The following is a 141,299-nucleotide window of genomic DNA, read 5'->3' as shown; positions in this document are numbered from 1 at the left end:
CAGATACCTGTCAGAGGTAGCCTCTGGGGACTCAAAGAAGGGTGAGTATCTGAGCTCAAGGCATTCAAAACTAAATGTTCTCCTTTTTTGCTTTCACTTTTGTCAGGGAAAGAAGCCAGGGCAGTACTCTGTGATTAAAAGAGACGCTAGAAGATATAATTCCAATCTTGATAATCATTTCAGGATACTGAGTTCAAGTTAAGCTTCAGTGCAGCAGCCCTGTAGCTGAAAGGAAGTCGTGTTTTGTCAACGGTTGAGTAGAGTGATGTTTGTTGAACCCAGTTAAAGAGTGGATTCCTTACTCGGTGTGGCACGCTGAGCACCCTTTTATTGTTCAGAGTAAATATTCTCTTTTATTGAACTGAACTAGGTAAAACTTTTTATTGCCTGCAATAAAGACTTTGATTGCTTGAAGAAGAGTATGAAATTCCTATTAGCAAGACCCTTAATGACACTACAGCCTGTACCAACTGTCAGCCCTGGTACATGCTACATGTCTTTCAAGATAGTATAGAATTCAAGGCGCCTTTATATGTTTATTACGTCTGAGGAGAGTAAATTATCATTAACAAATGAAGCCATTATGAGAAGGTTGTTTGGCTCTTTCTAGTTTCTTCACTACACTTTATATTGTGTCTCAAGGGGCTTGACGCTGTAGACAGTCTGTCCGACTGAAGACACAAATGGAGAGTGATTCTGTTCACAATTGTAGATTGTAAAAGGGAAACCAGATTGTGAAGTTTTTTTTTTTTTACAGTAAAGAGATAAGTGGCAGGGAGGGGTTAGAGGACACATTAGGTTTTATCAGATTAGTCTCAGCCATGATGTCATTACTTCACATTAGTCATACCACAGTTTTGCAAGCAGCCAACAGTGATACAGATATTTGTTATATTAAATTACACTTACACTGAACAAATCATCTAATGAAGTGTACGGACAAAAAATTCCCCCCTTATCATTTGATTATTCTGTGCTTTTATTGTCTACATCGTTTTGCCAAAGCTCCTGTTTTAATGGCGAGACAGCCTCCCTGAGGCTGTTGCCAAGAAACAGTTTGTTGCCAGGGTTATCAGTCATCTGACTCTGATTGTCATGGCAATAAGCCAAAGCCCCCATAGTTTAGGGAGTTGTGATTAGATGGTGACAAATTTAGGAAATGACTGACTCATTTTTACTGGATGTAATGGTGACGTGCACAAAATACTTACAAATGAATACACTTTTTTTTTCCAAAAATCCCCTTCCTAGGTAAATTCAATATAATTCGCAGAAATAGGAAACGTTTTCTCTTTTTCTTATGTTGTCCATCTGTTGATTCCTTAGCGCCAACAAATTTCTTTGTTGTATCATCTTTATTGGATTAATAGGTTAATTAAATGAATCAAACGTTAATATCTCAACAAATGAGTAAACTAATCGCTGTAAAATGATGTACGGCGGCTCCTTGGTCTCTGATCCCTGTAAAGTGGTTGTTTAGTTTGTTCCCAAATACCAAAAGGCTGTTGGTTGGTGCTATTAAGAGGATCGTTACTGCAGGTCACAGTAAACATGGTCCTTTTATCAGAGACAGTCTCTGTAAAAGGTTTTCTCAGATGTCCTTGAAAATAATGTTTAGGTGTGCAGTAAATTCACTTGTTGTGTATGTTGTGCAGACACGGTGGAGAACTCTCAGCAGGCCTACCAGAAAGCCTTTGACATCAGCAAGAAGGACATGCAGCCGACACACCCCATCCGACTGGGCCTGGCCCTCAACTTCTCCGTCTTCTACTACGAAATCCTCAACTCGCCCGAGCAGGCCTGCTCTCTGGCCAAGCAGGTGGGTGAATAACACTTTGTTCATTCATGCCCAGAACTCTCATGATTTATGGTCATAAGCTAAGACAGGTGGCCCCTCCCCCACAGAGCAGTCTGCCAACTAACAGTCAAGATTTAGCAGGTTGTCAAGACTCAAACCCGCGAGACATAGAAACCCAGGAGTTTTATTTGAAGTCTGTTTGGGAAAGAAATATGTGCGCAGACAGCGGACAGTAAGAAGATCGATTAATGTGAAAGTAAATTGTGAATTTCTGTTTTTAGAAGCTACTTGTTACTGATTGGACATGTTAATTATAAGAGTGAACTACATAGAAGTTGAACCTCTGCGGAAAAATCTACCTTGTCTGGAGGACTTCCAGTGATGCTCTCTGCTTTTGCTTGCAGGCTTTCGACGAGGCGATCGCCGAGCTCGACACCTTGAACGAGGACTCGTACAAAGACAGCACGCTGATCATGCAGCTACTAAGGGACAACCTAACTGTGAGTACACACGAATAGTTTTGTCTAGAATTACCTGGAAACACTGCTGATTATTGAAATAGTAGTTTTTCAAATCTGCAGATGAATCATTCTCCCCAGTGACGCAACACATCAAAACGTTGAGCTCTAGTAAATATTTGTCACCTTTTTCTTTTGTCCACCGCTCATGTTGGTAGAACTGAAGCCCCCAGTGGTTCTATACCCAGTGTAAACAAATCGAGTCGTGAGCAGAACTAATTCAACATGCCTACATAGATTAATGACATGACTTAATAAATGAAGTTTGCCCCAGAACAAAATTCACACTAAACAAGCTACAGTAGCTCACAAGCAGTTGACTAGTTAGTGTATTATGACAAAATGCACTTGACAGTTGTTTGAATTCTGTTTTCTTAAAGGCATCAAAAAACAGCAACATCATCAAACAACTGCTTTATTTCATTGTGTCAACTAAAATATAACTGTATAGTCCAGTACAGTATCTTCTTGTTAACAGTAGTGAAAACCATTAGAAATGAGCTAAGGCCAGTTCATATTTTCTATTTACCTTTGGAGCACGCCCTTCTATTCACACAACAGTCGTGGCGGCGGACAAGGATACGTGCACAGTAGAAAATATGACGACAAATCCGGAGTGGAACTACCAGTCAGTTTGGACTTACATAGACAAGCAGATTTTATTCTATACCATCAGACTGCTCTGCCACTGAGCGTAGATGTTGACTTGATATTGTAAATGACTGATTTCACTAGCTGATTGTCAGCTTTAGTCTTGAAGTGATTCATACTACAGATGTAGTATTTGCTCTGAGGATGCTGATGAAGTACAGAGATGAGCAAATGGTAAGAAGGTCGGGAGTGCAGGACATGTATGTGAGCTGTGGGTGGGACAGAGGAGTTCAAGGTGGAGGTGGGTCTGCATCAAGCTCTGATCCCCTTCTTGTTTGCTCTGGTGACGGACAGGCTGACAGAAGAGGTTAGACAGGAATCTCCACGTACTATGATGTTCGCAGATGACATTGTGATCTGTGGCGAGAGCAGGTGGAGGTTTGCTCTGCAAGCAGACTCAGTATAAGAGAAGAGGATGCAGAGGATAGGGTTAGATGGAGGCACATGATTTGCTGAAGAGCTGAATGGAAAAGTCGTCGTCTTGAAGTGACTCATGATAAATCAGAGTTATTGTGTCCTTGTTTACGGACGGAGGATGACAGATATTTGTTTTCTCTCTTCCTGCAGCTCTGGACATCAGAAAACCAGGGAGAAGATGCTGACGCCGGAGATGATGGGAACTAGAGCGCACTTCACTGTTGACCCACCCCCACTCTCTTCCTCCTCCTTTTATCTCTCTTCCTCTTTCTTCTCTTCTTCCTCTCTTCGTACACATAAACGGCCCGTTCATTCCCTCGTCCCACTTTTTCAAACCCAGCCTCCCGACCTCCCTTCTGTATAACCAACAGCATGAATAGTACCTGACCTTCACAAATCAATTTTTAAAAAAAAGGAGGGGAAAAAAAACGATACTACTCCATCACCCCGCGATCCCTCCGTCTCTCCCGCCCCCCCTCCCTTGATCATGGCACTCCAAGGCAGGCCAGCAGAATAAAACCACTGGCCAGTCTAGTTTTATAGCACGCAGGGAGGGTTTTTATCCAGAACCACACAATGAATAAATGGTTTTTAGAGCTCACATTCCCCTGTTTTTACTGTCCTTGTTTAATGTTTCTCCTCATTTCCTTCTACACCTCACTCCTCCCTTCTCCCTAACATCTCAGTGCGTTCTCTCACCCTCCATCTCCCTTTTCTCTTTAGCAAGTTATTGCATTTATATAGTTGTCCATCCCTTCTTTTTTTGGCTTTCTAGTGTACTGGCAAATGGCTGGTTTTATTCCACTTTAAACAAAACAAAAAAGGTTATTAAACTGTCCGTTTATTTTCAACAAACACTGTGATGCTTAGTTTTTCCTCCACCTTGCCACCAGATCCTCGTTTGATGGCACAAACAGTATTCAGCTGAGAGAGGGTGTGTTTGAACAGCAGTGCAATTCTGCTGAGGTTTATACAGAAGGGTCCCTCCTCGTACAAGGCTGTATTGTGACACTGACAAATCTAAAAACAGAGGTGTTTTACCTGCTGTGTAATCACGCCACTGTTTTTGTTTTCCTTTCTAACCGGGACCCAGAGTTTGATTTAACACAGTTCTGCATCTTTCCAGTTCAGAGCTATTAACTATTATTAAACTATTAGACTATTAAAGAGAATAAAAAGCATACATTCCATTTTAAAGTTAGTGATGCTTCACAGTAACAAAAACAAATTCCTTAACCACGTCCCTTCATGTTTTGTTTTCTGTTTTCCTCTTATAGTACGTGTGTATAACAAGTCAAACTCTTTCCATCTTTTTGAGAACTGTAAAATTGTAAAACATTTTTAGAGCTAACTGTAAATCTGTCTTTTAGAAACAACGGTTTGTCGATGTTTTTCGTTAACACCTGCTCGCAACGAAGCCATTACAGTCAGCTGCTGTTTTATACCATATTTGTTTTCCCCTCTTTTATTTTTGGTACTTTTTCTTCTTCCTGTTCTTTTCACGTCCTCCTTATGCCTCTTCACTGCTTGTACTGACAAGTCAGAAAGTCCCAAGTTTCCACTTGCTGCTGATTAGTGTGATCTGTCAACTAGACTGCATGCTTTCCTTTATCGTCATGTTAATCTACTGCAAGCAACAAGTGGGGAATTGTGCACTCAATGGACTGACACAAACGTCTCGCTGCCCTTTTACCAGAATATGAAAGGAAGTCATGGCAGTAAGAGAAGATATTGATAAAGTAGATCTTTATTTGGCGAGTTTAAAGGAACCACAACAAATGTTGTTTTCCCAGGTGACAATTGACAAAAAAAGCAAGCAGTGGGTTTAAGTGTCAGCTTTTGTGCAGACCACAACCATGGTGAATGCGGTGAAAGAGCCAAATCTCCAGGCAGCCACTCATCCGTTTGTGGAAGTGAGAAACTGTTTTTGTAAAAACAGGATCGCGGTTTTTAGAATCCTGCTGGAGTTCGGAAACGTGCGCATGTCGAGGCAAACCTTCAGAGTATCTTTCGAGAGAAAACTCGGTAGTCAACGGTACAATTTCTGGCTCACTTTCAAATCTTATCTGTAGACGAAAACTGGCAAAAATCGGGCTCCGTGTGGTTTCTCCTGTTTAAATGACTTTATCCTGCCAATAGCAAGAAACTGCATGCGTTGAAAAATTTAGCAAATTTAAAACTAGACCACTCTCTTGTCCCAAACTTAAAACAAAATATTGGTGGAAATCCACCAACCAGATTGCAGACCTGTGAATCTGACAAAAGTAGAACTAGCTGAGTACAGGGTTTTTGATTATTTTCCACTCAGTGTCACAATAACCTTGTCATTAACCATCTCGACATTCCACTCTGTAGGTGTAGAAAAGTCATGTGTCAATGTTTTATTTTCTTTTGCTGGGGACAAATGTTTTCATGCACTGACGTTTAAAAGGTAAAAAAAAAAAAAAGTTTTCCTCCCTGCCGCTCTTTTTCTCGTTAGCTGAACAAAAAGGCAGTTATTCTACGCTTTATAAGGAAAAAAATGATCCCATGCAGTAGTGAATGTGGCACCGAGCCTGTCTGTATATCTGGTATCTCAAATCATTTTGTTTTTACTGACCAGTATTCTGCTTAAAATAAAAAAAGGAAAAAAAATAACACAAAAAACAACACAAAAAAAAAACAAAAACATTTGCTTCTGTGACGGTTTTATTGCTTAGCGTGCACGTGGTTGTGAAAATTTAGACTTTAGCTAAAGTACACGAATAAAAATGAGAAAATGACAAAAAAAGAAAACCCCTCGACATCTTTTCCCTCACCCTGGTTATTGACGTAATACTAGATTTGTGTATGTCTTTTAAAATAAAATTCCAACTCTAGTTTCACCTTACATGTTATAAACAGGACAAAATGTAAAAGACAATTTAAAGTGAAATAAAGGTTTTATCAGTTCCGAATCAGCCCTCTTTCTGTTTCTTATCACCACTAGACTGTTAATGCCGCATGTTTATTGATTTTATAATGAGGTTCCTCATCAAAGGTGCATGCAGGATGTCTAAAAATATCTGAAAGCAATGCAAAAAAAAAAAAAGTTCAAAGTTTGGACTTTGGATCAGCACATACACAGTGGGGGGGACGGTTTCCCCCACTTGGTTTCATGTTGTAACACTCTGGATAAAGATTCAACATTCAGCAGGATTACGGAAGGCTGCGACGTTATTCAAAAGTGTTATATGCAAATACAATGATGTGGATTTTTTTAACTAAACGCAGACCTAATCATCAGCTGGTCTCAGCTCGGGAGTAAATCTTAGTGGCTCAACATCAGTTCACCATTTCCAGATACTTCCATTTAGCAAGCAAGAGTGGATGCCGACATTAAAGACATTGTGGTTTAACAGTGAAGTAGAACACAGGAAAGGCTTCTACTGAAGCAGCTGATGGTCTTGGGTTTAGCTGCACTAGAGGATTGATACCTGAACCTAACTCCATCTGTATCTGAAGGTGCTTTAACTTGATTCTTCAGTGTGAAATGTGTGTTTGAGTAGAGCTACATGTGCATTCAGTACTTTATCATCTAGAATGGTAGAAAAAGCAGAGGAGCAGTTTCAGATTTTGGAAGTTGCAGCATTCATGGATTTAATCATTTAAATTTCTTAGTTTCACATTAAGGCTCACTTGTGTGTGAGCTCTTTTTTTTTTTTTTAACCAGTTAGCAACACTTCACGTTCACATATGTGATGGCTAACCGCTTGTGAGCTATATACCCAGAGTGTGCGACGTGTCTTGATTTGTGAAGCATGTAGACGTGTGACATCTTGTCTACACTACTGTAGGTAAAAATAATTTCAGTTTAATCCAACAGTCAAATGAAATCTATTTTTGAAGGTGAGAAAGTTCAGCTCACTGTTTCAGGGAGGTGTGCATTCAGTTGTTTGAAGATGTAGCTTGTGTGTTTTTTTTTAACCACCCTGTTTAACCAGCTCTGTGTGTTTATTGCAATTCACCAGCAGCACAAATCGTTTGTCCTGAAAGTCTCCCCTGTAAGCTCTGTTTCCTCTTCTATTTGAATTGGACCAGATGTGGGAAAGAAGCCATGTCTGAGTGCAATGCCAAGACAATATTTATCTTAATTTCTTAGTTCCACTTTTAGTTTAATGCTTTCTGTATCATGCAGCTCCAAAATCTTATAATTCCCCAAATCTACAACATCACTCCTGAAATGTTTTTTATACATTTTGTACTTTATGTAACACGTTGTACCGCTGGTTATCTTGGGATAACAGCCTGGCTGTCTACAGGTAACATGCTTTGTCTTGTTCGTTTAATCTATGCACTCCTAACAAGTTGCCGTTTCACTGGACCATTCCTTGGTTAGTCACAGTAAACTGTTTAACCTTTCGACAGGGCCAAGTTCGCCATTTCCTGGTGTCTCCCGTCTTTATGCTAAGCTAAGCAGCTCCTTTCCTTCCTTTGAAATTCTCAGCCATTCATGCATATGAATGAATAATGAATAAAAACATTGTAAATATAGGTACGGTACATTTTCAGTTTATTTGCAGTTAGAGCAGGAGCAGTTTAACAAAAACCCATAGAACAAATTACAAAAACAGCATCAATGTGTTAAAAGTCAGATAAAACTATCGTAGTTGCTGAGACTCTCGGGGTGTGGTGGCACTGTGCAAACATGAATAAGCAGGTTTGTTTCACAAACCTTCCCTTTAGGATACACATATCTGAAGTGGCGTCAACATTATTGTTATTACAGCTTTCTTTTTTATTCCCCCCACCTTCCTTTTTTTCTTATTTACAATAGAAACACACCAGCAAACGATGCAAACAGGCACTTTACCAAGCTGTAGGTGGACCAATGACAAGTTTTACAATAATATGAAATAACAGGAAAAAACAATTATAGCATGAGACAGTACGTGTTTATGACCCGTTTAAAAATATTACTTGGTTCACATATGTCTTCAAGCAGAAAAGAAAAACTCATGCTGTGATTCTAAATGTAGTAAACACGAGCCACAACATTCAAACCACCAGGTGGTGGTAATGTTGTGGTGAAAGGGTGGGGGGGGGGGCAGATTCGACAGCTGCAGAATGGCCAAGCTGAACAGTGTAAAACTCAGTGGAGTAAGACAGCTGTATTTCAGACATCTGACGTGAGGCGGGAAAGGAGGTCAGAACGTGTCCTTGTATCTCACTGACTCACTCATTTGTGTTCGGTGGCTGATGCTTCAAATGTCAAATAAGAAAATTACTTGAGACAGTTTGACTTGAGTATACTAGTCATAACTGGAAAACCTATAGTAAAACCCAATGCAGTGCTGTATTACAAAGGCTAACTCAACAATCACACACATCCTTCAAGTAAGAAAACACAGGAAACCTTGGGAATCTCTCCCATCCATCACAAATATCAATCCACTGAGAAAGACACCAACACACGCCAAGTCTCAGAAAACCAAACATATGATAAATAAGTCAACTACCTGAGTGAATGACATTGTGAAGTTAAAATACTATATAACCATAATAAACCTTTAGAATAAACCCTCTTAACCTCATCACCAGTGTTTACCCAGCTAGGCTGCCCCTGTGAAGTTAGCTTCAATGTGGATTCAACTTTTCAAACTGTAGCAACGGACCTGCAACAATAATTCCTCTTTAAATGTCTCAAACTTCCTGTTTTCAAGTGATATTAAAATGTAAATATCAGAGTTTTGGAACTTAATCTGAAAATGTTACCTTGAGTTTCAACAATTCTTCCTGATATTTCTTTCTCACTATTTTCTGACATTAATGAATGTTAGAAATTCCTTTTGTATCTGACAAAAAGATTTTCTATTTTTACAGTCAAAATCCAGGCACTTTCAGCTTATGTATACCAAGAACTTCACAAGAGAGTGAAAAATAATCTCAACTCAACACCTAGTTTCAAAAGCATCTCGTGCTGTGTTCCAAATCTATACAACATATTGATGTCAAGCAGGTTTTCAGTGGTATAGGGACCAAAACTATTTCAATCTTACTACATACTTATAATAAATGTGGACTAAATACTGCAATGTAATGTTAAAGCTACAATATGCAATTTAATCTTGTGCTAGCATGAGACTCAGATCTGCGGTACTCCACCACTTCTGCACATTCATTCATTATTTTCAAATTAAAGCAAATGAGAAGCTGTGAAACGTATTAATCAAGCAGAAATTGTTGATATTCTCTGATCAATTAGAAGGACGAGTCTTGCTTAAAAACTTTGAAGCAAATATCTTTGTACCTTAGCCAGACTGTTCTGTAAATAGGACTTAAAGTGAGGCTTTAATCATTTGCAGCACATTTCTACTAAAAATGTTTGAAAGAAATTTACATGCTGTAGCTTTAAGAAGTTTGACTTGAAGTGAAATTCCAAAGTTGCACATTAAATTATTTTATGTTAATGTAAATTGAACTAAAATATTTTATCAACTAAAACAGTATAACGACAAATATGGAGTATGGATTTGGGACACAGTGATGGTTCACATGATCTAAGTGTCAGTCATGATAAGTTTAGGATCGTCATTAGCCTTGGATGCAAATGTTCCACGCAGAAATGAAGTTGGAGAGATGGAGTTAAAAGTTTAGAAAAAGTTGCTGTGGTCAAGTTGGATGGTAAAAGTTATTCTCAGAGTTTTGTGTCAATGATTTGATATAAATAACCTTAAATACTGAGTACAGTGAAACTAAAACTGGAAAAATACAAACATTTAGAACGCTGAAAATGGCAGCGCCTCTCCTTCTGGACACACCCTCTGCTACAAACACCAAGCAGAGCTGTGTTTTCCAGAAGCTTGTGTTTGTTCCAGTGAGAGTAAACAGGACAGAAACATGTTTGGTGTAATGGAGCTTTTGGGAAACACATACTCAGCAGCTGAATCTTGTCACTGCTCAGCTGCTCTCAGTCGCCTGACTCAAATAAAACATCAACAAAGGGTCTTGTTCTTTCCTTTTTGTTCACAGTGCAGTGACAGATCCTTACCACTGGTTCCAGAGTCTCTGATGTGGCTTCATTTCTTCTTCTGCACCTCTTGCAGCAGCTTCAGAGCAGCTGAGTTCTTTGGTTCCACTCTGAGCAGGTTGTTCAGGTCTTCAACACAGGCTTTATTGTCCTGCAGGAATGACAATGAAAATCTAGAGTTACACAAAATGAACTGAACGGTAAAAATGGAATTTTAAAAATCCTTCCACAAGTTTGGGTCATGCACACCATTTCTTAAATTCACTTTTATTGATCATGATCATGACTATATTACAGTATTTGAAATGGAAAATGTATGAACACAGTGATGTGTCATGAAAATGAGTAACAAAAGGTGGGAATTTATAAATTCTGAGAAAAAAAACCCTCTTTAGCACCAAATGGCTCTTTTAATAGCAGCACTCGTGTAATTAAGAGCCGGACAACCAAACTTCCGGGTTGCATTCCAGTCTTATCAAAATCCCATTGAAATTTTTTACATCGTTCCCTCGAACCCCAGGCGTCAGTAAAGTTGTTGCTGAATTGGTCTACTTAGACTTTTAATCTTCCTGCAGTATAATATATAAAAGGATGCAATACAGTTCAACAGCACCACAAACCACCCTGAATGATAATAAAGTTTAAATATATACACACTGTAGTGGACAGTATCTCATCCTGTCATGTGGAAGACCGGGGTTTGACAGTCGATCCCTGAGGTGGAGCCATAGACACTGAGATAGCCCAGTGGTTAGTGCCACTGACTTTGGTATGCTAGGGTGCGGAGTACAAGATCTACTGGCCTCTATTGGCCATCTACCATACCAGGCAGGACCTACCATACAATCCAGCCACCGATGTGTGCTGAAAGTCCCAAAGTCAAAACGGGACACACCTACAAAGGTGGTTGAGAATGACAGAGGACAGAGCTAAGACCCTGTGGGAATTTCAGATATAGACTGACAAACTCGTAATGGCCAACCAACCCGACTTAGTAGTGGTGGACGAATAGTAGTGATAAATGTAGCAATCCCAAGTGATAGCAACATCAGGAAGGAGCAGCAGGCAAAAGTGGTACCCTCATCTGTAGGAATAAGACTGCATCTTTGCACGCGGTATTCATTTTCACCTAAATACCAAGTGGAAATAGACAGTTTTTCAAAGACTAGTTTCATGATGTTCTTCACACAAATCAAACCTCCTAACAGTTGCAAGTGCTGAGCTAACAATGTGCTCTCTGTGTGAGGAATTCTGATGAGGATAGTCTGCCAGGGGAAACATCAGCAATTATCTAGGCAGGAAGCGCTTTAATGTTGTCGCCTGCCCTGAAAACCTCCAGATAGACACTTTTACAAACTAATGTCTGATTGCTTAGTGTCTGAATGAGAAGACAGTGATGAAGATTCAGACTCTCACCTTGAGTTCCTTGTGAGCCTGAGCCCTCCTGTAGAGAGCCTTGATGTTGCTCCTGTCAATCTTCAGTGCCTTGTCACAGTCTTTGACAGCATCTCTGTAGCGCTTTACCGATAGGTAACACAGTGCCCTGATCACAAACACAAACACAAAAACTGTTCAGATCACATTTTTTGGTAATGATGGAGCTGTGTGTTTCCATTCTATAATGTTATAAATGTTTGTGAACTACTATTAAGCTATTAATCTAATCAGAACATCAATGCTCGAACAGTCCACTGAGTCAACTTAAATCTTAAATTGTATCAAAAACTTATAACTGATTTATAAAGCATTAGTAAATGATTTATTAACAATTAATAAACAATACTACATTTAAATCATTATAAATGGTGGCTTAAAATATCTATAGACCTTCAAAAAAGCGTTGCTTTTGTTATTTACCTTACATTTTCAATTTCAAAAGTTTTTTAAGCCTAATTACTGGGATTCATTTATGAAATTACAGCATATCCACAGATTTTTCTGAATAGCCTGCAGGTGTCTGCTGAAATATTATACAAGCAAGTCCAGTCAATCATCTAAAGGCCATTATATGTACATATATGCCAAACACTGACTCACCGGTTAGTGTAGGTTGTAACTTCAGTTGGGTTGTGCTTCAGGCTCTCACTGTATTTCTCTATGGCCTTCTTATGCTCTCCCTTCTTCACCAGAGCGTTGCCTTCTTCTTTCAGAGCCTGGCCTTTCTTAATGTCTTTATCACTGGGAGCTGACAAGATGAGACAGAGAGAAAACACGGATGTGATGAGCAGCAAAGAAGAAGAAATGACAGATTTAACATCTGAATTATGGTTTCAAACTCTGAAGCTGCTCCTAACAGACTTCTTTTTATGCACACGCTATATTTGTTATTGTAACAAATGTGAGGAAGCAGAAAACCAGAGAATGTGTTTACATGTAGCTGGTCAATAATCAGACTTCATGTCTAAGGTTTGAATCTGAACACTGCTCATTTATTACAGATCAATGAACAGTTTTCAAACTGTGTTCACATGAGGTTCTTTGAAAACAGAGACACATTCAGTTTCAAACTCATCTGGATTGAGTCATTTTAGCTAAATACAATTAACAAATCATTTTCCAACCACTAGTCTGAGTAGAAAATGTAAATCCCCTTACCAGGTTTTTCTGTTTGCCTGGTGCCGTTCTGTTGTGGTTCAGGATTTTGTTTTGCAGTGTTAACTGTATTTTGCTGGGTCAGTTTCTCTCTGACAGACAGAGGAACGGTTGGAATAGGAGGAAGCTTTTCTCTCCATGAGAGACCATCTGCCTCTGTGAGCGCCTTTGTCATCCTGACAAACAGGGAAAAAAAAAGCTTTAGTTTATTTTCCTTTAAAGCTGAAACATCTTTATGCTTCATGTGCAGAGGAAGATGACTGTAGAGAATAAGGTGCTGCATGCTTATCACACTGGAAACTACAGTTTCTGTACTGCAGATATAACAGTCAGGGATGAAAGGTGCATCTGATGTTGGAGTCATTTTCAAACAAATCTTGTCAGCTTTGGTTTATTATTATCATTCAAGAATATGTTGTTTGTCATAATGAATTCCAGCTAGATGATGATTCTCAACAGTGGTCTCTGCAAACAGGAAATTTAGCTGTCACAAGCTTCATGATTAGCTGAATAGATGCAGACACACTATCATTTTGTCAAATTAATACATTTATTAGCGTGTGTGTAAGCATGTTATCCAAATGTAATGTATGGAACGTGAACATAATGACACTTTAATTATACATTTATGTTAAAAGAGTTACAGCTTTTAAAATTATATTACACCGTTTATTTGCTAGCTGTTATGTTTTTGAGCGCCCTAAGGCTGGCACAGAACCTGGGAAGTCTTGGTCATGATGCTTCTTTAGACTAGCCTACTAACCTGTTGGTGCCGTCATGAGCAGCTGCTATGTTGCAGTCGATCTGCAGAGCAGTCTTGTAATCTACATAAGCCTGTCTGTAACGCTCCTGAGCTTCATAGGCAGCTGCGCGACGAAGCAGAGACTTCACATTAAACGGATGCAACTCGAGAGACCTGAGACAAAAAATTTAAAGATAACAAGTTAAGACATTTAAACAACAATCCACAATATGAAAGAAAGGAGAAAGATTTGATGCTGCCAAATTATTATTTTAGTTAACAAATACATTTGTTTAAAATATATAATTAATATATACATAATAAAACAATAATTTCTGAGTTGAAAAACAAAGAAATGAAATAGAACAAAATTCCTGAAAGATGAAAATGTAATGCTCCTAAAAAGAACTTAAGACCAGCTGAAAGATGAATAATATCATTCCAAAAATTCTGACTGTATATAATATATGAAAGAAAAGAAAACAAAACTAAGATCGACACTATACAAATTACAAATAAAAACACTTACTTATTGCAGTCTTTCACACATTCCCCACAGTTGCCATTCTTCAAGTAGCTGGCTGCACGATTCGAGTACAAAATGGCCAAATCTTCTGGATTGTTTTTACCTTAACAAGAAATAAGATTCTTTAACACGAGCATTTAATCAAACTAGTAATGCACTGATAAATCAGTGCGCTTTGTCTATTTACAAGACGCAAGTGAGCAGGCTGACAAACAGTCAAATCAGTAGAACAAAGAAGTGTAAGAAACCTACATTGTTTTATATCACCGTTATCAAACACTGTGGAAAACTAGAACATTGTTTCTGGTTGTTGCTACTTAATATCCGAGGGGTAAGTGAGAAAATGTGTTTTAGCAGATTAGGTGAACATACCTTACGAATAAAAACATTTATGTAGACTATAATCAACACATTATGTTTTAACAAAATACATTTTTTTCAAGCATATATGATTTTATTAGTTTATTCAGCTAAAACTAAAGGTCACACACACTTTTTATGTATGCTACAACTGGGGATATGAACACAGACATGTTTCACAAAATCGGCACTACAAAACACAAGGACGACTCTAGACAGTATCAACAATGAATCCTTTGTTTGTTTTATTAGAGTGAACAACGTGAAAAAATAAAACTGCGTGTGTAACTGCTTCACAGGAACAATGGCAAGGACCTTGAAACAAACGTGAATTGCACCTTTACACTGCAGCACGCCTTCAATATCCTCCTATGGTCATTATCCTTCCGAAATGCAAATTTCAAAACCAGCTGATGCTCTTTTTCAATGACTCTGCTACTATATGTCAAATTACAGGTTTGACTAATTGTATAAAGAGAGTGATGTGTTGATTCCATTGAAAACACATGTTTTTTCATATTCATTATTTTAAAGCGCACCAGAGATTTGGCAATCTGGTAAAGGTTAAGCAATACTTACTGGACTTCTCTAGCTCTTTAATTGCCTTGTCATAAAAAGTGGTTGCCTCTCCATACTGGCCTGTCTTGAAACATTCATTTCCAGCTTGTTTTAACTCCATCCAGGTCTGGGACTTCTGCTTTGGAGGCATCGCTTCTTTTTTTAGCTGTTATCTGAAAAGATAAACGACTGTGGTTACTTTGTGTGCATGAAAATAACTTATCAGTTTGTCAGTGTCAATTTAATGCACACATTTAACTCGTCAATCCATTATATACCATTCAAGAGTCAGTGTAGGCTTTGCTGCGTCCTAAGATATTGACTGCATGTAACATGCAAGTATCCAACAACTTGCATTAATTAACTGATCGACTTTAATAATCTGCACAATTCAGCAAATAGGATTAAATTAAGTATAATGTGCAGGAGAAGAGCTGAGTGATGTAACTATGATGGCTTTGGTGCTCATCTTCATCATATCTAACTGCTGTTTTTCAATAAAACAAGTCAACATTTCCTCTGTAAATAAATGTAACACTAAATGATCTACTGCTGCTTGAGTTTTCAGTGTTTTCTCAAACAGCAGCTGACTTGAGCTGTTTGGGTTTAGGGATTATTTGTAAGTCTATAATCAGGGATGTGGAAACAATTTTTTAACACGACAGACATCTAAATAGGATCTATTTTATCTAGAAATATATTTATAACATGAAATGACCAAATAATACTAAGTTTCATTGATTTAATGGCCTTTAAAACTAATAAATAAAATAATCTTGCTCTTCATGACACTTCACCACTCAGTTAATATACTGCAAGTCACTGTAACAGGAAACTGAACAATTCTAGCTGAACATAAACATGTTGCCTTTTATTGACATTTATTCTTGATAAATATGGAGTTATCAGTAATCTATAATCTATAATGTTTTATGTTTCACTTTCTTATCCTGTCAGGTCGGACCGACGCTTTCAATTCAGTTTATTAGGTGACGTTAGCAATAGCTAAGAGCTATGTTAGGTATTTGGTGAAACTTTCGGATTAAATAAGATTTAATATCTGGTAAATACTTCTATCCATATAATTCTAATGACCTAATAAGTTTGTTTAGTATGAACGTTAATCACATATCCACAAACCAGCTTATCTACGTTAGCTTAAGTTAACCAGTTGCGTTCTCGTCCAGTCTCTTAGCTAGCTGCTAAGTTAACCCTAGCAAGTTTATAAAGAAAACCGTTTATCGACCCTAACAATAAAAGTTTTCGTTAAAATTGAGAAAACCTCGGCTGTGAACACGAGGTTTCTTTTGCGTTTAGTTGCGGCACTTTTACTTTTGTTATCGGTTACTAGCTTAGTTAATGTTAGCTCGCTAGCTAAATCATGCTAACTCGAATGACTGTTGAATGCTAATTTAGCCGCAGGCTAACCACACTCACACTGCTAACTATGCTAACATCAGGAAGCTCAAACTTCTTACCGGCTGCTTGGTTTGAGAGATAACGACACGGCAAGGACCCAGATCTGCACAAGATAAATGCTCCAAACCTGTGAAAGGCTACCAACAGCAGAAACTATCTGTCCTCTCAGTATGCGTTATAAATACTGGCATAACTCCGTGCACTTGTTTCCTCCTGGTTGTTGAGTAGCACGCTGCATGCCCCTCTCTGCTGCCCGTTTTAGTGTCTGTGGGGGAGGTCAGGAACTCAGGAACTCACCGGAACATCGGGGAACTTCTTCGGTTCTTGTCACTGCGATGATTCGGTTTCACTTCGGCTTCACGCCGCGTTCACGTGCTAAGGAAAGCGTGGGACTTTCCAGGATAGAATCGCGCCGCCTGGTGGCCAAATGAGTGCAGAAGCTACCTTGATGGAGCTCAGTAGAGTTTATAAGAGGAGTTTATGCTGTTCGTGGCAGCTGGTACACAGATCAAAACAGTTGCACCATAATTCAATGTGTTTCAGGACGAGTATTTTACAAGAAAATATACAATATAATATGTGACACCCCATACAGGAGACACCTGCATGCAAACTAAAACCGAACCAGAGCGTTTTCTTAAATATATGAGGAGCTAAAAGGTAAGAATTTGGAGACGCTGAGTGTTTCTTGTTTGTGTGCATGTGTGTTTGTGACAGAGAGGGAGAGAGAAAACCCTGCAGCAGCACATTGCTTTAATAAAGAACACTAATAAAATCTTATTCATGCAAAAGTGGAAAAAAGTGGATGTCAGCTTTTATCAAACATGTTTCTTAAAGACGACTTTAAATTTCCCCCAAACACTGTCTGCAAATACTAATGTACAGTACATGGAAATCCAGCAGGACCACTTACAGCTCATGAAATATCCTATATAACTCTCCTAAAACATTTAATATTTAAAGCACATTGTACCATTACAAAATGACTGCAGAAAAATTAGAAACTGCATGGAAATGTGTTCTTTCAGTTTTTTGTCCATTTTTATTGCTTTGAAATAAACAGTAAATTGATTTAAAGGTACTTAGTTTAGTGTGGTTGCTGCAGTTTACCACAGTTTTGACACTGGTGGGTGTGGGTGTGTGCTAAGAGACTCCACGATGGTAAAGTAGAATTTGTCAGCTGCATTGGGAAGAACATCCTATTTGTATAATAAATAGTAATAACAGTATAAGTATAAAGTAACTTTGGTTGCAGGAGAAATGTAGTGTGTATGATTTTCCACTGACATGTGGTATATCTAATATACAGTATAGTAGTAAACAGTCTGTAATATAAAGTACACACTGTACTTCAGTTTGAATAGCTGTATTTTTAATTTCACTTCAGTTGCTTTAATGTGATTGAATTTGTATGTTCTATGAAGTCCTCATGATCACCAGTCAGTGGTCAGAGATGAACCAGAGATGAGAATGAGACTATTTGTTTAATTAGTGATTATCTGGTGTATTTATGAGGTGAAACCTCCTTTTTACAATCTTTTTCACAACCCTGAACGTATCACTGGACAGAGAGCAGCAGTTGTTTGGTTTCTATTTCAGGGAACAGGGAACAAAAGGTATTTAGAGCTTTTAAAAAAGACGATGTACTATTTGTGCCTTTGACTGATTTATTTCTGAGCCCTGTGGAAGTTAGACTTCATAATATAAAAAAAACAAACAAACATCAAACAAACAAAACAGAAAACAAGGACAATAAAAGTCGATACTGAGAATTTAGGGTCTGACGTTGACAGTGTAGCCCTTCTTCATGTTTCTGAAGGTGGAGCAGTCAAAGTTGACAATGAGAGTCTTCTCTCCGGTCTTGACGGGAACAAAAGTGAACTTGACAGTTACTCGGGTGTTTGGCCGCAGATCTGGAAGGCTGTGAGTGACACAAAGAGTAACGAGCGGCAGCTTAGTTAAGTTTGTGGGTACAATCCTACATTTACTACATCTACATTGACACTAGAATTAAAACACTTCTCAGCCCAATCACAATCTCAGGATACACATGTCCCATTATAACAGCTGTCCCATCAACTGTCTACTATCTGTTCCCGTAATTAGAAAGACAGTTTGGATTAATGCCGACATTATTTATGCTGCAACATCAGTCAAATACTTAGAATACAACAATTGGTCATATAAGTATGTGTAATTATTGTATGTTACCGTAACCACTTGAACAAAGGTCTCTGTGAAACACTCACCTGTATTGCTCTTCTTCCATCAGGCCACTTCCAGAGACAGTCAGATTGCAGGCCCTCAGGGTGTCATTGCATGGGTTCGTGAAAAGCACTTCCGCGTTTGCTGTGCGGTTCAGTCTGACCTCACCAGAAACCTGGAACACACACGTTTTGACGGACAATTCAAATACACTTCACTTTAAAATCAAGCATCAAGCACCTATCACAAATCAGTATGATACAATATGTGGTTTTGAGGCAATATCCTCCTTATAACAAAGGTCAGCACAAACATTTTGAAAACTAAATGTGTGCAACCTACTGAAAACCAGTCTGCCTATACCTATTTATTTTTTGTCTGTAATTCTCAAAATACAATATTATTATCTTCGAAACTCTAATAATGTAATATTGACGCTTCCCTACATACAGGAGACACATGTACGCAAACAAAACTTAACTTGAACATGGAGCTAAAAGGTAAGATTTTTTTAAGAAGTTTTTTTTTTTACTGACCGTGATGGAGATGGGAGGGTTCGCCAACACAACGTCATTCACTGCTAGGTATTTGTTGTCTGGCTTCTGTTTGTCAGTGACCACGGCTGAAATCTTCAAGCTGTCACTTTGCACAATGTCTTTACTGTAGGTTGAGAAAGGGACCAGGATCGGGATCACCAAATCTGTAAGAGCCGGAGGAAGAGAGGGAGATTTAAACCTACAATATTGTGTCACTTGTGTCCAGGCATGCAGAAAGTTCAGAGTCATCTTCCTCTGAGATTAATTCCTCCAAAATTCAACAGCAACATTTCTGCACAGAAAGATTTTGCTAGAAGAAGCGTCACCTTTCCCAGGCTGGAGTGTCCCCTCCTTCACCTCACTCTGGATGTTCACAGCAGGGGATCCATTGTACCTCATGCCCTGGACGCTGATGTTCATGGACAGCGGCCTGTCAGCAGTAATCTCGCTTTGCAGCACCAGCTTCAGGCTCACGTCCTGACCGTTCACCAACTTGGACACCTGCAGCCCCACACAATGAAAGGAATCAGACGTGGTGGGAGATTTGGAATAACTCATACATTAGCCTGTCTTTTGTGCATGGCCACATGTGTCCCACCACTTTTCCACATGTAAACCCTGCCTGAGCTCGGTCGTTCAGCATTACCTCTTCAAATCGCATGGTCACTGGGGGTAACTGGTCCCCAGGCTTCTCCTCATTTCTGGTGAAGTAGTTTCTGGTGCTGGCGTGTTTAAAGACCTCTCTCTCCTTTGCGGATCCTGTGAGGGGAGTACTTGAGTTCATCTCAAGAGTTGCTGCAATAAACAATAACAAGCTACAGCTTCTACTGTACGTGACCAGTTGAACTCACCCTCTGGGTATTTGTAGGTGTCTGTGATGTCCATCCTCTTGTTTAAGCCAACAGCCTTAGTGGAGATATTCTGACCAACTCTCTTAGTGTCTGAGAAAATATTCACTTTTGAACCGTTGGCTTTGACCTGACAGGACACACAGAGAAACAACTGATTGTTGGCATGGTAATTACTTTATGACCCTCAGATGACCCATAGGCTGTTTCTTTACAGGCGCTAAATGTTATAGATCTAGGCTCTGCTCACTTACCAGCCAGTCAATGCAGTCAGCATTGACCTCAGCGTAGATAAATGGTCCATCGTATTTGAGTTCTGTGTCTCCGTTCAGGATCGCTTTCACTGAGGCTGGTCCACAGCAGAACACACCTACACCAGGAAAGAAATACAGGTGAACACCTCTTTGCAGATGATGCTGTGTTTTAGTTTAAAACAGCAATCAACATTTTTCAAGTCAAATCATCCTCTTGAACTAATCTGTCAGGCTTAAAGCCCTGAAATGTCAGGAGCACATTTATTTTGCCCAGAGATTGAATCATTTGCAATTTGAACACTTCATGAAGTTTCTATTTGAGCCTTTTCACGACAAAATCAATGTTGGAGAGAAAACGTGATTAAATAAATAATTTAAATTTCAATAACCTTGTGGCCTTGTGGACTGTGAAAACACAACTTTACTTATTGGAAATAAGTAAAGTTGAGCTTTATTGTCATAACCCTGAAAAACTCTTATATGTTTTTTATTTGATAAAAACCTTTTATTAAGGACAAATGCCACTGGAACTGTAACTTTGAGTGAATCATCAGTATTCAAGTTTTGTTATAACTGTGTTTTTGAATTTATGATTAATATCACAAACAAAACAGATGAAGGAGTTGAGTGATTCAGATTAATAATTTGAATAGCATTAGAATTACCTAGTAATTCTCAGAGTGGAGAAACAGGTAAACAAGGAAATGCACCTGAGTTATAAATTCAGCAGTTAGAGGCGAATTTACCTTCACTCTTCTCCTGTGGTGTTGGATCCAGAACCTGCCACCCGTCATATTTGCCGTCTTCTGCCAGGTCTGGCCGCCTCATCCACCCTTCCACCCACACATGAAAGTTCCTAAAACAAAACCCAAACAGTTATTATCATACAACAGGTTAGAAGACTGAAGCATACCACTGGAAAACTGATTTGGAAAGACAGGAAGATGTTGTGGTACTGTGAAACCTGGAGCCCCTACGTCCCACGATGGAACAGGATAAGCAGCATATATAATTAAAATTGAGGGATTTAGAAGCTATGTTTGTGTCTCACCAAACACTGTCATTGGATTCTCTGAATCTGACACCATAGTCAGCGTGGAACACATCAATAACCAGATTCCCGTCGTTGTCATGGGCCGACTCATAGTTGGTGACCACCCGACAGGGGATCCCCAGCAGACGCATCACTAAAACCAAAGATGAAAACATTATCATGCAGCTTCATCAGGCAATGCTCAGACCACGCCTATTCCTATTTACATATTATAATACCTGGAGAACTGAGCAAAAACAAGCTGAAAAAAATAAGACATGAATGAATGAGTGTTTTTATCTAGATGTCACAGCAACACACAAAAATGTTGGCGGCTTGATCTCACAGTTACTGTTTAGTGGAAACTCTACAAGTACAAAACTATGTAGAGGCTCAGTTCAGTAATTTTAGGGACATGAAGAGTCTGATGTACCTGAACACATCACTCCAGCGAACACCCAGCACTGTCCATACTTGACTGGACTGCAATAGGTGTTGAACCATTTCTTAAGGATGGCGTGGCTGCCGTTCCACTGAGACGGTGAGACCCCACCCCAAAATGAACTTCCCCAGTTTCCCTCCAAGACACCATGGTCATCTTGACTGTTGATCTGAACAAGAACAGACACAGAGGGATGTTGACTTTCTCACAGGAATAGTTTTCTGTCAGATTTTTATAAAGAACGACTTCACACCTATAATTTGACACGTAAGAGACATCACCCATTTTTTAAAATACCTGAATACACACTTAAAGAGTAACTACGTCCAGGTGAAAAAGCTCAACTTGACTTTGAAAGTTGTTCACAAGATCACTGCAGTAAACTTAAGCATGTGGAGGAATCTTCACAGTGAAGAGTGTAAACACACAGATCATGTCCTACCATGGCGCTGATCACGCGGCTGATGTAGATGGGGTTACAGCGAGCAGACTCGTCATCCGCTGGATTTTTCAAGTGCTTGTTGTTGACGTCCAGTATCTTCAGACAAATGTTGACCATGTTGTCCTCAAACTGGACACAAAGAGTCAAAACAAGAGAAGCTGTGGTTACACACATTTACTCGTTCACCTATTCAAAGCTCTTTAGTCGTTGCTGTCGTGCAGCAGAGCTCCTCTCTCAGGACGAAAATGAATCGTATATGCTGCAAAATGCTTCAATAGGCTTTTAGACATAACTCCAAATTACACAATGTGTAACAAAAGTACTTTCAGCACAGAACTCTGCATTCTCACCCATCCTACTGTTTATACCTGCAAAAGAATCACCCCTGGTAACCTTCTGTTTATATTACAGACAACTGTTTCATTGTGTTAACTGACTGTAGATACTCAGCTTGTGTGTGTGTGTGTGTGTGTGTGTGTGTGTGTGTGTGTACCTGTCCAAAATCCCAGTGGGTTCCAGAGATATAGTTTCCATTCCCTGTGTAGATGATTCCCTGTTCATTCATGACATACTCCTGTCTCTCCAACTCATCAGGCAGAAACACCCAGTCATCTACCGAGAGGGTTAAAAAATATAGTTTCAGAGTATTCAGATACTTCACTGAAGTAGAAGTACTGCATTGACATTCTTAATATGTAAAAGCAAATTAGCCGCAGTTTCAACAGCATACAATTGTATAATAGAACTAAGCCACTTACACCATTACTGCAAATATCTGTGGGACTATTGCGATGGACATACAGAGCGACCTACCTGGACACCAGGGGTTGAAGAGCACCACTATTTTCAGCAGCATTTCACAGTCTCTGTGTTTCACAGATAACGTGTACTTTCCTATGGGGGTGTTGGCTGGAGGAGTGATGGTCAGGACCAAGATGCCCATTGGAGCAGAGGAGTTCTTGTGAAGCGCTATCTTCCATACTGCCTTTGCAGATGGTGAACGCGTCACGCTGTCTGGGATGCCAAAATGTGATTCTGTGCCCTGGTCCTCTGATGGACAATCTCCTGTAGAGAAAAAGCCCCCGAGTTAGTCAGCCATTAATTTACTGTTGCAACATGATTCTATATCCAGTCAACACACATTAAATATAACTGGAAGTTGGATATTTAGCACTAGATATATTTACTGTAAATACTATTATGTTGTATGAAGACAGAGGGTGCTCAAGATATAATGTTTAGAAATAATTTGGGAAATTATGAAATAATTATTGGTAACTGAAACAAGCATTTGATTTCTGGATAAGTAATAGTAATAGTAATGTTGTGAATTATTACTTTTTACTTGGAAGTTTCTGTGTGTCAGAGGTGTTCACTGTTGACCTGAATCTATCTGACATAATGAATTTAATGAAGAACTGACCAGTCGCTGCGACCACAGTGAGCGGATAAAGGTCGGGGTTGAAAGCTTGGGTCAGTTTTAGGGTCACGGTGAAGGCCTGGCCTCGCCTCACGATCAGCTCATCTGCTGTGATTGTACTTGTGTGGTGTTCGGTGCTGTTGGTCTTACTGTTGAGATCCACCTCTTTAAAGACTGAAAGGAAGAAAGAAAAAACATTAAAACTGAATTTCTAGCTGATCTCTGGAAATGAACTCAACACAAGGGCACGTGTGTTAATTTTAACTTTTCACCCTAATGTGATGATGAAGAAATACACTCCTGGGCATGCTGATACATTATGACCTCCCTGTTGGGCAACATTACAGGTGTTGCACAGTCACACATCTGACAGCAACTTTCAGTGATGCTGAACGTGGTGCAGGTTGTAACAGACTAGAAACTACGTTTTAGAAACCACAGCCCACACGGGTCTGATGACAGGTCTCCCACAACATCACAGTGATACTCATTGTTGGCACCGTCCTGGCAGAAACCAGAGTCATGCTGTCTTTGTTGCGTATACTCAACTGTACCTTTGACCCTGGAGTCAAACTCATACGTTGGGACTGTTCAGTCCTTTGTACACCCCAACCACATCCTTGTGACTCACTTTCAATTAATAGAAGTTCATAAAAAATATGACACTTTAGAACTAAATCCACCCAGTGTTTTTGTTCCCTTGGAAAATAATTATCGTTGCAGCCTAACTGCACATGAATAGATTCATGAAAGACAGGGGTGTTAACATTGTTAACAGGGGTGTAAACAATTTTATTTCTGACTTATTTCTTAATCCTTTTATTAGCTGATCTAGACGTGGCTCCATCTTTATTGGACTAGATCATGTGGATAAGCATCATGCAAACACGCAAGCAAGTATTTAAAATAAACAACAATCCACAGTACACCACATTACGCCATATTTTCAGGTCAAATTACATCAACCATGATTTAATATAAGCAAATCTGTGCACACAACAACCTCAGTTGTGGGTGTGGTTAGACCCCGCCCGACCTCACCTTAGCAAAACTGGCTCAGCTTGTCAAAGTCTGAACATGCTGTCAGATGTAGATATAGGCAGGGTGGTGGGGGACAGCTGGAACCAATATCTCAATATCTCAAAACCACACAGTTGCATATTTTTGTATTACACCATGCACGTTATATGTGTCATCCAACTTGGGGAATGATTCCTCTGCATTCCTCTTAAAGACAGTTTTTTTTTTGAATACTTGTAAATGAAGAGCTAAAACAATCACGTAATTCAGAAAGCTGGAAACGACATGGTTTCTTTAACAGAAAATGAATCAAGCCTTTCTGCTGCAGCTGCACAGCGTGTTTCGTTCTGTCAAAATAATGATTTTAGAAGGTGAAAATGACCAGATCTTCTAAACATGATTATCTGGTCAATGGGGAGTAAAGATGTGCTGAACTGGTGATTTCCACAGATACAGCTGCAGGAAAAGGTTCAGATCTTCTGTACTTGAGGTAGTTTCCAGGTGATCACACAGGACTGTATGATGTCATGGATTCACCACAATTAAATCCTAACCACCCAAACATTTCCACTAATTTAACATTTTTCTTTCTCCTTTCTCTGCGTTTTCTCTGATGCCTTCTGTCATTTTGTTTTGAGGTGAAAAAGTGAAAGTGCTATGGATTAAAACACCTGATTAATAAAGGTGATTTTCTCTCCAGCATCTACCAAACAAAAATACTAGACACTATAAAAATGCTAGAACCACGTGACCATTTGAGAGACTGAGTTTGAACCTAATGCACTGAATTAACTGCCTTCTGAGCTGAGACCCAGTGAAGACCAGACTGATTTGAAGCAGAAAGGTGAGGTCCAAAACGTGATGCACTTACCGGAGTCTGTCATTGTTCCAAAATGTTCTCTCTTCTAATAACAGGTGCAGGTGTAGAGGGAGAGCTTGGTGTGAAACTCTGGCCACCAGCAGCATAATGACAAGTGATTCAATTCTGACAGAATTTAAAACACTCGCCAAGCCCAACCCCACCTTAAAATGAACATGTCACAAAGCTCGCGCTGTGGGTTTGTTAAGAAATTCTTGGATGAATCAACTCAGATTTTGGGATCAGGCTGTAATTAAAACAAATCACAAATCAAATTTTTATTTATGCAGCCCCAAGGACTTTACAGCCCTTTGTCCCCAGACCCTCAAACTGGATCAGCAAAACTTCTCCTCAAGAAAACAAGGAAAACAATCTCTAGAAAAACAAGAGAGGAGAGATTCCTCTTGTAGTGCAACAGCTGGTTTGAGTACAGAATAGTACGACAGTGGATACAGATAATAAAACATGAGCATAAATACAATGAGGTTAACGTCTGGATTTAAAAGCCTTTAGTGGCTAAAAACACACAATGCAGCCGTTATGTTATGTTTTCAGACGTGCAGTGATGTGAAAAATAGCATGATGGTATTTTAGACTGTACTTCAATTGAAGCTCAGCGTTGGCTACGATGTGGAAGCTGGGAACATGAGATCTGATGTATGATCTGTGGTTTTCACAGTTAAACCATGTCACCAGTCACAATATTGCATATGTAACTGTACATGTAAATGTTTGTGCTACTTTTTCTTAACTTAAATCACGTTATCACTGCTTTCAGTGGAAACGTTTCTGAGTCAACGTGCTGATCATACTGATCATTCTGAAAAAGCTGATCAAACACACATTAAGAGATCTTACAATAACAATAACACTCCTTTGTCCCCACCCTATGTTCAGTGCTGTGCACAGGTTTTTGGCACTTTCAGACGTTTCAATTCTTATACATCACACAGGACCAACAGGGAGGCGTCTGGTTCGTCCTAAATTCATTTAGCACCTTGACAACGAGCTGAAACCCAGAGGATACCAACATCTGATGGTATAATCTCAGTATTTTTATATTATAAATTATATATATAAACAGGTACTTTATGTCGTCATAACCTCATGAATAACGTGACATTCTTTTAACTGCTATGATGATTTGTATGATTAGATCATTGTCATGAAGGCTACACCTTTCTCTTAGTGATGCCAGCCTCATGATGCAATCTTGCTCAGGCACAATGAATCATGTTAAATGGAAAGCGGAAATGGAAAGTGTTGCAATTGTTTAGACTGTAGTTCACCACGGTCCTCAGTATAGTTCAACTTGTTTTACAGTTCCTGACTAACAGAACATCACTAAAATGTAATATTGGTCCTAGATATACTGTTGTACATGGACTTGTGAAGCAAAACCTAGGTTTTGACTTGTGAAGCAAAACCTAGTATCAACAAAATCTTGAGTTAATTGATCTGTGAATGTACAGTTCAATCATTTTTTTGACCCACCCACTGGCTTCACATGCACACCTTTGTAAGGTCAACTGAGTTTTCCTGCTGTCATTTTGATGTAATTTATCCATCTAATTATGCAAGCAATTAACTACAAAGTGCAAACGTCATCTGATTGCTTTCAAATGTCAACGGACTATTATAATGTTTGCAGATCAGTAAATACTATATGTATTCACAGTGGCAAGAAAAAGTATGTGAACCCTTTAGGATTATGTGGAATTTTGTATGAATTTGTCATAAAATGTGCTTTGATCTTCACCTAAGTCACAATAATAGAAAAACACAGTCTGCTTAAAATAATAGTACACAAACATTAAATGTTTTAATGTTTTTACTGAACATAACATGTAAACATTCACAGTGCAGGGTGGAAAAAGAATGAGAACCCCTAGCCTAATGACTTCTCCAAGAGCTAACGTGACCCATGCTTCGCAGAAAAGAGCACCTGGAGCACCTGGATGTTCCACATCACTTCTGGCAAAATATTCTGTGGACAGATGAAACCAAAATTGAGTTGTTTGGAAAAAACACACAACACTATGTGTGGAGAAAAAAAAAGGCACAGTACAGCACACCAACAACAAAACCTCATCCCCACTGTAAAACATGGCGGAGGGAGCGTCATGGTTTGGGGCTGCTTTGCTGCCTCAGGGCCTAAACGGATTGTTGTCATTGATGGAAAAATGAATTCCAGAGTTTATCAAGACATTTTAAAGGAAAACGTAAGACCATCTGTCCGCCAACTCAAGCTCTACAGAGGATGGATGATGCAACAGGACAATGACCCAAAGCATACAAGTAATTCAACAAAAGAATGGCTTCAAGAGAACAAAATACGCCTTCTGGAGTGGCCCAGTCAGAGTCCTGACCTCAACCTCAACCATTCACACCAGACATCCAATGATCTTTAGGTCAGATAAAGATCAAATCCTGACTCCCTTTTTTCTGAGTCTACGTGCTGATCATACTGATCATTCTGAAAAAGCTGATCAAACAGACGTTCAGACATCTTACAATAACAATAACACTCCTTTGTCCCCACATGTTGTTTTAACCCTATGTTCAGTGTTGTGCACAGGTTTTTGGCACTTTCAGAAGTTTCGATTCTTATCCATCACACAGGACCAACAGGGAGACGTCTGGTTCGTCCTAAATTCATTTAGCACCTTGACAACGAGCTGAAACCCAGAGGATACCAACATCTGATGGTATAATCTCAGTATTTTTATATTATAAATTATATATATAAACAGGTACTTTATGTCGTCATAACCTCATGAATAACGTGACATTCTTTTAACTGCTATGATGATTTGTCTCATGATGCAATCTTACTCACAATGAATCATTTTAAATGGAAAGGTAGTGTTGCAATTGTGTAAGCTGTAGTTCACCACAGTCCTCAGTATAGTTCAACTGATAAGACTTGTTTTACAATTCCTGACTAACAGAACATAAGTAAAATGGAATGATGGTCCTAGAGATACTGTTGTACATGGACTTCTGACACTAAGCAAAACCGAGTATCAACTAAATCTTGAGTTAATCCGACTTTAAATTTACAGTTCAATCTTTCTGATTCTAATCTTTGTGAACCTCTTTTTGCAGAAGATCTTTAAATAGATCCCTTTAGTTAATGTAGTTGTTAACATATCTAAACTGTTCGAAGTGCAAGTTCAGGAAATCAGTCAAATGTAGATTAACTGAGTCTATTAATATTCTGTAACAACACGACTCCCTCATATTATGATTTGTTGTGCAGTAAGGGCTTGTAAAAACAGTTTTGTAGAAGTCCACATGTTATGTGCACTCCTTTAACCTGGAGGAGCAGACAAGAGCAGAACTTGGCAAAAAATCGGGTCTATAAGGATCATTTTCTATTTCTGTTCTACCCTCCTCAGATGCAGTAATCAGCAAGAGAGTTTTTATTATATTTATTATTTTTTATTTATAATTAAGTTGGGTCCAGTGGTTCCATGGAGAAAAAAGGACGTGAACAAGCTGTCAGGATTTGACCTTTGTCTAATCTAATGATCTGTTACAAGGTAAAGTGACAGGATGAGCTGTCAGATTTACAGCAACACCACCCACTGGCTTCACATGCACAACTTTAAAAGATCAACTGAACTGATTTACCTGCTGTCATTACCGACTGATTATTAATCTGGATGTAATTTATCCATCTGATTGTTGAAGCAATTAAATACAAAGTAAAAAGGTCATCTAATTGCTCTGAAATGTCAAAGGAGTAAGTTGCAGATCTGGTAAATATTATACGTGAGTCAATTAAAAATAGCTTAAAAATATTTATTTTAACATTTCACATAAAGATACTGTCTGTAAAAATATAAGTACATGGGGTCAGTACCTGGTTGCTGTGCAGGTTGGAACATGTGACTGAATTCCTGTAAATTACAGGAGCAGCTGGTGAAATAATATTGTTTTACAACTAAAGCATCACAACTAACCTCAACTTGACCGGCTTCGACAGTTTTTTTCCAGAGCAGGTTGGACAGGTCCACAGCACAGGATAACGGGAACACAGGCAGCTGCTGATCGTAATTTATGATTCATCACAGCTGTGTAAATGTCAACGGTTCCACTTAAACCACTTTCAACAGAAGAATTACTTCAGAGATTAGAAGACAATGAAACACTATCTTGGTTTGAATGGTGCCTTTATACTTCACTGTAATTAGAGATTATTGCTGTTCTGTGATCTTCCTGGATAAATTCAAAGATGAGAGAAAACCCAGTAGTAGTAGTATCTTGTGTTATCTCTTATCTAGTGGCCGGACACCTTTACAATCACTGCAAACCATTTCATGTAATAAACTAACTAATAAGGACTTAGAATAAACATTTTACATTAAATGGACATTAACTAGATACAAGGAAGCTTAAAAAGCTTTACATCTACCCTTAAGCCACAAGGAGGCACCAACTATAAAGACCTGATGAACGCAGATGTAGCATGAAAGATTTATCATCAGGCTGAAGACTTCAGGAGGTGGTACGTTAGAAATGAGACTGTCGCAGTCAGATATTTTTATTATGAACACAGAGTAACGTGACAGGCCATAGTTTTTCTCTGCCTCCAGCAGGAAATTATAGAAATGTAATTTTCTTTGCAGCAGAACCTTTAACAACTACTAATAATCTATGTGATTTTAAACCTAAACACAGCACAGACATGTACAGCTAAATCTGCTTTAAAACTGTAAGCTACGGTAGAATTAGTGTATTTTGTGCTTCCTGGATGGATCTAGAGCCCTTGATTAATTTCACCATGTTGAATTATTTGGTAAATGTCCCTTTGTATTTCAATCCTGCAGTTTTGTTTTTTCTATTTTGCCAAAACAGACTAGTGTAGGACACATGTTGAGATGAATGTGACCAACAGTATTCCTACTTTTCATGCGGTGCTGAGCAGTTTAATGTTGTCTGATGTGGAGCTATAATTGTCTGGACTGAAATAAAAAGTACAATTATTAAAGAATGATCTGTTATCAGTATGAACCTCAGACATTAAAACCTGAACCTGTTTTTAAATCAAGAAAGTTAATAAGAAACATGACATTACAGAAAAGAACCTCGAAAAAAGAACAAAAAACAGCAACAATAATACAAACATACCAACCAAACCAGATTTTACTATCAATGTAAACGAGCTGTAGTAGAACTGATGCCATTAAAAAGTCAGGATTTAAAGCATAAATCTAGCACTATATCTATTTAACCTTATGACTGATTGTTTAATTTGATCTGATTCATTTGATCTATGATGTAGGAGTAAACTGAAAGTCATTTAGACTGACAGGCAAATGGAGCTTTTACGGTTTGACATTGACAGTGCAGCTAGTTTTGATGTATCTGAAGATGGAGCAGTCAAAGTTGGCGATCAAAGTCTTCTTTCCGGTCTTGTAGGGAACTATTGGGATTTGAACACGTAGACGTTTATTGGGTGGCAGATCTTGGAGCCTGTGACCAACACAAAAATTGAATGTGAGACAGTTTAGCTGAGGCTTAGTTTGTGTGTCAGTCCCAGTATTTCAGCCAAGACTGGGTATCAGGTCACTGTGCACTGTTGGGTGCTGATTAAAATGTATCCATGGCAACGAGTTTCAAAATACGTGGTTTAACCTACGGATGGACGAGAAAAAGTGAAACCAGGCAACAACCTCATGTCTCTGTAAACTACTCACTTTTCTTCCATATCTTCTGTCAGGCCACTTCCAGAGATAGTCACACTGCAGTTCTTCAGAGTCTTATTGATTGGGTTCATGAAAACCACCTCCACAGTTGCCTGAAGGTTCAGTCTGACCTCACCAGAAACCTGGAGCACACACAAAGTTATGTCATACTTAGGTTCTGTAACAGGTAAACAAAGCAGGTGAAAGGAGAAACATGACACGTGTACTGACAGTCAAGGTGAGTTGAGGGTTGATCAGCACAACGTTAGTTGCAGTCAGGTACGGGTTGTTGTCATTGTCTTTGTCAGTGACCATGGCTGAAACCCTCATGCTGTCATTCTGCACCATGCCTTCGTGGTAGGCTGAGAAAGGGACCAGGACGGGGATAGAGAGCTCTGCAAGAGCCAGAAGAAGAGAAAAGGATTCAAACATGGTGTTTTCTCAAGTCTAATCTAGCCGTTCTAATTTTGTCTTAACACATCTGTCCCTGCGATGCATCTTCTGAACAGCATCTTCTCCAGAAGCAGCATCACCTTTCCCAGGCTGCAGAGTCTCCTCCTTCAGCTCATTCTGGATGTTCACAGCCCGGGAGCCATTGTACCTCATGGCCTGGACGTTGATGTTGATGGACAGCGGCCTGTCAGCAGTGCTCTCACTGTGCAGCACCAGCTTCAGACTCACATCCTCACCGTTCATCGGCTTAGACACCTGAGAGAACAAAGAAGACACGTGAACAGATTGTTTAAAGTGAGTGGTGTCCATCTGCAATGAACGAGACATTTTATCTTCATCACTTTTAATGTTTCTTTGAACTTTATAAACAGCTAATGTTGTTTTACTAAAGTACAACAAAATCCTAAACTAGGGTATAGAGTTTATTCTGGCGTTTAACTGTGCTCTTGTCTTTTCATGAGTCGGTCTCAGACCAACTGAGAGATTGTTTCTGTTAACCTTTAAAACTTCATAAAGTTCATGAGTTGCATAACATTGATTACATGAAACAACAAGGTACAATGAGACACTGGGACCGTTTACACCTGCAGCTACACCATATCATTTCCAATATATTTTCTACTGGCTTCCAATTGACATTCCTGGTTTGGGTGTGCTCCTTTATAAAAAACTGTTGCATGTTCATTTTAGAAATGCAGCAAACTAATTATAATAACCTCTGATTGTTCAGTAGATCTGTGCTCAGATTTACAGGAAAAAACAAAAATAGTTGATATTTGCAAACGTAATTCTTGTGCACATTTGTCAGTAACAATATCTGGAGGCACATAGATGACACCTTCAAACCCTACGACCTCTTAACTATGTTTAAATGTTATTTACCTGTTCAAATCGCATTGTCACAGGGGGAACTTTGTTGTCTGTTCCTCCATCCTCCGTTTTCTCGTCATCTTTTGGGTTTGGGTTTGTGGTGCTGGCATGTTCAAAGACCCCCCTCTCCTTCTCTGATCCTGTAATGAATTCATCAGTCCAGCTCATGAACCGCTGCCATACAGCAAACAGCTTAAAGTTTGTGTGTGATCTGTTTATCACCCTCTGGGTATTTGTAGGTGTCTGTGATGTTCATCCTCTTGTTCGAGCCAACAGACTTGGTGGAGATGTTCTGACCCACGCTGCTAGTGTTGGAGGAGATTTTCACTTTGGAGCCGTCAGCTTTTATCTGACACCGAAGAAACAAACAAACGACAACAAAAACAAAACAACAAAACGATTAGATCAGAAAAGTCAGGAATAAACTGAGCTTTTTGTGACCATTCACGCTCACAGTCACACCATAACTTTCACCTTTGAGAATTTGTCAGAAGAATCTGGACTAAACTTTTACAATTATGTTATCAACAAATTCTAATTCTAATTCTCCTGTCTTAGCTGCTGTGGCCACTAGAGGTCCCCTCACTTTGGTTTGCAACAAGCTGTCACACCAGAGGCTGAAATCCAGCATTTCAAATGAACTGCAGTGGTCATAAGGAAGAAAAGTCAGAACCACCAATACTGGATCTTTACATAAATATATCAAATATTGTAATGTTATCATATATTATAATATTATCATATATTACAATATGCTCACTGACCAGCCAGTCAACACAGTCAGCGTTCACCTCGGCGTAGACAAATGGGACATCGTATTTGAGCGCAGTTTCTCCATTTAAGATGGCGTTGACCGAGGCTGGACCACAGCAGTACACACCTAAACAAAGACCAAAAAGGAAAGTTAGTTCTAACAATGAAGCATCTGAGAATAACTTTTGATTTGTTGTGGAGACAATGGATACGATGATTTGATGATTTCCTGTACAGTATTAAGATAAAACATGTTCTCTCTGATATTTTAAATATTTCCTATAGTCAATAAAATTTATTCACGGAGGATGTTTTGCAGCACATTCTTGCATTTTGTCAATTGCACTCTGCAGAAGAACTTCCTGTTACTCTAAATAAGACCTTTTTAGTGCAGTCAAGTTGTAGACATTAAATGAACCTGATAATGATAATGAATAAATATAAATAATAATATAATAAATATCTATTAGACAGATGTACACAGTATTTTTTATAGTCTGACTGTTGGCTGCACAGTGTTCCCTAAAGCTTTTTTGAAAAGTGTTTTGAATATTGTATCTTGAACATCTATACGTACGATCACTGATCTCCTGTGGGGTTGGATCCAGAACCTGCCAGCCGTCATATTTGCCGTCTTCTGCCAGGTCTGGCCGTTTCATCCACCCTTCCACCCACACATGGAAATTCCTAAAACACCACACAACATTCAGGTTGTATAGCTGTTGGGCTAGATGGAAACCTAACACTGGAGATGTTTTTCAGACAACAACTAACTGCTGCAGGTGAAAATAACACCAACAATGAAACCTATGTTCTCTCATAGCCAGGTACTGTATGTGTGATCACACGTCTTGCATAGTCGTTCCAGTTTGTGTAGTTTTACCTAAATATTAGACTCTAGTTTTTTAAGGAGCAGTTCTGATAATACTATTTATGCAGAGGAAATTCTAAAACTGCCAAATTCAGGAATTAAACTATGAATAACTTGAGCCTTGACACCAGTGACCTGAGAAAATCTGTCTGTTGACTCAGAATTAGTCAGGAAGAGTGGTTTTACATTTGAGGGAAAGGAGTAAGAAAGTGGAGCTCCTGTGTCTCACCAAACACTGTCATTAGATTCTTTCGGCATGACACCGGTGTCTGAATGGTACTTGTCAATAATAAGATTCTTGTCGGTGTCATGGGCTGAGTTGAAGTTGGTGACCACCCGACACGGGATCCCCAGCAGACGCATCACTGGAACAAAAGAAAGATTTGATTTATTAAAACAGTTTCTCATCATTCTGCATTTTTCACATCAACCCGGCATTTATCTATCTCTCGATCTAACCAACTACCACAACTTACCAGAAGCAACTTGAGCAACTTGTCTACAGTAATGACTGGCAGGTCAAGAACCACGTTACAACATGCAATAATTCCTAGACAGTGCTATGATGAATCAGATGATACACAGCACACAGGCTTAATTATTGTAAACAATTAATCAAATCTCTAAATATCATCAGTTAAGATTGTGGTTGTTCAGTAGTTTGGATTTACTTTTACAGAGTTACAGGTGTTCTAGCACCTGCAGAGTCTGATGTTACCTGAACACATCACTCCAGCGAACACCCAGCACTGTCCATACTTGACTGGACTGCAAAAGGTGTTGTACCATTTCTTAAGGATGGCGTGGCTGCCGTTCCACTGAGACGGTGAGACCCCACCCCAAAATGAACTTCCCCAGTTTCCCTCCAAGACACCACGGTCATCTTGAGAGTTGATCTGAACAAGAACAGACACAGTTTCTTTTTCTTTTTATCCTTAATAGATTGTTTTCCTCACTAGTTCTACTTTATTCTGTCATTTTAGTTTGTCCAAATTCAGTTTAGTTTCAATAACTACTTATTTGAGGGGCATCTGGACAGTTCCCAACATTGGCTTCATTTCCCTTCACACAGTAAGCCAGGCCCTTTAATTTGGTACATTGCAGACTGTTAACACATGGAACTGCATGAAAACCTGTTCTTTTCAGGCCAAACATCAAACTAATAACTTTCTGATTTCAAAGTTACTCTAAAGATTTTACTGCCATTTGGTGAAAGGTTTGCTGCATGAACCTTAAAAGACTCTTGGTTCACAAGATCATCACAGTGAGCTCATAAACACCAGCCAGGAGGAATCTTCACTGTGCACAGACCCACAGCTCATGTCCTACCATGGCGCTGACCACACGGCCAACGTAGATGGGGTTACAGCGAGCAGACTCATCGTCCGCTGGATTCTTCTTGTGCTTGTTGTTGACGTCCAGTATCTTCATACAAATGTTCACCATGTTGTCCTCAAACTGGTCACAAAGAGACAAGAAGAGAGGGTTATGTTTCTCTTTATAGTCCCCTTGGAATATGACTGTGAGGCCGGTTCCTTTATTTTTGTTGTAGACTAAAAAAACATTTGGCTTTGACAGAAAAGATGAGACAGAAGATCAACATGTCTTTGTTTTCCAGGTGTTTATGTCTAGATCTAATCACATTTCTGTGCTTTTTGGTAAATTCCAGCCTGGCCTTCGTGTTCTTCTTGCTAATGAGTGGTTTGAATCACCATCATCACCATCACCCAGTCATCAACTGTCTTCCTTATTTGCACATATGCACATTTGACGTCTATTACTTACTCCACCGGTGGTTTCTTTCTTCTTCAGGATAATTTAAATGGTTGTGCTGGCTGTGGTCAATGTTTGTGCAATAGCTCGGATTGATTTTTCATCTTCTCTCAGCTTCACATTCGATTGTTTCTTGCCAATAGACAGGACTCTAATTTAACCATAAATTCAGCAGAGACATTCAGTGCTATTTATTGTTTGAATAATCAATGTAATAAGATGCACCTGGTCAGCATAACACACCTGTCAGTCACGGTTTACACGAAATGTCGATCTTTTGTCTCATATTCATTTGTCATTATCAAACCTAAATGTTTTCAGGCTACAGTAAATTTACTGTTTTCACTGTTCCAATACTTTTGGAGGGGAGTGCATGTGTGTGTTTGCACCTGTCCAAAGTCCCAGTTCTGGGAGTCGATGTAGTCTTTACTTCCTCTGTAGATGATTCCCTGTTCATTCATCACATACTCCTGTCTCTCCTTCTCATCAGACAGAAACACCCAGTCATCTAGAGACAGGGTGAAATCATCCAGAGATGTTTTCAAATATTTTAATGAAATAAAAAGACATCAGCAAAATGAACCTAAGGTAACATACAGTAGATACACAGACGACTTACCGGTACACCATGGGTTGAAGAGCACTACTACCGTTGCCAGCAGTGTTTCCTGATCCCTGTATTTCACAGTCAAGGTGTACTGTCCTATGGGGGTGATGGCTGGGGGGGTGATGATCAGGGTCAGGATTCCTGTCGTTGGGGAGGAGTTCTTCTCGAGCTCTATCTTCCATACAGCCTTTGCTGATGGTGAACGTGTCACGCTGTCTGGGATACCGAAGCAGGACTTTGTCCCACGCTTCTCAGACGGATAGTCGCCTGGAGAGACGTTATCATCGTGATGAGTGATAGTGATGAACAGCACAGGTTTTACCTTATCAAAAACATTTAATCAATAACTATATGGTATAGACAAGGTATTTAATACGAGTATCTACTAATTATTTCTCATTGTTGATGTACATGTTGAGTAAGTCTTTGTTGTTGTTTCCATTAGTTTCACCAAAAATCAAAGAGTAAACTTATTTATAATTAAATATTCTACTGTATGTGATACAAAAATAAATTTTTAACAATTAACCTACGTAACCGTTGATACATGTTGACTATAACAATTCACACACACTGATCCCAACTGTGAAATTCTAAGGTATAGGAGAGAAAAACATTGTTATCCACAATTAACTATTCAAAATATACTAATAAGAACTGACCAGTCATTGCGACCACAGTGAGCGGATAAAGGTCGGGGTTGAAAGCTTGGGTCAGTTTAAGAGTCACGGTGAAGGCCTGGCCTCGCCTCACGATCAGCTCATCTGCTAAGATTGTACTGGTGTGGTGTTCAGTGCGGTTGGTCTTACTGTTGAGATCCACCTCTTTAAAGACTGAAAGAAAGAAAAACAAGAGTCAAATAAAGGGGAACCTCAGTCTGATGTTGATTTACTCTCGGTGACAAATTCACCAACATGCCAGAGCTTGTAAAGCCAAAATTAGAATCACATTACATCTTAATAAAAGCATAACATAACTGCTATCAAACAAAATGAGTGGCATGGATCAAAGTCTGAGTAGCTCCAGACAGATCCTGCACCATCCTGGTGCTAAACCAGATGTAGGTCACACTCAACAAATTCTGCTGAGGTTGTGACAAGATCTAGATTTACATAACACTAAAACCGGTTTAGCCAAGTTAAAAGTCTGCTCCAAGAAACATAGTCAGGGTTGGGCCAGTGATTAAAATATGCAGACGATCTACTGTACATACAGAATCGAGATCAAACAATTAATGTGTAAATGGGGCAAGACACAACAAGTCAGGATAGAAAAAGAACACAAGGCTTTCTGAGTTTTTGACAACTATGTATCATAGCCGGGGGGATATAAATGGATTATATCATGTGTAATAAATCATATTTGTGATGTCTGAGTAGATTAATATAATAAATCCTTATTTATACTGAATATATCCATCCTCACATCATCAAGGAAAAAGAAATGATCAATAAAATGACACATTAAGAAGCAAACTAGGGTGTAAACAGAATATCAAATATTTGCACCATGTATATTTAATCTTTAGGCTTGAAAAAAAAAACAAAAAAACAATGTAATGTTGATATTTTTGAATTACACCAAAATCACACATTAGAGTGAAACATCCACTGAATTTCCAACAGCTCTAGGTCTAGTGTGACGGTGCCAACATGTTCTAAATGTCTTGAGTTGGTCACAAAAGATTCATTTCTAAAAATAAAATCTGCTTGTTAGTCTCACAGCATCTGAATATTTTATGTTATGATTTGTGCAAAAACAAATCATGACATCAAAGGTATAGACGAGGTGTTTGATAGAGAGTAGCTACTATCAAATGAGTCTAATCTAATTCAGTCTGGAAGGTAATTGACTTTATGATACAGACGTGGATGCAAAACTTTAAAACACAAATATTACTTCATATGATTTCAGTGTACTTACTGGATTCTATTATCTCCGTCGTCATCTTTCCAAAACCTTTTCTCTCAAACAGCAGGTGAACTGTAACTACACTGTAGGTGAAACCTGACAAGCAGTCTGAACTCCGTGACTCGTGACTGAGCGTTGGTGGATTTTAAACCATCTGCCAAGCCCAACCCACAGCAAACTAATATGGGACACATCTTGCAGTATGGATTGTTAAATTCTGTTCACAGATACGAGTATACAGGCTGCTGTGTGCTGCCTGGTGTCTTCCAAAACAGGCTGGGGTCCTCCATCATGTAAACACACAATACAAGTTTCTCGTCAATGTGCAACGTTTGCAGACACTTCCTCAGCTCAGAACATGTTACATGTAACTTGATTATTGTGCATGTAAATTTGTGGTAATAAAAAAATTATCTATGGTCGGCATACTGAGATAAATGAAAGTCTGTATCTGTAGGACAAAGTGTACTGTTACTGCAATCTGTCATTAGTTCTGATCAGAATGATCAGAATGACTGATGCAAATAAAGATGCTTCCAATTCTTAACTTAGGTCATTTATTTATTAACTATTCCAACAATGGTCTGTATTGTCATGTTTTTGATATTTTATTTGTTCTCAGACATCTCTTGCAAAACAGATCTTAGTAAAAGCTCAACTATCTCCGACTCTGCATCCTCAGATTAGCCACAGGTTGGTTTTATGAAACAGTTCATCCTGATTGAAGATACACGTTTTCACAATCTTGTTTTGCTGTTCCAACTTTATTATGCTCATCAGATCTGGCAGTTTGATCATATTTCCACAAAACATAACAAAATAAATCTGTCTTTCATCATATGTATCTGAACTTATGTGAACATGTGTCTCTGGGTGTGCACAGAAAGGTAAAAGTAAGTTGTCTATTCTGTTTTCTTGCAGTTGAATTACCTGTGATTAAACAAAACAAATAAAGAGATCTGTTTGTCACTTTAATTTATCCAGTTGGTTATATAACACAACTGATACTGGAGTCCTGTTTGGCAAGCAAATGTAGACAGGAGATTACAGACATGCCAAAACTGGCAGGGTAGCATATAGAAGCTTCTTTTCAAATAAGAGTTCATGTAACAACAAAACTCATTTTTCTGATATGATAATCACTTTTCTGCAGTTTCTTTCATGAATTCTATAAATATATACACTGGCACATAAAAGTCATACAACAGAAACACTGCACAAACACGCTAGCTGTCCTCCTGAATAAGGTCTCTGGCTTTCTGCAGGTTGTGACTGACAGCTCCATCTAAGAACTGAACCCAGGTCAGCTCGGATTCTCCACACACGTGACTGGACCTTTAAGGGCAGAGACGAGAAAAGCGCGGTTAATGACTAATGTGAACATTAAATGAAAAGTGACGTTCCTCATTTATCATTAGTGTTTAAAAGAAACCTCATTTTATCAAATGCACTTAAAGGATAACTCAGATTTGCAGAACACCACCCTGTTGTTTCACGCACACATCCACCTCTCCTCTCCGGCTTTTACTGTTCTCAATAATGATTGTAGGGAACTTTAATCAGCTCTTCATCTGCTGCCATCATTGATCTATGTCAACTGAACTTGAACTCAGGGATTCTTTCATGATTCGTCACACTTTAAGTTCCAGACCAGTAGTTACGGGGCATTAGCTGCTAACTAAATATACACAGAAGAAGCTGTTCTGTAAGTTATTCAAATGTCAGCTATGGTATTTGAGTAGTTGTTAGTTCAGTAGTTGGTTGTTTGGATTGCAGTAGATCTTACCTGATGATCTCAAGCACTTTCTTTAAAAGTGTTGCCAATTTAGAAACCTGTAGAGAGAAGATGACAGTGGGTGAGGGGATGATGTGGGATGAATGCCTGAAGCTGCAGTAAAACGACTCCTTTTGACTTCACAAACATGACTGTTTGTGCTAAAGTGACTAAATTAAACTATAACTTCAACTACATCAGAAACAAGTAAAACCAGTGTTCCACAGAGACGTTCAACCAAACAGTAATGAACACAGAACACAGCTGCTGATCACAATGAATTCACATAATTAGTTTCAGGACTGATCAAAGACGTATTGTAAAAATCTTTGGACAGAAGAAATAAACTTCTAAGTTGTAGCTTTTAAAAACGTACACACAAGGACTAAATAATTTTTCCAAATGAGCAGAAGAACAATGACGCTACTGCATCAACAGAACCTATAAATCCTGAGGTAGTAGGAGCAATAATACCAAAAGTAACCAGTAAGAGGTTATTACTTTGTAATCTGGTCCTGACACTTTTCAATAAAGCGAATGGGTCTAAATGCAGGTAAGTTCAACTGTAAAGCTTATTACTTCAACTGGTAATAAAAGGTACTAAATAGGTGGAAACAAAACCGGAAAAGTAAGATTATTGTCCAAATATTAAGATGATCTGTAGCAATCTGCTTTAAGAAGGTAAGGTGTGTGTGTGTGTGTCTGTCTTACATTGTTCTCTACTCCGCTGTAGTCCATGGGTGGGTAGAGGCACAGAGCCAAGTCATCAACACTGAGAAGAGAAGATAGCGAGAGACGGAGATTGTATTCAGAATTAAAAGCAGATTTTTTATTTTGCTAAAACCTAAAGAAAAAGGGGATTGAGTAAAAAGAAAGTAAAATAGTGGATGTTTGATTTGTCACATTCACTAACAACCAGTGAGAATGCTTTCAAACATGCACTGTCTAACTTGAACTGCAGCTTTGCAGAGTTTAATTCCAGGAATTAAAGGTGACAGGCATCCAAGAAGAACAATGCTTCACTTTGTTGCTAGAAATGTACAAGTTCAAGTTCAATCTTAAAGTAGGGAAACTACGATGTAAAAGTTCTGCCTCAACATCACCGATTACCGTTTATTCATCAGTATACGATGTTATAACGTGACACTATGACTCTGTGTGTGTGTGTGTTTGCGTCTACCCAGGACTGATTTCACAGGTGATGTCGGCCAGGTCATCGAGCTGGGCCACGTTCTGAGGTGTACTGACGTCACCGTTGGTTTTGACAGCCGATGTCAGCTTCCTCAGGCAGGCTGCTGAAGCCTTCATCAGCCCCTGGCATGGACCGATCACACGCCGATCCTTTTCTGACCAGTATGTGTCCTGGTTGCCTCGAGGTTCATCCCCGTCCTGATCATCATCAAGGACGTCACTAAATGGATCTTGGACTTCGGCTAAAGCCTGGTTGGTGTAGAAAGACAAAGAGGTCATAATTTGTTGATTCACAGGGTGTGGGTTTAATATGCAGATTGGTAGGAATTCAGATCTTTTGTGTGTCCAAGCCTTTTTGACTATGTTATGCAAATTGAGCAATTTAAGCAAATTAACTATGTGCAGACGCCTGTCTGGGACTGGTGCTTGAGATGCCTGCATTCATGTTCTTGCCTGTCTACCATACTGACTGAGTTAACCACCACCCCAGTCCCAAGCTCAAATTAAGCTTCAGAAATCAGCAGAGATGAGCAACATACCACTGTTTCTTTTAAGCTTGTAGTCATTTTAGTTAGTAATTACTTGATCATTTGTAATGAGTAGAAAGAAAGAATGGGTGACACCTCTGTCGTTACACACATACACAGACCTATATACAGTGAATGCCTGTTTAGTGTCAATGTTCTGACAGCATCATCCTGAATATGAAGAAAGAAGAAGGGTTCCCACCAAAATAGGATAAAATATATTTTTAGAAGACAAAATATTTTATAAGGCTGTTAAAGAATTCACAGTGTGTGTGTGTGTGTGTGTACCTGTTCAATTTCCTCTATAGCATCTTTCACAACTCCAATCTGAGCTAACAGAGCCACAAGAACTGCTGCTTTATTGTCTGTGGAAGACACACACGCAAACCATTTTTACAACATCTACTATATTATCAAGGCATTTGTTATAATATTATCATTTCTTGATTATGTTTTTTTTAGTTTTAATCACTATTCTAAAATGACTTATTTATATTTTTTCTAATATTCTGCTTCACTTTGTCGATTTTCAATGCATGAAAGAGGATATAAATATGTGCTTTCTGTATTAATTACACACAATAGTTGGACAAAGCAGGGCTGAGGTCCTGATTTTCACAGCGACTTCTTGGTTATTGAACAGTTTGACTGGTATCAAAAGTCTGAAGTAACAGACTTTCAGTACAGCTTTGATCAATGCTATCAAATACTACTACTCAAACTACTTACACCAATTAATCTAATAAATTGAAAAATTGAAATTTATTCTCCATTTACTGATTTTGACCTCAGTAACAAATGTATTTATCTAATCTAATCCTATAAAAAAAAAAAAAACATTCATTAAACCTGTCAAATTAACTGACCTCGTGGCAACTGGGCAAACTGGTCGCAGGCGGACCACACACTTCCTGTTGAGGTCAACTGCTCCTGGCTGAGACTGGAGCAGAAAAGGATGAACAACAGAGAGGAAGGTGGATGAAGAACAGCCTTATAACCTACTCTTGTTGTCCTGAAAACAGCACTTTAGACTGTGCTGTGTGAGATAAAGTGCTAAGAGACATAGACTGTATTTAACTTTGTGTGTTTTTATTCTATGTTGAATTCATTTAGATTTAAAGTAGGTCTCTGACTATAATTTAAAGGGAAAAAAAAGTTCTTACACAAACATATAATAAAGCACAAATATAAAAGAAAATATATGTGTACAAAGTTATTCAAGCCATGTATTACAACAATACTAGCATAGCTGTGATAACAGACTTTATTGATCCCATTGGGGAAGTTGTTGTTTTGGACAGCTGCAGTAGATGATGCCTCTACTCTGGGGTTTCTGTGTCTTGCTCTACTGACTCAGCTAACTGCCGCCCATGTTGTTATAGTACAAATGGCTATTATAGACAAAATAACTACCACTGACTATGGCAAATTAATTCTCTTTAATAATAATTAACTTAATTAATTAATAATTTTGTATGTACCTCTGTAGCGGTGTGCTCAGTATGACCTCCACTAGCTGTGTGACTCCCTCCAAAACCTCAACAGTGGCATCTCTGACCTGCCGCCGCAGAGTGACACCTGAGACACAGATAAGAGAGGCTAAGATGATCGAAACACTGTCACACACTAGTCCTGATGTGACATGGACATCAAATAAAATCTTTGCATACATCACAATCTTATATGCATGGATGAAAAATGTTATTGCCATTTTCTCTTTTACTTTGTAGTAATGACACAGCAAAAGCTGAAACATCTTAGCACATATTAGTGAAAATTAAGAAATTAGTTTGTTCTTCTGGAGCCAATTCCATGCCTGCTTTAGTGAATGTGTGTATTACCTTGGCTCTTAGGCAGCCAGTAATACACTGTAGACAGAGTCAGGACACTCTTCAGGGTGGACTCTGATAACTTCTCTCCATCCTGTAGAGAGAAGAGAAAACAAAGCAGCCAGAATAACAGAAACTCACACTTTCCTAAACTGTATTAACATTTTTTAAGCCTAAACCAACTGAACATTAGTTATATTATTGGTCCAAAACAGTCTTCTGTCTTTTCACACCAGTATAAAATTATAGTTATTTGATTCCATCTAATCACTAACAGATTTTTGATGAGTGTGATGACCCAACAGAATTCTTCAGTGTGTGTGTGTGTGTGTGTGTGTGTGTGTGTGTGTGTTCGCTCCAGTAAATCTTTAAAACAGACTTAAATTCAGAGGAAGAGTTTTAATTATGGAGGACCCAATCAAGTTTATGGTGAAATTGAGGAGTAAGAAATGGAAATTAGTGTGTGAGTGTGTGAAAAGAAGCAGAATTCACTAAATTATTTATGCTACTCACTGTAAAAATACAAACTCACTGTGATTACTATAATAATCTGACCTGTTGTGATGGTAGAGGGGGTTTGGAGAAGGCCAAGCTGAGTTTAGTGGCTTCCTGGGACACGGCCTTCACTGCCTGGTCTGAGGGCAAAGGAAACAGTTTGGACATTTGAGGCGAGGATTCAGTCAATAAGTGAATTTAATATGTGTTGTTGGGACAGGACAAAGGTGGGATGGCACTAGATGAAGGAAGGCTTGAATTCTAAATGACTATTAATAGAAATCAGCTCCATGCAAACTTGAAAACAACCTTAAATAAGCAAAATGAGCCTGTGGGTCATTTGTGTTTATTTATTATTATTTATTTGTGACATGTTTCAAAGAGTCAAAACACCAGAAAGGGTGGTTACGATAAATTATACTCAACTCAGAGTGTCCCAGAAGTTGGAGAGGTTGAAGGCTCCATCTGACTCGTTGGACTCTCCGTCTGGGGTTGAGAATGAACATTAAATTAGAAAAATTAAGTAACTTTTATTAATCTAATTTGAAGGCGAACAGCTTCTAAAGGTCCAAAGAGGTACTGATCTTAATCCTGGTTGACTTCAACTGATGGTGTACATGCAAAATGTACACAAGCAATCAAATAACTATTAAAAAGCGCAGTTGGTTTCAGTTTAACTAAATAACAAGATCTAATCCATCTTTTCAGATAGTTGTCACTAACTTAGATTTAATGTTGTTAAACTTTTAGAAGCGGCAGCTAGCTAAGTGTCCATGTTGTCATTTTGTTTACCAGACAGGGAAATCTGATAACAGTCTCTCAGACAGTAAACTAGCACTGCTACAGTATAACAACTGTTTTATAAGCAAACACCGAATAATAAATAAAAATAACAATAATAATAACAAGGAAACTGAGTCCAGTTGACAAAAAATAACCCGTTTGGCTTCGTGCTAACATTAGCACAGCTAGCTTAACATACGCGAACTAGCATAGCTGGGTTGCTGTTCAGATATTGGTTCCGCGTCAGATCTAATTTGTCATAATTACCTCTGACTCGGTCTCTGATACACTGGATGGAGTTCAGTACGTTCCGCAAAGGCACGGACACATTTCCACTACAATTATCAGCGCTCATGGCACCAAAGCTTTCGGACAACTACATACATGCGTGTTGTGGAACTACAGAAGGACCGGATGTTGAGCTGGGGACACTTATAAGCAACGCAAGGAAGCAACGGTGCTGTCGGAAAAGTTTAAATGCGACACACCGGTACACATTAGTGGCATCTTGTGGTTAAAAGTATTTAAGTACTGCAAGTAAAACAATATAAGTAGTTATGTATGAGGACAGAGGTTTGCAGCAGCTTTTCAACAACAAAATAAACTCTTTAAACATTAATGTGTAATGCTTTGCTTTGCTTTTGCTCCTTTACTTTGCTCACTGCACTCTTTGTAAAACTACTTTAAAGTTCAAAGTTTCCTTCCTCCTCACAATAACACAAAGATCTAAGTTGGTTTTTTGACTGCTGGCTGTAATTTGCTGATCCTGATAAAGTTCAGAGAGCTGCACAAGTTGAAGATGCTAGTCAACGAGCCTCTTCCTGTCTTTTTATTTTTGGGTTTTTAAGCTGCATTTCCAGTGACAGCATGGACCAGACAAAGAAGTGAAATAACCAACCTGTTGTATTTGCATTTACTTTATGAGGCAGCATGGTGGCTCAGAGAGTAGTTAGGCTGCAGCCACAGCAGCAACAACTGATGCTGAACTCCTTGAACTCTGGTTCTCTTAGCGTGGAGAATGCATTTTCTCCAGATAGTCAATGAAATGTGATATTTGATTATTTATCAACCAAATCAATATTAAAGAGCCTGCACAGTTTTTGTAATAGCTTATTTTATTTATTTCACAGTTAACTGCCACAGTTATAGACCTGCAATGATTAGTACAAGAATTAGGACAAATAACAACTGTCCAGCTGTGTACGTTATCATTCCTGTCTTCAGGCTAAAACATACACTGTTAATAATATAAAAATGCAAACACACCGTCATACAATCACGTCTTTACTGAACACTGGTTTAGTTCCAGTCAGTAAAGTCTCAAACGTGACGGCTTCAATTTGGCTGCTTGGTGAAAAAATAGGTTCCAGCTCCGATTCCGATGAGGCAAAAAACAAGACTCACACATAGAAACACAGCTGCAGGAGTCGCACGGCTCCTCTTCATCTCCAGCTCTGTGGATTAAAAAAAAAAAACGATAAGAATTTCTGTGTTTCAACGACATTTCTACTAAATGAAGAGCACAGCCACAGTGGAAAAAGATGTATGTTAAGTGTTCAAACCTGCAAGCGAGATTTTTATGAGCGTATAAATAACATTACAACTGCCCCCGAGCTTTTGTCTAAAGCAAGTTAGACCAAGTGGACTGATTCTCCCTGTGAACGAAAGCTAGATATAATCTTAAATAGAAGTGTTTCCCTGCAGCACTGTGGAGCCAGAGCAGAGATGAGCATTGATTGAGATAAATGAACACAGGATCTTTAAGAAAAACAAGTTCCCTAAAATACCCTCATACAAAATGTGTTTACACTCAAGTGACAGAGCTCTGGGGGAGCTGTTATCCTCCTTTGCCCTCTGGGAGCAAACAAGGAAACCAGATGACGTTAAAACCACACAGATGGAGGTCGGTGTGCTGGATGGAGGGAGTTGCCAGCAGAACATCAGGATCAGGATCTTTCTCTAACCTTTACAGATAAAGAACGTCACACTCCAGCAAAACCGAGGTCCAAACACCAAAAGGCAAAACGTTCATGCTGAAGGAAGTGCAGAGTCAAAACATCCATGTAATGTACGTGACTGCCGTGCACAAGCTTTTTAATAGTGATAACACTGTTGGTCTCACCCCAGCTCCTTGTGAGAGGCTGTGGCGAGGCTTGATGCTCCACGGTGCATGTGAAAACATCTCCCTCTCTGGGAGTGAAAGTCAGAGCTGAAATTCTGTGGAACGTCCCGTCACTGTTGTGGTGGTAACGCAGGTTTGACACCCCCTCTGTGACCTCCACCCCGTTTTTTGTCCAAGTGAAGTTGATGGTTGGGGGGTAGAAATAATTGGCCAAGCAGAAGAGAGTGTTAAACACACCGTCCTCGCCCTCATACCGAGTGTAGATGAAGGTGCTCGGAGATTCTGGTGATGGAACAGACAGCAGACGTTATGAAAAGGAAACTGTACTTGTCAATGTGATGGGCTCTCTAATAAAATCACGTCCAGTACCTTGTCGCATGGGGGCATCAGGATCAGCTTTCTTTGCTTTGCTCAAAACACTGTGACAGTGAGCATTTGCAGCTTGGGCAATTTCATAAGCGTGTTTTGTAAAGTTTTTTACATATTGTGATGGGTGAGGCATCGCCCACACCACTTCTCCTTTGCTGAAATCAGCATAACCGCCCACATCATCATCAAGGAGGACGTCCACACGCACCCCGCCGGATTCATAGCACCCATAGGTGTAATGGAAGTTATGGGACAGTGCTGTAAACGAGGGTGATGAAATATTATCACAAGATAATAGATAGAAAAACACAGCACTTATAAAGCTGTTGGCAGTTGAAGGAATAGTTCAGCGTTCTGGGAAATTTGATGCTTGATCTGTAGATGTGAAGCTGGATTTTCAGGAAATAGTCACTTCATGTCATTTTTTACATTTTGCTCAGATTTAGTTTTGTTTGAACAGGATTAAACAGATATAATCACATCACATATGAGCTGTAGAGCCGCTGCTTCATTGATTTTTGTAAGTTCTCCCTTCACCACATGACCTCACAAAGCTCACAGACACGCTACAGTTCAAGTTCTTATTTTTTCTTCCTCTTTTTTCTCACATACTGTTTCTCACAGATTACTTTTCGTTTTTTATTTAATGCACTTATTTATTTTAAGGCTCTTTTTGTAATAAAACATGTGTTACTACAATAAATGTTTAATCATGAGCATCCAGCATCTGCATGAAGCTGATTTGAATCTAACAGTCTACTTTCACTTTACACTTGCTGAGTTAATCATAAAAAGATAAGTAATAAAAAGTAAAACTGCAGTTTAATTCTTACATGTTGCAGAAGTATGAACAGCTCCAGTGAATATAATCAGCACGAGCAGAGACAGATTCATCTCAAATCAAAACCTGTTCAAAGAATGAAACGGTGGAAGAGAAACCTGCAAAATCAAACTTCATGGTCCTGAGTAGCCAGTCAGATACAGTTACACCACTGTTGCTAGGTAGATTATTTTATTGTCGGACCGCCTCAAACAGGAAGTTGAAGAGCATCAGTCACGTAGTATTGTCATATAATAAATATGGAAATAAAAGAATAATGTATGTGTATTTAGGAATGTGCACATAATGCAGGACATAAAAAAACAAAACATATACACAATTTATTATAATTAAGACTTGATTTGTGTCTAGTTTTTTCCATTTCTGTGATTGTTTCTTTGATGTACTCAGTTTTTATCTTTTTCTTTTAATGTTTTACAAGAATTGTTTTTCTGTTGTTTTGTTAAACTGACTGAATTTGACACCAAGACAGTGTTTTACTTTAACACACAAACAGTTGTGCATTTATCATTCATTATATTGTTTAGAAAAAACAAGTAGAATGATGTTGATGTTTATGTTTCTGCAGTACATCAACTGACCACTGGGGGGTAATGTGCACCTGTATTATCTTATCTGGTTTCTGCATCATGCTGAATTTCTTGCTATAGAGAATCGTGTATATGGATCAAGCATCGAGGAACGGCTGTGTTAGGTCAATAGAATATTTGTATGGGCTTCAGATGGGCTTTATTGGATGTTGTTGTTCTTCATAGTTTAGAAGGAAGAACGAGCTCATCTGTGAGTTTATGATCACTTCATTCATTCCTTCGTTACCTACTATATGACACTTCTACTCTACTCTAAGTGGAGATTATGGATTCTTGGCTCTTATCATAAAGCTGCAGTGTCTCATTTGCAGTATTTTAAATTTCTCATCTACAGTATGAAGTGTGACACATTGCCTTGTTTTTATTTCATTATGTGAATGGGATAGAAAACAGAGAGTGACTCCAGACATTGCTCATATTTCCTCTTGACAGTGAGTCACATCATTTCCTAGAGTTTTGTTGTTAGCTAAGGATTCCAGGGAAACCAGCTGTTTAGTTTAGTTACTTGACTACCAGACGCCCCTTTAAACTTTAAGCAACTCACTATCTGAATGTCACACAGTGATTCCTTAACGCCACTGTAATTATTAGACAACAACATAATTCACAACATAATTAAAAATTCATTAAACAACATTAATCATAGTTTGTGTGGAGCAGCGTGGACTGACTTTGAGTCTTATGTTAACTAACTAATTTTAGGGTACTTGGACTTCAGATACTTGGGTACTTTAGATACTCTGTCTCCTAAAAATAACACCAACAGAATAGTCCATACATCTCCCTCTCTCTCCCTCATCCAAACTATTATTCTAGTGGCTTGGATTTAAGTATAAAAATGGAAAATGAAGCTTTGTAGAATTGGTGACCAACTCAGAGCTGGATATCCCTTTAAAAGTAAAATACCTCTTTCTCTGTCCAGACTACGAAGTCATATTCTTATAGTCCTTTTGCCATGAACAAAGCACGAGGCAGGAACTGAGGGACTGTTTCTTATTACTTGGTAACTGACCAAGTGCCATGAGTACCCAACCAGAAATGTCTAATAATTCACCAACTGCACTGCAGAATTAGATATTTGAGAAAGTAAATGTTACTGATCGTCTGATAACATATTTGTTACCATCAACAGCATTTAAATACCATAATCCTTACTGTGTAGAAAACACAACCTGGTTTCAAATTCCCTACCACATGTAGCCTGTTTTTGAGGAGACAGAGCTGCTCCCCTTTCTGCTTTCACCAGGAGATGCTCAGCAAGTGAGCAACTATTTCTTTGATAAGCATGTTTCTTTATCCACATGGAGCCAAAGTGCTCCCCACAGAGACAAAAGTGCCACAGATCATTGGAAAACAAACCAGTCTAGACTACAGTGAACCAATCTAATGAATTTACAGTATTTTACATTGTCAAGGGTTCCTGTGTGTGTGTGTGTGTGTGTGTGTGTTACACACTTCAGTCTCTCCTGTTCCTCATTTCTACCCTCGCTCCTTCGTTCTTCCGTCTCTTTCTTTGTCATTTCCTTCTCCCCCCTCTCGCTCCCTTTCTGTCACTGCATTTTGTCTCAGACAGCTTTTCTTCTCACACACTTTCAGGGGAAGCAAATCATTTTATCTCCTCTTTTCTCACTCTCTCTTCTCTCTTGTTTCCTTCTCTGTCTCTTTTTTTTCTCTGCTCCCTCCATTGCGCTCTCTCAGGTGTGATCTGTGTGGGGAGTCACTGTCTAGACAACCGATTATACCGAATAATGAGGGAAAGGGTGGGAGGGGGATAGACTGAGCATGAACAGGGAAAGAAAGAGAGGGAGGAGGGAAAGAGAGGTGTAGTGTCAGACAGAGAGAGAGAAAAAGAGAGAGAGACAGAGAGAGGTGCAAAAGGAGGCATGAAAAACAGGAGGAAAAGCAATGAGCCGGGGATTAGAAAATGTTTGAAGGAAATGTGACAAAAAAAGACGAAGAGATGAGGAAAAGACGAAGAGATGAAAGGACAGGAAAGAAGAAATGAGAGGTAAAGAAAACATGAACAAAGAGAAGAAGAGGTTAAAGAGAAAACAGAAAGATAGAAGGATGATAGGACCAAAGAAGCATTAAAAGAGAAATCAAGCAAATGAACAAGCAAAAAGGACCAAAGGGAACAAGCATGTCAGACACACACACACACACACACACACACACACACACACACACATCACTGAGTGAGAACAGAGGCACAGTCTGATCTGGTGTGTTAGAAAACCCTATCAGTCACACAGGCTTTACTCTGTGTGTGTGTGTGATGTGTGTCTTAGCTCGACGATGAGTAATCAACGAGTCCAAAAACCTCCCAGAAACACACACACACACACACACACACACACACACACACACACACACACATTGTAATAGGCTTATCCAGCGCTGCAGCTTCATCCTTTAAAATGGGATATTTTTTTTCTCCTTTGCTGTTTAGAATGAAAGAAGATTCAGTATCTGCTGAAACAATATTGACTTTTGAAGAAACCTTCCTGCACATGTGTGGGTACATTCTCATTTTGTCTGTGTTCAAAATTTAACTCAGAAAAAAAGGCATATGAACAAGACAGGCAGTGAGACAAACAGACTGATGTTTAGAGAAACAGACAGGCACTAAGTCAAGAACGACAGTACGTTTTATTTTGAAAGGCAAGCAGACAGTAAGATAATCAGAGAGACCGTGAGTAAGCAAGAAAGTTAGATACTAAGACAGAAGGTTAGAAAACAGATGGTCAGGTAAGAAAACAAAGGTTTACTCACACCATCATTTAGAGAAAGAGACAGACGGACAGACAGACAGGTAGCACGACAGATGGACAGAAAGTGACTCGGATCAACCAGCAACAAGAGAGACGGGTCCATCAAGCTGTCAGTCATTTCCTTTGAGAGACAACGCAATGGTATTAGCCAACAAGACAGTGAGAAGACATAAACTGAGGCAGTGAGACAGCAAGAAGACCAATGAGACAGTTATTGGGGCTTTTAATAAAAGACAGACAGGCAGTCTGTCAGTGGAGGTGAAGACTGTTGGCAGCAGTGAGAGCAGCAGGTAGATGGGTCATGTGAAGTACGACCTGTGTGAGAAGACAAACAAGTCAAGAGACACTGTTAATGACTGACAACATCCACAGTTGGAGGAGATCAGGGTGCACGGAGAGGTCAACAAAATGTCTGACACGGGAAATCGCTGTTTACTTTTGGTTTACTACTGACAGTCCGCATCGGTTTCTTATGACCTTAACCAGTCTTTGGAGTAGCCTTGACAATAAAGGTTCATTCAGCAGTATTTTTATTCCCCATCATTATTTAGCAAGATTTGTTAAGTGCAGTCATGTATTTGAAAACTTCATACAGACTTGTACACGTTGTTGGTGCAGTATAGGTGAACCCACAACTATAATTAAAATAATGTAAACTGTATTTTTGTCATTTGCTCTCAGGTCTTTCTTGTAAACGAGGTTTTGATCTCAGTGAGATTTCCTGATTAAATACATCTTTAAATACAACTTTCTGATGTCAGAATGTCAAACACTAATTAAAATTTAAATCCCCCCCCATCAGTTGACCAGAGGCTGTGTTCACAAACCTTCACTACTCTCAGAGAGCTCCTAATTGACCCTCGAATGTTTTAGGAGGCAGTTCTAACTTAGGACTGATTTGGGAAACTTGTCAGAGTAACTCAAAACGTTTTATCTCAGTGAGGAGGTGTCGTTCCACCTATTGCCAGAGATGATGCATCATTTTAAAAACTGGGACTAGATGTTTACCACAATATACAAATAAAAATGTACATTTACTGATTATGGGCATACAATGGACAGTGAAAGTGATACGGCTGATATCACATTAAGAAATAGTTATTAATATTGTTTTATGTAATGAATAGCTCTGTAAAATAAGTAAATTAACAGTAGCCTAATGGAAATGATCACTTGGATAATGGGTGATTTTGACAGACATAAGTCATCACTGCTGCATGTTGGGATCATTTTTTAATTTGTGGTGTTGATGGTGTTACTGCTGTTACTGTCGGGGGGTGATGTGAACGCATCTCTAACGAGATCCACCACAAACATTATCCCTGCACCATCTGAACTGTGTTTCATTAACTCACTGCCATTCAGTGTTTGGAGAACATGTCTTCCATCTCACTGTATCTTAAGAAACGGAAAAGGAACTTGTCAGACAAAGCAGGAAAACGGGACAGACAGAAAGTGAGTTGGAAAGACGGTAACCACATACTGGAAGTAATATGGATGGTCAGGCAGTGACACAGACAGTTCTTTGGGGGAGCAAGCCGTCTGTGAGCGCCCACGACAGACAGACAGGAAATTGAGAGGCATCAAATCTGTCAGTCTGTAATCAGATTAGTCTGATTATACAATGACATCATTAAATCCACCGCACACACACACGCTGTGTGTGATGAGTAACATGTCTCTCCAAAAAATGTGTTTATGTATTTGTGGAGTCAAACACGGTGCTAGTGAGCGTCTCACCAGCCAGCCTGCTGTTTTTAATTTTCTGGCTTGACATGTGTGTGGGCAGCACGACTACCTCTTTGTATTGTTTTAAATTGTCTTTCCTGCTCTTTCTGCAGTAAAAAGGAGCTTCCTATATAAAACGCTGTCTGCACAGACAAACATATACAGATCCTTTGCTGTAATTTACTACTGTGCACAGACAAAATGTTGTTTGAAATAACTATCTAGCTGAAATGGTGATAGTAGCGTCTAAGTGGGAAAACAACAAGTGATTTCCTGCGTGTTGGCATTAAAAGTAATAAAAACGTGTCACTTGGTGTCTTCAATATTCACATCCACAACAAACATTAAGCAGTTTAATGTCACCGTGTCCTGCAGTGTTTTACAGGAAACATCTTCCCCCCGCTGAATTTGGAAAAGAAAAAACAATATATTACCATAAAGCAACAACTGCTCAAAAGACAATATTTCATCTGCCTCATGGTTTTCACTGTCAACACTGTTATGTTTTAATTAAATCCAAGCACAGGTAAGTTGAGGATCTGTCTGATCAGTAGGTGGAGGTCATTGATTTAGTGATTACAAAACTGAATGGACACATTTTTCTTTTTAACCTCAATGGTTACATAAAAAAAAAAAGAAAACATATAATTAATGTACAAATTAAGGTCGTGCACTTACAATGCAGCATTATCATTAATCTGTTTTTGAATGTCTGGCAAAAATCAGTTTAATGTTTTCATCTTTACCAACTCATAAAGGAAATATTTGGCTCTGTAGCTGCTGTTCTCCAGCTAGTTGTTAGACGTTGTGTGTCTCCTGTCTGGTGCTGACAATCCGGTGTACAATAGAGTTTAGGGATTTTTTTGGGGCTTGTAAAAGCTGCCTGCAGAAGCTGGAAATGACAGTGTGTGTAAAGTTGTGGTCCAGACAGTTAAATGACCTGATGAGCTTCACTACAAAGTACTGGAAACTGTGTGGAGAAACTGATGTGACTGTCATTCTGTACACTGTGAATGTTGTAGATTGATGACACTTACACTTCACATTCAGTGTTCTGCTCTAGTAATAAATTATTATGTTGCATAACAAGCACTTATGTTAGTTAAATTAAATTTACACTGTAAATCTTATTGCAAGAAGATTTTTATATGTTGACTGGTTTGATTTTTAAATCTTGAGCTGATCTCACTTCAGAGTTGGTTTTTACTTTCACTTTTACTTAAATACTATTACTATCATTTAGCATTTACGGGGCCTCTTGGGGCTTTATAGTGTGTACAACATATGATATCCTCAGTCCTTAGACCCTCAGATTGGACAACAAAAGATCTCTACTGGAAAAAAAACCTCAGGAAGAGCTACAGAGGAGTGATCCATATTTCTGGGCAAACAAACATGCAGAGCAAGGTACACTGACATTATGGACAATTACAGATGTGTGCAGAATAAAATCACGCTGGACCCCAGCCCTGTCCTCTCCACCTCCACCAGAGGACGTGGAACTAGGACATACAGTACAAGAGGCAAAGCCCAAGAACATCCCTCACACATACAGTTTTGACTTGTTGATCTCCAGACAACAGCACTTGGACTCATCTTGGACTTGACTTTAGTGGTTTGGTATAAGAATGAAACAAAGTGCTGTATGAGCACCTCTGAATGACATCCATGCACACCTGCAGCCAACAGTCAAAGTCAAGGCTCATGTTTAGTTTCACGAGCTGAAAGAATACGTCTCTATTAAAATGAGTCGTGTGATTTCAGTTTCATTCCTGCTTTATTTTCCACGTGACTCCTTTCTTCCATCCCTACCTCACGTCTGTTTCCCTCATCCTCTCTTTGTTTACAACACAATCTCTTCTCGACAGAGGACATTTTTAATAGTCTACTGCGTCTAGCCTGAAACAGTAGCGGGGGAGTAGGGGGTGGGCGAGCAAGGAAAAGACGAGTGTAGACAGAGGAGTGAGAAGAAGAGAGATAGAGAGAGGAGAGAGAGAGGGAGGTAAAGGTGGGGGGCAGACAGAAAGACAGAGGGTGAGATAATGAGATAGAAAAAGGATGAGAGACACAGAGAGAGAGGTGGATTTGTTATTCTTGCAGGGTGTTGCACAGCCACAGCCACAGACAGACATTACCTCACGCAGCTGCTGCAGAGAGGAGAGGGTGACACTGTGTGTCTGTGTGTGTGTGTGTGTGTGTTTGCATGCAGCCAGGCGTGAACCTGTTTATAATATCCTGAAGCACTGATTTTATTCAAATGTCAAGCTTTTATCAAGCTGTATTTTCTCAAAGAACATCTGGATTATTCCAGTTTATTTCAATCCAGATCTTATTCTCAGAGCTTTGTCCACTTTTTGATTGATCAACATTAGACCGCTCTATTTCTAGGTAAACTAAAAGCGATTTAGTCTGAGATGTTGGTAACAATTTGCACAATAAATACAGTTAACAGTGCGTGTAATCACGGCTGTTTTCCTTTTTTTCTCTCAAAAAGCTTTGGCTAAAGTGGGGGTTTGTTTTATCATCTAACTGCTTGCTGACATTAGTCCGCCTGGTGAATAAATGGACGCTGGCAGCAATTTCAGCACCTCAGTATAGCTGCACTGCTGAAAGGACAAGTGGTGGGGGTCAGAGTCAGAATCAGAAAAAGAGAGAGCTGCAGCGAAGGAGCTGCTGCAGCCTGACACAGGTGGTCTGCACCACCCACCGTCTTTAATTATCTCTAGGTGAGTTTCCAGCCACCTGTTTTTTATTCACATTTAAATGAGCAAATATTCACATTATGGCAGCAGAAACATTTTCTTCTACCTACCTACTCTTAATGTCCAGTCCACCCCTGTGCTGCATTTACTTGCTTATGTGTCCTGTTGATGAAAATAGGAAATTATAAAACTGATTATAGAGCTACAGATTACTTTCCTCTCCTCTCTATCTTCTCTCTCCCGTACTTGTGCTTCCTCCTCTCTACTTTTCTGCAGGTATTCTCCTCTTTGAAGCTGTTTATCTCTAGAATCCAGTTGTTTTTTGTTGCCTGCTGTTCTTTTATGTCCTGTTTCCACTCACTCCAACCCATCGAGGCAGATGGCCGCCCACCCTGAGCCTGGTTCTGCAGGAGGTTTCTTCTTCTAAAGGGAGTTTTTCCTCTCCACTGTCTCCTCTTGCTACTCGAGTGGAAATGTTGGGTTTTCTATATAAATCAGTTTACAGTTTTATTTTTTAAGATATGATGTTTTCTGTGATCTGGTGCTGTATAATGACCTTAAAATGCAGAATAAATCCGTCCGACACAGAATCGTTTTCTAGTCTAATTACCTTAACAGCATGCTGGCTCCTCTTACAGAGGTTGTTATAGACGCTTGGACCAACAATTTGATTTTCCAGTGAATCAGTGACTTCATCAATCTGATTTATGTCAACTGGGGACAATAAAAATCTCATTTGGCCGCCTTTAGCATGTATGTGAACGAAGCCTTAACTCCTCACACTCTACATCACAAGTGTTTTACTTGTTATTGATAATTCTGGTCCACCAGTAGTTTTCCACGTCCATAACTAGTTTTACTTCTACTTTTCTTTTAGTTATCTAGTTTTGTTTTAGAAAATAACCTTGGCACCTACCCACTCATTATTGATGCAGTTTATAAAGTGCTATGAAAATGTCACTAGGCCTATAAATCAGAATGTACTTTTCTGTCCAATCCCAGCCTAAGAGCAGCTTGGCTGAACTGGACCCAGTCTGACCTACAGTAAGACAGAGAGTGCATGTCATAAAGAGATAAAATTGCATCCAATATTTATCAGTTAGTGTTGTTTTCCAAAGCATGCAACATATCATAAACTCTTCTTTAACGGCGATTAAAGAAATTCTGCTATCGTTGTACAGTTTATTCATACCTGAAAACCCCTACCTGAGCCCTGTGCTTTCAATACTAAACTCCAGTCCTGAATTAACCCCTTGCAGACATCACAACCGGTGTTACAGTTCAGTTTGTTTCTTACTCTCAATCTTTCTGCTTTTCAGAGCTCGTTTAATTCCCATAAAGGCAGACACACAAGAACACACACAAGCACAATCAGACACACAGAGTACATGAAATGCAGTTGCGGAAGAGTAGGATTGCTCAAGCCTGCCATTTTTCGGTATGGGGCTAAAGTCAGATTAGTGCTAGTCTGTCTGCTTTCACGGAGAAACATGCCTAATCCCTGTTTAATCCCACCTGCAACGGGATTGGCCACCGCCTAAGACTCTGACAGCTATTAGCACGAATAGAGGCTTTAGACACAGACTACCACACACCTGGGCTGGGAGACGTGGACACACAAGGAGAGAGAGATGTCAAAAAAGTTATCAGCGTGTGTTCCTAACCTCACTGTTTATTGGGAAGTCAAAGCAGAGTAAGAGTCAGGGCAGGTGGATAATAAATAAAGAAATAATAAATTAATTACATGAAGGTTTCAGGGTTTTGATATTTTGCATTTCATCGTTTAATTTTATTATGTGCTGGATGCACACAGAAGAATGCATTTACTGTCACGGTTTACAGAAACACTCTGAACACCATCCAGGCAGTGATTCTGTTTCCCATTTCAACATAATTGGGAAAACAAGTTAGTGCAATCTGGAAGTTGAGTCATGGCAACTGGACTTCCTCCATCCAAGTAGCTTCTTCAGTCAGGATAGTTGGTTATAGACCACAAATTAATCCAAACATGGAGGATAAATTCAGATAACTTCACCTGGGTGACGGAGAATCTTCACCGACAAGTTGGTGCAATGTAATCGTCATTTCTTGGAGACTTGGTTTAGCCACCTACATGTGACGTCCATGCCCATCAACAGCAGTAACACTTCTTCAAAAATGTATTCGTCAAATCCATTTATTGTATTCAGGAGACAGGGTTGTAATCAAACACGCATGAGCACAGCTTCCTTGTAGATAACAGGAACACCGCATTCTATTGCTTATTTTGCAATCCACAACGTGATCGCTGGCGTGATAGTGTCAGCGTTTCGGCGTCTGATAAGGTTTCAAAGATCCATTACTCAAGCCGACCTTCCTGGATTGCTTTTCATTTTCTTATTGGTTCCTGAAACAACAGGCCCCCACCAGCGTGGCCCCTTCTTTTAACACGGTGCCAATTTCAGTCTGAACACTGCAGAAGACAGTGATAAATAGACACACTCATTCTCACAGAGACCCAGACGGGCAGAGAAAGAACAAGTCCTCAACCCAATGATTCACCCACTTCACTCTTCAAAGATGAGGAGAGGAAGAAGAAGACAGAGAGAGACAAAGAGTGACCACACCTGGGTGTCCATTTTGGTGACTCAGCCCTCTTAGACTGTAAACTGACTCACTGCCAGCTCAACTATCACTGTCTCAGCCTGCCGACTGTGCCAAGGCCTACTACAGACAGCACGTGGCAGAGGAGCTCCATCTGTTTGCTTTTACTCTAGTACATTTGAAATCATGTTCGAATAGGATGAATCAAAGTTTTAAAATTAAAACTTGATGAAAAGCTCTGTTACTGCAGGGAACATCAGTAAAGTGCCTTGTAAAGTAAAGTCTTTGATTATTGTAGTTTACATGTGTGTAGGAGATCAAACTATTAAGGTAGCAACAGTTTTAATTTATAATCGTTTTTGAAAGAGGATTTGATTATCAAGATACAAATGTTAACACAGCCATGCCAGCGGTTTCCCACTGCTACACATCTTTATGCCAAGCTCAGCTTTGTTTTTAAACTTGAGTTGCATCAATCTTCCAACCCTGCTCTTGGCAAACATATAAAAGTGCATATTTTCCCTGTAAGTGTATTCTCCAGAGGCAACACGAGCGCCAGCAGTAGCTATGATGTAGGAGATAACGGGCTCAAACTTTATCTCTTGAAAGTCCATTACCCCACTACAGATAGTTCAGAACCCTACGACAGCCGTGCAAGAAGAAACAGTGGCTCAACCCTCCACACAAACCAGCTCAGCCATTGTTTGATTCAGTCTGTGCACTGGTCTGGTGGTTTCACTTGGTGTCAGTGCTGCTGGAGACCAGCAGGGGGCAACAGACAATACTGCCACTTAGCAATCATGTTAAAGAAAATCAGGCTGAAAACAGGATTTGTTTAAATCAGTGTTCGAGGCTGGACTGACTGGACTCTGGAGAATAATTCAATGCTAATACATATTAAACTAAAAGCTGTATGATAAAAGGTTAGTTCGCATACGATGGCTTTATTTATATGATTCTTCATAAGGCTCTAATAAATCTTATCCTTCTAAAAACAATGTGTCTTTACTTGAAATCAGAAAACACCAACAACTGAAGACACCTGTTTGTAATTTACTGGACCTCACCCTTTAGCAAAGTAATTATAATGACGTTTACCAACAAAACAAACTGGTTCATAACCACAGGAGGGACTTACATAATAAATAGCTAGAATATTTGTTGAGTATCTCACCGGTTTGATCCTCTCAGTATTGACCAATAAAGTGATAGAGAGCGAGACTCTGAACTGTCACACAATTAGAAACAGGTTTTATTTCCTCACATAAGTTGAATATTACATTTAAATAACATTATTTTTACCATCTTTTATTTTCTGTGCACACTGATTCATGAATGTGGGGTATATATATTTTTTTTTCAGTCTGCATTATTAGGGCTTTGCTGAGTCCAGCTGGGCAATAAAACCACTTTAACGTGCAGCTATAAACTTCAGCAGACCTAATTACAAAGTTGACTCAGATGAGACATGCTGTTACAGTCTCGGCCCATTGGTCCCTGGGGCCTGTCAATCATGGAGGTGACGTAATACTGTCTGGCTCTGTCCATCCACCGTGCACACACACACACACACACACACACACACACACACACACACACACACACACACACACACACACACATAGAAGACATATTCAACATTTTGAGGCAGCTTTTATTTCCCTTTGGAATGATAAATATGTTTGTTATATAGATATATGTAGATATATACATATCTGAGTAACATTAAAATCTCTTTTTTATTATCTCTTTTTATTTTATTATGTCTCTTTTTTAACTAAAATATTCATTAGTCCCTTACGATGACCTTTTATCAGTGAAAGAAACTAAATTAAAGTAAAGTAAAGCAGCAAATCAACACATTTCATTGTGAAGCTGCAGCAGAAAATGTGAATTTTAGCCACAGAAGAAGAATTCACTGGTTAAAAGTGTCCAAAAACTAGATTTAGATCTTTGTGAAATGGTGAATGGTGATGATGATGATGGGTGGTGGTGGTGGTGGGTTTAACCCGAGTTTAAAGAATGGGCTCAGATGGATGTTCTGTAAAACTACTGCACTGATCTTTGACCCCAGCGTTGTGTTATCTGTCACATTATGCTGCATTCTTTTAATTTGTGAGCACATATGATCACGTTAGTTCATTTGAGAGTTTGTACACACACATGTGACTGAATCTACAGCCAGAGGGAGTGAATAAGTCATTTGTGTAGCTTTGATTCATGTGGTGCAGGATTTATGAATTCAAGAGCAAGAATTAAGTAACATGTGAGCATGACTTTGGTATTACCCAGTAATACAAATGAATCAGTGGTGTGAGTTACTGTGAGAGCACATTTATTGATTGATTATGTAATCATTAATCCATCATATTAATAGTAGTGGATCAAAGATTGTAGTTTTTATTGGCTGCAGAGCTCTGAAGTTGAAAAGTGTTCAGGTCTCCTGTGGACTACAACACTGTGAAGATCTGGGATTTACTAAATTAAAAAACAAACAAACACTGACTTCACTTGTGCGTCTTTGTTCTTCTTTTGATTCTCTGTATTATCGCTGCTGTCTGTGCGCACTGGTCGAGCTGTGACGTGCCAAAAAGGAAAGTGGAAATCGGAAATGAGAGACAGACACAGAGAGAGAGAGAGACAGAGAGAGAGAGAGACAGAGAGAGAGAGATCCCTGGAGACAGAGACAGGGGGAGGCAGACAGGACCAGACAGACGTCCGTTAGCAGTTTAGTCGCCGGTCACTCGGCGGAAAACACGGAAACATTAAAGCTGAATTGTGACGCACGGAATCGGACCAATTCAAGCAGCTGATCCACATCTTAGCGGGGTTCAAACTACATTTCACGGCTGCACCGACACTTCAACGGTGCACCGACAGATAGATAGAGAGAGAGATAGAAAGAGAGAGAGAGAGACTGAGGAGGAAAAGGAGGAGAAACCGGAGAGAAGGAGGAGGAGAGAACCGAGACTGGAGGACGGACGCAGCGGAGGGAAGGAGAGGAGGCTGAAGAGAAACAGAGGAGGAAAGGGAGTTCTTCTGGCTGGAGTTTGGTGTCGGCTTTTTTGGGTCTCCTCTCCTCTCTCCTGTCGCCTTCTCTGGCTCCTCTTCGGGAGCATTTATGTCTGGTTTTAGGCTTTAAATGTTCAACTTGATGGGTGTTTCAAACGCCACCGCCGACGCCAATGTCTCCTGTACTTACTGTAACTGCAACCGCTACACCTCCCTCCAGAGTATGGAAATCAGTAAGTAACTCGCATTTCTTTACTTTTTATGCCTCTAATTCACCCACTTTGTCTTTAAACTGGGTTTTTCCACCGGAGCTGTGGCGCTGCGCAACCGGCATTTTGGCTCCTAAGTGGAGAAGCTCGGCTCAGATTTCCAGCTCCTCTCAGGAATAAAAGCCAAATCTTCTATGTGTGACATTATTTTATGGCTGGTAGACTGCTAACGACCGCTAGACAGCATTTATTGAGCTGCTTAGCTTCATAAGACGGGCTCTGTTTCATTTGGACCTGGTTTAATGGGAGTTTTAGTGCCGAACTTGGACTTTGCAGCTCTCCATCAGAAATGCGTCTTTTTGTGGTTTATAGCTGGAATGAAAGTGCAGGAAATAAAAGACGTCAAGTTTTCTCCTCCTGACTGATTGTGAACTTGAACCTAAACACTTCATTTATTCGCTTCAGGCTGTTTTCAGCTGAATCTTGATCCATAAACGCTTCGTTTGACAATCGCCGTGATTCGTGCAGAGTCTATTTAATGCTTCATTTGGAAAATCCGCCTTTCTCTTTGGGTTTAATTGTTAAAAAATGGCCTTAAAGTCTGTAAAAGCTGTCGGGAAGTTGCCGTGGAGGACGGTGGAAGCTGCGTATTGGAGGAAAAGGTGGGTTCCCTCGGTGGAGAAGGGGGGAAGCTGAAGTTCTGTCGTCGCTTCGTCATGTCGAGCGAAGCCAGACGCCTGTCTAGCCGTCTGCTGTGTGTGTGTGTGTGTGTGTGTGTGTGTGTGTGGTCGTATCCGGGAAATCCCTGTGTTTGTGTGTGGAGCCCGTGTTTATACAGCGTCTACTTTCATGTGTTGTTCGGTGAAGCAAGAGCTGAAATCTCCTCTGGTTAGTGGGGTTAGTTCCCAGCAGCAACAAACATGCTGCTCATTAATAAAGTCATAATACAGTAAGGTCATTTAGAGATAAAAGGTGTGTGTGTGTGTGTGTGTGTGTATCCGGCTGAGGTCACCAGCAGGGCTGACTCACAGAGCTTCAGATCCTCGGATCCTTGGAGCAGACAGTGCGCACTCAGGCTCCAACCTGGAAACAGACAAAGTCAGAAACACTCAGTTCTCATCAGTCGTTCACTCTGGATCAGCTCTGTTGAGGTTTTTGGTTTGGTCTGGATTATTGCACTTATCAATCGATGACAACAGGATTCTTTATTGCACCTCTAGTTAGTGGCAGCTGGTTTAAAATAAAAAACTAATGCAGTAGTCTGGATCTACTTCATTATCAGCTGTGGGATTTATTCAATTACTGCTACACTTTGTTGTGTGTGAAATGAATCTCAATCAGCTGCAGCTGGTGATTATTTTCATTTATTAATGAATTTGTAAATGATGTCTTTGAACGTCTCGTCTGGCCAGGGAACTCTTGGCATTAGTGCTTGAGAAATGGCTCAAAACAATATAATTTAGTAATTGTTAAGGCTTTAAACTAAGCTGTTATTATATTTGACATGTTGCAGACCAGACAATCACTTAATCCAGCAAATAACTGAGCTTTTAATAATATTGATTTTATAATGGAAGCCAGCTTTTAGCTCCAGAAAGCGGAACTACATCTCAGCTGCTTCAGTCGCTGTGACGTGATTCAAGGCTGGAAAACGTCCACAGGGATGAGTTCAGCCTGGTTAGATACGTATCAACCAAAGCGTGTTTGGATGGTGACGTGACTTTCTGTCTCTTGTTACATAAAAAAAAAAAAAAACATGATTCAGTGAGTCCGTGAACTTTGTTTCCGTCTCAGGTTTGTTTAATATCTTCAGTGGCTGCAGGAGATATTTTCACAGGCTTATTATGATTTTCCAGTTTTCAATTTGACAGGAAGGATAATTAAGAATGAAACCGGTGAGTAATGTGTTTATCTAATGGTGTAGGAGGCAGAGTTCGTGTTGGTGTCATCCATCGTCATGTTTGTCATCCGGCCCACTTGAATTGACATTTGCCCCAGATGCTTATTGAGCCTTAACAGACCAGGTTAAATACCAATAACACCCTGAAGGGTTTAGATTCACAGTATGTGCCCGTGAAACACTCAGATGTGATCAGAGTAGTACTTTTAGCAGTAGTAGTCAGACTCTGCAGCTGTTTTATGGATTTATCGTTGAATTTTTCATGCAGAAATGTTAAATTGTCCTCTACTGTGCGTATTTTCTGCTTTTTCTCTCATATAACTGCAACCTGAATATTTTGGGTTTGTGAGCTGCTGCTGGGACAAAACAATGGTTATTTAACCCATTTTCCGTGGCTCAAATGGCGACGAACCAGGAAACTAGATGGCAGATGAACGGCAATCATCACTGGTTGCAATAAGTTCAATATGTGGACACCAAAAATAGTTAAGAGAGTTAAAGTTGAAAAGCAAAAGCATCCGTTAGGACTGCACAGTTTCATATTGGTATTGTAGATGTGTGGTTGTAACTTCTGTTTTCAGTATTTGGTGATGTCTATGCTTATTTTTTAATTGACCATCGTGTTTGCTTGGCTCTGTTGTGACTTGTGGCCAAAAAGATGCTGTTAATTTGTACTATTACCTTCACCAAATAAGAAAGTTGGGAGCTGAAGTATCAATGGTGCAGCATTAAGATTACAGTGAGCAGCTTGACCTGAACTAGAACAACATACAGTATATAATGATATATAAAGATGTAATGAAGATCAAAATCTACTGTAGTGATGGTAATGACAGTCAGTCAGTGTAATTCAGATCTGTCTGGACTTGCAACAGAAAGACAAGACACACACACACACACACACTCACACTCACACACACACACTCGCAATTCCTCTGTCTGAGAAGCAACATGTTTAGTCTGGAAGGCAGCAGATAAACCAAAGAGGGAGACAACAGAGAGGAGGACAGAGAAAAGACCCGAGTGAGACAGTAAAGACAGAGAGAGAGCGAGAGAAAGTCAAAGAGTAGAAAAAGGAACAGACAGAAAGAAACAGTAACGCAGTGAAATCAAAAGACAGAACTGAGAAATTCTGTGGAAAGACATGAAACAGGAGAGGCGTCGATGTGAACGGAACATTGTGTAAGAGTTGATGAGATTTGAAAATTGATGACAAATCGAACTTCATTTAAAAAAATAAGATTATAATGTAAACTAGGATGATGTGAACATGACAGAAACAGAAGCTTTGGAGCAGCAGCGTGTGCAGTATTTCCAGAAACATTTAGTCTGGATAACACAAGTGCCTCAATGTGGACAGTTTTCAGTGCAGCTAGTGACTCAGTGTTGTTTTGGAGTTCAGGAGATTCTGTTTCTGCTGATAGGTGATGTTGTTGTACAGTGTTCATGAACCACTATTACAGTGGTAAGTAGATTGGTTATTTATTAAATATGGGAACTAATTAATAACAATGAAGAGGCGACGTGGATAGTTGCTTTTTACAAGTCTGGTTTGTATTAATACCGTTCAGCTCCGGCAGTCTGCACACCTGTAACAGCTGGATGTAATCCAGTTAATAAGTTATATAATTCAGATCGATTCCAGACTTGTGAAGAAGCTGCGCAGACCCTGACTCACTTTGAGTGCACATCCTCGCTTCATGTGGATCTGTAGAGTTGTAATTGTAGGGTTGATACGTACGGTGTACCTGTTACACACACACATATGTGAAGGCACATCTGTTGTGAGTGAGTGGCGTACATCGCGAGTCAAAGCACATGACATCAGCATTACTCACAGGCTGGCCGTGTGTGTGTGTGTGTGTGTGTGTGTGTGTGTGTGTGTGCTGAAGTCATCGCTGGTATCAGCTTCTAGGAATCATTTCCTACCAGCAGCTTGGTTTCTCTGTACATTTGTTACCACATGTCTGGCCGCCTTAACATCAAACACCTCCACAGTCTGTTTCTATAGCCAACATAAATGTTATCCACGGCGTTTGTCTGAGTGTGTGTGCATGTGTGTGTGTGTGTGTGTGTGTGTGTGTGTGTGTGTGTGCGTGCGTGCGTGTGTGTGTGTGAGAGTTCAGCTCGAGGGTAGAGGAATTTATTTGTGGTTTTTCAATTCGAGGAAAAGAGTCAGAATGTTCCTGAGTGGACAGGAGGTGACTACAGTGTTGGCAACAGGAAGGTAGCAGCTAAGTACAAACACATACTGTACTGTCACTTTTAATTATTAGCATATACTTTATAATATTATTAGTACAACATACAGTATAAACACGAGAGTGTATTAATCCTTGCATGACATTTGCATGACATGCATCTGTAATTACAGCCATTATTAACATATCCACTGATGTTTAATGCTCCTTTCATTCTGTATCAGTGACTTTTGTTATTTTCAGTGCTTTGTTATTTAATCCTTTTGTACTTTTGGAATGCAGGATGAATTACTAACATAGTATTTCTACTCTTTGGTATTGCTACTGATACTTAAATAAATGATCTAAGTACTTTTCCCACCACTGAAAAAGATCTTTAACAAGATATAAATACACGAGATGAAAACGAGACAAGCAGCAGAAGATGCAACATGATGAATAAATATATATTTTCACAAACAAGTTGATCTCTCAAGCTCAAGTGGAGAGATTCTGACAAATCATGTTGATCTAATGAAGAGATCGTTTCGCTTGACAGATTTGCAACAACGAAAATGGATTCTCTGTGGAGAGCAAAACCTCCAGATTCTGTTCAGAGTGTCTTTAGAGAGGCCAGACAGCAGATATCACAAGTGGAACACGTTGATCAAACGAGAGAAATGACTTTAGAGAAGAGCTTTGGTGAATTTTGGTAAAGTTATAATGATGCAAGTTTGCTGTAACGTTTTAAATGCTCACGAAGTAGCTGTGAGGGGTGGAAACAGACCCAGTGAGGTTGGGACAAGTCTGCGTTTTGTGCTTGAGTAACTTCATACAACATGCATTTTCTAAACATATTTGAAATGTCTAAAGTGTTCTGTACATCACATCACCGTTACAGTCCACAAATCCCACATCCACAGTTATATTTAGTGACTAAAAGTCACTCACATGAGAAATTGGTCTTTGTCACTGTCATGTGTCTCTCTGTACAAATAAATCTCACTCTCCACATCCTGTTCCAGCTGCAGCTCCCATGTGACACAGAGACCATGTTTCCAAATCAGTGAAAACCCCACTTTTGACAGTGTTATTTGTGGTGCAAAACTAGATCCTGAGGCGAAATGCATGCGACTTTGTCTTTGATCTCTTAAACTATAAAAGCTGCCGCCAGGAGCGACTTTTACACCGATTGACTGGAATAACTGTCATAAATGTGCCGTCGCTGCAGCTTAGCTGAAACAGCGCGAGCGAGGAGACACATCAGAGGCAACTTCAGTGAAATCAGGAACACAGTAATCGACGTGTGTTGGAAATGTTGGTTGTTCATTTTTATTTTTATTAAGTTCTATTGGTTCTTGCCTTTGTCTTTAAGTTCTCAGTGATTCGTTTCTTTCTGTCTCCTCTCACTCTCGCTCTCTCTCTCTCTGTGAATCATGGAAATTAAATGATGGAGTCTGTTCTGGCTGGCCTCCTAGACTTATTATGTAAACCTCTCTGTCTGGCTCTGCATGTGTGTGTGTGTGTGTGTGTGTCAGTGTGCACATGTGTTAGTCTGCTTTTGTCTGTTAATTTCCTCACTGTGTGTCTGTGTTTAGTGATGTCTCTGTGGGATTTGCAAAGTTATACTAAAGTTATGCTAAAAACAAATTGTTCTACATTCGCCTTCAGAGGAGACGTTGAAAGTATTTTATCGTTCGTGTATTACAGACGCCCGTTTGGATCAAACTCTGCCTTTTGTTGGCTTTTTGTGATTGACGGCTGGCATCGTCCCAGAAACAGAATCGCTTATTGTAGCCACTAATCCTCATGTACCATAAACAGACAGTAATTTGTCTCGGAAGAAATCATCTATCCGAGGAGAGTCGACTCAGCTGCTTCCTCTTTGTTTTCCAGTCCTATATACCACATGACACACAGAGTCTCACTGGAAGAGTTGTGGGCTGCAGTGTCATGCTCAGAGGCACATCAGCAATAGCTGGTAATGCCGGGATAAACAGTTCTTGTTCTTCCTCCTTTTCCGGTTCCTAACCTTTTCTCTCTTTTATAATAACGTTACAGAACGTAACAACTCATCTCAGGCTCCTGCAGTTCCAAAATGAAAAGGTTTAATATTGATTTTCCGCCTCACAGACAATGTGGCAAACAGTTCTATGATTTGTATGTGCACGAAACTGTTGCGGTTGAATCCCCACTATAAAAGATATAAAACCATTTAACAAAATCAAACAAGACGGGAATGGGACGAGCCTGTGTATAATTAACTACAACTCCCAAGGTGCATTTTGGCACAGACCCTCTCAATATTCTCCTACTGGTGGGTGGAAGCTGAAGATTACAGTGCTAAGAAAATAGAAAAGATCATTTGCAGCTTAAATCAATTCCCGTTTTACTGCACCTACGCAGAACGAGACAAACAGGAAAAACACCCCTTATCCCTGGTAGTGTTCAGAGATTAGTGCCCTAATGCAAAGCTTGTAGTCGCACCAGGTAAACAGCCGAAATTAGCTCTTTCAGTGTGTTTTGTTGTCTCCAGATACAAACAGCTCCTATGAAATTAATTGGATCAATTGTGTTCATGTTAATGCTGGATTTTATTTTGATGTTGCTGCCAGCAGCGGCAGCCACTCTGCCAACGGTTTGTGTGGAAGATACAGTCGCTGTCAGAAATTCCCAACATCTCTGGCTCCAAATTGCAAATAGGAGGAGGATGTGAATGCGGTGTTAAATTCTGGGTCAGCGCTGAATGGATTTTAGCAACTATGGCACCGTGTTGTGTTCTCATCTGTAACAATGCAACATTCTGAATTTGCTTTTTCTCCACTGCAGTGGCTCATTGCCAGATTTCTCACAAACATAACTAAAATCATTTAAGCTGGTGGCACAACATAAACCTTCCTCCCTTCTTTGCTCACATCCTGCTGCCTTGCTCCCTTGCTCCCTTCCTTTCTTCTTTATTTCCTTCTTTATTTTTATTTGGCCTCTCAGCTGCTCATTGTTTCTAGGTCTAGACGCAAATAAACTACACACAGAAACAAAAAGAGACATCAGCATGGCCTCATCATGCATATATGTAGATGCATGCAGCGTCTGCATGAAGGGGTCAAGGTCAATGTCACTTTGGGGGGTTGTGTGTGTTTGTGTATGTGAGTGCTTTCTGCATATGATCTGCATACAAGACGGTGTTCAGCTGAGGCCCTTGTTGTCTGTTCCACCCATGTTGTCCCTTTAATTAGTCTGAAGCAGGAGCCAGCCCTATATGTCTGTCTCGCAGTGTGAATAAATCCATACAGACACTGTCTGAGGACCAAGAAGCTGCACTATAAATAAAGGCAATGACTGTCTGCCTGCTATATGCTTGGATGCGATGCGGCAATGTGGAACATATTGCCTCTTGTCTTTCATTAATTAGTCTGAGCCAGGGAAAAAAATGTATGGCTGTCTGGTCTTCTAAATACTTCAATTGTAGTCTGTTAATGTAGTTAGAAAACAGTGCCTTGTTATTCACACGTTGGTCTGGGTCAGAGGGAACTGGTATAGGATTGTAAAAATTAAAAATTGGCTTTTGGATGTTGTTTATTAGTCTAAGACAGAATTACTTAGGATTCCACTGTCTAGTCTTTAAGCATTTCCATGTGGAATCACTCATATATATAATTGTCTGTTGCATAAGTAATTGTTGCTTGCAGAGAAGAGTTATATATATATTTCATACTTTACTATACTATATTATAGAATACTTTATATAGGCTGGCAGGTCGACTCTGTCATCAGTAAGATGGAAACATGTCTGCGGATGAATGCACTTTTTGTCTTGTTTCTGTGGTCGTTCTCTCTGAAGCAGTGGTCAGCGCAGTCACACATAGTATGTCAAAGAGTGTCCATTAACTAGTCTCAGCCAGGGTGAACTGCCGCAGCGTGGTCTACAGTGTGTGTGTTTTCATCATTTGGTCAGAGCCTGTCTAGTCTTCTAGACAGTCGACGTGTCATTTTGTGTAATTTTTCTTTTGGCTTTGCATAAGACAAAAATGTGTCTCATAAGTGAGCTGCAATCATCAGTAGTGAAGGCTGTGATACAGAAACAAACGCTGTAATCTTTCATAAATTAGTCTGAACCACAATATGCTGCTGTACCGTTTTATAGTGTGGCACAGAAAACAAACAATGTCTCTGAGATGTTGCTGGATGAACACGGCTTAACAAACATTGAAGTAGTTGATGTTTTACAAAATGAAGCTGTAGGAGAAATGTTTAAGATAAGCCACACGTGTGAGTTAGATCACATTCAGTCAATATATATCAGTGGGATAGACTATCTATGTATTCTTCTTTGTTTAATTAACATATTTTAATATTAATTAATGATGGAAGGAGCCGTTTAAAGCCGTCTGTTTGAGACATCATGTACGCCAATTCATGAGAAACTCTCCTACATCTCTGAACAGACTCTACATGAATGATTCAGGCTACACACATATGTGTTGTGCATAATTGCAATTAGAAATTTAGATATATTCACACGTATGTATGCAAATGCTCGATTTTTGCATGTGAAACCAATGTTGCTGTGCATCTGCAGAGGAGAAGGGGGGGAGTGCGTGAAGTCTGGGTAGCTGGGCAAAGGTCAAGGGTCAGGTTAGGAGAAGGCAGGGAGGAGGAAGGGTGAAAGGTTCATTGTCACAACAATGGGGGATGGTTTGGGAAGCGTGTGTGTGTGTATTATTCAGTAATATTCTGCTGCAGTTTACAGTTAATTACCTTTATTTTCACGACTACATTGAGCTGATTATCTCTTGTTTGTGTAAACAACTTAATCCTTCAAGTTCTCAGACTGTGAAAGTGCAACGACCGGATTTATTGATTGCATTGATTAGTGCAGTTTAATTGACTTGATTTATAGAGTGAATCTATATTTAATGATGTGTTATTGATTCATCTGTAACCTGAAAGTCACAACTGGAAGCTCACTGAGCGCTAATTACCTCAAATATTCTCAATATGCTGATGTTTCAGATCATCAGTCTGTAAAGTTTCCTGTCTGTCTCAGAGTAATTGGCTCCAAATATGAAAACATGTGTCTTAGATCTACATGTTAAGAGACTAGACGATATTTTAACCCTTTTCATTCATTCAGTCATTAAGTAAATTTTACTTATACTTATATAGTATATAAGTATTCACTGATAAATCTGTCAACACCTTCTGTAAAGGCTGATAGTAAATAACAATATAGTAAAACACAGTTGTTACTACAGATGTCTTCATACGAGAAGCTGTAATCATCGACTACACATTAATACACACGTCCGTACCCTGGTCACATGATCCTGACGTGATATTTACATGTTGTTCTCTTACTTTGGTGAGTGAGACAGTAAAGCTGAGACGTCACTCAGTCAGCTGGTCTGGTCCTGACTGCGAGACACAGTCTAGACAATACACACTAGACATCCATGACTGTGGGCTTGACCTTTAGAGACACACACACACACACACACACATGGATACACACTCAGGCACACTAGCAGGGGGGACTGTGTCTGCCTCACTTTGCCCTCTGGCCTGTAGGAAACAGCTGGGACCACATGATTTGCATCCACACACACAGACACACACACACACACACACACACACACACACCCCACCTTTCTGTTTGTATTACTAACAGTTTTCATTATACATTCAACTATTCAAACACACACGCACGATGCATGGCTCAGTATTATTATAAACACCCAGCCTGACACAAACCAAGCTCCACCTCAACAACGACAACCCCCACCCTCTCACAGACACACACAGGCTGGACCAGAGAGTGTCTAGACAGAGCAGAGGACTATAAAACACACACAGAGACGATGTAATTAACTTTATGTGCACATTAAAGGTGATTTTAGGGGGAAAAAGTGAAGTAAATAAAAACATGTACAAACAAAATGAGATTCCAGTTTTGCTGGTGCAGTAACCATAGTTACAGTGACATTTCTACAGCTGTCGGCCAAGACCAGATCCACAGTGAAGTCCCGTTAGGACGGGATTAACTTTACAGGGAGACGCAGGTCCTCACTCTGGATGGTTATCCATTGGGACATTACAGGATGTGGTCCGTAACAGACATAGATACTCAGCAGCAAAAGGACGGGACAGTTGAAGAGCATCCGAAGATGTAAAGTGTCAAATAACACACATGTGGACACACATGTGGGTATTCACATTATTCAGTAGTAGGTATCTGTATGTCTGTGGGTGGACTATAAACAGGGAGCGCTGACAGCTAATTCAGAATACTTGTTACACTGCTACTAATCAACAAAAAGACAATAGGTCTGTGTTTAGTGTCAGCATCAGTCAGATGAACAGAACAGAACAGAAAGGATTTGGGACTTTATCCATTTACACTCATAAAGTCCAATTTCACAGAGTTGATTAAAATAGAGTAGCAGGAGAAGCAGCAGCTCCTCGTTCAGAAAGAACTCCTCTTTAAAATAAAGAAGACGTCACTCAGCATGGGAGGTGAATTACACGTTGACTAGCAGTTTCACACTGAAGCTGATTATTACTTCTAGACTTGTTACTGGATCAGGGGTCATGATGGCACTGATTTATATCTGCCACATGTGTAAATAGGCAGCTGTGTGACCATTCACCATAAACATATTCACATATTCAGTTTGAAGATTTGCAGCCCAGTTGAGAATGGAAACCACAGTGACACCTAAAGATGATGAGAATATATAAAAGAGGAAAAACGTGGTATTTAACTCTTGCTAACCTGGTTAGGTACAGGTGTTTGGTAGCTCAAAGACCTTAGAAGCTAACTTTTCCTTAAAGACAGTCATAATAGGAAGATCTAATGGAAAACACTTGGGGAACTTCCTACAAATGAAGCCGAGCACATACACACATATTGTATTGCAGAAAGTAAACTGTGAGCCAGCGAGTCCCTTGGGAGACACTCCCATCACACCTGAGCTGGCAGATTCTTGGCAACCTCACAAACACAATTGCTGCTCGCATTGTGTCCAGTAACCTCCCACACCTCGCTGAGCGCCTTGCCAGCTGGCACGCACATATATGCAGTATACGAGGCCCGTATCGCTCGGTGCGGCGAAGGCACGGAGCCAGTCTCCCAGCTTGTTTGCCATCCATTATGCCTTCATTACTCAAATACAGATGCACTCATGGTAAACATTTCTGACACTGACACTACAGAGAAATGTTGACAGCTTCAGACGCTGTCAGCTGCAGAATGAACGTACAAGGAAACTCCCTTCGGTCTCTTGCACACATGTTAAAAGAGAAACAACATTTCAGATATGTGTTGTGTTGAGTTTTTGCCAGATGTCACATGTGATTATCGCTGAGTTCAATTCTGTTTTTGGGCTTCGACTGCCTGGAAACCGAACTCATAGATACTAGTCTAGACTAGTAAAATATTTTCACTTTTTATTTTCCTTTGCTTCACCGCCCTCAACCACTCTTCCTTATTTTTCCCTTGGCTTTCCTTGCTATGTTTCATCTGAATGGCTTTGTCACACTGATCTTGTTTGGGTTTCTGTAAGATTTGTTTTGTCTAAAGACGAGGTTATCTCGCTCACACAGACACATGCACAGACACAAAAGCACAGGCGAGTTGATTCATGTAGACGACAAAGTAAAGATCCGGACAGATTTGAGTCTTAGGGAAAGAAAAGAGATTTTCAAAGCCAGGTAGTTCTAATGTTTCTACTGTTGGAAGAACCTCTCCGGTGAGGCGGGTGAGCCTTCAGTGTTCAACAACACCTGAGTGCTGCAGAAGAGGAAGCATTAGAAAAATAGAGCTTTTGGTTTATGGTTTCTTTTGCCATGTTTTATTGTCAGCTGTGGAGATTGCATGAAGATGGGTGAGGTGGAGAGTCCAGGGTTCACATCCTGAACCTGGTCTGTGGTCAGGTTCTGTGGTTTGCTCGAGAGTCGGAGAGATAAATTAGAATGACTATTCATATAATATTCATAATAAAGGGGCGTGAATTGATTTTTTTGGCCACTTGAAGGTTTGTGCAAACCCAAAAACTCCTACCTCAGATATAGCACCTTATAAAATGTTAGCAGAGACACAGGTGAACTCTAGCTCACACTGGACGTTGGCTGAAAACTACAGAGTGTGTTAAAACGAACCAATTGTGAGTTCTTCGCTGTAAGTGTATATATGTCTCTCTGGTTACACCTGATTTTATTTATTGTCACTACAAAAGTATTTCAGCTTTTATGAGGTTGTGTGGACGCTGGCTCAGTGAACACGCTCTGCTGAATCACATGACAGACACATGTTGAACACACGTGTTGTAGACGTCCTTGTAAGTCGTTAGCATTATTCATAATGTTGACCCATTTTTTCACACAGACTGCGGCCGCAGCAAGATCTGCTTTGAATTTGTTGCCATTGTTTGTTAATGTGCAATTGATTTCCCAGACTCACACACACACGCACAGGGTTAGACAGACATTCAGAGCATTCAGACATTGTTATGTCTAGCCAGGTGTGTGTTTGTGTGTGTGTGTATATAAGGACCTGCTGAGCTGGTTTTGTATTGGCATCAGAAAACTGTTTAGACAGGGACAACATGTCGGCTCACAAACACACACATAACTGATTATTAACATATCTGATAAGTCCTCCTTTTTGTTTTTTGTTTCATTTCGTGACTTTTCAAGAAGGATTGATGCATGTTCCTGATTTGTTTGACATCTTTTTATTTGAGCAGCAACTTTAAAAAACAGAAGATATCGTCTGTTTTAATTGGCAAATGTCTGTATAAATATATTTTTTATTTGTTTGGTTCAAAAGAGGTTATATGCTACAAACCAGTTTGTCAATTTGTCGTCATAGCAACTCTCTCACCAGCCTAAATAGAGAAAACTAAACAAGTCCGAATCCTATACAATTAAACTGGTAATACTGGAGCTACAACAACCAATGCCATCTAACTGGTTCAACACATCAGACCAAACGTTCAACTATATACGCTGTAATCGATTCTGATGGATAAAAAGGAAGTTGACTAATAAATCAATCAGAAGTAAAATGGCACCTAACAAGAATAATTAAATGTGTATCTTCAAATAAAAAACAGGCATTTATCATTGTTTTGTGATGTTTAGTTATTAATTGATTATTACTCAGTAATTTAAAATAAATTAATTAGCTGCAGTTATATAAGTGTCATGCCGTATAGGTCATTATAACACTGTTTGTAGATTTCAACACTGCTGCTCTAGGGCAGTTTTTCAGTGTCTGGCAGAGCACTCTGCCGAGATTGAGCCAGTAACTTACCTAACTAACCTGATGTGACTGTGAATGTGTGTGCATGTGTGTACACACACACCCGCCCCAGACTGTTAATGATCACTATTATGTCTAGTTTTACACTGGATCAGAGCCATTACACACACACACACACACACACACACACACACACACACAGCTCTCTGCATGTGACCTGCCCTCTGCAACTCTGTCTGACTTCCCACTCTCTTTCACATTCAAATGAACAGTGTGTGTTTGTGTACGAAGGTCTGACTGTGTGTGTGTGTGTGTGTGTGTGTGTGTGTGTGTGTGTGCGGGGGTGCGAGACGACAGGGGTAGTCTAGCTCCTTCTGGCTAGAATTATAATGAGCATCACACACATACACACACAGACACTCGCACACACACACACATACACACTTACAGACCCAGACAAGCAGCTGATAATGAGGTTTGATTTTCATATGTTTCAGACAGAATGCTCTGCAGGTCAGCTAGTGCACAGAGACGCTGTGTGTGTGTGTGTGTGTGTGTGTGTGTGTGTGTGTGTGTGTGTGTGTGTGTGTGTGTGTTTCAGTGTGTCTAGAGACAAATCTTGGTTTGAAATCACGTCCATGAGGACATTTAAGCACTATGATGACATTCTGGATGAGACTCGCAACTTGAAAGTGCTGCGTGAGAGTTACAGTTTGGTTGTTTAGTTAGAAGAAGGTTAGAATTAGGTTTATCTTTGGGTTCGAGTCGTGATGGTTGAGGTTAGGCTAAGGGGCTAGGAAATGCATAATGTCATGTGTGCAAGACACTTTTATATTTTTCCATTGTTGACATGAATGACAGTGTGTGTGTGTGTGTCTTTTCCTTCTGTTTGTGCTTTGTGTCTTATGTCAGCACAACCAGACTTCTATTTAATTTTAATGCATTTTATTTGCTGTGTTAAAGCACAGCCGGGCTGCTGTTTGCAGTGACATTAAAAACCATAAATAACATAACAAAAATTCAAACACGTTTTAAAACACCACATTTTTGTTGGTGTTAATGTGTCTCACTGTCCTGACTCATCGTGGGCAGTCGTCTACATTATGCATCCTGTATTGTTTTACAATAATAATTACTAAAGGTACTTTTTACAATAAATTCTATTTTTGTAGAAGTCGGCTTTAAGATGCAGAACCACTGTCAGAAACAAAGGTTGAATAACTTACAACATACATGTTGTACGTGGAGAATTTCTGCTAAATATTTGCACCAGCAATCAGGTAGACGCTGCGTCATTTGTCCTACAGTCGACATTATGTCACCAGTCGCCAGTACTGGAACGGAAAATTATTGCTTAAGTTATTGCAGATATTGCAGACTTTGAAATAGCACACAAAAATCCACATGACAGGTGCCAGAAAGAGAAAAACGACAAAATGCAAAAGGAGGAAGCACATAGCAACCGACATAAACAGTGTGGAGATATTAGGGTATTTATGTCTACTTCAAACCGACTGCAGTCCACCTCAGCAAAGAGATAAATGAAGCAGTTAGACTGGAAAATAAAATCACAAAAGAAGTGTGTTTTGCTCCTTTGAGTTTCTTTCTGGAACTGGAAGTCTTTGTGGAAAGCTGGCGTAGCAGGATGCACTAGAAACAGCTTTTCAGACTAATTTAAAAGTTTCAGTCACATATGGGAGTCTCCTCCAGGCAATATTAAATTAATACTGCAGCAAACTGTTTTCTAATTTCTTCATCATGTTGTGATGACAAGAGGTGGAGTGGCAGGATAGAAAACGGTGACCTTCACACTGAGAGGATGTTTTTAGACCTCCTGCAGTCGACTATGACTTAATTCATCTCATCAATATCATTTATATTCATGGAAATATTTATTGTGCAACAAGTAATAATAATAATAATTATTATTTTATTATTATTATTATTTACCTTATTCACTACTGCTATTATCAAAGGTACAATTAGCTGGCAGAGCCAGAAGTTCAAGGGTCAGAGGTCACTGCACCCTGACTGAATTAATAAGACTTACAATGTTCAGGGTGTGTCCTGGTGAGAATATTTAGTGGACTCAGTGTGTGTGACCTAGTCCCTCCTAGCGTTAGCATAGCTAGCGTTCCAAAAGGGATCCACAGTTTAACATGGGAGTTCCCAGGATTAGCACACTAAATTTAGACTAATGCTCCACTCTGCTCTCGTCCACTCTATTCTACACTGTCTGCACTACTCTGGTTCATCTTTAATGCTTTATTTGCATCTACTGTGTTTATTTATTTTTCTTTTTTCTTTTTACATTTACCTGTTTTTAACGACTAAAGCCTGTTTGTCAGGTTAAAAATGATCAAGAATAGGGATTTCTTTGTTAGTACATTTATTCCGAAACACGACACCTGGTCGTACAGTACAGTTTGTCAGGGCTCTGGTTTCATACCAAGCTGAAGCCTTGTTGCTGTACTTGATTTTCTGACGCACTGTAGTGTCTTGTTATCTAAATGTGAAATGGATCAAATGTTTCTCATGACACAAAAATACAAATCAACCAGTTGACGCCGCAGCTGTTGACGTATTGGACATTGAAAGAATCTAATCATCGCTTAAAAACAAAAACATTCTGCCATGATTCTGAAGGTTGATAATAATAAAGTCATTTGGTTTGATAAATGGAGAAAAAGCTGTTTACTTCACAAATATGAAGGTTTTTCTAATCAATAGGACCGCTGCTTTATGAATGAGATCGAAGACTGATAGAAAGATGAGTAAGAATGATAAATGAACGTCTATCACACACACACACACACACACACACACACACACACACACACACACCCTCAACATTTCAACAGTGGGAGTTTGTCGACCAAAGTTCCCACACTTATTAGCTGTACCATGATCATGGTGTCGTAAGTCAATGGAGAGTGTCTGTCTGTGTGTGTGTGTGTGTGTGTGTGTGTGTGTGTGTGTGTGTGTGTGTGTGTGTGTGAGTGTGCCCCCCCCCCCACCTCCCTCACCCCCGTTTCCACCCCATAAAGTCTTTCTCATGGAAATTGGCAGGCAAATTGTGTGCACCTGTGACCTATACTAACTCGCTCTCTCTCTCACACACACACACACTCTCACACACACACACTCTCACACACACACACTCTCACACACAGCTGTCTGCGCTATTTCTGACTACCCAGACTGTCGAGTCATCCGAGGACTGAGAAGGGAGGGAGGGAGGAATTAGCGAGCTCCTCTCTCTCCCTTCCCTTCTCTCCTTCTGTTCCTACTTTTCATCTCTTCTCGTCTTGTTGTTTTTCTGTTTCTTTGCCTCATTCTTCATTCTTTTTCTTTCCGTCCTGTTCCTCCTTCTTTGGATGTGCCTTTCTAAACCTCTTGAACTCTTTTCTCTTTCCTCTCATGCAGTTTGTGTGCCACCTTTTCCCCTTATCCTGTCTCTCATTCCTCTCTTTGTTGCCTCTGTCCTCTCTCTTTCCTTTTTTTTCTTCCATTTTCAATTCTCCTTATCGTTCTTGCACCATTTTCCCATCTAAACCTCTCTAATATCTCCTTTTCTCCCACTTATTTTTCCGTGTATTTTCTATCCAGTCTCCTTTTTTAACTCTAATATTTCCTCCCTTGCCGTCCTCTCCCCATCCTTTTCCTTCCTTCTTGTCTTACTGTACAGCCTCCTTCCTCTAACCCTAATGCCATCCTCCTTTCTACCCCTCTCTCTATTCTCCTTACCCCCCTCCTGTCTGCTCTCTCTGAGCCATCTGACTCGCCAATGACCGCCTGTGACCTTAAGCTGAATATAGGAGGAGGAGGAGGAGGAGGCAGATAGACGCAGAGCAGGCAGCGGATGACAAATGAGCTAATTGCTTTAGATTAACCATGGAGTGTCTGCCTGCCTGCCAGGCCTACAGCCTCCTCCTGTCTAGACTACACCACAGAGGGAGGGAAGGATCAGCAGCCTCGCTCATGCAACACAACCGAGCAGTGAAAATGTTTTAATAGGATTTTTTGTTGTTGTTGTTCCACAGAGAAACTTAAAAGCTCTTCAGTGCAGAGAAACCGTGTCAGATGTATTAAAGATGCTCCAGTGGTTTAGTGGGTCTCACAAATGACAGATTCATGCAGCACAGGCTGAGATATGTGCTCTCTATTCCCTATCATAGGTCAAGCTCTGGAGACTCCAAGACCAGTCTTAGTTTGTCTGGTCAGTAAGTGACAGGTCAGAGAGGAAGAGATTTCAATTTGGTGAGTCAGCTCCCCCTGGACGGTGCCACAGACAGATATCAGTCCTGGGTTTTTAGCGGTCACAGCAGAATGGAATGTAACTGTGTGACCACAGTGTTGCAGTCGACAGGAAATAAGACATAAATAGTTTTTGTTGAGGCGAAACTCTGTAGAAAATTGTCTTTAGCTTCACTACGCAGTATTAAAACCACCAGATAGTCAGTCATCAAGTCAGAACCAGAACTAACAAGAAGGAGACAAAGAGGACGGAGTAAGCATTTTGCATTCTCCATATATTATTTTTCACTAAACACAAATGTAGTGTCACCAAAGGGCTGTTTATTTTCACATGTACAGTAGTAAACTGAATATTAATAGTTCATTTAAAAATGTCACCTTCATCTTTAGCAAACAATGGCAGTTTTTAAAACTATCAGACATTTTGTGTTGTGCTACTACATGTTAACAGATTAAGAATCACGTATGAAAACAGTTATTATCTAATCATTCTGCATATGTTCACATTTCCATCACTGTCTTTGTTTCTTTCTAATTCTAAATTTAACAGATAAATTACTGACACAGGAAAACAGGTTGTATCTGAAGCTTTCAAAGTACAAATACTATAGTACTCCTTTTACTTACAACCTCCATATTTCCAGAAAAGTGTAAATTAGACTGCGCAAAGGGCATAAGGAAGCCATGCAGAAGAAATGTCTGTGCAAAAATGTGAAAGCTGTGTTGTTGGACACGTAGGATTACACACATGATGCCAGAGTGTATGAGGCTCTGTGAATTATACAGAAACCCATTTATAGTAGTGTTATTGTGTATCATCGCTGGAGCATGATTTGGCCTCGAGGATGTTTTTCACCGGTGCATCTGCACAACACATTTGGTTTCAGAATCACTTGGTAATGCCAAAAAATAGAAAACACAGTAGAGAAAACATGGAGGAGAGAAAGAACAGAAGATGCATTTAGATTTATTTGTATTTAAAATGTATTTGGAGTTGAAACGTGGCCTGTTTTCTTCTGTATGAAGATTTGTTGTTCGTGTACAGAACATCTGGATGGAAACATAGCATCCGTGAACTATTTCCCTGTTAGTCTGCAGAATGGAAAGATTGGTGCGTTAGACACAGGAGGAAGTGAAAGTAAAGGAAGAAGCAATAGAGAGGGTGACGAGGAAGGAGGAGATCTGCTGACCGATCTGCTGACCTCCTCATTTGCGAGTTGACAACTTGTACTGCAGGCTGACAGACACACGCACAGTCAGCTGCTCTGACGGAACTTGTTTTTATAGCGATTTCAAGTAGATTTCTGTGAATTGCGACACATCAAATAAGATGAAGGATGATGAGCAGGATAACATCCTCAGTACTTAATACAACTAATCTGTCACAGTCTGTGGTCAATAATGTAAAAACAGCCGTTAAACATACAATAAAGTGGGTTCATGTTATCTATTTCATTGGGAAAACATGAGTTTAAACTAAAGTGGAAAAGATATTTTTCACAGCAGACATTTCGAATAGTCTAACAGGTATTATTAATAGCATCTGTGATTGCAGTTATTGGAACAGAAACATCAGTAATGTTGTTTGTTCCATCTGTGCTGTTCTTGCTGTAACATGCCAAAAAGGCCTGCAGTGAAAAACATTTATAAATCCCATTTATTCAGCAACTACAAAGAAACAAGAATCTGAAACTAATGCAACTACAAAGACGCATGTTAGCACGGTTTACTCAGTTAAACCACTGTCTGTTTGCACAGCTTTTAAATTCTAAATGTGGGACAAGTGTCACCGTGGAAAGGAAAATGCAACTGGTGACGGTATTTCACCTGTGCACCGTTTGTTTAAGTCGAGTTAGTGTATGCATTAGTGGGAAAGGAAAGTATGAAACAGGAAGCTTGTAAAGTATAAAACATGACATATTTACATTTACACCTGACTTTCTAACTAACTCTAAGTAGATAAAGGTATTTATTCTATTATTATTTCACGTGTACACCGATAAGAGAAAGAAGGAAGGAATGAAGGGAAGGAGAAGAAGGAGACACTAAGGAAGAGGAGAAGACTTGTGGGAGTGATATGGCTGAGAGACGGAGTTCAGCACCAGCTGACAGAACAGAGAGACAGATAAGCTGTCAGCAGGCAGAGTGCCCACACACACACACACATAATGAAGGTCTGGGTGGCTTCACACAGATGGTGAGGCTGGCATCGCACTGTGTTAAAGTCTCTGTTCCTATTTGCTTTTTCCAACAACAACCATTCTCATTAACAAGCAGAAGAAGGAAGAATTAGGAAACGAGTTCCTGCCTCCATTTGTTTCTCCCCTCACTCTGTTTCTTTGGTTCCCGTCCTTCCTACTTTTCTGTCTTCACTGCATCTCTTCCCATTTACCTGTTACAGTATTGAGGATGATTTTGGAGACTGGAGCTTTACAGCAGCAGAAACGTGGAAGTGAAAAAGTAGAAGTGGTGACCATCTGACCGTCTGATGAGCTTGATAAGTGCAGTTTAGTCATCTTCAGTGTGGGTCTCTCACTAATAACTAGTGATACTGTAGCTGAGCAGCAGGACAAACATTGACCCCACACATTTCCTATTGCCGTCATCATTTCTGGAACATCCACATGTGTTTTAGGACTCATTCAGGAGTTGCATGTGAGCATACAGTAGCATGCATTAGACTAGTCTGGCCATGCTGCAGTGTGCATCGCACTGGGAAACAATTCACCCTTCACGTTGCTGTTAGCCAGGTGTCATTTTTTGTGACACAATTCATAGTGTAGTGCAACTCGGGGAATGTTTTCGTGGTGAGGCTGTCTGAAAATATGCACCGTTATCCTTGTCTTTAAACAATGTGCCCCCACCACCCTGTTTATGACAGCCATCCTTTCACTTTGCCTTGAAGGATGGCCATTTGGAACAGCTATTAACACACTGGAGCTCCACTGTGGTCGCCTTAAAAGTTGTCATTGCTTTTTTCAGGCGATTAATCAGGCACTCATCCTGCCTGTTGTCGCTCAGTGAATGCTGAATGCTTATTGCTGGTTTCTTCACGGAAGACAGCAGCTGGAGTTAGTTCACATTTGCAGCAGGTCTGGACGTAGAGTCAAAACAATGGTCTGGAAAACATCCATATAAAACATTTTAAATCACGCCTGCAGCATAAACCACATCTTCACTGTTGTTTTAAAAGCACAGTGCTGTCACTTCCCGAACCTCCACTGCAGTCTTAGCAGTTCACTGGGTTAGTGTCATTGTTTTAGAAAGCGGAGACATTGATTATTCCAACACTCACACGCAGTGTCTCTATTTTCTAATCACATTGTTTAGAAAAGTATTTTCTTATTATCGCTACCAACAATTATATGGAGGACTCTGTGTCTTTGCTGTAAATATTGAGCAGATTAATTTTCCAACTCATTTGTTTGTAACTTTTTTGTCTTTAACTCCATGTGTTTTAATGAGTACAGAAGTTAAATCCCTGCTCTCTCTCTGTCTCTCTCCCACTCATCATTATTCTCTGACCCATCTGTCTCTCCCAGACGCTCCCACCACTCCCCCTCTTTTTTCTCTCGGTCTCTTTCTCTCCCCCCTGTCCCCCATCTCATTGACCCCTTTTGTTGACGGCTATTGGGTTATGGTGGTGGATGTGAGGTGGGGGAGGGTTAGGAGGGGTCTGGTCAGCTGTTTCCTCAATATGTGGGAGTGTGTCTGGACCGTGTGGGAATGTGTGTGAGAAAAAGTTGCAGACAAAGCTTGAATCGGGCTCAGAGTGTGTGAGCAGCCCAGTGAGGACACACACACGGCGTCGGAGCATCTGCAGGACATGTAGTGTTTCACAGCGGTGGGACGTTTTGTTTTTATTTCTTTTATTTTTGGTTGTTTTAGTTGAATTTGAATTCATAATCCAAGTCTGTGGGAATATCTTCAAGGTTAGAATAACTGGAATACAGACATCCACAGCACCGGGGAAAGTCTTGCAGAGTGAGGAGACTATGCAGCCTCCGTCTGGGACTCACAACCATGACAACTGTGTTCAGACGCAATTATGTGGTGAGTTTGTGCACAGAGAAGAAAGTCTGTCTTGGATCAGATGGAGGATTTGGGCTCTGATTTCCTTCTGTTTGCTGTTTTGTACACAAAGTAGTGCTACTGTTGCAGTCAACAGAAGAAAGGAAATGATTGGACTGACAGAAAATCTGCTGCATTATTAGAAAGCTGATAACTGACGTTCTGATAACTGACCAAGAAGTTTGCTATGTTGCAACACGGGTTGATATCGCAAAGTTCTTCCTAGTCTTGAGTACATAAACAGTAGATGATTGAGCTGTTGGGCTCATGTTGGAATTTGCTGTAAAATAAATGTATGTGCAGTTGTTTTATTCTGAAAGTCAGGAGATAAAACAACGAAGGTCTTACTCTGTCTCTGAATCAGCACCAGTGGATGGTAAACTGAATAATAAATCGGGTCTAGTGAAACTGGAATGAACTTTCACTGTATTTTAGTTATTGTATAGGACAGAGTGTCATTACTTAAAATCTTTGAGCACATTCATTTGGACTGTGTTGGTCATGTGAGCAGTGTGTTGTGTTTCAGTGTCACTTCAGCTGGGCCTGTGTGGGTTACTGGGTAATATTCTTCTGATAGCCAGTAGGGTGTGAACTCAGCCTCATCCGTCTTGTTCTAATGTGATTTTAGGTTTGATGAGACTCATGTAAATGTTGAATTTATAAAACCTTTTGAATGAGAGTTTGGAGCCACTTGACCGTGTCTCTGTTTCTTTATGACTGGTCAGAAGAACATTACTGTGAGAACTGATGTGCACTGTGTGAAAGGCAGTCTGCAGTCTGTGTCTACGTGTTGTCTGCAGGTCAACAGGCCACTTTATGTTCTTCTGTCTGGCTCGGCCCTGACCTCTGCGTGCTCCCTCTGTTAAAAAGTGTGAGAAAAATGCTCCATTTGTGTATGTGTGTGTGTGTGTGTGTGTGTGTGTGTGTGTGTGTGTGTGTGTGTGTGGCAGTGGTAGCAGAGGAGGGGGGTTGGAACAGACTGTCTCTGAACAAAGCTAGCCCTGTCTGTCTAGTCTGGCTCTGTGTGTGTGTGTGTGTGTGTGTGTGTGTGTGTGTGTGTGTGTGTGTGTGTGTGTGTGTGTGTGTGTGTGAGGCACCCCGACCTCTATATTAGGACAACATACACTGTGTGTCTGGGCTCTGTCTGAAAAAAACCTTTTTCTCTCAGACAACACAAAAAACATTCACATCTTGTTTTTTCATTGACACTTTACAATGTAGCTGCTCAGCATCGGATAAAGAATCACTTCACTGTCATTGTCTGATTCTGTAATATGCAAATTAACTGTTGTTCTTAGTTTTAAATCATGTTTTGTGGAAAATCTTTCTAAAATCATTTTTTTAGAAGCTATTCAAACCACACATGACCTGTTCACAAGAGGCACAAGTGTAACCGATGTACAGTATAAACAGTTTTCAGTTTTCTTTCTCATCAGTTTTACTGTATTGACAGTACAACAGTGTTTTACTGTAGTTTTGTACAAGCATTGAGCTTCTGCATGAAGTGCTTCAAGCAGGGATTATAACTGGAGCTGTCTAATAAGAGGCTGTTAATTACTGGACTGATTAGAATCTCAGTATTTACATGTGTTTGACTGTTACACAGCTGTATTCAAATGATATTCCAGTGATTTAATATTACACTTTTTTTATAGTTACTACTGACACTTGTAAACTGATCTCGCCCTTTGTTTCCGTGTGCTTGCAGCCCAGCTGGAATTCGTCCAGATCCTGGTGATCGTGGTGGTGATGACGGTGATGGTGGTTGTCATCACCTGTCTGCTGAACCACTACCGACTCTCAGCCCGCTCCCTCCTCTCCAGACACGCCCCCACGCGCAGGAGACACCTGCCTCTGGCCAACGTAAGTCAGGCGCCTCGTTTACACCTGGATTTTCTGACACTCGTATCTAGACTGAACCCGGATGTGATTTATCAACACAACTGTTGCATGACCACATCTGAGCTTTTCTTGATTTTATTCAAATGATCTTTTTTTTCCAGCCACTGAATTATGCAAAACTAGTGGAGTTTTAGTGAACTGTGAGTCCTACACCTTTATGTTGGCCTCTGTCTTGTCTTGTTCATCTTCATTATATATATATAATTTATTGGGGGTCAAGGTGAAAATATACAAACTGCTGCAGAACACTGGGTCACATTTTTACTATATGCAACCAGTTTAGACAGCAGCAGATACTTAGGAGTCACAGAAAAAAAAGCAAGATGCTTTAACATTTGGAGAAAATGGAGGACATTAAATCTAAACAGCAGCATGTATTGAGTCCATAATCACAAATGCAAGAAATACAAACATTTGATTTCCAGCCTGTAAGTGTGAAGTTCAACGCTCTTTTAGTTAATCCAACGTCCTCTTCAGATCATTTGTAGTACACCAACATTTATTTGGTCTCTATGCACTTTACAGGTCGAATAGAAATACTATTGCTGCAATGTGAACAAAGACACAGACACACAGTCATTAATAATAAGAGAAGTTTAGTCACAACTGGGACAGCTCTTAATGAGAAGAATGAGAAGAAGAACAGTTCGGAGAACATTGAGTGACAGCATGGGATCACAGTGATTAAACACTGCTGCAGGCTAATGCTAACACACTGACTCATCTCTTTATTAAGGGCCACAGCCGCTATTTCAAGAAATGCGCACACCGACTTGCACCTGAGGCTTCTTCAAACATATGACTTCACTTGTGCTTCCTGAATCACCTGCTATTGAATAACTAATGAGTGTGTGTGTGTGTGTGTGTGTGTGTGTGGCTCCAGTATACAAGTAAGATAGTAAAGGATGAGGCATAAAAGTAAACACACACACACACACACAGAGCTCCTGATAAGCTCAAGGGACTCACAGTGTCCTAGTTAATTTGGATTAGGAGACAGACACACTGACACACATACAGTCAGACATACAGAGAGAGGAAAAAAGAAAGAGGATCAGGAAACAAAACCCGAGAACAAAACAACTGCAGAAAAGTCGAAAAAGTACCTTCCACACATTTTTTATAGACATGTATCACGGCTTTTGTTACCTCCTCGCTGCCAGAGACACCAAGACACAGCTGATTTTAATTTCCTCAACAGTTCATCCAGTTCAAACTCAACGTACTGTCCAGTCAGTTACAGGTGTGTGTGGCCTCATGGTGACGTTCATACGAGCCAGTGATGTTGAACATTACTGTAGCTACTGCAGCAGTGTGGTAACTAGAAAACACAAAGCATAGACAGTGAGGAGAGGACTCATGAAGACAGCTGCACAATTTACTGAGATATAAAGACAGTTGTACAGGGAAGGAAGATAGTTGGACATTTAAACAGGCACTATACCAAAGAGTGATGGTTCTGCACCCGTGCAGCCCTCTAGTGGATGAGTGTTGAATGTAGATGAACACAGACACATTGTGTGCATTAGTAGTAGTACTGGAGTCTGACTCACAGATATTTGCCTTAGAGAGGTTTACAATTCATACACAAAGTGTATTATGTGTTTTATAACTTAGTGCCACAGAGTATGTGAAAACAGACGTCATGTCATGAGAATAATGTTATCACCAAATTAAAGCCTGGAAAATTGTTTTCTTCGCAAATGTGAAGAGTAAATTTCAAATATTCAGTAGCTGATTTCCAAACTCAAAATATTTTTGTTTTATACCATCATTGAAATATTTAGAGCTAAAGGAAGTATAATCAAATGTTTATAGTATAGACTTAATGACATTAGTATTGAATTTGATTTATTATTGTTCATGCGTGACTGTCTTTGTTAATCACATTTAAATGAACTTTATTGATATAAGATATATTCATAACACAAAACCACAACATAAATAGTACTAAATGGTACAAGAGTGAAACATTTGGTAAATGCATTTGAAATAAAGGTAAAATTACTGCATATATCAACTTCAGTATATGAAAAAATTCCAATGATTAACATTTAATCTCCCTCCCTCTCTCTCTTTCAGGAGGGGCCTCTGTGGTCTTCTGAGAGCACTGGAACAAACAGTGGTCTGAATGAAGTGAGTTCTGCTGCGTTTTTAACATAATATGCGCCGAATTAACCGAGAGTTCTTCTTATACAATGTAATACAGCAGTAATGAGATGTTGTTCTTCACACAGCACCAGGTGTATAACCCCCGCCCCCCAGACAGAGGGATCCACTCGTCCTACCTTCAGCGGGAGCCTCAACACACCCAGTCCCAGCCCCAGCCTCCTATCCAGTCTCAGCGCTTCCAGCACACGTACGGCCCCAGTCGCTTCCAGCCAACATATCCCTACCTGCCCCAGAGCATCATCGATCTCCCCCCTACCATCTCCCTCTCAGACGGGGAGGAGCCCCCGCCGTACCAGGGCCCCTGCACCTTACAGCTCAGAGACCCAGAGCAGCAGATGGAGTTGAACCGCGAATCGGTCAGAGCTCCACCCAACCGAACAGTGTTTGATTCCCACGCACTCGATCCATCCAACTCCTGTCTGCAGGCCAGGTAATGATGCCATGTCACTGCACCTGGGTTCACCTATGAACTATCACCTGCATTTATGTATTGAATTAAGATTTATAAATGCAAAGTATCTCTCCCAGTCTGCAGGCACCTCCTCCAAGCGTCCATTCAGGCATCAGTGTGCTAGAAGCCCAGGAGGCCTTGTCTCGGCAGCAGAAGCAGGGCGCTCGAGTAGAGGGAGCTCCCCCAGCTTACAGCGAGGTGATTGGTCACTACTACCACCCCGCGTCCCTGAATCCCAGCCACAACCATCGAACTGTATCAGCCCCACAGGCACCCCCGTCCTCACTCATTCATGGTCTGCTTCGACCTCCACTTCAGCAGCAAGGAAGTGTGGACAACAGGAATGCCAGGAATACAAAGGAGAAATCCCAGAAGCCCCAGCAGGTGTGATGATGCTACTTCTTCTTTCTTAGCCTGCAGGAAAGCCAGGAATATGTCTGCCTGCCATTTGGAAAACAGTCAGTAACCAATGAGGACAACAGCCTGGTCAATGGTCAAATCAACTCTGAATGGCTGGTTCATGTCAGTCCACTTCCTGGATGAGGCTAGGACCGGGATGCAGCAGCACACGCTGGCTTCTCGTTAGGTAACAAACACCTGGAAACCACATCACTCCTGCAGAGCACAGTCGCTGGAGAGCATCTGGTAGTTTCTGTTGCACAGCTTCCTAATTCCAGTCTGAGGAGCACTTCACATGAACCGATGATGTTGTCAGAGAGCGGGGGCAAAAGGTGGAAAGCAGAAAGGTGGATACTAAAGCCTCCTTCTCTTAACAACTCCACCTCATCCCTCCTCAAACTGCTCAAAGTAGTCTTGGTTCACTATAAATATTTACTTGTTCTGCTTGTTTCTGTCGTACTTTTTGTTTGTTTCGCGTTTTTCGCACTTACAAGAAAATTCCTATCCAAGTGAATAGCGAAACGTTGCAATCTTCTTGGTTCTTCCAGGTTTTAGGATTTTTTTGTTCCTTATGTAGTGATAATCCCCCGTGCTGCTTTCACTCCATGTACTTCTGTTCATGACTGCACAGTCTGTTGTTGGCAGCGACTCCTGCTCCAGGCTTTAGCTGTATCGCTGGGACGGGTCAGCACACTAGAGTATTTCCACAAAGCATTTAGATGTAGTTAGTGCATCTTAGCTTACCAGTTATAGCACGAGCTCAATGTTCTGCCTTATGTCAACCAACCAGTGCAGGAGTTGTGGCTAAAATCCTTTTTTTTTTATGGTTTCTGAAGAAGGTTTGCACAAAGTTCAAGACTGTTCAACACAGAAAAAAAAACGCAATATGATTGATAAGAGAGAAAATAGAGAAAGTAGGGGTATTTTTCTAAACTTGATGGATTCGTATGAGTAAAAATGTTTTTCTGTTTGTTTTTATATGTTGTCTAGTTATAGAGAAAGAAGCAAACATCAGTAATCTGTTGGGGTGCCAACTTTCATGTTGAACATTTTGCTACATACATGTTGGCATGTATATACATTACATAAGGAGTATATAGACACATGTATGCAAACCGAGAGCGAACTTAAAAGCATGAATTCAGAGTTATTTATATAAATGCTGAAAAGAATTGCACTATTTTTTAGTATGATGGAGCAGATGGAACGTGTGAGAGAGACTTTTACTGTGAAGGAGCTCTGTCTATTGGGGCGGAAACTAAGTAAGAGACTCATGACACCGTGGAGACTAACCAGAAGGTCAGACCAGATCAGTGCACAGCAGTTACTATCACGAGAACATATCGTGGGGATATTCTGACTTTGGTCCAATGGACTCAGACCAACTATTACTGTACCATTGATTGAACAAAAATCCCTGTTTTATGCAAATGTCCGAGTCCTGCGAGCCAACCACGAGTCAGAATTCAACCTGTGGGCCCAATCAGAAACTCTGCAGGTAGCTCTCCCTCTCTCTCATCCTATTGGCCGAACTGTTAGCCAATCCCAAAGCAGGCTATCAGTACTTCGACCAAACAATTCGAGCACATTTGCTCATGTTAATCAGACTTTGTCACATCGAACAAATGTTTGAACTAATCAAGACGATGTGTAATGTAACAGTAGACAGAGTAAAGCAGAGTAGGATGTAGTAGAGTAGTGTGTGTGTGTGTGTGTGTGTGTGTGTGTGTGTGTGTGCGCGCGTGTGTGTGTGTGTGTGTGTGTTATGTTATTTGAATGTCAGGGACTTTTGTTCATTGGGTGAGAAGAGACAGAGAGGATGATGCAGACCCAGTGATACCTAACATCCCCATCAGGTCACCCTACAGGGACTAAGTGTGTGATACGCTGACTGTGCACTGCTGTGATCTCACTCCCCAACATGTAAGATCAGTGTATAGTTTGTTTTAAAGTCGCATTTATCCTGTGTTTTTCAAACAAACAGTGGCACCTCTGGTCAGTTTTCTCTCTTGCGGGCATCTCTGAGCACTTTACTGCACCAGGAAGGAGACAACAATCCTCTGTCAGCCAGTGTCAGCCTCAGCCCGTCGCTAAACGAACTCTAAAATAACTTTCAAACTGTGGTCCAGTTTTTCGATTTTAGATTTTCTACTGCAACCTTTAGATCCACACTTTTAAAAGATGCAAAGACTTTAAACTTTAAACATTCTTCTAGCAGAAAACACACAACTTACTACAAAGACCCAGCCTTAGTAATGACCGACTCTTTAGAATTGGAACACACGTCTTTGTGTGTTGAACGCAGCATGAGGCAGGTTGTTGCAAACAAGACACACTGAAGTGTTGAAAAGTGACACGAGTGTTAACAGCAACTTGTCTTGTGCCGTGTTTTAGGAGTGTGGAGATAAAGGTAGAGCGTACATTAGAGTGAAATAGCAGATTAAACCAACATGTTAGACACATTACTGTTAATTTTTGTAGTTAAGAAGGTATCACATGTAGGCCCAAATGAAGCCAGCGCCCTCTAGTGTCCAGTCTTTATGCAACAGCGCCCTCCACAGGGATCAAACCAAACTGCAGCCAAAGCTGAGTCGACTTAACTTTGTAGCCTGAGGAGGGGAGAAAGTTAAAGGCCAGAAAGAAATGCTCTTTAATCTAATCCAGTGAATTCTTAATCCCATTGTTTATTCCTTAGTGACAAGTTGGGACATATTTTCTGAAAGACCGGGTTAGTTTAAAGACAAATAGACTGAGAGAAGTCCGGCTTTCTCCTGTTTCTGAGCTGCACTGCTGTGTCGACATTTTGTATTTACTGTCGAGCACTTGAAGAAAAAAAATGATCATAATAAGAAATTAATCTATTGACCCAAAGTAATTAGAGAAGTAGTTGGATTAATCAAAGGATGAATCACCTTTGATGAAATCACCTTATTGTTGGATTAATAGCCAGGTTCTAAAATGTTCTAGCTTTTATTGATCTTATTTCCTTTACTTTTCTTTTCTTTAATACTTTTGTTTCTGGCTATTTCTCTTTTCAAATGTTTTGGTTCCCTGTGCTTGAGGGTTTGCAGCGGGTATGAGAAGACTGGATGGGTTCTGATCAGGGCTTCACAGTAGAACTAAATAAGAGTAATATAATTAATTTAATTAAATTAAATAATCCAACTATGATACAGTTGAAGAGGTGACTCTGGATCAATTTCTCATATCGAGGAAACTGTGCTGGCTGACAAAAAAAAGGAAGGAAGACAGGTGGGAAGGATCCTGAAGTTCAGAGGGAACAAAAATCCTACATGTAATCACATAAGTGAAATAATTATTCCATGTGCTGCTAATACACCACATTACCTTCACAGGAACAATGGTATGTTTACACACAGAGAGACGAGAACAGTCGAACTGCACCAACTAAAGATGGAACAATGACTTTCAGTCAGAATTCACGTCATGGGGTCATATGACGTCTTTCTTTATTCACACACACGATCTGTGCAATGGAAGAGTAACTGTAACTGTAATGATTCCTCCTCTTTAAACTGACATGTATATTTTTGGGCAGAGCCATGCTAGCTGCTCGCCACTGTTTCCAGTCTTTATGCTAAGCTACGTTAGCCCTCTGGCTGTAGTTTCATATTTACTCAAATATTCTGTGGCTGTGTCACTTCTAATATAGTAACTCTTCCAATGCACGTATCTGTGTGTGAAACCTGTATTAAGACTGACTTATAAAAACATTTAAACATGTTTTTAAAGTTCAATTTGTGAATTAGTGTTGACATATGAAACCAATCAGGTCCCAGAAGTTTAAAATGTGTCCGGTTCAGCGGTGATTGTACCTGTTTGACCTGGTCACGCGTCTCTTTGCTTTAAGCCAGTGTGAAGCCAGTGTTAGTGTTCATTAGTTAGCACGTTAGCTATGACAGGACCATGTTTTTGTAAAGTCTACGAGCAACATCTTTTCCAGAGCAGTGGTAAGTGTGCAGTTAATGTACACTGACCTCCAGCTGTCTAGACAAAAACTAAACACACACACACTCTTGACTAAACAGACTAAACAGACACACACACTGCAGACCACACACCTGTCCTTCTCCCGCCTGTCTCTTCCTGTCTGTATGAGCTCTACCTGTTCCCTAGAGATGCCTGCTGTCCAATGACAGAGCTCCTTTCAGACCGGCCCTCGCTGCCATTGGCCGGCTCTCAGCTTGGTCTCGTTAGACGTTTGTTGTTTATTATTGTTGCTTTGTTGTTACAAGTGTGCCTGCCTGCGATGAGACAGGCAAAATGTGAGTGGCTAATCTGGGCTGTCAATCATCCCAGGCCACGCCCCGTTACTGTCTCAGACGATGATGATTGGATGATGATGAGATTGAGGATGATGGATATGGTTTTGATAGTGATGCCGCAGAGAGCGTTGCAATACACCTACTATTTGCCTTTTTGATAATATTAGTGATATTTTAACGTAGTGTGCTAAATGTTTTTTATCGTTGTTGTTGTTGTTGTTGTTATTATTGTTGTTTATTCACTTGAGAACAAAAAAGGTCATTTTACTTCAATCGATCACACAATTTACTTTTTTTTTCCAATTGTTAAACCAACGTTGAGAGTGTTAAACCTAAAACACACAAACGCTGTAGCTCACTGTGGAAGGATGTGTAAATACAATGAAATGTACTTCTGCTTTTAAGTGCCCTTTCTAGTTCAAAGTGTGCATGTTAGTGTGCAACTGCTTGAAAAGTAGACGGTGTGATTTGTTAGGGGATAACAGTGATGAATCTCCTACATTTTTACATACGTACATCACCTGGAAACAGCTTAAATATAAGCTAGCTAAATTTATCAGCACTTACTTGTGCACTCAGCTTGGTGTTCAGTCCTACAATAAATCTTCTTACAGCAATTAAGAATATTTACAAGTGAGCACATTTTGTTTACGCACTTGCATGTTCAAGCATACTTCTTTCTGTGTATTATCAAGTCCTGGTTACAGCCCTAATCATGACGTTTCCTCATCTGGTCCAGCGTCTACATGTGTGCCTTCTGGTGTCCAGGCTCAGCGGAGACGTCCTCTGTTTGTAAAATGCATTGTAGTGCAATGAACCCCTTTAATACTCTGTTAGTGTAGGTGGTATATGGAAGGCCACCCGTGTCAGAGAAGACAGATTTGGACAAAAACAGAAATATCTCTACAACCATTAGAATAGAATTCTTTTAAATTGTGGTAACAGCCAGAATTAACTCCACTGTTTTAAGCTTGACCTGTTTTTCTAACTTGAACAGTTTGTGAAACTTAAAGAAAATCACACTTGAGTTAAAGTTACTGGCTAAAGAATTATTACCCCCCAAATCTTAATGGAACACTAGCGTCCACCTATTTGTCCACAGCATCAGTGAAAACATTTCCAAAGAAGTAATCATCCTTTAGTACTTGAAAGAAAGATGAGTTACACCTGACTTGGACTTTTCTGTGTTAGATTTTCTTTGGGAAACATTTTGCTTTACAGCTTTTTCCAGTCTTTCTACTGTAACTCTGTGGTGGTGCACAAGTATTTTAAGTACACAATAACAAATACTCTTCATTTGAACAGACTGGTGAAAATCTGATTATAAATCAAACTGTTTCCCTCATTTGTGTTTTTGCTCATCCTGCATCTTTGTGTTGTTTTCTGCTCACTCTGCTCTTCGAATCAGCGCCGTCGGCGCCTTTCCTCTGACAATGCTGAAGAAAATCTATGAAAACACTCTCTCTTGGTTGCAGTATGTGTGCATATTTAAACAAGCCTTGGTATCTTTCGGGACAGTGACTATTGTAGAAGTCTTCCACTAGTGGTTGAGTTTTATTTTACAAACATGTAAAACGTGGGACTTGTACAATAAATCATTTTGTTCTGGTCAGGATTCCTACATGCATCTGGTCCAGACACTTGAGAGAAGTTTGACAAAATGCTGTCCAGATGTAGATGTAGGAACCCTGATCTGTTCCTGTAGAAAATTAAACAGATCCCCTGAATTTAAATTTTGCACCAGAGTCATAAATCCTCCACTGAAGTATGATGGAAAAAAGATGAATCCGGTGCTAAAAGTTTAAGTCCAGTCATCTTTGACAGCATGGCTCACACACGTATATAGAGGCCTACTTATTCTCAATGATAATATTTGCTTATTTGTGTATTAAAACAGTTTATTTTAATTTATATTGGAATGGTCTACGTATTGCTGGGTTTGTTGCGTTGTTATTCTCTTCTCTGTTTGTCACAAACAGAAGACAATGGTTTATCGTTGTTGTCACAGAACATGGTATGAATCGGACACATTTCAGTTAGCCTTCAATTTAAAAAACAAATAAAAAAGTTTTATAAGTATTCTCGAGTCTCCTCTTGTTATTTATTTAGTGTGTTTTTTTTTATAACCTGCAGTTTGTGTTGGATCATCCAGCAGGTGGTGCACTTTAGCTAGGTCTGCTTTTAAAGTGAAGCTGCTTCAGAAAGTAAAAAAACACATGAAAGATGATTTCATTCACTCTTCTCAGAGTTTTACAGGCCTCTATTCTTTCACAAACTATAGATTCTAATAATTATATTACAACAGTGCTTCATTTCCATCCAGGTGTTGCGGTAATTCGTGGCAGTGAGCAGAACTCTAGGATCCTGAAACAGAAGCATTAAATACAGTCCAGACTTATTTATGTTTAGGATTTCCTGACTTTCTAATACATCACACCCCTATATCTATATGGGGGTGAAAGGAGACCCACTACCTTTATTTTACTCTTATGTAATGATTACAGACCTGGACCTACCTTCAAGGACATGAGACTTATTCTAAGCTTCTTGAAAACAACCATGTGGACTTGACTTGTCAAGAATAAGATGACTGGAAACTTGGTATAAAACAGTTTGTACTTGAGACTTGACCTGGAACAGAGGTTTAAATTGGCCTTAGATCAGCTAAGATCAGGTGAGATGCTGGTTGTAACCAGCTGGAAACTGGATCTCAGTGAGTTATTGATCAGATTCCACTGACTCAACAATCTGCATTACTCTCTTATCTTTGTGCCAGGTCTCTATGTCAGTTCCCAGGCGGGGTTACTAAACCACTCACTCTACTATCTGTCTGTCTCTCTACTATGTAACTGTCTTGCCACACAGTTGGCAGTCTGCCTGCTCAACAAACACTATTCAGCTGGTTTTACAGCTCACTTGGTAGAAGAGATGAAAAGGCAGCATTAGATAATGGTGTGCTGTAAAGTGGGAATGGGATGATGAATGAGAAAGTGCATGTCGATTACTGAAACAGATTCCAAAGATCATTCAGGAAACATTCGAGTGACTTCACCTCCTGCTTCCTTACTCATTCACTTTTCCACTAGGCCCTCTAGTGCCAGCAGTTTTTGAAGTATGAAGAATTCAGTAATTCCTTAAATGATGTATTCATAACATGGCAAAACGAATTATTTAATAGCTTTGTTACAGTTGAAATGGAGATCAGTGTATTAATTTCCCTCTATTATATGATTCCATCATGTGTCTCAAAACCCTTTTCTGTGGTGTATTAAGGGAGACTATGCATGAACAATTCAAAGATACAGAAAATGAATTACTGGAGGTTGCACAAAAAGGATAAGGTGAATTTGTTTGTCTCTTTTTGTTTATCATTCAGCTCTAAACGTGTCTAACTGTCCTTGAATGCACCGGCAGGAGTTTTTTAAAGTCATTATGCTTAAACTGCAGTATCATGCATTCAGAGCATGTAAGTAACTTTGAACAGGAAGGAAAGAAATAAAACAATCCTTTAAATACGTGATTATATCAACAATTAGCCAAAACCTATTTTGCAGGGTGTGCAGAGACAGATTCAGCAGCTTCAACATGATTGAAACTGTAAAATGTGGATGTTGCTTTGAGGTGTGGAGCATTCTGCAGAAGCAGGGCATTCACCCTATCACTAGGAATTACAGCAGTCCCTGTTCCAGGGCCTGGAAGTGTCACTGCTGATGTCCAATAAAGGGCGAGCGTCCAACTGCACCCTCTGTGATGTCACTGTTTGCAGACATGTACCACTCTACGTAAGAACACACACAGCTGATAAGCTCTCACCTTTGATGCTACTGTCCGTTCGCTTCACATTGCACATTTTCCCTTCAAGCTGTTTCTCTTAATCTGTCTGGTTCAGTCCAGTAAAGTAGCGTCACAGTTGATGTTTTACCATTTTCCACATAACTTTACGTTTTATTATTAGTATAAGCTTCAAAAATCTGCATTCAGTGACATGTTATAAAAACTTTGCACATTTCTGATTCCTACAGGATCAATGCTAGTGACCAGTTGATCACCTGACTTTACTATAAATTGAAATAAAATCTGCTGCAGACATATATCCTAATACTTGCTAAACATTTCCATCCACTGTATCTGTGTTTAGTGCAGGTTAGGTTAACATAATCCCTGCCTTTATGTTGCATTCGGTCCAGCAGCTCTGTACTGCCCACTGCCTACTGTAGCTAAGAGGGGCAAACACCACACCAGACATGACATTGATTAAGATGCTCTCAGTGGCGCAGGAGTAAAGACTGAGCAGGCCCCCTCTGTGACAGATAGTGTTTTTTCCTAGTCGCTTCGGAGACTTGAACAACTTTAGTGCCAGAGCCCCCAAAGAGGTCCTCTTAGATATCTGAAGTTACTGATACGAACATGATGCAGCTAGTTTTCTCTTTAGAGAGGAGCAGGTTATTATCCATCACCCGTAACTTGATAATAGCATCATGTGCAGCTGAGCAGTCATGAGGGAAGGGGGAGGGCAGAGGAAGAGGTTCAGCACACGTGTAGAAGAGGTATGTCTACCCTCAGAGAAAGGAGTATACTAGCCATTAGGTCCCACATCTAGTTACAGACAGAGATGCAGATAAAAGCATTCAACCTTTTTGGTGACCAATGTTGATGCCAAAAATCCAAAAGATGATATTTGTTTTTATACAGACGTGTCAGACATGGCCTGTTCAGCCTAGAACATGTCAGGACACATGTTCTTGCTGTTTTTCTTATCAAACCCAAAGATATACAAACACTGCAGTGGTCTACGTGACACACATCTTTTGATAAAGTGCTTTATGTTGCAAAAAGTACGCAGGATATAAGATCAGATCATCTTATTGATTTATTGAGCCAAAATATTTCAGCATTAAGTGAGAGTTGAGAGTTTTTCTCCTAATAAGCGAAAACAAGTCTCCATCATCTCACTCGAAAATCCCAGAAGAAGGAAACAAGGAAAAAGGGGAAGGAAATGAGGAAGGATAAGGGAGGCAACAAAAAAACATGACGTCCAGTACGATATTTTCTGCAAGCAAAGACAAAAAAACCGTCCTCCAGCACTCTGACATCTTTACACTAACAGCAGTGATAGTTTAATCAGTGCTGCTGATAAACAGCCCACAGTCAGCATCAATAGTCATATCAGAGTTAGTTTTCTTCTTCAGAATAGGCTGTCTGCTGCTGTTCATTCATGTTCAGCATGACTTCCTCCGTGTGGAATAATGTCTCAGTAATGTGTAGAGATGTTAACCTCATTTTATCACACTGAGAGGAGTGTGTCATGTCACCTAACCGCAGACAGGAACATTAGACGCAGCTTATTTCACGCTGGATTTGTTACGTATTTTAGTAACAGGCAGGTTTAAACCCAAAATGCAGAACTCAGCAGGCTGACGGGCAAGATGAAGAGAACAACTGTTTGTTGGCAAAGACAAAGCAAGTTTACTATGAGTCAGGGGAGGACGGTATGTCTACTGAAAAGCCAGGGCAGACAAATTGGAACAGGTGGGAACCAAGTCCACAAGTGTGTTTGAGAAGCCCAGCAGACAATCCAGCAGTGAAGTGACTGTGCAGGGGAAATCTAACTACGAACAGAAATCAGGTGTGTGCAGCTCGAGCAGAGCCATTTATCAGGAGCAGTGGTTTCAGCTGGAATACTTTATTACATGTGATTTGACTTTTAAAACTCACTGGTGTAAAAAAAATAAAAGCATTTAAACCTGGGAAAATAAAACTGGAGGCCACAGGATCATAACATGGACATGACGAGCACAGTTAAAAATGGAAAAAGATAAGATATGCACATGAAAACAGGCAGCTCGAGACACGCAGTAAAAGTGTGGCTTTACATGCTTGTGCGGTACTTTCTCCTCCGATAAGACGACTGGAAAACAAACATTCAGATGTGCAGTTGGCAGAAGACAAGGAGTAAATCATTAGAAGAAGCTCCCGCAACACAATCAGACTAGCAAACCCGATGTTGCCAGAAGAAAGTAATATGTGATGTTTTTTCCTGGTGCTGTTGAAGTTCCACATCGAGAGATTAACAGAAACAAGGTCAACGTGCAGGGAACATGATGTACTAACAGCCACAGTCTGGAGAGAGGAGCTACACTTCACTGTCTGTTACGCCATCGTTTGGACAGCAGTCAGTCACCGTACACACTTTTGTTATTGTATGTGTTGAGTTCGACTACATACATACTGTGTGTGTAGGACTGAGAGAATGATCATGGCTATTACATACGAACACAAACGTGCTTCAAAATGTAGTTAGTATGTAGTAAAAGACATCTGTGCAACATTTTAGCCTGTTTTCAACAAAGGTTCAACTATTATTTTCTTGATTCTGTTGCATTGTGAAGTTTTCAGTACATCCTCATCCATAAAGCATAAATAAATCAGACTCCATCTAACACAAAATTTAATTTACAGGATGGACATTTCAGTAAGGTGTGGGGGTTTGGGACCTGTCTGTTCTCCCCTGTGTCTGTGTGAAGTTTTACTAAATGCCTGTGTGGTGAGCGTTTCTTTCCACTACTTAGTAAAAAGAATCTTAGCGTCTGACTTTACATTGATTCATAAACTTTGTTAATGAGCCTGGTGGCTCAGTGGGTAGAGAATCTGCCTGGTTCAAATCCCGTCTCCATCACCAGGTGTGTCCTTGACGCTGTATGTGGCTGCCCACTGCTGCCCCCTGGGGGGATGAAATCACAAACTATGACACTGATTATGGATCCATAAAGGTCAAACAGAGATCAGCCTCGTATGCAACAGTTCACGCTGTTGTTTGTCTTTTGTCTCCGTGTGGTTTACTTCGAAAGCTTTGTGATAAGAAACATCACAACATGGTACGACTCGTGAACACGACAGCATCAAAACAAGTGATGATTAACTTGGGTTAGTACCACTATCTTCAAGTCTTACACAACAGCTGCAGTGAACCACAGGACAAAAACATGAGGACTCACGCAGCCACTGTCCCGGCCGTGACATGTACATGTCCTGTACATTGTATTGTACGTGAGTGTGCGTGTGTGAACTCATACACCACATACAGTATTTGTTAAAAACAAGCTTAGCTGATATTTTTAGCTACTTTAAATGCAGAAGACAGTAAACAGCTGTAAACAGCTGGACATAATGTATATGTGTATAATGTATAATGTATATTGTACAACCCTAACTTAGTCCAAAGTTACTGTGTGGTGCTAAGTACCAGCCAAGAACACCTTCATGCCCTGGCTAAAATGAAAACAGTCAAACCAAAGGAGAAAACAATATTCATGGAGTGTATGGGTATATCAGTGAATGTGTTAGTGAAACATGTATGTGAGTACAGAGTCCATCTTGTCAAACGAGACGAGGTAAGAACAGACTTATGTAACCTGAGCAGAGGCCCGCTCAGGTGCCACCTCATTAGGATAACAACTGTACCTTTTCGCAGGTTGCTTTAGGAGAAACAAGAGAAAAGGGCAGAAGTTACAACACATAACAGGGTTGATAAATAAAAAAGGATCAGAAGGCAACCTAATAACTCAAGAAACACCAGATTAATACATGCTTTTTATTATTATTATTATTTAGACTTCATTACTGAGTTACATTGTGTTTCAATGGCCCTCACCTTACTGCTGTAGCCATCATGTGTTCAGAAGACTTTAATTTTAAATAAATTCAATAGTATTCAGTCTTTGTGCAGTCAGCTCACTGATTTTGTCATGTTATATCTCCAGCATCCATCAAAAAACACTGCAGCCATAATCTGCCCAAATAAATAAATAAATAAATAACACCAGGAACAATTAGAACATAATGTCTAATAATCTCATTGAAAATGGTCGTTATCATCCTACTTCTAGGTAACTCTGCTCTAAAGCTTCATCAAACCTGGCAACAGCAACATGAACAAGTGTTCAACAAGTTTAGCTTCTTATATGATATTACGTTGTACTATGATTTATTATCTTGCTAACTTGCTAATAGTCCAGTGCTAATATTAAAATCAATTAAATTATTTTCTTAAGGTAAAAATGAAACTTTTCTCCCTTTTACATTTATCATTGTTTTCAGCTGCCATTCATACAGTAGGAGACATTTACAAGCACCACGTAATATCTGTGGTGTCTATTTTCTCCTATCAGAGTGCTTTTTGTTGAAATATGAATTGTGCTTCACAAGTCTAACAATTACCATGTGCTCAAGATTTCAGTTTTTTGCAGTTTTTTTATTTTATAGCAGGTGATATCTGAAAAAGACAAAACACATCACTCACAAGTTTAAATAACTTTATTTGTGGTCCCCCTTTTGTGGGGTTCTGGATTACAGCATAACTGAACCAAAATATATAGTATAAAAATAAATTAAGGTAACAATAATGACAGAAACAGAAACAAACATCTCCCCCATTTAGTGAGGGATCAACACTGGAGCTGAGCTAACCTCGACTGATTTTACTCCTGCCATACAAATCCAGATGGCAATGATAGTATAATGTGCATTTATAATAAGTTATTATTAAATAGTAGAGTTCAGGAGGACAACGATGTATTATAACAACAGTTTGAACCTTTGTGCTGCTACAGCAGCGTGTGAATGAATAGAAAGCGTTGTTTTTTCTCTATTCATATCAGCAGTCTTTGTACCATCTGGCTGGTATATGTCCATTTACATTTAGTCATTTGACAGACACTTGTATCCAAACTGACTTACAAAGTACAGGACAACAACTTAAGGCAAAATAAGCGTGAGGGGGTCTTGCCTAAGGACCCCTGCTGGAGGTAGGCCGTAGCCACCGTCTCCCTCATGGAGGGCGGTGATCTTACCAATACACCATCCAACCGCCATTATTTAAGACGAGAACAGTGAAGGATATTTTCTAAATCTACTACCCCGACAGTTTCATATGATTCAACCAACATTTGCAGCTAAGTATTATTTTTAACAGAAGAGTTTTTTAAAAAGTTAATTTCTGAGAAATCCTAACATTACTATCTAACAAACAGGTACTGTTAAATCAAAAGAGGATGTACTAAAGGAGAATTACAGGAAGATAATTTTTCCTCTTCAACAAGCTGGAATGAAAGAAATGAAGCCGTGAAGAGTTCGGTAAAACAATACTTTCTAGAATTACCCTCATTGAGTTCTAGGATTTACAACATACTGTTTCAGAATTACTTCACTTGTGCACGCTCCAGAATTACCAACACGCTAATTGCTTCTAACTAGTTCAGTCTTTCTTTCTAACTTTTACATTTGCTTCACTCTCTGCTCCAGGAGCTCCAGCTGGTGGGCCACCTCATTGGGCAGGTCGCTGTTCACCTGTGTGGTGAAGTATGCCCTCACCTCTTCCACCTCCCTCTGCCAGAACTCCTGATCCAGGGAGAGCAGCTCATCCAGGTGCACATCCTGAAGGCCCTCAAGGTTTAGGGAGTCCCTGCAGGGCAGATAGCCCACAGTTGAGGGCATGGCACCAGCCTGGCCGTTCACCCGCCTGAACATCCAGTCCAGAACACGGATGTTGTCACCAAAACCGGGCCAGAGGAAGCCGGCAGTGGGGCTCTTGCGGAACCAGTTCACGTGGAAGATCTTGGGGAGCTTGGCACCAGGTCGGTCCGCCATGCTCAGCCAGTGAGACAGGTACTGTCCAAAGTTGTAGCCAAAGAAGGGACGCATGGCGAATGGGTCGTGCATGATTACTTTGCCTGGAGAGAAGATAGAAATCAACATTGTTTGTCACATGTTGCTGTATCAACAGTGGAGTGAAATATTTGCTCCTTTGATTGAGGGACCTTTTTTTTCTTGGATGCCTGTTTTGATTAATTAAATCACTAACCTTTGTGTTCTGCTGCAGCGGTGGCCTCTGACCTCATGGCTGCTCCAACAAACACACCATGCTGCCAGTTGAAAGCCTCGTACACCAGGGGGACACCTAAAAGGAAGAGGAATCATAAATTACCTACTGAATTTATTCTTTCCACTTTCTCTTGTCTTACCCAGTTGAACAATCTATCCTATCCACTTATTCTACCACTGTTTTAGTTAAAGTTCCTTCTCACCTTCAGGCCTGCGCCCTCCAAAGATGATTGCCTCAATTGGAACTCCCTCAGGAGATTCCCACAGCGGGTCAATGATGGGGCACTGATTGGCAGGAGTGCAGAAGCGAGAGTTGGGGTGAGCGCAGGGTTCACCTAAGGAGAGAGAAAGAGTGGAAGGGAAAGTTTATTACATTTTTGTTTGTGATGTTCTCGAGTTACCATCTTGGTGAATGGTAAATCTCTGACTATACTATCTACTAAATGTATTGTATCAAGAGCTAACATTTAATCTAGTTCACAGATTTGATTGGAGCACCTTTTGCGCTTTTCTTTCTACTTGACCTTTCACATTGTGAACCCTGACATGGAATTTCTTATTTTCTGAGCTCTTAAATAACCTGATGACTTTTTAAAAAATCTTACCATCCTCTGAACTCCAGGGTTTGTTCTTCCAGGACGTGATGGTGACTCCCTCAGGCAATGACTGGTCCATTCCTTCCCAGTACACACCACCATCACTGGTCTCCGCAACATTGGTGAAAATGGTGTTTTTGACGATGGTTGCCATGGCGTTGGGGTTGGTTTTGGCTGAGGTGCCTGGTGCAACACCAAAAAAGCCGTTCTCTGGATTGATGGCACGAAGATTGCCTGGAGATAGAGAACAAGGAAGAGTGTGTAAATATAGTTCCTGTGTACTATGAATGTGTATTACATTAACTACGATTAAATGTTCCCAGTGCAACTTTCTGGGAGTCTTTCTTTTCTCACCTTCGTCATCGAATTTCATCCAGGCAATGTCATCTCCCACACATTCGACCTTCCAACCTGGAAGTGTGGGGCAGAGCATGGCCAGGTTTGTCTTCCCGCAGGCACTGGGGAAGGCTGCTGCCATGTACTTCTTCTCCCCAGCAGGATTCGTGATTCCCAGGATCTAAGCAAAAGAAATATTTGTTTTGGTAAGATTTCTTGGAGCTACACATGGTGAGTTAGGGATAGATGGATGAAATCTATCTATTAATTATTTAGTATATGTTTTGTACATGTTTTTGTTTTATTTTTCTTACCAGCATGTGCTCAGCCAGCCAGCCTTCCTCCTTGGCGATACGTGAGGCAATGCGCAGGGCAAAGCACTTCTTTCCTAGCAGAGAGTTTCCACCATAACCACTACCGAATGAGACAATCTGCCTGCGGTCTGGGATGTGGGCAATTAATGTCTGCTCAGGGTTACAAGGCCAGTTGTTCACCAGAGGCTCTGAAAGAGAAATTTATAAATGGGTTAACTTGAACCAATGGACAGTGCATGGAGGAGGAAGTGTGGCTACATGTAGTAATCAGTAGTAGTGGTAGCAAAAGTAGTATTGGTGATGACAGCAACATAATCAGTCGTACTATAGTTAGCGTCATTGTTGTCACTATACATTTACCTTAAAAGTGGCCTTGCTGCTAAACTAAGGTCTAAAGTTGTCAGCAGCAGTAGTAACAGAAGTACAGTAATAGCAGTAATAGTCTTTTTCATTTGCATTAATCTTCTGCAGTGCTCCTGTTCAAGGAGTATGGAAGCAAAAGCAGTTGGTGTTACTTACTTTTTATTGGTAGAGGACAGCCGACAGAGTGCAAACAGCGAACAAACTCGCCATTTCCCAGAGAGCACAGGACAGCCTTCCCCATGCGGGTCATGACCCTCATACTGGCCACCACATAGGGAGAGTCAGTCAGCTCCACTCCTATCTTAGACAAGGGGGAACCTACTGGACCCATGCTGAAGGGAATCACGTACATGGTGCGACCTGAGAACACAGAGTCAGAGACATTAACGACTACACGTTGCTGTAAAGTTTTACTGGCGTTGTGTATTTCACTACAGTTGCTAAAAGATTTATTGTACAGAAAATCTGGTAACTAAACACTAAATAACATTTTAAACTCCACTAGCTCCATTTGTTAAAGTTTTTGAATGTTCTTTATCTCAGAAGTAGCTTCGTCGCTGTCCTTTCCCCATCTTACACATGCTCTTTGATACATTTTTAAAGCTAATTTTAATCAAATACCTTTCATACAGCCCGGGAACCTCTGGGCCATGGCTTTGTCAAATTCTTCTGGGGACATCCAGCGACCAAGTTGTCTGACTGCACCCCCCAGTGGCGTGGGCACCGTGTCCCTCTGGTCCCGGGTCACAATCACTGTCTTACTCTCCACACGAGCCACATCCCTCGGGTCTGTCCGGGCCAACCAGCTGCAGGAGGAGGAAGGAAGGGATAGAGAAATGTGCAAGAGGAAGATGAGGAAGGGAAAAGAAAGATAGAGAAATAGAGAAAAGAGGAGAGAGCAAGAACATTATGTGAGATGAACAAACAATATATTAAGTGTGTAACTAAAGCTATGCTGTTTGAGTTTCTTTTTGTGTGCCGGCACAGGGTGGACTTTCTGGTTTGTCAGAATGTAGACCTTTTACCAGGTACACAGTACAAGCGACTGCTGACGTGAAACTGATGCACATCGTCTTTAACAACTGTGCTGATTGTGCTGAGTCACAACAGTGTTTGCATGACTACTGATAGAAGGAAATCCATCTATGTCCTGCTAGTGACAAATAGGCAAACAGGTTATCATCAAGGAATGTGTTTGCTCTCAGGTCATACCTTTATTCTAACCTGAAAAGATCAAAAGACCTTTACAATGAAAAATAACCATCTCTCTAATAAAATACTACAATCCTAACCACCTAATGAATCTAACCGGAAGCCAACGTACCAGTTTTCATATTTGGTGAGCTTCTTTATCATGCCCTGCTCTTCCAGCTGGGTCAGGATGGCACGGTTCTCCTCATCAGAGCCATCACAGATGTGGAGGGAGTCAGGCTGGCACAGAATCACATTGGCCTCCACAAAGTCCCGGACGGCCGGGCTGAGGGCACTGAGGTCGCCTTGCAGGATCCTGAGACCGCTGTCTTTCTGAGACTGGAGTTGAGGAGGCATGATGGAGTACTCTGGAGAGCCAATAAATAGACAAGGAAAGACAAGAGAAAGTCTAATAGAGGAGGAGCAGGAAGAAATGAAAAGAGAAAAACAAAAGAATTCAAATTCAGTTCAGTACACAGAGCTCTAAATCAAAATGAAATATTCAGATTTAAAAAATGTCCTTTATTTGACACCTTTTGTCTTTTCTTACTCATATAGGAGTTTTACACAACGTGCTATTCTGCATATGAATAACTACAGCACCTCATGCAGCTGCTGCAACTTCCAGATAGACAAATTCTGGCTGATGCAACAGCATCTTTGTGCAGATCACCAGTAAACTGCAGGAAAACTCAATCTCCCACCTCACATTACACACAGCTCCCACGGTACAAAAGAAAGAGCATCAGGTTACCTTCTGTTTGGAAGCTTGTGTGGACCAGAGAGTCGTTAGTTTGGCTTCATCAGTTGAGGGGTCCCTGCTGCTCAGGATAGTTGAGGACAGTTCTCCTTCTTTGTCAGTCGTATCTTCTTTGAGAGTTTGTTGTTTTTATACCCTAGGATGTCCCACGAGAGGACGGATGGGAGGAGGAAGATGGGGCAGGAGGAGGCCCAGGGGGAGGCTCGTCCCCTCTGGTTATTTGCATGAACCTGTTGTTCCGTGCAGCTCAAAAAAAACAGCATGTTACCAAGTGGTGAATCATTAATCAGCAGCAGCACATAACACTGTCTTCATTTAACATGTCCCAGAGATCTTTGCCACACTACTACTGCTATTATCTCTACTACTGCCACTATCTCTCTGTGTAACAAACACACTCATACATAGGGAAAAGCCTCTGTGATCATGTCTTAGTGTGTGCACTGTATATTCTTCAAATGAATTAATTTGAATTAGTAATGTCTTACTTTTTATTTTTTATGTAAAAAGTCAGCAATAGAACAATTTGAAATCCTTATTGGTGTCTTTCTTTCTTACTGCGACTCAGATCCCAGTTTAAGCTGTAAAATAATGTGGTATTCTGTTCTTCCTCTCGGTGCAGCAACCTCCTGCAGTCTTGCAGCAGCTACTGTTGAACCTTGACCCAGATTACTAAGATGATGCAAGTTTAAGGTTCGACATTGTCAGGCATTGTGACGTGGGCAGTGCCTGGATGGCCTCTGTTTTATTGGCTGATAGATGGGGGCTCACCCTCACGTGGTCAAAGGTTAGCCTGGGGAATTGTGTGTGTGTGTGTGTGTGTGTGTGTGTGTGTGTGTGTGTGTGTGTGCAGTTACAAAGAATCTGTAAAGAAAAGAGCAACATATAGAAATTAAAGGTAAAAGTACAGAGGTGAACTTTAAGTTATAGAGTAGAAAAGTATGAACAGTTTCAGGAGCAGAAGTGGTAAAACTGGCCACATTAGTAAAACCAGTTAGCACCAGTTGTTATTTTGCTGTTTCTCCTTATGCAACAATGCAATTCTCTTTAGTCAACCTTTGAGGAAGCTGATATGCTGTACTGTACAAGAACAATTTGTACTATGATGGAAATAAGAAGTAAGCTTTTGTTATTTTGAAACTGTCTTATCAAAATGAAGACATTTTTTATATTTTATGTAATATATTTTAAAAAAAAAGATTTTTTTTTTATATAATTTATGTACTATATTGAACAAAAGTATGGTCCAAAATTATGTCACAGAAGCCAAATTATGTGACACAGTTGAGATCTTCTGTACAAGTACCTTTGCATTCTTTATCTGGCTAATTCTGGATCTGTGATGTAAAGTTGCTTCTTCTTGAGATGGTTTTGTTAGTATTGCTTTGGATAAAATAGATCCATCCCCTGCACAACGTGTTAGCACCATGCATTGCTCCCATAGAAACCTTCAGTCCAGTTCAGATTTACCGCTGTAGATGTACCGGTACTCGACTTAGAATAACAATCTGACTTCTGACTCCACTGATGGAGCATTGAATTGGTTTGCTGAAATTTTATGTTTCTGCCAATTGTAAAACAGAACAGAGAAGTGCACAATCGTTGCAGTTAAAGTAACAAGGCAACATCTGGTCAGTGGTCATAAAACACACGCAGCCAAATGATCTTTAACCTTGCTGTTAAACTTGAATGGCATTTACTTTTGCTACCATTTGTACAATGGGACAGAGAGAGAGAGAGGTCACACTGATTAATTCAGACTATGTTTTTTATTTTAACTCTATTTTTGCTCTCTACCAACTCCTAAGGGAAATATTTCACTATATTCAGCTGCTAAAATCTAACTGTGTCTGTCTGCTGTTTCATGCTGCAGTGAGCTTTTAGAAAACAGCTAACCTGACAGAAGCTGCAGATTCAGGTGATAATTCTCTGCAGGTTCATATTCACATAAAAATAACAAGAACAACTTTAAAACTTTACGACCAACTGGACATTTACAGTTGAACAATGCAGTCAATACTCTGATGAAGAGCCTTCAAGCTAATTTGGTCACCCTGAGTTATGGTTGCTGCATCACATACACTCTCATCTCTCATCAGTTGAGATAAAAGTAAATGCTGATGTATCTGTTAAATTAAATTCTGCAAAGATATTATTTTGGCTAATATACACGAATCCAGTGAAACTGAAGTATAAAAGGTGTCAGCAGCAAATACAGTAACTTTTTTTTTACTCCTAGTTCAGTGACAAAATGATAAATTTAGTAAAGTTTCTATTTTGTCGTTACACATTCTGTGCAAAACTAAAAGTAGCTGAAAGAAATTCAGTTAAATTCAACCGTGCTGCAATCAATAAAACATCACCAAGGTGGAAACCTTCATAACCAGACATCTGAGTTTGACACAGTTTCAGATATGATGTTTTCTGACTGAGTTCCACCATTTACACTAAGTGCACAGCATCACTTATGTAATAACTGTAAATGAAAACGGTGATGAATGATTCAGAATGAATGATAATATAAAGCAGAAAGGTTTTATCCAGTCAAGTCTGATAACAAGAGACTTGAGAAACCAGCACCTGTGTGAAGCTGAGTGTGTTGACGTGCTTTCTGCAATAAAAACACTGATAGGGCTGAACAACTTCCATCAATAGTAACTTGCTCAATAGCAACTGATAATGTTAATTTGTAAGGTGCATATTTGTATTTGTATGTTTGTGTTACTGTGTGACCAGCCACAGTGTTCTCATTTTTTATTTTGCCTCTATTACCACTGTAACATTATTTCCATATGTATGTAATGCATTGAAAATGTTAAATGTTATATGAGTCGTCCTCTTTATTTCCATGCGTTTTCTTTCTCCGTCAGTTCTACCTGGCTGTGTAAGACAGTAAATCTTGCTATTTTATTAGGACGTCCTCTGATGTACAGTAGGTTATACTGTGTCTCTGTTGCACTGTGGTACAACAATGTATGAGCTCATTAATTATGTGCACTTGTTAATTAGTAAACCAAAATGGGTTTGTGTTTAGGTGCCAGAAGGAGTTCTGTTACCTCCTGTTTTCCTACTTCGTTATTTTGTGGGTTTGCAGGTAGTGTAGCTCTGATTTTTAAACACACTTGTGTGACTGTCGGACAACAGTATTAGATTATTTGAACTATTACTCAACAACTTCTGAAACCACGATCTTTCCCTGACATTGACGTTTAAACCTAATCACATATGCGACAAGGTGGAAACCTGGTCTGCGTTCTACACCCATCACAGCCTCCAACTGACTCTGTTGGCATCATTAGCATTTCATATATTGAAAGAATAAAGCAGCTGCATGTGAACATAATCCAGCCAGGGATTACTGTAAATCTCAACATTACAACTGTGAAAACAGTTTAGTTTCTTATGAATGTAATCTGAAGTAGATAGTGTTAGATACTGTACACAATCAACACCATAGTTATAAACCTATACCACAGGTTTATGGTTGGAGGAAGAAAGTTTGACAGATTCCATCTATAAAAGACTGAATTCTCAGATAACGTGATGAGTATGAAGTTCAGATGTTCAACACTAAGTTCAGAAAATCTCTTGAAATCATGTGACACACTACTACTGCAGGACAAGGATGGAAATTGCAGCACAATGTTCTTGTCCATGTTTGATCTGTAGCATTTTGAGATGTTATAAATCTTTAATAAAGAAATTAAAAGGTAAATTATTATATTTTTTATATATATAAGATAGGAAAACCACAAGACATGCGTATCACAGATAAGGTCAACATTAAATGAATAAAACCTGTAAATTAAAGTGTGGCTAACAATGAAGCGGTTTTGATGTTTTTGTTGAATTAAATTATTATTTAAACTGTTGCAAAACCAACAAGTCAGTGGTGCAGAGGACAGGTCAGGATTTACTTTTACATAATGCGTTTACTCCAGTTGTAAAAATTATTGGAAATACATTATGACCATTGAAAGCAACATAACCTCAACATGAATGTGCATTTGCAAAATCAAAGAATTAAAGAAAAGCTAATTACTTGAAATCAAACAGAAAGACAGAGAAGGAACCAGAATCCTGTGGATTACAATTTAAACAACAGATTTAAAGTGATGCAGAACGTTTGCTGTAATCAAGGGTTTAGTGAACTCAGAGTTTTACTGGAGTGACGACAGCAGCAAGTAGCAAACAGACTGAAGTGTGTCATGTTCATCCTCGGTCCAAACTGTGCAATACACGATTCAAACACGGCAAACATTAGCTGCAGTATAGGAGGTTAAAGTACCAAGTGCATCGACGTAAATACACAGATAACATACAGCGTCTACGGGGTCTTCATCCAAAGAACAATCACATAATACAAAGTACAGTTCATAGTACTTTGTCACCATTTCAAAACAACGTCAATGAACAATAACAAAGTATGGAAAAGGTCAAATGTAAAGAGAAAAGAGAGATGAACAGGGGACCATAGGATGGTAGTAGACATTACGCCATGTGTCGGGGGGTTATTATGGGATATACTGATATGAGAGCACTCGGGCTTTGCTTTTGTTTGGTTTAAATTCAAAAATGTAATTCTTTTGTCACACACACAGTACGATATGCAGTGAAACGCTTATACGACTGCCCGACTGGAGTTCACACATTCACTCAACAATACAGAACAAAACCTTAAATCCATCACAATAAGTGAGTAAGTTGTGTGGTGTAAGGGTGTAGGTGGATTTTAAAATATTGAATGTGTGGTTATACTAGTATTTAGTGTACAGAGTCTGCATGCCCTGGGCCTACAGATCCATGTGAGCTATCAGCCATGTACCGTACGTCCATGTGCCTCTCCACTTTATCCTTGATTCACATGTAGGTTATGATAGAAAACAGAATTATGTTTATATAAGAATAAAAACTTTTTTTTTTGACTTCCAAATAACACAGGACAGAGCGGTAAAACAGTAAAGACTGATTACTGATGTAGTCAAGCCTGTTAATGTCTTTGATTACAGCGCCACCTTGTGCCTCTGATGTACAATGCACCTGGCGGTGTGAAGAAACTTAACGGTGCTTTTTATTTTATATCAGAGATATCATCAAAATAACAACAAGATTAGGAGCCTGATGGTTAGTGAATGAACATAACTCCTAGAGCTGAGTGAAGAGGAAGTAAGTCACACAGAAACCTGTGGGAAACAAAACAGACAGAAAAAGAGAACAAACATGCACTTCCTGTAGACTCCAGTCCTTTTGTTTTTACAGTTTTTGTGAACATCTCACTTCCTTTGTCTTGTCCTCTGTGTTGATGCTGAACAAACTGCAAACACTGAATCCACAACAGGAGTACGGCCACATGATCTGTCTTTTTGCACCTCAATGTGTTTCAGGAAAATTGTCCATAATGTGTGTTGTGTTCTAGTGGGCTGCATCGCTCTTCAGGGGCTGTGAGTGGCTCAAAAAGAGAGAAAGAGGAAACACTCTCTGCTTCAGCTACAGACTGCTACTTTCGTTTTTTGTCAGTATTTCATTACGGCTTTCTTTGTGAGGTTTGAAATGTTTTTAGGATCCAGCGTTTTTGAACTTGTTCTTGAAAGTTACGTTATGATTCATGATGAAACAGACTGCACTCTCTGTCTGAGCCTGAACCCTGGACATTGCCTGAATCTCACATTTTTAAATGATCAGGTCACATCGACTGAAGTGCAAAAGACAGAATCGTTGGCCACCTGCTCACGAGTGGTTGAGGATCCGTGACAGCCTGGTGTCAGTGTAGCATCGACATGAAACGCCTCACGAACCTGCTGTGTCTCTGTGTTTTCTTTTCATCTGTGGTGGGTGAGTAACCTGAGCTTTGTCCATGTTTATATGGCCACTGCAATTTTTCTATTGTTACAATCATACTGAATATAGTATGATACTATGATATATAGTATATGAATTAATATGGTTTAGATAAGGGCTGTATGCAACACAGTATGCAAAATGTAATTCACAGGAAAACTTAAACGCATGCTTCTATATTCTGATAAATGTAATGTTTTGCAGTGATTCATGTGACACGTTACTAATACACTCTAATACACACTAATACACACCTAAAATTATGTTTTAAATAATGAGAATGATATTGTGGGAACTGTATTATTCTGGTAAAATGTAAAAATCTTAATGCATCAGTAACAACATCGCAGTAAAATAACAAAACATAACAGCAGGAATGCTCCTTTTCTTTTTGTCTTTAACACTTGAGCCACAGTTCAACTATGTGAATCACTCTATCAACTAAATAACTACACCGCCTCTCACTACAATGTACTATATGTCTGAATTAAATATTGCAATTAATTTAAAAGCTGCGGGGAGAAAGTGTTTTAGTTTGAAACTAATGGTGGCCCAGTGGACCAACACACCAGTAGTATTATTATCGCGACTAAAAAAACACAGAAAAGGCTCAAATCTTTTTTGATGTAATTCAGTAAATGAGTACAAACACCACTCCCATTTTATTTTATGTTCATTTTAGAAACGTCTGCTGATGAAAATGGTTACTTCATGTACTCCGACTTCTGGTGTGCCTTGTATCCCGGAGAGGAACAGTTGGTGGAGTATCTGATTGACTGGTATTTTAACAAAGAGTTTACGATGCAGTACAACAGCACGGTTGGGAAATGGACGGGCTTCACACCTGGTGGATTAATCACTGCATCTTCCTGGAATGAAGACCAGCACGATGTTCTACAGAGGAAACTGGAGAAGCAGTTGATATGTGTCAACAACGTTGGTTTGGCTTTGAATGCAACTAAGGAAAACATGGGTGAATATTCAAACGCTGCTTAAATGAATTGATATCATCACTGTGCATGTGTGAAACATTTTTTCCTATAATATCTCTAACATGAAAGATCTAAAGTTACATAGAAGCGTGCAGAAATATGTGCCCCACATATGTAAAACCAGTGTGGAGTACTGACAATGACAGAAACACATAATGTTTCCTTCATGTACAACTATGGCCACGCAGTTAACAGTATGATGACATTCAAACATTGAGGGAAAGACTTTGAGAACTTCATCATTATTGGTAAAGAAATAACAAAACAAATACATTGATTGATCTTTCATTAACATCTCCCACCTTCTGATTTCAGCTGAACCCAGCATAAGTCTGCAGGCGGTGGAGTCAACAAGTTCCACTCATGATACGTTGCTGGTGTGCAGCGCTTACGACTTCTATCCCAAAAAGATCAGGATTACGTGGCATCACAATGGACAGGAAGTGACCTCGGGTGTGACCCTGAGCGAGGCAACAAATGAGGACTGGACTTATCAGGTCCACTCCTACCTGGAGTACACATCCGGTCGACATGACACTGTCACCTGTATGGTGGAGCACGCCACCCTCAAGGAGCCCAGAGTTTATGAGTGGGGTGAGAATATTTTATTCATGATGCATTAGATTATATAACAAACTGAATTACTTCTGTTACAACACATTACGATGTCACTTTATGTTCAGTTATTTTGTCACCTATAGACTGCAGTTGTGCATTTATCACATATCTCTTAACATGTGTTGCAGACTCCTCTTTGAATAAATCAGACAGGAGCTTCCTGATTGGTGGAGTGTTCGCTCTAGTGTTTGGAACCCTATTTCTGTCTCTTGGACTGTTCCACTACAGGAAGAAAAGCTGTGATCCACGATTTTCAAATGCTCTATAATATAATAAATCACCTCTGTGGTCATCATCAAACTTGACCGAAATGTTCTATCTTTCTATCACAGACACGAAGCACATAAAAAAGCACATTTCACATTAAACAACAGTCTACATCAACAAATAATGACCTGAAGTGAGAGTTGCACCTTAAAACCAGTTCCATAGAGTTGAGGTTTTGGTATAGAATCCTACATCCCCTCAGTTTAGTTTAGTTTAGTTTAGTTGATCTAATATTTACATTACTCGTAATGTTTTTAACTTAAACACCCGTTTATAATTTCTCCCTTAATTTGAAGAAATAACCCTTCAAACTGAGCTAGTACTGTAGCATAACATAACATAACATAATGAACTGGCTTCTGCTTCAGCTGAAATGCACCAAATTAAGTATAAAACAATCACATTAAGCTGCACAGCGTGACTTTAATAAATTATATGTGTGCTGGGTTGGGGACTGAATTCAATACCAAACTGTATCATAGTTCACATAGTTTATGCTAATGTGAAAATGAACAATGATTTATTAAATGTATGTAATAAAGACACAGAGCAAGTTTCCACCATTCTATTAACTTGTAACTAATATGTTAAATGATTTAAAATAAAAGAAAGTTAAAAAGAAGAATATTTTGAGAGCATTTACTTAACCAATGGAAACTGGGAAGTCTACTAATATGCTAGGTTGTTTAGTATTTTATCAACTTAATTTAATGCGTTAAGTGAACTCTAAGAAACTAATTAATTTAACTCATCAATTAACTCATCAAGTTAAAAGACCTCAAGTCAGAACAACTAATGTTTATAGGTCATTTATGTAAAAATTCCAAATTCTAAATTGAATTAGCTTGAAAATATAAAACAGATATTTTGGTAAAGTTAACTATTAATATACTAGCTGATTCCCTCAAAAATTCCTGAATAACTCTAAAGTACATTGCTAAGTGAAATTCTAAATTTAACAAAAGTCCATTGCTGAGATATTTCTCAAATATAAGTCAGAGAGGTTATAACAAGCAGTGGGCACAGGTTACACTAAAATGCTAACTTCTGGTTATTTTGGTGTAGTATTAAGTTCATGGCCCCAAACACTGGATGCCACTGGAACGACCGAAGCTGTGTGAGCTCCCAGTGAAGCCTCCAGTGCTTTCAACGCAGCATCACCACAGCTACACACAGGACACAGAGAAGAGATCAATGTGTCAGGGAACTCTGTGTCCATGGTGACAGTAAACAGGTCTGTCAGTGTGACTTACACACAGGTGAAACATTACCCAGACTGAGAGCCGCACACCAACACTCATATACTAACACAATACACACACACACATACATACTGGTCAGGACAGATGGAGGATCCAAAGAGAACATCTGAACCCATCAACTCTGTGCATCAGGATGAAATCTGGTAAATCTTCTGATGCAGCTTTTCAGTGTTATCCTTCTGTTTACTTCAGTTACTTTTTAGAAAAGGTGCTGAGCATTTGGAAAGATGTGATACTTAGTACAGTTTCTGAGATTGTTATCATAGGTTATAATGTGAAAGTTATCACTTTATTTAGAGTAAATGTCATTATAATGACAAACTGCAGGAAATAGGTCAACATTATATTTTCCAGGTGTTGGTTACATTATTTTAGCTTTTTGTTCATATTCTCTAATCATTTAAATAACTAATAATGTAAGTAAACATAAGCCATTTATTATTCTGTGTGTGTGTGTGTGTGTGTGTGTGTGTGTGTGTGTGTGTGTGTGTGTGTGTGTGTGTAGGAAAGCACATCTAAAATTGGAAAAGGATTCAGCTGACGTCTGGCCCAAGAAGTGGGGCTTCTTGACCGATGCCTACAAAGAGGTATACAAACACGAAGGATATTTCATATTTGATATTTGAAAAGTACTGCGTTTCCATTTGAACTGTAGCAGGATACAATTAAAACACACAATAAACAGAATCGTACTCAAGTAGAGTACTGGAGTACATGTACTTTATTACTTTATATTGTACAGCCTTTATGGGCGCTTTGAGATTTAGAGGAAAGACACATTTTCAAGAGTAGATAGTCACACACTGACCTCTACTGTTAAGAAGTAGTACAATTTGGAAATTAGCCACACAACAAACCTGTGTTGTATTTATTTCAGTACAAGAGGGAGAGTCTGAAGCTGAAGAGAGAAATCCCAGTGGAGGTCCCCCATCACTTGGAGGAACAACCTGCCACTCCTCCAGAAACACGTATTAATGTGTGTTATCTGTTTTTATTTCTGTGTGTCCAACTATCTAAATCACAAACTTTAACACACACCTTGTTTCTTTACTTCAGGTGGGACCCTCTCCTTCAGTTCCTCAGACCACCCAGGCTCTGATTGGTTGGCGTTCGACTCGCCCTCAACTTCAGCTGGAGCAGTATGGCTCAGTGCATCATGGGAGACGTAGTTTTCTGAAGGAACTGGGCTGGCCGCTCAGTGGTTGCTACTGAGTATTATTAGTAATATATTATTAGTTTTGTTGTTTTGTGTTTTTCTGATCTCCCGTTATTTCATTACAGATTCAAAAATATGAAGGTTTGTCGATTTTATTTACATTCTTGTTAATAAACTGAAGGTAACCTTTTAAGGTAACTAATGTTATTGTGTTATGCTGACTATATATAGTTTAACACGTTAATTAATGGAGTCAATAATTAAATAATAATTATCGTTCATATCCTAAATAAAACATATATTTTTAAATACTATTACAGAGCGTGTGTGAAGGATTAATACCCATCCCTCTAATTTAAGAGGTTATTTCTAAACAACACTCGCTCATTTCAGAATTTCCCCTGCGCTTTGACGCATGAGTCACGTAACAGCGCTGACGTAATGACATCACGAGGCCTGTCGGCAAAGGCGGAAGAAGAGACGAAAACAACAACAGCCGCGGCAGCAGTCCTCCGGGTCGGCGACGATAGTTGGCGAGAGGGACACAAGACTCGTTTAACGGTTGTCTGTGCGGGTATCGCGAACTGTCGGTGGCGTACGGTTGTTATAACCGTTATTGTTTATATTTAACAACAAAATGTCGCTATTTGGTAAGATATTCGGCAGCGGGGGTAAGGGTGGGAAAGCGCCGACACCCCAGGAGGCTATCCAGCGACTCCGAGAGACCGAGGAGATGTTGGCCAAAAAACAGGAATTTCTAGAGAAGAAAATCGACCAGGAGCTCGTCACGGCGAAGAAAAACGGCACGAAAAACAAACGAGGTGAGGAAAAACTCTCCGACTGCGTGAGTGGGTGGTTTAACTAAGTCCAGCCGCTAATGTTAGTTTGTGGGTTAGCCCGCAGGCTAACTAGGACCAGGAACAGGGAAGTTGGGAGCTGACAGGCTGATTACAAGAACCAAAAGTATGTCCTCACGTCCGACTGACTCCATGTTTAATTATATATAAAGAAATAGAGTCAACAACAAAGTAGAGGAAAACTTTCAACACATAGTTATTTTAAGGGATCTGCGTTTAGAGGTAGTTAGGAACTAAGTATAATTACTGAAGAACATTCATGCTATCAACAAGATCAGATGGTGTTTAATGTACACAGTTTTATTAGTGGACTACTTGTCCTTTTATACTTCAAGTAAAATTTAAAGCATATACTTAGTACTTCAACTTGAGCAAAGACTTTTTACTTGGTATTTGTAGTGTAGTAACTACTTTTTGAGGCGTCTACTTGCACTTACTTGTTGTTTGTGTACTGAAGGTCTGATTCATTTATACCTAGGCCTACCTAGAAGTTTTCCGGTGTCATTCACAATGGTCATAAATGTTTTTATCTTAGCTGCTGTAGGCATTAGTGGAAAAAATGTTCATGTCTAACTTTAATTTGGTTGAATTTGGTTTTACCTATAAATTAATTATATGGGTAGAAAACTACTATTGAAGTCGCTCCCTTTTCATGTGCCACAGGGTCATTGGAGGCTTGTGTCATACGTTATTACGTTGCAATATAATTTATATTACAAATTTTTTTATTACCTAAATATTTATACCAGTGTTATCATGAATGAGTAATGACAGTAACTAACTGTTCATATGACTTAATAATAACCAAAAGTCCAGTTTAGAAGCACATAGACACTGCTCAGCAATTTATGCTTTTTCTTAAAACAGATGGGTGCTGAAAGCATTAACATCTATGTTGTGCTGTCGGATTGTCCAGAACACATCTGGCCCTCATTTGGACTCGTGATGTACTATGTTAATTCATTAGTTCTGTCTGCCTCCTTTGCATACTGAGATCTGATCCCAGTATCACAATATCTGTTGAGTCATGGCAACTGGACTTACTTTTGTTAGGTTGAAAATTTTTCATGTTTAACGAAACGTTAAAATCTATGTTGTGCTCAACTTAGAGATAACTTCACCTGGACAACTGAGAATCTTCACCGACAATATCTGCAAAAAGACCTGGACTTAAGATCAGGCATAAATGCAAAGCCTGTGATCCAATGTCATGTACTAGAGAATATATCATGATCCTGATATCTCTCCTCATTCATTAGGCAACTACCTAATGCTTGACCAGCAGGTATTTTTCATGACTGTCAGAGGACATGTTCAGTCAACAACATGCACATTATATTTTTTCAGCTTCAGCTCTGACTGCGGTGAAGCTTTTATATCAGCTTTCTTTGGGCACTGCTGGCATCATTCTGCTGTCAAAGGAGAACAAGATCAACAACTAATTTGTTGCTAAGTGCAGTGGAGCACGTGGGCACTGATTGTTTTGTAGGCACCAAGTATAAATGTGCCATGGTCCGTCATTGTTACCTTATGTATACATTTACACATAATGTGCTTTTTAAAGGTCACCCAGAAGGAATCTGAACACATAAAAAACACAGACAGACAGACAGCTATTCCTAAAAGGATTTAAGATTATGCTTTTCCAGAGTCTAACAAGGTTGGATCATAAAGTTCACAGTATGTTAGCTTGGAAAGAGCAGAAATATGATGCTGCACTTTCTAATTACATACAACTAGTTTGCGTGCTTTGGTTGTGGTTGATGGGAGATTTGTGATGCAAGCACAAATTATCTCCTGGAAAAAAACAACACTACAGTGAGGAAGAGTTTTTCTACACTTCTGTTGCTTATGTAAACCTAGTTATCCTGTGACCTCCGGACTAGATGCAGGCAGAGCTGCTGCTGATCTTTTTGAAGCTATCTTTTTAATCTCGACCAGCATATGCACTCACACTTCATGTTTGCACACAGACAGAACCTGCAACCTTCTCTCATTGTGCAAGCCAATAGATCAACCACCCTGCTTCTACATGGCAAATGTTTTGGGCTGAAAATAAGCCTTATTTTAAAATTAGTCTGCTTGATTCTGGGATAAAATTAGTGCTGCTTTGCTTAACATGGAGCTCACACTGTGTCTTCACACAGATCACAGTCACTGTGAGCTCAACTACAACAGCCCTGTTCTGCACTACATGGTATATCCGCTTCCAACCCTCAAACCTGATTTTCAGCATTCTGTAACCTGAACGCCCTCTTGCCAGGCATTAGATGAAAATAACACACACAATTCATAAATTGTCATAGCAAACATAGCTAAACTAACACGATAACAGCATTTGATGACTGGTTATCTTAAGTGTATTTTCACTTACAATTTCTTCAGGGTTGTGACATTTTTATCTTATAGTCATGGAAGTTACAACAGATGAAAAATACAGAAGACTGAATTTGTACTTGTACTCAGCCAATGCTATGTAATACCTCTGAGTTTGTTTAGTGGTCAATAAAAAAAAGAGCAGAACAAAAGGAACGACCGAAAGGACACAGAATCAAAGGGGACAGTCTGAGTGCAGCTCTGCAAACCAGATTATCTGATAATTATATGAGTGATGTTGGGTACCTGTGTTATCAGTCCAGGAATAGAGCCAGGCACTGACGTAATCTGACGAAACTGAATCTGTGAGCTGCTCTCTGGCTCCTGGTCGACCAGATCAACCACATACAATCGATTGATTAAGGTGTGTTTGTGTATAAGGGTTTACATGACAGTAAACTGTCAATGATCTGAGACTTAAAGGTTTAGTCCAGCTGCATGTAATAATTTAGTATCTATTTCTTTTTCTAAAAAAAAGTTTCTCTATGAAAACTGATCAGGAATATTTTGTTGGCAATTAGTCATTATTTAACTAATTTAAGAGTTGACTTAAATAAAAGGATCGAAGAATTCAGCATATGAGAGAGAGCCACTGGCTTGACTTAAACATACCACGTCTGTATTCATGTCATTGTCAGTAATCTTCTGTACTTTGTGCTCACATGCACAAACTCATGAAACATCCGTGTAAGCAGGACACCCTGTGGAAGGGTGTGAACAGTGATCAGATTAGATACATATGTAGAGTCTGGAAAATAAACAGCTGTCTCTTAGGCTTTTAATTTTTTAACTACACATTTCAACTGAAAAGCAGCTTCACTATTATTCGAAAGCAGCCAGAAAACATCTTACAGCTAAAACCAAACCCTCATCTTAACTACTCTAAAACATTCTGACTTATTTCGAAACTTGACTCTAAAATGAAACTATAATCCGGACACATGTAGTACAGTGACACACTCTTATGTCATCCCACCCCCCCACCCCTTACATATGACTCATTAGTTTTAGGTCACCTGCTCCCTTAGTCAGGTGATTTCCCATGACAGCACCAAAGGGGAATTCCCTGTGTTCTGGTTCTGAGTAAATAGTGTTTAAACCCACATGAATTCTAGTACCAGACATCCCAAACAATCAACCTCTGGATTTCCACAGAGCATCTTATCCCAGTTAGCGGGGTCGTAATTCTCATTAAGGGGTTTTGTAGAATCTGCTCATATTTATTAATTCATTTAACATAGATTACTGAGATTTATATTTTCAAGCTATTTCTTCCACGATAAAGATTTGGTTTAGACGTGCCTTTATCAGATTAATGTTCTATTAGGAAAAACAGATGTCTGCTGCAGCACAGAGCTGATGTTGCTGCATTGGTTCATAATGGCAAAAGTCCAAAGGAGGTGGCTTCATTTTCTAGTTGTGCTGTGGTTTGTTGCATCTCTGCACCACATCTCACAGGATTTCTTCTTTTTACTGATGCCACTGAATTAACTGATTGTCCCTCTCTTTTTTGTCCTTTAACTGAAAACATTTACACTATTTTACTCCTATTAAAAATATATATTTCCTTATGTTCAGACTTAGCCCTTTGATAGACTGGTAACCTGTCCAGAGGTACTCTGCCTCTCGCCCAATGACAGCAGGGATACACCCCAGCACTCCTGTGACCTTTAAGAGAAAAAGTGGTCGACCTCTGACTTGACCTCCTGTGACGGGAGTTGGCATGACTAGTCGGATTGATTGATGCAGCTCTCTCCTGATCTAACTGTGTGTCACATTTTCTCCTGTCTAGCGGCTCTACAGGCCTTGAAGAGAAAAAAGCGCTATGAGAAGCAGCTGGCTCAGATTGATGGGACGTTGTCTACTATCGAGTTCCAGAGGGAGGCGCTAGAGAATGCTAACACAAACACAGAAGTGCTGAAGAACATGGGCTACGCCGCTAAGGCAATGAAGGCCGCACATGAAAACATGTAAGAGAAATATATAGAAATAAGTTTATTACAGGCATTTATAGTATCAGTCACTTTATGCAGGAGAAGAAATTAAAGTTAAATACATAACAACAGCATGTTTACTATTTCTTTGTGCCATCTCATTTCACAGGGACATTGACAAAGTAGACGATCTGATGGCAGAAATCACAGAGCAACAGGAAGTGGCTCAGGAAATCTCAGATGTCATTTCCAGACCGGTCGGCTTTGGAGAAGACTACGACGAGGTTAGAATAATTTGGCTTTAGCATTCAAATAAACTTTGAAGCTGGGAAACAGCCGTTGATCAGTCCGCTGATTAATCGGGTCGGTCCTTGACATTTCTAATTAATCAGCATTGATTGATGTCTGTTCTTATGCTCATTTAAAATGCCTGCAGACACATCTGCCGGCCTAACCCGGGAGCATTTCAACTGGAAATTACAGTGTGTGAATGTGTCAAAATATTTGGGTGCACTCGAGATCTGCAGATCTGAAAATACAGTTATGGTGTTAATGCTGCAGCCTTTTCTGTTTCTGCTCTCTGTGAAGTTGGAGCTTGTCTGTTGACTTCAGTCTTTATAAGTTTTTCAGATAGAAAAAATACATTTAAACTGGTTTGTGTTCAGGATGAGCTTATGGCTGAGCTGGAAGAGCTGGAACAGGAAGAGCTCGATAAAAATCTTCTGGAAATTGAAGGAACGGAGGACGTCCCTCTACCCAGTGTACCTTCTGCATCACTACCATCTAGACCAGGTATCACATCACAATTCAACACTTTGCAGCATACTTTCCATATTGCTTAAGTGAATTTAAGTTCATGATTTATTTCTGTTTGTTCTTTTTTTAGCCAAGAAGAAGGTGGAAGAAGACGAAGACGACATGGCAGATCTTGAGGCCTGGGCAGCTAACTAAACTAGCTTGCCTTGCTAGCTAGCACCCCTCTCCTGTTTGTCTCTTTGCTACCAGACTGGTCCTAGACATCAAGAGGAGAGACAGGAACTCTGGGCTGCTAGCATGCTGCTCTGTTTAAGCCTACATCCCAATATCTAACCATACTCCAACCCTGAAGTATGCACTTGTGCCTGTTTGCTGATTCCAAATAAAATGAACCCAGGCTTTTCTCTTCTCATTAATGTTAAGTACGGAAGCTCCGGCTACGAGTGCCTCTGTCTGTAAAGGGCATAGAAAAACAAATGTCAACCAAATGCCCAGCCCTGACAGCCTGTGTTTATGTATAATGTAAGGAAAAGGGTGCATGAATAAGCACTTGGTGCAGGATCGTGCAAGTGCATACTTCTAGGGAGGGGTGTATGGAGGAACAAGGCTTCTTTCTGGGAGGAATGTGAAGAATCAACAGATGTGTGGGGGTAAAAAAGCAAAAACAGAAAAACAACATGACTCAGCCATTTTTCTGCTTCCTGCGTTGGCATCTCTCTGCTCTTCTAAGATGACAATGAGCCTTCGTGCACGCCATCTCTGCTAAACTGCAGAAAAACAATGAATGTAGGTCTTTCTCAATGAAATGTCACCGTCAAAGGACAAAAGAGGAATGTTACAGTGTCTTAGCATTTAAGACGACACATTCTGTAAAGGAGCGATCCAGGGCTTTGATCCTACTAACATCTTTTAAGTTGGTGAGAAACTGGTTGTTGACTCATTAGATCAGGTAAATTTCTTAAATGTTGCATAATAGCAAGTGGAGAGCCAAATGAGTAAATTGGGTTAGAATTGGAGTAAACTGCTTGTTTACTAAAACTGTTAGTGAGCCAGCATCTAAATACAAATTCAGATGAACAGTGACATGCTCTGAGAAAATACTATATACGTTGAGTTCAAAGATAATGTGTGTGAGTGTGTGCTCTTTTTTTTACCTTTTGACACAGTGACCTCTTGTGAATAGTCAAATTGAGATGGTGAGTTGGGCTGTTCTTTTGTTTTTGTTTTGTTTTTTTCCATTTGCTCTTGGCTCACCTTTAGTAAAAAATCCACTTAAATATTGAATGATGAATGTGACACATGTTGGTTTCATGCTGGTCTTCACATTGAAACGATGATATGAGTGATCCCAAACTCTGTCCACTGCACTGCTACTTGTGGCTGTAGCTACTCTTCCCTCCTCCTATCAGCAGACACAATTAAGCATAAGTGGATTGGTTTGACCGGGAATTCCTCAGATTTCAATATAAACATGACCTTAAATAAATTAAATAGCAATTTAAAACTTTTGCAGGTTTTTGTAATGCAAACTTACCTTGTTTGTGCGTGGGTCAGTCCAAGTCTGGATTTTGAAAGACAGTCTTTCGTTTATTCTGTTTTTTTTTTTCCTGTTTTGCCTCAAATATCACTCATTCTACTTGACTGGACAGAAAGACAGTGTAACAGTCAGTTCTGCTCCCAGTGGTACAAAGAGGTTGGACGTTGGAGATATTCTGTTTGGCAGACATGTTGCTCTGTTGTTGATGTGGGGTTGTATATGGTTTATCTTAATAAAGCTGGGATTCAGTACACGTATCAGTACTGTTGCTTCCATAAATACTAATGATGAATCTCCGCTTTAAACCTTCATCTATCAGAAAACATCTGGAGCTTGGCTTCTTGTGTTTGTTGATACCTCAACATATGAACTTTCTTTGCAGTACTCACCTCGTGCCTTTGTAATGGTACAATGTAGGCTATGCTAACCTTCATATCAGAAAGAATCAGTGTGACACATTAGAGTCTTCAGAAGACATTTACATATTCCCCTTTACTTTACCTGTGTAATTAATGTGTTGTAGAACATTAATGTGGAGAGACGTAAAGACAACAGTTCATGGACACTTTCTACTCGTTCTAAAACAGTTTAAGAAAACCTGACTAAGGAGCTGGATACTTTTGTGAATAACACATTTGCATTTTGGATTTTCACTAAATGTGTTATTTACTAACATGTTTTCACTCTTTATGACATACAGAGTTATGCTATTAACTCAGTATTCATGAGGGAAATGTTGACTTCATCTATTTAAAATTAAATCTACAATAGCACATATTGTGCAAAAAGTAAAGGGATGTGAATAGTGAAGGGAAGTGGAAGTTATTGTCTTTATCTAACTAGAGAGTAAACATGACGGTGACTGGATTGAATCCACTTTTCATAAATTGACAAACAGCAGACATGACTTACCAACAATGGAGTCTGTGAAGAACCACAGAGGTTTGTTGGCCTCCACACACATCTCTCTCTCCTGGGTTGTTAGATCAAGAAGCAGCGGTTTAAACTTCAACCTATGCTCTTTGTTATGGTAAACATCCCAGCACATACCTCTGACCCGTGATACTCTTCCACTGGTTAATAAAATATAATCGTACTTTATATGATGACAAAAACAAATTTGCTAAGATATGTTTCCAGTGTGTGAAAACGTGAGTGCAGAATGAGTCATCAAACTATATTTTTATATTTTACAGGAAGAGAAAAGAGAAAAGACTTTCATATACTCAAAACATAATGTCTTTATGTAACATGATTTTAACTTGGAACATAGCACTTGGTTGGTTTCTAACCTGCACACATTACAGTCTAGTTTCATATGAGGTTATTGTGATAGTTCCCACACAAAGGTGGCATCATAAGGCCTTAACTGAACAATCAAATCAGCCCATAGTCTGATTATTAATTTACTTAACACACTGAAATGTTTCCATTGTACCAGAACTAGAGAGAAGTGGGGGTGTGCAGTTAAAGAGTCATGACCTTTAAACCCCAAATCCTTTAGCAGTCTCTGCATGTTTGCAGTTAACAGCAGAACATCTTGTTGATCCTTGCTCTCTGTTTCATGTGTGGCACAAAAGTGCTACTGGTCTGAGGTTTGACCTAGTTACCAGGGGTTACTTTTTTATTTATTTTAATGTTGAGTAACGGTGAAAATCTTCACGGTGGCTGTGACCTGTGGACGACAACTTCCTCCAGCTTCTGAAAATGTTTAACTGGAATCTAGACTCAAATTCACGAGACCTAAAACTGTACAGGTGACAGTCTGTAGTGGTCTGGGTCAAGACCACTTGAAACATGCTCTTAAATTAGCTGTAGTATAGTGTTTCTACCAGTGGACTGAGTTTAGCCTCTAGGTTGGTGTATTTCAAGCTGTTGGTAAAGTTACTAACCATTTTGTATTTAGTGTGTGGCCACTACAGTATTTGTAGTAGAAAAGTAGTTTAATAAGTGTTTTGGAAAAGTTAAAAAGTAAGTTCTTCATCTCTCTGGCTTCTCTTCAAATTGGTTTACTACCTAAACTGATTATTTTCATTATAACTTTTATAAGTCTTATCGTCCTATTTATGCAGAAAGTAAAAGAAATTCACAATAATATCTAAGTTTGTGAATATGGATATGTGATATACATATTTACAAACTTATACATAAACTTACTTGATTGACCTAACACTGCATCATATTTTATTAGTTTCTTCACTGAAGCAACTGCAGCTACATGTTACAATAAATAGTGGAGTGAAAAGAACAGCATTTTGTTCTAAAATGTGTATTTTGATGCAATACTCAAGTACTTGTGCCACAACATCAGCTGAATCCCAGTGATTTCAGGAAGTACCTCTCCACATGTCCGGCCACTGACTGTATTTAAGTATGTCAAATGTCAAATGTACATGTAGTCAAGTGACAGAACTTGCGTGAGGACCTTGCCCTCATGGGACACATTAAGTCTCTCTTCAGGTATAAGTAAGCCCTTTGTTTCTTAATTTTTAATTCCATGTTGCAACAGTCTTAACCGGCACACGATGGAACCAATTTACCTTATTTAGATTTAGTTATTTCTAACTTAATATCAGTAAAGTTTTTTATTTTTCTTGATTTATTGTTATTTAATGCAATAATCATTTTGCAGATGGTTTTCACCTTGCCTGCTAGTGTATGTTAAAGACGCAGAAGTAAAGAATTAATGTTCTATAATGTACAAATAACTTGTTGTTATGGATTACAAACAGGTCATTTGTGCAGCTTTGATTAGTAGGTGAATGAAAAGAGGAGAGGAGCCCACGGTTTTGTCTCAATTATTACAGTATTATTCATAAATGAATGAATAATAATGATACAAACACCTGTGTTTGTTTAACAATGTAGTTCAGAGAAGAAAAAGTTGCAGTACAACATGATGTTAGTACAAACTAAGGCTACAGAGCTGTGTGTGAAATAAATTGTGGTTCTGTAATATATCATATTCAAACTCAGCATAGAGTAGTCACCATCACCCTTCTCATCCTGGCAGATACAGAGGACCCATTAACAACTGACATGATAGAATTGTTACATCACTGGTTCCCACACTGTACTGTACATATCGGACATACTAATACCCGACAGGTACAAACCCACACAAGACCAGTCGTCTGGTTAGTGGTTTGGTTCCTCGTCTCTCTCAGCTACATGACACCATGCCCCAAATGTGCAGCCTGTCCACAATACAATTTCCTCACTGTGGGACTAATAAAGGTTTCTGTGTCTGGACTGTCACACACATTTGCACTTTGGTTTGTTTTCTTCATGACATTCTTTATATTGTCTGTTTATTGTTGAGCGTCCTTGAGAGCTACCAACCAGAAGTGACTGTCTTGTATACAGTACGTTAGCATTAGTGGCCAATAAAGCTGGTTCTGATCCTGATATGAGAAATATTCAAAGGACGTTCCTCATGATCTTTCCAAAGTTAAAGTTTAGGGATTAGTCCCAAGGCTCATTTAATCATAAGATTTTATAAGACTTTATTGTCATTGTATTCAATACAGTGGAGCTGCGTAAGGTGACTCTTTTCAAATGCAGCAAAAGAAAATTAAATTCTAGTTCTAATTCTAGTAAAAAGGCATTAAATAAAAAAAGAGATAGAGTAAATATAAAACATGTTTGTAATGTGTAATATGTATGTGGAGGTGCAGTTGGCCGGCCCACATCAGCCGTTAGCCAATGAAATCACTCATAAGCGGGGCGGGATCTGCTGCAGCCAATAGGAATCCAGCGTGGGTCCGCCCTGCTTCGGGTAAACTCGTGTGAACTTGGCTCCGACGATAAAAACCGAGTCGTCATGTTTCTGTCCCTCCCTCTCTGCTTCTGTCCGTCGGCCAGGCTGCCGCTGCTCTCAACCTGCCCGCGACAAAACACCAGAAAACAGCCATGTCTGAGAAACTTTCCTTCAAAGTCGGTAAGTGTCATGGTGTATCTCTTTAACTGTGCTCATAAGTGAAGTCTCGATGTGCAGCGTGGCAGTTTGCTAGCTAGCATTAAGTTTATTGTAGCTAACGTTAACGAGAAACTAAGTTAACGCTAACCTGACGCCTTTCCCAGAGCCGTGTTTAGCCTAAAGGCTAGTCAGCGATAAATCAAACAAATGTAAATAAATACAAGTGTAAAATGCTTAAGATGTATTTAGTCTCTATTCCCTTTGTTAAACGTTAGCTCTTTCTTCATTCTGTTGTTTACTGTTTTGCTAGCAAGATATGTGGTATGTGGTTAAATCGTAAGGTTTTATAGACTTTTAGCTAACGGGGTGTCATTTTACCTCCTAACATGTAAATTTCCACTTTTCGATGCTCTTAAATGACAGTTTTGATTCAAATGTGCGAATGAATCGACATGTAACTGTCGCACTAGCGCCAAACGTGGGCTTCACTGAGCAGAAACGCTGTCCACCGACTCTGGGGCTTGTAGTTCATCGTCGAAGCAGAAAGCGTCACTCTCATTGGCCCCGACTCTGTTTGCAAACTACAGTTCCCATAATGTCTGGCGCCTGAGCGCCAGGTTCTTCCTGAGTGACAGGAGCAGGCAGAGATTGAGCTGCACAGTTATAGTAGAACTACACGTGGTGTTCCTGTGATCTGTTATATTGTTATATATATATATATATTTGTTTAAGTGTTATTAACTTTAAATTAGAAAGTGGACTCTCTTACCCCATGCCTGTGGGAAAATTAAAGATAAATAACACAGGGACAGGTGCCATAGAAGCTTTGTACTAAAAGATTAGAAATGGAGAAATACATGTAAACCTAGTTCAACATATGGAAGATGACAATAATTGTAAATAATTTGTTACATATACATCATTATATACCAAATGTGACAACTGCTGTGAGCTATGCATGTGAAGCAGCTGGTTTTGGAGCAAGACACGTTACACAATGTTCTGCTTAGAGATAGCTCCAGGGCAAAGTCTGGATTCATGTTATGCATTGTCAGCTCAGTGACTGCTCACTCAAGACCTGACATGTATATTGATGCAGTATCACTCATTCACCAAAAGCAACACATCAGTCTCTCATGATGTGTGTCTCCAGTATAGTCAAAATGTTGTTGTGTTATTCCTTCATATTAGACACAATCAAGCAAACAGCTAAAAGTTAACTGGAGTCTCTGGTAGGATTTTATTATTATACAGGTCAGATATATCTTGGGACTCTTGGGATTCATCTGAAGTTTGTAGTTAACCCTGCACAGTGGACTTTTAGCTACTTTACACTGACCCCACTGTGAACTTCCTCTCCTAATCCCCTCTGACTGGGTCATTCAGTCTAGTGCTGTTTCAGCACATTTATTAAGCTGAGGTGTGTGTTTAAACAGGTTGTAGCCTCTATAGTTGTAATTGAGGGCGCTTAGTGCTTTGATACTTCCATTTTACACCCTGATGTCTACCTGCAGCATTATCTATGAGCATAACACAGAGTGATTCATTTTCTGTTTCTGTGCTTCTGTTTAAATTCTGCTAATCTCCAAACTGAAGTGAAGAGATTCGTTTAATCAGTGTAAATATCTATCTGATCTATTTTTTTTTCTCCATCTGTGAACTTTGTTGGTGGCTAGATGATTTGAGTAAATCCACAGGGGGGATTTACAGCAATATAGCATTGTGCAATCTAATTAAAAGACCCAGCTGTGTGCCCTAATTCAATGAAGCATAATGGACGTTGGATAAAGCACTGTGGATTTTAGCCAAGAAGATACAACAGGTGTGGTGCTGAGCTTGTTTCATAGACGTGATCAGCAGTTGTATTGGGAAAAGCACATTTTGTACAAAGCTTGAATACAACAAAGTGCTTCTGAAGGAACAAGAAATGAAAATGGCAATAAGCCAAGGTTTTGCAGTGTTGTTGTGCTATCCACATAAACTCTTGTAGCTTTGTCTTCTGCTGTGCTTGTTAGGTTTTGAATTAATGTCATAAAGGTTTTGTATGATTTTAATTATTAGAAGTTGAGTTTCCAATCCAGTTACGATGCATCAACAGTTGTTCCTTATGCACTTGTTCTGACACGTTTAAGATGTGTACTCACAGAGCCGCTTAGTCACTTCCAAATAAGATAAAAAAAGTTTGGTGAATGATATCAGCTATGGACAAAGTACATTTTTAGTTTACTTTAGTCATTCTCCTGTGTTATTACAGTATTATTCATGCGTAGTATTACAGTGATTTAGTGAGAACATGTTCACCACTTGCCAATAAAGCTCTAAAAACTGCACTTGCAAATCAGCAAAAGCTACAGCACCTGTCTAGAGGTGAAGAAAGAATGACTGTACAGACAGACTGATGACCACAGCACAAATCCCTTGCTGTGTAACAGCTGTGTATGTGTGGATTTTCCCAGGACAGCAACATCTAAGTTAACAGGGAGAAGGTCACTCTGTCTCATGTTAGAGACGCAACATTTTACTTGCATCAAGGAAATGCAGGTCAAGATTTGTTTTCTCAAGACTTTTCTATTTAAATTACGGCACACTGTATTTGCTGCGTGTTGGGCGATGGTCTTTCAAGTAAGATGGCCTTATTTGCAAAATCTGTCAGCTTTACAAGATCAGTGGTTCAGCAGAACTGTTGATTGTAACTCACATTGTTGTTTAACTTCAACATCCTGCTGTCTCTCCTAGCTGACATCAGCCTGGCCGAATGGGGGCGAAAGGCCATCGAGATTGCGGAGAATGAGATGCCCGGTCTGATGAAGATGAGAGAACTGTACGGTCAGACTAAGCCTCTGAAAGGTGCCCGTATTGCTGGATGCCTCCACATGACCCTGCAGACCGCCGTACTAATTGAGACCCTCACTGCCCTCGGAGCTGAGGTAACATTTATCCACACAAAGAGCATCATCTGATCCCACTGTAACAACGGGGGTGACATACAATCTGCCAGCTTAAATTGCAGGAGTTTACTTTTATGGACACATTTTTCATTGGAGCTTTTAGTTCACTTCCAGCTCTGTGGTGCAGTAGTAATTTCTAAGCAAGGGGAATGAATGGTATTAGCTTAGTTTTTTGGACAGTACCATTAGAGGAAAAAGGATGAGATGAAATCCTTTTCATTTTTAAGTCCATCATACTCTCTCAAAAGATTGAGAAATCACTTCGTTTCCTCTAAAATGTGCTGACATCTTCGTTGTACATTGTCTAGTCAAGTCAAACTTTTCTAGTACAACAATAATCTGCTTAGAGACCAAAGTGTGGCCGAGTTATTCTTTCTTCCCTATTGGCTTATTGTCGATTCATGTGAATGATTAAAACAGTCTGTGTGAAATATCAGGCGGTTGACCAAATCAGCTGACTCAGCATAACTGTGTGTAGATTAGTCAAATAGCCTTTTCAGTGAATTTAGTCTACTTTGTGAGCAGAGCTGCTCTGTATGACTTTGTGTTGAAGTACAACACACAATTTTCTCTCCCCCACCGATTGCCAAGGCCAGTGTGATTTTGCTCGTCACGCTAGTTTGGTCTGCCTGACCAGGACTAGTCTGCTCCTGCAGCCTCAGAACCGACAGAATAAATCACAACCAGCTCCCAGCCTGGGTTTCTTTTTAAATAACTTGATTTGCTTTTCTGTGGATACAAACTTGGTTATACTCATCTTAATATTTTAAAAGGCGACTTTTTTCTGTGTAGGCATGTCAAGTTGGAGGAAAACTCATCTTATGATACTTAATTGTCTAGTCAGCTCTGAATATTAATTTAGGACTGCTGTACTGAGTTTTGAACACTAGATAGCAGTGTGAGACAGATTTGATTTCCAATACAGTAGCAGTTAATTTCTGCTCTGAAAAATAATCAAACACAATTTATTTATTTATTTATTTTTTGTTTCCACAAATTGTTCTGTCCTGTTTCAGAAAGTTAGAAAATGACCAGAACACACTTCCTTTAGCCAGACAGCCCTTAAGATATTATGTTTTTTATTATAATGTTGTGTTTTTTTTTTTTTTTTTTTTTTTTTTTTTTTTTTTTTTAAGTCTCAGCTCTTGTTACTCTTTTCTCTTTCCCCTGAATTTGTCTTCCTCCGTCCTCAGGTTCAGTGGTCAAGCTGTAACATCTTCTCCACCCAGGATCACGCTGCTGCTGCTATTGCCAAAGCCGGCATTCCAGGTGACACCTGCAATCTCCATGCGCATATATTTTATTGATGATTGATAACATAATAACATAACTTTCAAATGTTCAAATGAAGTCAGAACTTTAATTAGACAGTTAAATGCTTTACTGCCCCTTGAGGCGTTGCAGCCCAACTCTCAGTGTTGCAGCTGTGTCATAAGGTGGCAAAGAGAGACTGGTGGTAGTCTGCACTGAGACTCTACAACACGCCGAGGGCTCGGAGTGAATCTCGCCACCAACAATTTGTATGTTTTGTGCAGACTTGTCAGTACCACTGTGTCTATATTGAATTTACTCATGTCCCTGCAGTGTATGCATGGAAAGGTGAAACCGATGAGGAGTACGTGTGGTGCATCGAACAAACTCTGTACTTCAAAGATGGTCAGCCCCTCAACATGATCCTGGATGATGGAGGTGACCTCACTAATCTGGTCCACCAGAAGTACCCCAAACTGCTGGCAGGTTGGTTTGTTCACCCACATGCACTAGTTTAAGTAGCATTTAGAAAGGATGTGTTTTTTTGCTATGTTATTACCAGGTTGATTAGCGATTCCTTATTAGCAATGTCTGCCCTGAAACTGTTGGTGGTTGTTGTTACTCATAAAATGATGGTGACCAGACATTTATCATACACTTACAACTGGTATGAGATAAAACAGGAGACTTAATTTTCTTAAGTTTCCAAATACTGAATAAATATATTCACTAATTTATTTGCACATTTATGAACAAATGCTTTACTGCCCCTTGAGGCGTTGCAGCCCAACTTTCAGTGTTGCAGCTGTGTCATAAGGTGGCAGAGAGAGGCCGGTGGTAGTCTGCACTGAGACTCTACAACACAACTGAGGGCTCGGAGTGAATCTCACCACCAACACTTAATTACACAGCATGTACAGTAGCAGTATTTTACATTCAAAACGCTAACTGATCTAATATTAATGGACAGACTATGATACTGCAACCTACTAAAACCACCAGGTGGATTTAATGTTGTGGCTGATTGATGGATGTTTCACGTTATTGATGGGCTGTGCTCACAACTGAGGTAATTTTGTGGTTTCAGGTATTCGTGGGGTGTCGGAGGAAACCACGACAGGTGTCCACAACCTGTACAAAATGCTGAAAAAAGGCGACCTGAAGATCCCCGCCATCAACGTCAACGACTCTGTCACAAAGGTAACTAGCCTGCGACTTTAATCCTTTTTAATTGCTTGCTGTCATGTCAGAAATCTAAAAGTACTAATTAGTGACATATAACTTGTAAGTTGATGAAAAATTTCCCAGCCATTTGTATTCAGTTTTTATTTTCTAGCTGACTTTGTAGTTTTATAATGTCAGCACATTATGATTGTTATGGTAAATAAAGACCTGTGTCAGTGTGATCGCTAGGGTCACTAGTGGGACCTCATCTGTCTTCCCCTTTAAAAAAGGTTGATATCATGTCTTTGTCTTCCCCCTGCAGAGCAAGTTTGACAATCTGTACGGCTGCAGAGAGAGTCTGATCGACGGTATCAAGCGTGCCACCGATGTGATGATTGCTGGTAAAGTTGCTGTGGTGGCGGGCTATGGTGACGTGGGTAAGGGCTGCGTCCAGGCTCTGCGTGGGTTCGGAGCTCGCGTCATTGTCACAGAGATCGACCCCATCAACGCCCTGCAGGCTGCCATGGAAGGTGGGCAATAAAACCACATACTTCTAAACACCAAGTGCAAGCCTTGTTTTTGCCGTAGCCGCTGATTGTTAACATCAGAGAGACAGAACGGTTTCATTGTCAGAATCCAGTCTTCTATCATTAATTATTATCATTAAAACCTTTTTTATTTATTTTTTTTCCTTTCTGCAAGACAAGAGCTTGTCTATCCACAATTTAACCCTCTTGTTTTCACTGTTGCTCTGTAGGCTATGAGGTCACCACCATGGATGAGGCTAGTAAGGAAGGAAACATCTTTGTCACCACCACTGGTTGTGAGGACATCATCCTGGGACAGTGAGTTCATGCAGCTGAGCATGATCTTTGTGTGCATTTGTCATTTGTCAGTATGTTTAAATCATTCAGGTATCACAGCTTGAATTGAGTGTCTAATTTTACTCAGTAACAAGTTGTATGTTGTTTGTTGTGCGTGTTCACCTGCAGCCACTTTGAGAACATGAAGGATGATGCAATCGTCTGTAACATCGGTCACTTTGACTGTGAGATCGACATGAACTGGCTCAACAAAAACGCTGCAGAGAAGGTCAACATCAAGCCTCAGGTAGGAAGAACTGAAACGGGTTTTATGTGTCAAATGTTGCCTGGACACTTTTATTCTGGCTTAATCAGTCTGGTTTAACTTGTTCTGTTATAATAAGACACTAGTGATCTCCTGTGCTTTGGAACATGAATGACCATAGACTAGAAGTAATTCAACTTCAACCTGATCGATATTTGGATTAAAAATAGACTTTCTTCCTGAACCTGCTGCTCTTTTAGCTGAACTTTTCTTCTACAGTTGCACTCATCGCAGCAGTAATTCCTCTTCTCCTCAGGTCGATCGCTATCGTTTGAAGAATGGGAATCACATCATTGTCCTGGCTGAGGGCAGACTGGTCAACCTGGGCTGCGCCATGGGACACCCATCCTTCGTCATGAGCAACTCCTTCACCAATCAGGTACAGTTTGACTGTATGTGCCAGAGAAAGGAAAATTAACTTTTAATACATGCTGTGAAAACGGGATAGATGACTTTACTGTGGGATGCCAGTTAAGAGAAACATTATATTTTTGAATTGATTTTTATAGTCTTGACATTGATATAATAACTTTGGAGTGTGAGGATCATCACCTTTCTTTTCCTGTAGGTGCTGGCTCAGATCGAGTTGTGGACGAACACTGCCAAATACCCCCTGGGAGTCTACTTCTTGCCAAAGAAGGTCAGAATTCACTATATAATAATATACTTTATTTTCTGCAGTGCAGTAAATTGTTTCAAAACTGTCTGGATATGACAATTTGAACTCCAGTGCTCTTATAAAAGCACAAATATAGGCTGAATCAAATGAGGTGTTCTTGATGTCTATTTGGAAACATATTTAAGGCGGAGTTGTTCAGGGACTTCCAAACTGCATCTTCAAGATAAAGATTCCTTAATTCTATCCACTGTTTACATCGGTCTCTAATCTGTGAGATGCCATCTATGTACACTGTGTCCTAAAACTTAATCGGTTAATCATTTCCCTAATTTGAGAAGCGAGTAGTAGTGCTGAAGAGAACGGTTATATACAAGTGTTAAAAGCCAAGAGATAACCTGACGCTTTAAAGAGTCAGGTAGAATCTTTCTCTCCATCTAAGATGGATCTGTGCACAAACCAACTGTACGCTTCTCTCTTTTCTAAACAGCTGGATGAGCAGGTGGCAGCTGCCCATCTGGATAAACTGGGAGTGAAGCTGACCAAGCTGACGGACAAGCAGGCCAAATACCTGGGTCTACCCACTGAAGGGCCCTTCAAACCAGACCACTATCGCTACTGAGCCCCCTGTTAGGCTGAGGAAGAGGAGGAGAAGAAAGAGGAGCAGGAGGTGTGGATAGAGGGGTGTTGGTGTTTTGGTGTAGCAGGGTTTGGTAGGTGGGAGCACTTGAAGAGCTTGGCCAGGCTGCACTCAGAGCACTATGTTTGTTTTACCAAATCTCAGCTTTTTATGGAAACAAAGACGTAGACAGTTTAGTCTTTCCCCACTTAAACAACATTAAAAAAAACTAAAGACACATTTCAAGTTTCATCTTGTGCTGATCCATGGGATTTGGCACGGCTTGAAACCAGCACCGTGTAACTAAAGTGAAGTAATCTACCATTCTGCTGGTGTTGAATGGCCCCATACAACTGCATCTATCCTGAGCTTCATTCAGCTTTATAAGGGAACATTTCAGGAACATGCTTAGGTTCTTAAACATTTTCTTTTAAAAACGTACTATTCAAAGAAACATCCCACCGTGTTTTAGCTTTGTCTCACCCCCACCCTCATCTGACACACCAACGTACACTGAGACCTTCTGTCCTCAGTCGTCTGTCTCCTCAGTTTCTCATCGACACTCTTCTGAAACGACATCAAGTGCTACTGTGACTGTTAAACAATAAGACGCTTTCTCTGTCATTCCCTCTCCATTCATGGAAAAAAAAAAAACATTTTTCTATCTCAGCGCTTCTCTCCGACTCGTAATGGTTCAAGGAGTAAAACCTTCTTCTGTAACACAACGAATCAAGACAAACGGTTCTGTGTACAGCTGCCTTATTCCAGTGTGGTGTTTGCATTAATGTTGCTGTGTCAGCACTTAAAAAAAAAAAAAGCTGAGCGAGAAGTTGAGACGCTCAAAGTGCATGGTGTTACTTGGTGTTAACTACTACACCAGGTTGATTGGTAAAGAAGAGCTGCGCTGCCAAAGGAACCACCAAAGCACATCATGTTTTTTTACCTGATTTGTAGAGTCTTAATCTTTCTGTTGCCTCATCCTCCTTTTTATTGTGATTATTTAAATTGACTTGAAGGGCCAACACGTACAACGGCCCCTAATTCTTCTCATCTCTCACTGTAGCTGAATGTAAACAGATCAGGGTGAAGGTCCAGTGATAGCTGTTTTTCCTCAATGGTTCCAGCCTGAAGTACAGAGTTCAGCACTGCCTGTAGACGATGGATGTTGAAAATGTCAAGTGTGACAATGGAAAAATAAAAAATGTTGACTTTACGTTGTTTCTTCTCATATGGTTTGGGGGCAAGAAACATCCCACTGTGGAAATGCAGGTAAAGGTGTACGCCACTCACACTGAACTCAAAGAGATCAACAACAATGATCAGCGTTGAGCTCTGCAAACACCAGAACATGGAGTTGGTGCATTTAACTGCGGTTTCATGTTTAGATCTGATCTCTATAGTGATACATTACAAACGGAATCATCGGTGTCTGGGCTCCAGAATCCAAACAGACCAGAGATCCCAGCTGAAAAGCTCCAATAAGATTTTCTACTGTAAAAGACCTTCAGGCTTCAGTCGGAGCTTCTATTTTATTATAAAAATCGAGTTAGCCAACGAAACCTAAACCAGATGTCAGACCAGCAGAAGTCATGCAGATGTAAGCACTAAAAGTCATTTCCAGAACCACTCAGAGGTGGGATGGAAGGACTTTGTCCTAAAATAATATGTGTGCATGTGAACACTGAGATGTTTGTTTTGTGTAACCGTTCCTCCTGGTCTACTGGACATGAAGGGATCATTCCCCAGTGCACTTCCAGTGGAAGTGAAGGGCATCCAAATCCACATCCCTCTTTTGGTTTCTCTGTTGAGCTACAGTAGAAGGTCGGCAACAGAGCGGTAATTTTGTATTATAAAAGCTGCAGCTTGAAAACCACTTTTAACTTGGATGGTTGAAGCCTTACTTGTCACCTTACAAACATTATTTGTGCAGCATCTTTATACATTAAACTGCAGTGCTATACTAGTGACTTTCAAATTGGAAGTGGTTCAGAATTGCTTATAAAATATTTTACTTTAAAAAGTAGCAGGAAAAGTTCAGGAAATATTCATCAGGCTTCAGCTTTACTTTTTCAGTTTTACTACACTAATTGCCCCAGTAGGTGGCAGTGTGTGTTCTGTATAGTTCTTATTGCGTACCATTGTGGACACAGCATACTGTAAAGAGTGTGTGTGTGTGAGTGTGTGTGTGAGAGTGTGTGAGTGAGACTGTTTTAGGATGTATGTATTATAAATAATATGGCAAACATGGCTTTGGAAGATTGAACTGCTGAAGCAGGAGTAGACATTAGCCAGTACGGTTATGACCTCTGGTCTGGTGAGGTGGTCCCAGTTAGACCAGTAACAGCGAATTTCAGTGAATAGTTGGAATCACTGGATCAACTTGCAGCACTGAGGTAAATCTATAAGGAGATTTTTGTGTAAACTGCACATTTCATGAGAACAAGGAAATGATTTCTGCTGTTTGGTTGGAAGTTCTCTGGCAGAACACATGAAATAATCTACATTTTAGGATGAATAAGGATGAGTGTGAGTGCAGACAGGACTGTTACCACTGTCAGTTTGCTGTCGTCACAGTGACCAGAAATCCCATAACTGCCTACAGTGAAGAACAGCGAATATGACACAACAGCTTTCACAAGGCCTGATTCCTCTGTCGAACCTAGTTCCAAAAAGCTGCAAATGATATAACGGAAGCACAAGACAACGTTATCAAAGCAGCAAACTCATTTTTAGGTAAAACTTCCATTCACACTTAGATGAATAATGTATATGTGGCTTTGTCAAGTATCAGGTTTCCCTCGTATTTCATCACGTTTCCTTGTTGCTTTTATGAGACGCAAAACAAAACAGCTAATATCAATGTTGGCAACTGAATGTATTAAGAAATCCAAAAGCTTCAGTGGCGGTTTCCAAACTACTGAGTGACATGGATACAGTGGTAAGAAAAAGTATGTGAAGCTTTTGGATTAATACTTTTCCCACTGTCACTGAAGTTTTTAAGGTTTTAAGAGATGAAAGATCAGAATTTATTATACGTTATTGATTTAGGCACAATATATTTGTTAATACTCTTGACTCAGATGAAGCTCGGATCATGTTAATGTAGAAAACCATGAAATTCCATAAGGTTCACATACTTTTTCTTGCCCCTGTACACTCCGGGATGCATAAAATTGGCTTTGCTTGAGACGGATGTATTTAAACCTTTTAAATTTTATACATGTTTGCGATGCCAATTTTCATAAAGTGCTTGAGTAGAAATATTTTGCTGTCAGCAATGATTATTAGTTTGTCAATGTTAAGATTAGCATCAGCATTTGCTTGCGGTCGTCCCACAACAATTAGGACTGTAGTGTATTGTATTTTCACTGTCAGTTCATTTTATGCTGCTCCAGGACAAAACTCAACAGTTTAGCTGCTGCTTCCTTGTTTCCGGTTTGTCATGTCATGTTTTCAAGACTGAATTCAGCTGATGCTCTGCCTCACAGACGAGGACTAATCATTGGGCAAATTAAGGTAAACTGGACATAATGAGAATTTAAAAAAATGCATCGTCTAACGAGACAAATGTAGTGTGTTCCTTAATCTTCTCAACTTTATTTGCTCCATTTCACTTTGAACGAAATTTAAAATGATTAAAAGTCTGCCTGAAGTTCAAAGCAACAGCTCTATGTGATCTCATGGTTCACGGCCATTTGTCATCTTGACTTTACTGTTGAAGCTGCAGTTCTATACAGGAGAGACATCAGAGAAATAGTAGAAATAAAATGTAGTGCTGATGTGACCAGGCTACCACGATACATGTCGACATGCTGTACCAGTCAAAAGTGGAGCAGCACCTTCTCCTTTTATTTCAACATTAATAATGAGGTATAAAAAGTTTTAAAGGTCTCAGAATATGTTTTACATTTTTGATTCTTCAAAGTAGACTCCTTTTTCCTGGATGACAGCTTTACATTCTCTCAGTCACCTGAAATAGTTTTCCAACTTTCTTGAAGGGGTTTCTCGGAGGTGTTGAGTACTCGTTGGCTCCTTTTCCTTCACTCTCCGCTCCAACTCGTCCCAAACCGTCTCAGTTTGATTAATAGCAAGTGATTGTGGAGGCCAGGTCTGATGCAGCTCTCCGTCACTCTGCTGCTTGGACACATGACCTAGAGGTGTGTTTGGTTTCAGTCTGTTCGAAAACAAATGGTCCTAATAAGTGTAAATTTCGAATAAGTCACCAGCAAAGCCTCTTTTGCCTCTGTACCCACTCTTTGCACAAGTCAACTGATAATTTAAAACACATTAGACTTTTGACAAGGAAGTCTGTGAATTGAAAGGTGGGATATTTAAATCAGTTTAGTTATACATCACATCATTCAGTTACAATGTTGTGCAATGTAAAAAAATAATACAAATAAAGAACAAATCACTGGAGCAGTGTGTTTAAACCTTCGACTGGTAGACTCCTAAAAACAATAACATGGCAAATATAAAAAAATATAGAAAATGAAAAGGCTCATGAATAAGATTCCAGAGGCATGCTGGTTACTCAAACATTCCCTTTGAGTAGACTCTTAAAATGTTTATTACTGTGTTTAGAAGATATGCAGAGGAAGGAATTAGTCTTACAATCTGATGCAGAAGATGACATAACCTGATTTCTAAAAAGAGATTTTCTTTGCCAGAACCATCAACTGGGTTATTGGTTTATATTCACTCTGGCTTTAATAAAAGCAGCAGGTTTCCACCACAGTAAAAACACAAGAGGAGGGGATCCAGACCGTCCATGGACGCGCCTGCTGTTTTTGTACAGTAACATTTTGGTCGTAGACAGAATTCAGTCAACAAAAGCAATTTAACATCGAACTGCATTTTTTAGAGTTTTCAAAGTCGTTCACTTTGAGAAAATGACCTCCACCGACTTTAACGAGCCTACAGGGTTTTTAGCAGCTAGTGTTAGTTTGTGGATCAGTGTTGGTGGTTTAGTTTCCACTAAATGTATTAGTAAGTAAAAATGGTTCTATTTGTTACACTGAGAATCTATTTTGTGAAACCAGTGACCAAAATCAAGTTGTGGAATTTTCTAAAGATCCCACAAATAATGTCAACTAATTGGCCATTTTGTAGTATATAGTATTTCACTATGGATGCTCTAGGCTTTATTTAGAACATCAGTTGGTATATGTTGTGCAAACAGTAGTAGTTTTACTAACAATTCATAACTTCAAGACCTGCAGGTCCTTTAACAAACACCATCAAAAGCTATAATGAGGACCATCCCAAGAAAATAATCGTTTTGCTGCACAAGATTATTTTAAGGTTAACTGACTCGGAAATTAGAAATTAACAGCGCCTCTGATTAGACCCACATCAGTGCTTTCCCACTTTTGTTGTCACCCTGTGCCATTTATTCAGAATTGAAGGAGAACTGAACCACCATGGCGACCACAACATCCTGCAGCAACACGCCATATCATCTGGTTTGTGCTCAGCAAAACCATCAGACAAGGAGAGTGTGATGAGGGCTGGATCAGATAACCTGGCCTCCACAACCACCCAGTTCAGATGGTTTGGGATGAATTGAGCCACAGAACGAAAGAAAACCAGACAAGTGCTCGGCATATGTGGGAGCTCCTTCAGAGCTGTTCCAGGGGCCAGCTATAGAACTGATG

The 141,299-nt window shown here is 39.8% G+C and overlaps 12 protein-coding genes and 2 non-coding genes across 15 annotated transcripts in view; 8 read left to right on the top strand and 6 right to left on the bottom strand.

Moving 5' to 3' along the window:
• ywhaba (tyrosine 3-monooxygenase/tryptophan 5-monooxygenase activation protein, beta polypeptide a) overlaps positions 1–6,320 on the top strand; it is a 15,208-nt gene extending 8,888 nt beyond the window's left edge. Inside the window, exons 4-7 of the mRNA XM_026349518.1 lie at positions 1–41; positions 1,656–1,819; positions 2,203–2,298; positions 3,535–6,320. The exon at positions 1–41 is cut by the window's left edge and continues 83 nt beyond it. Coding sequence (XP_026205303.1) covers positions 1–41; positions 1,656–1,819; positions 2,203–2,298; positions 3,535–3,591 — 358 coding nt within the window. The 3' untranslated portion in view covers positions 3,592–6,320. The remainder of the gene's footprint in view (positions 42–1,655; positions 1,820–2,202; positions 2,299–3,534) is intronic.
• A 1,572-nt stretch (positions 6,321–7,892) lies between these two features.
• Positions 7,893–16,914, bottom strand: tomm34 (translocase of outer mitochondrial membrane 34). Of its 2 annotated transcripts, none has more exons than XM_026349517.1 (8): positions 16,867–16,914; positions 15,172–15,323; positions 14,236–14,335; positions 13,728–13,880; positions 12,968–13,140; positions 12,410–12,557; positions 11,789–11,915; positions 7,893–10,523 (listed from the first exon to the last, which is right to left on the bottom strand). In XM_026349517.1, exons 2-8 carry the CDS (start codon positions 15,299–15,301, stop codon positions 10,422–10,424), a joined length of 933 nt encoding a protein of 310 aa, XP_026205302.1. In that variant the 5' UTR covers positions 15,302–15,323; positions 16,867–16,914; the 3' UTR covers positions 7,893–10,421. The 2 variants fall into 2 exon arrangements, with proteins under 2 accessions (XP_026205302.1, XP_026205300.1); XM_026349515.1 differs by lacking the exon at positions 16,867–16,914 and adding an exon at positions 16,629–16,859.
• Positions 16,915–18,075: 1,161 nt separating this feature from the next.
• On the bottom strand, positions 18,076–25,735 carry LOC113155123 (protein-glutamine gamma-glutamyltransferase E-like). The gene is made up of 15 exons (XM_026349643.1): positions 25,641–25,735; positions 23,753–23,923; positions 23,143–23,394; positions 22,823–22,941; positions 22,330–22,458; positions 21,879–22,056; positions 21,464–21,599; positions 21,159–21,268; positions 20,413–20,528; positions 20,162–20,288; positions 19,957–20,069; positions 19,637–19,811; positions 19,311–19,474; positions 18,819–18,949; positions 18,076–18,490 (listed from the first exon to the last, which is right to left on the bottom strand). The coding sequence occupies exons 1-15, from the start codon at positions 25,651–25,653 to the stop codon at positions 18,343–18,345; spliced, it is 2,082 nt and encodes a 693-aa protein (XP_026205428.1). The 5' UTR covers positions 25,654–25,735; the 3' UTR covers positions 18,076–18,342.
• A 4,445-nt stretch (positions 25,736–30,180) lies between these two features.
• On the bottom strand, positions 30,181–38,682 carry LOC113155122 (protein-glutamine gamma-glutamyltransferase E-like). Its single transcript, XM_026349642.1, has 15 exons — positions 38,572–38,682; positions 37,311–37,481; positions 36,661–36,915; positions 36,431–36,549; positions 35,598–35,726; positions 34,987–35,164; positions 34,498–34,633; positions 33,975–34,084; positions 33,409–33,524; positions 32,867–32,993; positions 32,657–32,784; positions 31,855–32,029; positions 31,553–31,716; positions 31,334–31,464; positions 30,181–31,109 (listed from the first exon to the last, which is right to left on the bottom strand). Exons 1-15 carry the CDS (start codon positions 38,594–38,596, stop codon positions 30,962–30,964), a joined length of 2,112 nt encoding a protein of 703 aa, XP_026205427.1. The 5' UTR covers positions 38,597–38,682; the 3' UTR covers positions 30,181–30,961.
• Positions 38,683–39,302: 620 nt separating this feature from the next.
• ccndbp1 (cyclin D-type binding-protein 1) lies at positions 39,303–45,575 on the bottom strand. The gene is made up of 11 exons (XM_026347165.1): positions 45,426–45,575; positions 44,802–44,861; positions 44,436–44,515; positions 43,893–43,974; positions 43,533–43,629; positions 42,918–42,991; positions 42,340–42,416; positions 41,514–41,773; positions 41,045–41,105; positions 40,346–40,392; positions 39,303–39,894 (listed from the first exon to the last, which is right to left on the bottom strand). Exons 1-11 carry the CDS (start codon positions 45,511–45,513, stop codon positions 39,786–39,788), a joined length of 1,035 nt encoding a protein of 344 aa, XP_026202950.1. The 5' UTR covers positions 45,514–45,575; the 3' UTR covers positions 39,303–39,785.
• Positions 45,576–46,252: 677 nt separating this feature from the next.
• On the bottom strand, positions 46,253–48,610 carry LOC113153508 (H-2 class II histocompatibility antigen, A-U alpha chain-like). Its single transcript, XM_026347167.2, has 4 exons — positions 48,483–48,610; positions 47,650–47,907; positions 47,281–47,562; positions 46,253–46,612 (listed from the first exon to the last, which is right to left on the bottom strand). The coding sequence occupies exons 1-4, from the start codon at positions 48,541–48,543 to the stop codon at positions 46,494–46,496; spliced, it is 720 nt and encodes a 239-aa protein (XP_026202952.1). The 5' UTR covers positions 48,544–48,610; the 3' UTR covers positions 46,253–46,493.
• Positions 48,611–61,533: 12,923 nt separating this feature from the next.
• Positions 61,534–95,005, top strand: pmepa1 (prostate transmembrane protein, androgen induced 1). The gene is made up of 5 exons (XM_026347166.1): positions 61,534–62,109; positions 85,464–85,618; positions 87,740–87,793; positions 87,895–88,259; positions 88,358–95,005. Exons 1-5 carry the CDS (start codon positions 62,007–62,009, stop codon positions 88,668–88,670), a joined length of 990 nt encoding a protein of 329 aa, XP_026202951.1. The 5' UTR covers positions 61,534–62,006; the 3' UTR covers positions 88,671–95,005.
• A 6,299-nt stretch (positions 95,006–101,304) lies between these two features.
• On the bottom strand, positions 101,305–106,813 carry pck1 (phosphoenolpyruvate carboxykinase 1 (soluble)). Its single transcript, XM_026349629.1, has 10 exons — positions 106,399–106,813; positions 105,778–106,053; positions 105,075–105,259; positions 104,610–104,813; positions 104,091–104,278; positions 103,795–103,957; positions 103,450–103,674; positions 103,048–103,179; positions 102,825–102,920; positions 101,305–102,693 (listed from the first exon to the last, which is right to left on the bottom strand). Exons 2-10 carry the CDS (start codon positions 105,999–106,001, stop codon positions 102,239–102,241), a joined length of 1,872 nt encoding a protein of 623 aa, XP_026205414.1. The 5' UTR covers positions 106,002–106,053; positions 106,399–106,813; the 3' UTR covers positions 101,305–102,238.
• Positions 106,814–111,668: 4,855 nt separating this feature from the next.
• LOC113154298 (SLA class II histocompatibility antigen, DQ haplotype C beta chain-like) lies at positions 111,669–114,793 on the top strand. The gene is made up of 5 exons (XM_026348406.1): positions 111,669–111,916; positions 112,087–112,236; positions 112,925–113,215; positions 113,550–113,828; positions 113,981–114,793. The coding sequence occupies exons 2-5, from the start codon at positions 112,182–112,184 to the stop codon at positions 114,118–114,120; spliced, it is 765 nt and encodes a 254-aa protein (XP_026204191.1). The 5' UTR covers positions 111,669–111,916; positions 112,087–112,181; the 3' UTR covers positions 114,121–114,793.
• Positions 114,794–115,359: 566 nt separating this feature from the next.
• Positions 115,360–116,697, top strand: LOC113154300 (uncharacterized protein C20orf85). Its single transcript, XM_026348408.1, has 4 exons — positions 115,360–115,524; positions 115,887–115,968; positions 116,259–116,357; positions 116,438–116,697. The coding sequence occupies exons 1-4, from the start codon at positions 115,466–115,468 to the stop codon at positions 116,591–116,593; spliced, it is 396 nt and encodes a 131-aa protein (XP_026204193.1). The 5' UTR covers positions 115,360–115,465; the 3' UTR covers positions 116,594–116,697.
• A 307-nt stretch (positions 116,698–117,004) lies between these two features.
• On the top strand, positions 117,005–124,254 carry chmp4ba (charged multivesicular body protein 4Ba). Its single transcript, XM_026348407.1, has 5 exons — positions 117,005–117,358; positions 121,563–121,740; positions 121,874–121,988; positions 122,370–122,496; positions 122,591–124,254. The coding sequence occupies exons 1-5, from the start codon at positions 117,175–117,177 to the stop codon at positions 122,653–122,655; spliced, it is 669 nt and encodes a 222-aa protein (XP_026204192.1). The 5' UTR covers positions 117,005–117,174; the 3' UTR covers positions 122,656–124,254.
• Positions 124,255–127,787: 3,533 nt separating this feature from the next.
• On the top strand, positions 127,788–136,855 carry ahcy (adenosylhomocysteinase). Its single transcript, XM_026349412.1, has 11 exons — positions 127,788–127,937; positions 130,653–130,843; positions 132,058–132,133; positions 132,449–132,601; positions 133,203–133,315; positions 133,602–133,809; positions 134,037–134,124; positions 134,272–134,389; positions 134,664–134,786; positions 134,976–135,047; positions 135,514–136,855. The coding sequence occupies exons 1-11, from the start codon at positions 127,910–127,912 to the stop codon at positions 135,643–135,645; spliced, it is 1,302 nt and encodes a 433-aa protein (XP_026205197.1). The 5' UTR covers positions 127,788–127,909; the 3' UTR covers positions 135,646–136,855.
• LOC113155545 lies at positions 132,247–132,382 on the top strand. Its single transcript, XR_003298153.1, has one exon. It is a non-coding gene; the product is annotated as a small nucleolar RNA SNORA17 (small nucleolar RNA).
• Positions 132,879–133,015, top strand: LOC113155544. Its single transcript, XR_003298152.1, has one exon. It is a non-coding gene; the product is annotated as a small nucleolar RNA SNORA17 (small nucleolar RNA).
• Positions 136,856–141,299: the final 4,444 nt, after the last annotated feature.

This window comes from Anabas testudineus, chromosome 5 (genome assembly GCF_900324465.2).
Source record: "Anabas testudineus chromosome 5, fAnaTes1.2, whole genome shotgun sequence".
Classification (NCBI taxonomy): domain Eukaryota; kingdom Metazoa; phylum Chordata; class Actinopteri; order Anabantiformes; family Anabantidae; genus Anabas; species Anabas testudineus.
This window is presented reverse-complemented; position numbering and strand designations above follow the sequence as displayed.

What these genes read in the sequence shown, in the direction of transcription:
- tomm34 (XM_026349517.1), bottom strand. Translation starts at nt 15,301, where the DNA reads ATGCCTCCAAAGCAGAAGTCCCAGACCTGGATGGAGTTAAAACAAGCT. An exon ending in CAGGCAAACAGAAAAACCTG is followed by an intron (nt 12,558 to 12,967) that starts GTAAGGGGATTT and finishes TCATCTTGTCAG; the next exon opens with CTCCCAGTGATAAAGACATT. An exon ending in AGGCTCACAAGGAACTCAAG is followed by an intron (nt 10,524 to 11,788) that starts GTGAGAGTCTGA and finishes TCATTCCTGCAG; the next exon opens with GACAATAAAGCCTGTGTTGA.
- LOC113155123 (XM_026349643.1), bottom strand. An exon ending in CACTGTGGTCGCAGCGACTG is followed by an intron (nt 23,395 to 23,752) that starts GTCAGTTCTTCA and finishes TTTTCTCTACAG; the next exon opens with GAGATTGTCCATCAGAGGAC. An exon ending in CTTCAACCCCTGGTGTCCAG is followed by an intron (nt 22,942 to 23,142) that starts GTAGGTCGCTCT and finishes CCCTCTCGGTAG; the next exon opens with ATGACTGGGTGTTTCTGCCT.
- LOC113155122 (XM_026349642.1), bottom strand. Translation starts at nt 38,596, where the DNA reads ATGACGACGGAGATAATAGAATCCA. An exon ending in GACTCTGCAGCCTGGGAAAG is followed by an intron (nt 31,717 to 31,854) that starts GTGATGCTGCTT and finishes TGGCTCTTGCAG; the next exon opens with AGCTCTCTATCCCCGTCCTG. An exon ending in ACAGAAGATATGGAAGAAAA is followed by an intron (nt 31,110 to 31,333) that starts GTGAGTAGTTTA and finishes TGTTGGTCACAG; the next exon opens with GCTCCAAGATCTGCCACCCA.
- ccndbp1 (XM_026347165.1), bottom strand. Translation starts at nt 45,513, where the DNA reads ATGAGCGCTGATAATTGTAGTGGAAATGTGTCCGTGCCTTTGCGGAAC. An exon ending in CCCCTCTACCATCACAACAG is followed by an intron (nt 43,975 to 44,435) that starts GTCAGATTATTA and finishes TTCTCTCTACAG; the next exon opens with GATGGAGAGAAGTTATCAGA. An exon ending in ACAGCGGAGTAGAGAACAAT is followed by an intron (nt 40,393 to 41,044) that starts GTAAGACAGACA and finishes TTCTCTCTACAG; the next exon opens with GTTTCTAAATTGGCAACACT.
- LOC113153508 (XM_026347167.2), bottom strand. Translation starts at nt 48,543, where the DNA reads ATGAATCTGTCTCTGCTCGTGCTGATTATATTCACTGGAGCTGTTCAT. An exon ending in TGTTCATACTTCTGCAACAT is followed by an intron (nt 47,908 to 48,482) that starts GTAAGAATTAAA and finishes CCTCGTTTACAG; the next exon opens with CACTGTCCCATAACTTCCAT. An exon ending in GCCTCTCACAAGGAGCTGGG is followed by an intron (nt 46,613 to 47,280) that starts GTGAGACCAACA and finishes TTTAATCCACAG; the next exon opens with AGCTGGAGATGAAGAGGAGC.
- pmepa1 (XM_026347166.1), top strand. Translation starts at nt 62,007, where the DNA reads ATGTTCAACTTGATGGGTGTTTCAAACGCCACCGCCGACGCCAATGTC. An exon ending in CAAACAGTGGTCTGAATGAA is followed by an intron (nt 87,794 to 87,894) that starts GTGAGTTCTGCT and finishes TTCTTCACACAG; the next exon opens with CACCAGGTGTATAACCCCCG. An exon ending in AACTCCTGTCTGCAGGCCAG is followed by an intron (nt 88,260 to 88,357) that starts GTAATGATGCCA and finishes TATCTCTCCCAG; the next exon opens with TCTGCAGGCACCTCCTCCAA.
- pck1 (XM_026349629.1), bottom strand. Translation starts at nt 106,001, where the DNA reads ATGCCTCCTCAACTCCAGTCTCAGAAAGACAGCGGTCTCAGGATCCTG. An exon ending in GGCTGGCTGAGCACATGCTG is followed by an intron (nt 103,958 to 104,090) that starts GTAAGAAAAATA and finishes TCTTTTGCTTAG; the next exon opens with ATCCTGGGAATCACGAATCC. An exon ending in TGGAGGGCGCAGGCCTGAAG is followed by an intron (nt 102,921 to 103,047) that starts GTGAGAAGGAAC and finishes TCTTCCTTTTAG; the next exon opens with GTGTCCCCCTGGTGTACGAG.
- LOC113154298 (XM_026348406.1), top strand. Translation starts at nt 112,182, where the DNA reads ATGAAACGCCTCACGAACCTGCTGTGTCTCTGTGTTTTCTTTTCATCT. An exon ending in TGCAACTAAGGAAAACATGG is followed by an intron (nt 113,216 to 113,549) that starts GTGAATATTCAA and finishes TTCTGATTTCAG; the next exon opens with CTGAACCCAGCATAAGTCTG. An exon ending in GCCCAGAGTTTATGAGTGGG is followed by an intron (nt 113,829 to 113,980) that starts GTGAGAATATTT and finishes CATGTGTTGCAG; the next exon opens with ACTCCTCTTTGAATAAATCA.
- LOC113154300 (XM_026348408.1), top strand. Translation starts at nt 115,466, where the DNA reads ATGGAGGATCCAAAGAGAACATCTGAACCCATCAACTCTGTGCATCAG. An exon ending in GTGCATCAGGATGAAATCTG is followed by an intron (nt 115,525 to 115,886) that starts GTAAATCTTCTG and finishes GTGTGTGTGTAG; the next exon opens with GAAAGCACATCTAAAATTGG. An exon ending in CTCCAGAAACACGTATTAAT is followed by an intron (nt 116,358 to 116,437) that starts GTGTGTTATCTG and finishes TCTTTACTTCAG; the next exon opens with GTGGGACCCTCTCCTTCAGT.
- chmp4ba (XM_026348407.1), top strand. Translation starts at nt 117,175, where the DNA reads ATGTCGCTATTTGGTAAGATATTCGGCAGCGGGGGTAAGGGTGGGAAA. An exon ending in AAGGCCGCACATGAAAACAT is followed by an intron (nt 121,741 to 121,873) that starts GTAAGAGAAATA and finishes CTCATTTCACAG; the next exon opens with GGACATTGACAAAGTAGACG. An exon ending in TTGGAGAAGACTACGACGAG is followed by an intron (nt 121,989 to 122,369) that starts GTTAGAATAATT and finishes GTTTGTGTTCAG; the next exon opens with GATGAGCTTATGGCTGAGCT.
- ahcy (XM_026349412.1), top strand. Translation starts at nt 127,910, where the DNA reads ATGTCTGAGAAACTTTCCTTCAAAGTCG. An exon ending in TGCCAAAGCCGGCATTCCAG is followed by an intron (nt 132,134 to 132,448) that starts GTGACACCTGCA and finishes ATGTCCCTGCAG; the next exon opens with TGTATGCATGGAAAGGTGAA. An exon ending in GAGGACATCATCCTGGGACA is followed by an intron (nt 134,125 to 134,271) that starts GTGAGTTCATGC and finishes GTTCACCTGCAG; the next exon opens with CCACTTTGAGAACATGAAGG.